Source organism: Macaca fascicularis, chromosome 3, assembly GCF_037993035.2.
Source record: "Macaca fascicularis isolate 582-1 chromosome 3, T2T-MFA8v1.1".
Taxonomy (NCBI): Eukaryota; Metazoa; Chordata; class Mammalia; order Primates; family Cercopithecidae; genus Macaca; species Macaca fascicularis.
The window spans coordinates 72,475,776-72,619,954 of NC_088377.1; the positions used below are offsets into that span (position 1 = coordinate 72,475,776).

The 144,179-nt window shown below is 39.2% G+C and overlaps 1 protein-coding gene, 1 long non-coding RNA gene and 1 pseudogene across 6 annotated transcripts; 1 reads left to right on the forward strand and 2 right to left on the reverse strand.

Annotated features, from left to right (window-relative positions):
• The first annotated feature begins 12,768 nt into the window (after positions 1 to 12,768).
• On the forward strand, positions 12,769 to 87,556 carry ZNF680 (zinc finger protein 680). Of its 5 annotated transcripts, none has more exons than XR_012432368.1 (5): positions 12,769 to 12,919; positions 34,021 to 34,147; positions 34,650 to 34,745; positions 58,060 to 59,490; positions 84,663 to 87,556. XR_012432368.1 is itself a non-coding variant. In XM_005549458.5 (4 exons), exons 1-4 carry the CDS (start codon positions 12,890 to 12,892, stop codon positions 59,391 to 59,393), a joined length of 1,587 nt encoding a protein of 528 aa, XP_005549515.2. In that variant the 5' UTR covers positions 12,769 to 12,889; the 3' UTR covers positions 59,394 to 66,907. The 5 variants fall into 5 exon arrangements, 1 of the variants encoding a protein (XP_005549515.2); XR_006696526.3 differs by lacking the exon at positions 84,663 to 87,556 and adding an exon at positions 78,526 to 81,121; XR_012432369.1 differs by lacking the exon at positions 84,663 to 87,556 and adding an exon at positions 79,526 to 81,121.
• Positions 78,264 to 79,168, reverse strand: LOC102123365 (heterogeneous nuclear ribonucleoproteins C1/C2 pseudogene; annotated as a pseudogene).
• A 29,883-nt stretch (positions 87,557 to 117,439) lies between the features above and the next one.
• Positions 117,440 to 123,767, reverse strand: LOC107129125 (uncharacterized). Its single transcript, XR_001489285.4, has 2 exons — positions 123,626 to 123,767; positions 117,440 to 118,772 (listed from the first exon to the last, which is right to left on the reverse strand). It is a non-coding gene; the product is annotated as an uncharacterized lncRNA (long non-coding RNA).
• Between the last annotated feature and the right edge of the window lie 20,412 nt (positions 123,768 to 144,179).

Here is a 144,179-nt window from a genome sequence, read left to right on the forward strand (position 1 = left end):
ACATACTAAAGTATTTTCAACTTTGAAAGATCCAAGAATGATTAAATCCTTCTGAACAAATGTTTATAATAACTAAGATTATAGCCCTGTAGTTACAAAAATAATAGAAAAAATGAAGTTGTAATCTATGAGAACAATGTTCTTCAAATTATTTGAAGTTTAAAGGCACTGGGAAAAGGGATTACTAGAGATGTCATTTTACTATGTTTCCCAATAATGTATTATTACCATTTGTTACCTGCAACCTTGATTAAGGTGGGATAGGTTACGGATGGTGGCAGGATATACTTCATTCAATGCACAACTATTTAAACACACTAAAGCCACTTTTGTTTGATTTTAAAAATTATGTTCATACGGACTAGATGTGGCTTGCATTCCAATGGTTGGGACTCTTTCACCTGAGACTGAGACTTGGTGGTCTTCAGTTCACCATCTTCTAGTTGCAGTGATAAGTGCACGAGTAAGATCAAGATTCAGAGGAAGAGGAGATGGTCAAGAGGAATCTGATTTGGTTGCATTCATGACTTCTCAGAAGCACCATCAATCTCAATAAAAGAAACCACTGCCGGGCGCAGTTGCTCACGCCTGTAATCCCAGCACTTTGGAAGGCCGAGGTGGGCAGATCACCTGAGGTAAGGAGTTCGGGCCGGGCGCAGTGGCTCAAGCCTGTAATCCCAGCACTTTGGGAGGCCGAGACAGGCGGATCACGAGGTCAGGAGATCGAGACCATCCTGGCTAACACGGTGAAACCCCGTCTCTACTAAAAAATACAAAAAGCTAGCCGGGTGAGGTGGCAGGCGCCTGTAGTCCCAGCTACTCGGGAGGCTGAGGCAGGAGAATGGCACAAACCCGGGAGGCGGAGCTTGCAGTGAGCTGAGATCCGGCCACTGCACTCCAGCCTGGGTGACAGAGCAAGACTCTGTCTCAAAAAAAAAAAAAAGGAGTTCGAGACCAGCCTGAGCAACATGGAGAAACCCTGTCTCTACTAAAAATACACAAAAAAATTATCCGGGTGTGGTGGTGCATGCCTGTAATCCAAGTTACTTGGGAGGCTGAGGCAGGAGAATCAGTTGAACCCGGTAGGTGGAGGTTGTAGTGGGCTGAGATTACGCCATTGCACTTCAGCCTGGGCAACACAAGTGAAACTCAGTCTCAAAACAAAACAAAGCAAAATTCCACTAATTGAGAATTAGGATATTGAACTTGGACAAGAGAGAGAATACAATATACACCTGTGATTGAGCAACATAAATTAGAAGGTGATTGCCAGAAATTGGGTCTGGAAAAGACTGGGAGTGAGTGCAAAGATGGCCCTGATGTAAAAGGGAAGACTCCACCTAATCTGAAGCATGCTAAGATTACAGAAGCAGGAGATGGACAGCCATAAGTTAAAAAGAAGACCAAGTGGTTTGTCACAGTGGCTCACGCCTGTAATCCCACCACTTTGGGAGGCCAAGGCAGGTGGATTACAAGGTCAAGAGTTCAAGACCAGCCTGGTCAAGATGGTGAAACCCAGTCTCTACTAAAAATACAAAAATTAGCCTGGCATGGTGGCGGGCACCTGCAATCCCTGCTACTCAGGAGGCTGAGGCAGAGAATTGCTTAAATCCGTGAGGCAGAGGTAGCAGTGAGCCGAGATCATGCCATTGCACTCCAGCCTGGGTGACAGAGTAAGACTCCGCCTCAAAAAAAAAAAAAAAAAAAAAAAAAAAGAAGCAGCACACACACGGATGACGTCACATTGAAAATTTGACTGAAATTTTGAAAATACTCTCAATTAAGTTTGAGTTTTCGCTGAAGCAAAAAAAAAAAAAACTAGTATCTTAAAATTAACTGTATTTTATTGTCTTAAAGTACAATTGGTAAAACCAATTTACTTCTTTAAATTTCAAATTTTTCTGACTATAATGCAGTAGACTATGACTCTAAACATTTCCCTATGCATTTTGTGGATATTATGACTTATTATAAAGTCAATCACAAAGAGAATCTACACTTAAATTTTCTCCTTGCATCTTAAATTTCAGTATCTATAATTCTCCATAAAAAAGAACATGATAGGCTGGGCGTGGTGGCTCAAGCCTGTAATCCCAGCACTTTGGGAGGCCGAGACGGGCAGATCACGAGTTCAGGAGATCGAGACCATCCTAGCTAACAAGGTGACACCCCGTCTCTACCAAAAAATACAAAAAACTACCCGGGCGAGGTGGCGGGCACCTGTAGTCCCAGCTACTCGGGAGGCTGAGGCAGGAGAATGGAGTAAACCCAGTAGGCGGAGCTTGCAGTGAGCTGAGATTGGGATACTGCACTCCAGCCTGGGCAACAAAGGGAGACTCCGTCTCAAAAAAAAAAAAAAAAAAAAAAATGAGAGGCTGGGCGTGGTGGCTCACGCCTGTAATCCCAGCACTTTGGAAGGCCAAGTCGGGTGGATCACCTGAGGTCAGGAGTTCAAGACAAGCCTGGCTAATGTAGTGAAACCTCGTCTCTAGTAAAAATACAAAACTTAGCTGGGCATGGTGGCAGGCGCCTGTAATCCCCGCTACTCAGGAGGCTGAAGCAGGAGAATCTCTTGAATCCGGGAAGCGGAGGTTGCAGTGAGCTGAGATTGCACGATTGCACTCCAGCCTGGACGGCAAGAGTGAAACTCCATCTCAAAAAAAAAAAAAAATGAGGCTGGGCGCGGTGACTCAGATCTGCAATCCCAGCACTTTGGAAGGCCGAGGCAGGTGGATCACCCGAAGTCAGGAGTTCAAGACCAGCCTAGCCAACATGGTGAAACCCAATCTGTACTGAAAATATAAAAATTAGCTGGGCATGGTAGTGTGCGCTTGTGGCCCCCAGCTACTCGGGATGCTGAGGCAGGAGAATTGCTTGAACCAGGGAGACAGAGGTTGCAGTGAGTCTAGAACACTCCGCTGCACTCCAGCCTGGGTGACTGAGCAAGACTCCATCTCATAAATAAATAAATAAAGCAAATCTAACAAAGAACTTTTCATAGTTTTAATGCAGCCAACAATTGATCAAATGTTTTTTTATAATGCCACAAATGACGGCATAACATCAAGTGATTTGAGAGTTAAATTACCTCAACATTCATATTTTAAAAATTTAAAATGCTTTTAACGCAAAACAAGAAAAGTTAAATATAACTATAGCGCCTCAAAAGATCAAACTCTTGCTTCTTTTAGTCTTACATAAAAGTAAATGATATATTTTAACTTTGGATTACTCTGTATAATAAACACTGTTTAGAGTAATGTCTGAAAATGTTAGTGCCTTAGTGCTTTCTACTGAGAATTATCTGATGATTACTTCTACTTGATTTCTAATTTTTTTTACATTTACTGAATTTGAAGAATATTATTTAATGTGAACACTCTGGTGTTTTCTAAGGTAGGCTTCTCAGAACAAATGGTTTTTCTCTATTTATTAAATGATTCATAGGGTCTGTCTAAAATACAAATTTCCTAAAGTTGAAGAAAGTGTCAACAACTGTTTGAGGGTTTCTCTCCAGTATAGATTCTCCTGTGTACAGTAAGATATAAGTGAAGACATTAAACTCAACTTTTGAAAATCAGGAAATGTAACATTAAAAAATGAGATGAATCTTAACAACATAAATAAAGTATACAATCACAAAAAACAGATACTGTCTGAATCCACTTATACGAGATAGCTAGAAACAGAAACCAAAATGATATTTTGAAAAAGATAAATAATATGAAATTGGGCAGTTGTTTCAGGGGCATTGAGTTTGGTTTAGAAGATAAAAATGTTCTCCAGGCGCGGTGGCTCATGCCTGTAATCCCAGCACTTTGGAAGGCCGAGGCGGGTGGATCACCTGAGGTTGGGAGTTCGAGACCACCGTGACCAACATGGAGAAACCCCTTCTCTACTAAAAATACAAAATTAGCCAGGTTTGGTGGCGCATGCCTGTAATCCCAGCTACTCGGGAGGCTGAGGCAGGAGAATGGCTTCAACCCGGGAGGCAGAGGTTGTGGTGAGCCGGAGATCATGCCATTGCATTCCAGCCTGGGCAACAAGAGCGAAACTCCATCTCAAAAAAAAAAAAAGACAAAAATGTTCTAGAAATATGTTGCATAATAATGTCACTATACTTAAAATGACTGAACTATACATTAAAAATATTTAAGACTGTAAAATTTATAGAGTTTTCATCACTATTGAAGATAAACAAAACCTAAAAAAATGCAGAATTATAAAACTTTTCTAAAATTACTCTGAATCACAAACTATTTTCTTCCCACAAAAATGATATATGGATTCACCAATACACAGATGTAGAAATTGGGACAACTTTTATTTCTACTAGTCTAGAGAGGATAAAACCACCATTGATCACCAACCAAAATCAATACACATAATAAAAAAAAAAAAGGTGGGCCGAGCGTGGTGGCTCATGCCTGTAATCCCAGCACTTTGGGAGGCCGAGGAGGGCAGATCACAAGGTCAGGCATTTGAGACCACCGTGGCCAACATGGTAAAACTTTGTCTCTACTAAAAACACAAAAATTAGCCCGGCATGGTGGCACGTGCCTGTAATCCCAGCTACTCTGGATGCTGAGACACAACGGTCTCTTGAACCAGGGAGGTGGAAATCGCAGTGAACAAAGATGGTGCAACTGCACTCCAGTCTAGATGACAGAACAAGACTCCGTCTCAAGAAAAAAAAAAAGGTGATATTTATACAGGCAAACAAACACATAGATAAACTGCCAACAGACAACTTGAGTCAAGCAACATACGTTAAGTGATATGTGACATGCACATTTCACTTTTTTCACACTTTCTTAAAGTGTATAAAGTTGAATATTCCTATTAAAATTATAATACATAAATAAAAACTAAAACTCAATCAAATTATGTAAGTTGACCTATCCTGAAGTTTGAAAAACAGAAATATAAAATTGCAAGACAAATTGAAAAGAAACTTTAACCTATAAAATCCTGAATAAAAATAATATACTACTAAACAAATATTTTTCTAGATAACTGTGATTTTTTTTTTTTTTTTGAGACGGAGTCTTGCTCTATCACCCAGGCTGGAGTGCAGTGGCACGATCTCGGCTCACTGCAAGCTCCGCCTCCCGGGTTCACGCCATTCTCCTGCCTCAGCCTCCCGAGTAGCTGGGACTACAGGCGCCCACCACTATGCCCTGCTAATTTTTTACATTTTTCATAGAGACGGGGTTTCACTGTGTTAGCCAGAACGGTCTCGATCTCCTGACCTCGTGATCCACTTGCTTCAGCCTCCCAAAGTGCTGGGATTACAGGCGTGAGCCACCGCGCCCCGGCCAATTTTCAACTATGACTGGAAATGCATGAAGAACACAAATTTTAAATCATTAATATTATAGTAATAGCAACAACATTTAACCATAAACGCATTATAATAATTATTATTATTCTTATTATTTTTTTGAGACAGAGTCTCATTCTGTCGCTCAGGCTAGAGTGCAGTGATCTTGGCTCACTGCAACCTCAGCCTCCTGAGTTCAAAGGAGTCCCCTGCTTTAGCCTCCTGAGTAGCTAGGATTACAGGAGCGTGCCACCATGTCCGGCTAATTTTTTGTATTTTTGGTAGAGACGCAGTTTCACTGTGTTAGTCAGGATGATCTCAATCTCCTGAACTCATGATCCGCCCACCTTGGCCTCCCAAAGTGTGAGCCACAGCGCCCGGCTGCTTTATAATTATTTACTGAAAACTTTGATAAAAATATTTGGAATAGGCATTAAATAATACCAGAAAAACTTCTTTGTTATTAATATATTGCTGCTCTTCTTACACAAACTGGAAAGGCTATAATCCATCCTTAAAAAGTAATTAAAACCCTTTTGTTTCTAAGTGCAGAAATACTATGAATATTATAAAATGTGGTGTGCCGGGCGCGGTGGCTCACGCCTGTAATCCCAGCACTTTGGGAGGCCAAGGCGGGCAGAGCACCTGAGGTCAGGAGTTCGAGACCAGCCTCAACATGGGAAAATCCCGTCTCTACTGAAAATACAAAATTAGCCAGGCGTGGTGGCGGGCGCCTGTAATCCCAGCTACTCGGGGAGCCTGAGGCAGGAGAATCGCTTGAACCCGGGAGGCGGAGGTTGCAGTGAGCCGAGATCGTGTCATTGCACTCCAGCCTGGGCAACAAGTGCGAAACTCCGTTTCAAAAAAAAAAAAAAATGTGGTATGAAACACTGATATATTAAAGGAACAACTGGGGCCTGGGCACGCTTGCTTATGCCTGTAATCCCAGCACTTTGGGAGGCTGAGGCAGGCGAATCACAAGGTCAGGAGTTCCAGACCAGCCTGACCTATATGGTTAAACCTCGTCTCTACAAAAAATACAAAAATTAGCTGGGTGTGCTGGCGGATGCCTGTAGCCCCAGCTACTTGGGAGGCTGAGGCGGAAGAATTGCTTGAACAGGGGAGGCGGAGGTTGCAGTGAACTGAGATTGGGCTGCTGCATTCCAGCCTGAGTGACAGAGTGAGACTCCATCTAAAAAAACAAAAATAAAAAACTTTCTTATTTTATGACCCCTAACTTTTGGATGTTACAGAGAGCCAATGCAGCATCCAAAAGAGTGATAAACAGGATTATATGCTATGTTAAATTAATAGGAAGCATTGTCAGATTAAAAACGATGTTTGGGCCGGGCGCGGCGGCTCATGCCTGTAATCCCAGCACTTTGGGAAGCCGAGGTGGGCAGATCATGAGGTCAGGAGTTCAAGACCAGCCTGGGCAACATGGTGAAACCGCAGCTCTACAAACAATACAAAAAAAAAAAATTAGCCAGGCATGGTGGTGGGCGCTTGTAATCTCAGCTACTCAGGAGGCTAAGGCAGAGAATTGCTTGAACCCAGGAGGCAGAGGTTGCAGTGAGCTGAGATTGCACCACTGCACTCCAGCCTGAACAACAGAGCAAGATTCCATCTCAAAAAAAAAAAAAAAAAAAAAAAAAAAGGCGCTCGACTGGGTGCGGTGGCTCACACCTGTAATCCTGGCACTTTGGGAGGCCAAGGCAGGTGGATTGTGTGAGCTCAGGAGTTCAAGACCAGCCTGAGAAACATGGTGCAACTTTGTCTCTACTAAAAATACAAAAAATTAGCCGGGCGTGGCAGCATGCACCTGTCATCCCAGCTACTTGGGAGGCTGAGGCAGGAGAATCACTTGAACCTGGGAGGTGGAGGTTGCAGTGAGCCAAGATTGTGCCACTGTACTCCAGCCTGGGTGACAAGAGCGAAACTCCATCTCAAAAATAAATAAATAAATAAATAAAATAATGTTTGATCTTCTTTATCTTGTATTTTAATAAATGTTATTAATAATTATTCCAAAATTGTATGAAATGTCTGCAAATGTAATATATCTGAGTGTATGTTATTAATCATAATTATGGTTACTATGATAAATTATTGTAGGCCGCAGATGTAATCAATTTCTTTTCATTTGTTCGTTTATCATCATTTAAAGCCATTCCCATAGCCAATGGTTTAATTATAATGTAGTTTGTTTGTTTGAGACAGAGTTTTGCTCTTGTTGCCCAAGAGTGCAGTGACATAATCTTGTCTCACTGCAACCTCTGCCTCCTGGGTTCAAGCGATTCTCCTGTCTCAGCCTCTTGAGTAGCTGGGACTACAGGTGCGTGCCACCACGCCCAGCTAATTTTTGTATTTTTAGTAGAGATGGGGATTCACCATGTTGTCCAGGATGGTCTCAATCTCTTGACCTTGTGATCTGCCCGCCTCAGCCTCCCAAAGTGCTGGGATTACAGGTGTGAGGCACCGTGCCCGGCCTTAAAAATCATTCTTAGTCGACCAGAAGCATGTACTTGGGATCACAAAATAAATCGCATCTCTGTGCTGTGCCACTTGGGGTGGAAGGGGCAGGATTAAGCAGCTTCTCTTGCATTTTTGTTCCTAAATTTTATTGTATTCATTTTTTTTTCTTCCCAGTGATCTTACTTTCAGAATATTTTTGAAATATATATATTTAAAAAAATTTTTAAAAGGGGGTTTCTTGTGTGCATTCATAGAGTATAGTTTTACATGCAGAGGATTTTGCAGCCAAGCTTATATATATGAACAAATTTATGCCTTGATAGGCAAAAGATGAAGGGCCAATATGGGTGAGAAATTTTTACGAAATATTTGTTTTCTCATAATATCAGAAACAGAATATTCATCCACTGCTCTTACCTTACTTCACAAGTTAAAGAGAATTTATTCAGAATAGGTTCAAGAGCATTGTCAGGAGGCCATTACTCTTCTGAATGGGCATCATTTTATTATGGTTTAGAATAAATGAGGAAATGGTGAAAAATTTATCCCCCATAATAGACTCTATAGCAGATTCTACTGTAAAGGCTATGGTTACACAATAGACTTTAAATTTTCTTACTAAAGTTGTGCCAAATAGTAGAATTTCTCTAGATTACTTACTGGATAAACAGAAAAGCATTAGCAGTTGCTAATACTTGTAGTTGCACATGGAGAAATATATCAGATGTTACAGAGATTCCGTTGTAGGGGATTACTTAACAGGCTGCTTGGTTAAAATGAGTAGACCATTTATCTAGCTAATTATTTGATCTATTTAATTTTAGTTGGTTGGTTCATGGAGACACTGGCTTTTTAAACAGCATACTTCAAACTCCTGTTATTATCCTCCCTGATAGTCAAAATAGGAGTCTCCCTACTACACTGTATTCTCTCAAAAGTTTTAAATGTTTGCATGTGGTCTCCTATAGAATGTCAAATAGTCTCTCCTTAACTGGAATGACGAAAACTAAAAGACATATGTGACCATGAGGACATCATAACCTATGAATGACATGATAAGGAAAAAAACCAAAATAATAAAAACTTAAAGTTGCACTAAGGCCCTGAGTTTTGGTCACACTCTGACCTATATGAGAACTTAACCGAAAAGGGGATATTTTTTAACCAAAATTATTAGAGTCCACCATTCTGGACTGCACTTGTGCAATAGGTCCTAACAGACCAAATCAAACTAAAGTGGAGTCACTTATGCTAAAGTGACTCCATAATGAAGTAACATAATCAAAGTAAAAATTTAAATAAATAGATAGATCCTAAAACAGACCAGATTTTGTTTTTTTTTCTGTAAACAGCAGATTTCAACTTGAAGAGCTCCCCTTTACTGTAAGCCTTTTATTTTTTATTTTTTTATTTATTTTTATTTTTTGAGACGGAGTCTCGCTTTGTCGTCCAGGCTAGAGTGCAGTGGCACGATCTCGGCTCACTGCAAGCTCCACTTCCCGGGTTCACGCCATTCTCCTGGCTCTGCCTCCCGAGTAGCTGGGACTACAAGTGCCCGCCACCGCGCCTGGCTAATTTTTTTGTATTTTTAGTAGAGACGGGGTTTCACCGCATTAGCCAGGATGGTCTCGATCTCCTGAACTCATGATCCGCCCGCCTCGGCCTCTCAAAGTGCTGGGATTACAGGCGTGAGCCACCGTGCCCGGCCTACTGTAAGCCTTTTAAAAAAATAAGAACTTGATGTCTTTGTTTCCTTCCACTTTACAAACCCACAGTTCTGCTATTTTACAGTGGAATTTGAGACTAATTAAGTAATTTTTTTTTTTTGAGATGGAGTTTCACTCTCGTCACCCAAGCTGTAGTGCAGTGGCACGATTTCAAGACAAGGTTTCACCACGTTGACCAGGCTGGGCTCAAACTCCTGACCTCAGATGATCCACCTGCCTTGGCCTCCCTAAGTGCTGAGATTACGGGCATGACCCACCACACCTGGGCAATAAGTACATTTTTGATGGTGCTAGATTGGTATCAATGTCTAAAATTTTGGTCTAACTTTCTTTTTTTTTTTTTTTTTTGAGACGGAGTCTCGCTCTGTGGCCCAGGCTGGAGTGCAGTGGCCAGATCTCAGCTCACTGCAAGCTCCGCCTCCCGGGTTCACGCCATTCTCCTGCCTCAGCCTCCCGAGTAGCTGGGACTACAGGCGCCCGCCACCTCGCCCGGCTAGTTTTTTGTATTTTTTAGTAGAGACGGGGTTTCACCGTGTCAGCCAGGATGGTCTCGATCTCCTGACCTCGTGATCCGCCTGTCTCGGCCTCCCAAAGTGCTGGGATTACAGGTTTGAGCCACCGCGCCCGGCTGGTCTAACTTTCAAAATTGAGAAGATGAACAAATGAGAGAAATTGTTTAATCATAGCCTAAAGCTGCCCACTTCCATGGTTAATTTTGGTCAGTAGGGCTTTTTGTACATAGTAAACTGAAACCTAACTAGATATATGTAATTAGGCTGTAACCCATTCTTGTACCAATCACTGTGTTTTTGACAATAAAATAACATAAACTGTTCCAATCATGTTCAAATTAGGCAAATTCAAAGCTGTAATCAATCTGGCTGTTTCTGTATCTCACTTTCATTTTCTGTTTGTCACTTTGATTTTTCTGTCTATAAATCTTTTTCCAGCATGTGGCTGTACTGGAGTCTCTCTGAACCTACTCTGGATCCACAAATCATTCTTTGCTCAATTAAACTTTGTTAAATTTAATTTCTCTAACTTTCTTTTAAGTTTTAGATTTGTTTTTGTGATGAAAAATAAAGATGTGTTGTTGGGCATTGATTTTGAGAAGCAAGGTGTGCTTCAGCCCTACAAGTAGAAGAGCCTCCTAAGAATCACAGCTGCCCAGTCAACAAGCAGCTGATGACACATGTCTGAAGGAGCTCAGCTGAAAACAGAAGAATGGCCCACTGAACCTAGTCTAAATTGGTGATCATCTCAATTATGAGCTAAGAAGTTTTGGCTGGTTTGTTATGCTGCAATAGCTAATTAATACATGCACCCGGTGCAGACAGGATGCCAGGATTTAATGACAAAGTTGATTTCTAGTTACCTTCCAACAGTGGGCCCCATAAAGGTACTGATTTTTCTCCTTATTCAAAGTTGGATGTCTTGTAAGAGAATATTGCATAATGCAGAAATACATGTAGACATGTATGCATGTGATTGGTGCTTATACTCACACAGTTCCCCACACCACAGGAGAAAACAGGTAACCACAGCTTGACAATTAGGGTCAAGGGCAAATAGCAAAATTAGTCTGTTTTTAATTCGAGGTAAAGACTAGGGACATGGCCTAGCATGGTGGTTCACATCTGTAATTCCAGCACTTTGGAGGGCTGAGGTGGGTGGATCACCTGAGGTCGGGAGTTCGAGACCAGCCTGACCAACACAGTGAAACCCCATCTCTACTAAAAATACAAAAATTAGCTGGGCATGGTGGCGGGTGCCTGTAATCCCAGCTACTCGGGAGGCTGAGGCACTAGAATCGCTTGAACCCGGGAGACAGAGGTTGCAGTGAGTTGAGATCATGCCATTGCACTCCAGCCTGGATGACAAGAGCAAAACTTTGTCTTAAAAAAGAAAAAGAAAAAAAAAAAGAAAGAAAGAAAGACCAGGGAAGGATCTGTAGACATAGAGCTTTCTTATTTTGTCACCCCATCGTCCTTTGTTCACTGTCTGATCTCTGGAAGAAAGGTGGACAACAGGTGGTCTTCCTGTTGTGATTTTATTCCTGCCATCCTCTGCTCTTTCTATGGCCACTATCTGTTCTACCCTTGGAACTGAAGAGAGATGTTGGCAGGGAAAGACTTTCTCCTTATTTATGGCAGGAAAAGGATGTTCAAGCCTGGTGTGGTGGCTCATGCCTGTAATCCCAGCACTTTGGGAGGCTGAGACAGAAGGATTACTTAAGGTCAGGGGTTCAGCCTGGCTGACAAGGGAAAATTCCATCTCTACTAAAAATACAAAAATAAGCCAGGCATGGTGGCACATGCCTGTAATCACAGCTCCTCCAGGGAGGATGAGGCAGGAGAATCACTTGAATCCAGAAGGTGGAGATTGCAGTGAGCCGAGATTGCACCACTGCACTCCAGCCTGGGCCTAAGAGCGAGACTCTGAAAAGAAAAGGAGAGAAAGGAAAAGAAAGAAAAAAAGAGAAGAGAAAGGAAATAAAAAGAAAAGAAAACAGCAAAGGGATGTTCAGGATTTCATCTTCTGCTGTCAGAGCTGCACTTCAATGTGGCAGCTATTGGCCACGTGTGGCTACTGGGTGCATGGAATGTGGCTGGTCCGAACTACGATGTGGTAAGAAAGGTAAAATACATAGTTTTAATGTTTTTTCCCAAAATATATATAGTTTATTAATAATTACATACTGGTCACATATTAAAATAATATTTTGGATATATTGGGTTAATTAAATTCCTACAATGAATTCCTTCTGTTTATTTTTTCTTTTTAAAATTTTCCTTCTAGAAAATTTAGAATTCACATGTGGCTCACATTCAATTTCAGAGGATTGCCTTTTTAAAAAAAATGTCAGGCTACCCGCTCAAAGGACAAGAAGCCAGGGAGCTCATAAAATTGGAAAATTTTAAACAATTGTTATTGCATTATTTTTATGTGTGAATAGCCACATAATATATTATTTATAAAGGCAAACGACCTTATACGCAAGGTTATATGCAAATACCCTCTGGGGTGGGCCTGGCTCCACTCAGGGAGGAAGCCCTGCATGAGAACGCTGCAGCTTGAATTTCACTCTTTCTTCGTTCAGCCCAGCAGCTGAGCACATATTCTGTCACTCAGGGCATTAGGGGGTGGGGCCCTAAACATTATCCAATCAGGGACGCTGGAATGGGACCCGTCCAATCAGGCACGCAGCTGGAGCGGACAGGACGGCTTCCGGGATTTGGCGGGGCCTTTGTCTCTAGCTGCAGCGGGAGCTCCAGGTCTAGTCTTCACTGCTCTGTCTTCTGCTCCTAGAGGCCCAGCCTTTGTGGCCCCGTTACCTGCAGGTATTGGGAGATGCACAGCTAAGATGCCAGGACCACCTGGAAGCCTAGAAATGGTGAGAGTGCCGGGTCCGACACCCCGAGAGAGGGGGAGGGGCTGGTTGGAACCGGTCGGAAGTGACTGTGGCAGGACTCCAGCCTCCCAGCACTGGGCTCCAAAATCCGCGGCCCGAGTTGTCCTTGGCGCAGCTAGGCCCTCGGTCCCCTTCAGCCATAAGATGGCGGCTGGGCTGACAGCCGGACCCCGGGCGTCCTGTCTCCTCCCTGTGCAGTGACTGTGCGTTGGCCTGGAGCCCTCGCTGGGCAGCTCTGCAGCCGCAGTGCCGCATCTCTGCCTGATAACTCGCAGTACCGGGTTCATGAATGGGAAGAGCTTTGGTCCGTGGGGTCCCAGTCCCTCCTTTTTTCTATTAAAAATTCATGGAAGTCACCGCAAAAATATTTAAAAATGTAATAGAAGAGTGGTTCAAAAATCGTAGAGCACCCAGCTATGATTTGTAATTTGTGGTCCATGGGAGGGGCTTGAAGGAAAGACTTTTAAGTGGTATGTGATAAATAAAACCAAATTCAATAATCGGTTAGGTACAGTTACATAGCTTCTTAATTTGTAAGATCAAGGTGGAAATTTTCTGGTTATGTAATCGGAGGGTACTTGGCAGTTTACAGTTGGTTAAGCATAAATTTTATTTCCCCCAATGTAACAATTTACAAAAAAAAATGTATTTGAGTTAGATTTTTTTTTTTTTTTTTTGAGGTGGAGTCTCACTCTGTCGCCCAGGCTAGAGTGCAGTGGCGCGATCTCGGCTCACTGCAAACTCCGCCTCCCAGGTTCACGCCATTTCCTGCCTCAGCCTCCCGAGTAGCTGGGACTGCAGGCGCCCGCCACCACGCCCGGCCAGTTTTTTGTATTTTTTTAGTAGAGTCGGGGTTTCACCGTGTTAGCCAGGATGGTCTCAATCTCCTGACCTCGTGATCCGCCCGCTTCGTCCTCCCAAAGTGCTGGGATTACAGGCGTCAGCCACCGCGCCCGGCCCTAGTGTACATTTTTGATACTGTGTTTTAATTAATCATTGTGTGAGGAATCATTGGATGATACTTTTTAAAAGGTTTGTTTTCCGTTTGTAAAAATTTTCTATAAGAAGAAAGCAAAGAGTAATCCCCGGACACTACTGTAAAAAATCTCTGTGCCTCTTTTCCTTTTATCTTCCCTAGTCACAGAGATCTTATCAGAATTTTGGGGGGTCAGGGTTTCCCTTTGGAAACTTTATGGGGTGATGTGTCCTCGGCCACCCTTCAGATTTTTCCTGGTCCTGGGTTTCAGTACTGTCTGGGAATAAACCATGATACCCACTGTGGCTATGTCTGCCAGAGTGCCTAATGAATATCAGCTGGTGGGTCATTTTCTCCCGTAGGACTGCCTGAGGTACAAAGTGTAGCCTCTCCAGGGAGCAGGTGGACGCCCTGGGGCTGAGAGAAATCTTCTGGGGTACACTTCCTTGGAAAAGCTGACCCCTTGAGACATTACGATTGTCTTCGCCCAACTCAGCTTCTGTTTCTTTGGGACACATTGCTGTTCAATCAGATGCTGGTATTAAGGGAAAAACATAGAAATAATTTCTGCCTTTGGGATTCTCTAAGGGGGCAGAAAAATAGTGAAAAAAAATGATGAAAAAAGAGTGAAAGACAAATAGTGAAACATTTGTAGAGGAAATTAAAAAGTAAGAAAATATTTACAAATGGTGTAGAAGAGGTGAGTTTCAGAAAAAAATTAATATCTACGTATATTCCATTTGTTAAAAATTCTCATGTACTATTTTGTTTTCCAGACCGAGTTTAGTAATTGTCACAGGTAGTTTTTTTTATGGCTGGGTAATTTCTTTTCTTTTTCTTTCTTTCTTTTTTTTTTTTTTTTTTTTTTGGAGACAGTCTCATTCTGTCACCCAGGCTGGATGGAGTGCAGTTGCACGATCTTGGCTTACTACAACCTCTGTCTCTCGGGTTCAAGCGATTCTCCTCCCTTAGCCTCCTGAGTAGCTGAGACTACAGGCGCTAGCCACCACGCTCAGCTAATTTTTGTATTTTTAGTAGAGATGGGGGGTTTCACCATGTTGGCCCGTCTGGTCTCAAACTCCTAGTCCTAATCAAGGTGCTCTACCCACCTTGGCCTCTCAAAGTGTTGGGTTCACCGGCGTGCCGCATCCAGCCTAGCTGGGTAATTTCAAGCAGAATTCCAGGCCTTAACTTTTAGAATGCTAGCTATCTAGGGAAAAAAATAGAGAACATCTCTCTTCCATTTTGGCTTTAGAAAATGAATACATTTCCGGCTGGGTGGCCGGGTGCAGTGGCTCACGCCTGTAATCCTAGCACTTTGGGATGCCAAGCAGGGGGGGGGTGGAGCACTTGAGGTCAGGAGTTCGAGGCCAACCTGGACAACATGGTGAAGCCTTGTCTCTACTAAAAATACAAAAATTAGCCGAGCATGGTGGCACATGCTTGTAATCCCAGCTATTTGGGAGGCTGAGGCAGGAGAATTGCTTGAACCTGGGGGGCAGAGGTCGCAGTGAGCCGAGATCGCACCACTGCACTCCAGCCTGGGCGAAAGAGTGAAACTTCATCTCAAAAAAAAAACAGAAAAGAAAAGAAAATGAATACATTTCCACCAGAAAATGTGGTAGATAATTGGTGAAGGTACATAGATTCTTGAAAACATTAGTACCTCTTTTTGCAAGGTGAATTTGTGACATTGAATATTTCTAGTCTATACCCTGTTATCTTGATTTCTGAGTTTCATGCTAAATTTTATGAGATAAAACTTGGTACCTCCTAGAAGTGTTTCCATATGACTAATTGTTTACTACATAATTTTTAATGGAAATAATAAAATAATACATTTATTATCTAAAAGGAATACTTTTGCTTTTCCTATTGAGATGTAAAATGTAAGCATCTTCAGAAAAGTCCTCCCTGACCAGGCACAGTGGCTCAAGCCTGTAATCCCAGCACTTTGGGAGGCTGAGGCGGGTGGATCACCTGAGGTCAGGAGTTCAAGACCAGCCTGGCCAACATGGCGAAACCCTGTCTCTACTAAAAAATACAAAAATTGGCCAGGCGCGGTGGCTCACGCCTGTAATCCCAGCACTTTGGGAGACTGAGGCGGGCGGATCATGAGGTCAGGAGACCGAGACTATCCTGGCCAACATGGTGAAACCCCATCTCTACTAAAAAAAAATACAAAAAAATTAGCCAGGCGTGGTGGCAGGCGCCTGTAGTCCCAGCTACTGGGGAGGCTGAGGCAAAATGGTGTGAACCCGGGAGGCGGAGCTTGCAGTGAGCAGAGATTGCGCCACTGCGCTTCAGCCTGGGGGACAGAGTGAGACTCTGTCTCAAAAAAAAAAAAAAAAAGAAGAAAAAGAAAAAAATACAAAAATTAGCTGGGTGTGGTGGCGGGCGCCTGTAATCCCAGCTCTACTAGGGAGGCTGAAGCAGGGAGATTGCTTGAACCCAGGAGGTGGAGGTTTCAGTGAGCTGAGATCTCGCTATTGCACTCCAGCCTGGGTGAGAGTGTGAGACTTCGTCTCAAAAAAGAAAAAAAAAAATTCCTTCCCTTACTTGAGCACTGTGTTCAAGTAATTTTGCTGAATGTTCAAACTGTTAGTTTCAAAAGCGAAATGAATAACTCAGACATGAAAATTAAAGCTTGAGCCCAGTGACTCCAAGCTAAGGCTAATATTGACCCTGCAAAAGGCCTAGCTCTTTTTGGGGAGCCTCCCCTGCAGATGTCTCAGGCTGCTCACCCCAGCCACGGAAGAAGCCTTTATACTGAGAAAAGCTACAGAGCCCTGGAAAGCTGAGGACGCACAGGCAGATGCAGTTAAGGTTAAGATGGAAGGGGATTGGGAAGGTCTTACTAAAGATGAAGTTGTTTTTTTGAGGCAGTTTCTGGACTTTGTAAAATAAAACGCAGATTTATGTAAAAAAAATTTAGAATTTCAAAGGAGGAAGCACCAACTATAAATCTTTAAAGATTGCAAAGTTTAGGCAGACTAGAGCTTGCTTTCTTTTTTCTTTTTTTTTTTTTTCAGTCAATTTTGAGATTTATTTTGGTAATGTTGAGGACACACTGGGGAGAAAGAGAGACAAGTCACAATAGGATCTGTGTCCTGTGCTTTTTCCAAAGAGTGTTTTGGGAACTTCAGTATTTAAAGAGGAAAGAGCAAGTGGGAGGGCCGTGAGGCTCTGATTAGCACTCAGTGAATCTATATTTTACATGTGCAAAGAAAGGGTTCACGGGAAGTCAATCATGCATTCCCCTTTCTCTCTCTCCCTCAGTAAATCTACATTTTATACAAGATAAAGTAAGCATGTGAAATTACAGCTATCTGGGAATAAAAGGAAGCCAATCTTTGCATGACCCAGTCCCCAGCTTAACTTTTGGCATAGTGAGTTCAGCGTCCCAAGAGTTTATCTTCCTTGCACATGTATCTATAATTTTTGATGTTACCAAAGTCAAGGGCAAAGTTTTCATTAGGAAGTTGGCAACTTCTAGAAAAGGCTTTATTCATTTGAGGGGCTGTAAGGTACATGGATGTGCTTTGGTCAGGAATAGGCCGAGGCAGACATCCGGGCCAGAGTGACTCAGCAAGTTTGGAGCACAGGCATATAAATCCACTTGGTTTTTTTGTTTGTTTAGATTTTTGTTGTTGTTTTTGAGATGGAGTCTTGCCCTGTCGCCCAGGCTGGAATGCAGTGGTGCGATCTCAGCTCACTGCAACCTCCACTTCCTGGGTTCAAGCAATTCTGCCTCAGCCTCGTGAGTAGCTGGGATTACAGGCGCCCACTACCACACCTGGCTAATTTTTTATATTTCTGGTAGAGGCAGGGTTTCACCATGTTGTCCAGGCTGGTCTCAAACTCCTGACCTCAAGTGATCCACCCACCTTGGCCTCCCAAAGTGCTGGGATTAATGGACTTGAGCCACTGTGTCCAGCCAGGGAGGACTTATTATATAGTCACAGTTATGTAACCATAACATGGGAAGGTTCATCACCTGACTCAGAGCCACTGTTGTTTGTTTGTAAAAGGTATAACTGCCCTGGTGATACTGTGCATACGCCTGACGTCCAAAGAGAGAGAGTGAAGTTTTTGACCCTGTAAGGGAGAGCCAGCCTTGCAGGCCAGGGAATGCAGCTGCAGGCATGGGAGCGGCAGGAGTCCCAGAGCCCGAGCAGGCAGAGACAGACGGTGTAAGAGAGCTGCTGAGGCCGGGCGCGGTGGCTCAAGCCTGTAATCCCAGCACTTTGGGAGGCCGAGACGGGCGGATCACGAGGTCAGGAGATCGAGACCATCCTGGCTAACACGGTGAAACCCCGTCTCTACTAAAAAAAATACAAAAAACTAGCCGGGCGAGGTGGCGGGTGCCTGTAGTCCCAGCTACTCGGGAGGCTGAGGCAGGAGAATGGCGTGAACCCAGGAGGCGGAGCTTGCAGTGAGCTGAGATCCGGCCACTGCACTCCAGCCTGGGCGACAGAGCGAGACTCCGTCTCAAAAAAAAAAAAAAAAAGAGAGCTGCTGAATAAAACCATATTTCATCTGCCTATGGCCCTCTGTCTGTTCTTTCAGCTATCTGCCACCCATCCACCCACACTCCCTTGGGACCTCAGCATGGGCTGGAATCTGACTCTTGGCATGACAGGGGCTGGTGTTAGAGTGGGCATGCTTGCTCACTTTGATCCATCTCAGGTTGCAAAAGTACTTTTGTTTTTTCATTCAGCTTGATACATAATATGTTTAATCAAAAAGGCAGGCAGGCAAGGTGTCCACTGATTTTTCCGCAGACACCAAAACTACTGCATCATTTAAATGTGGGCTCAAGTCCTCAAAAGTCTCTTGTTTTCCAGGCTCTGTGCTCTCATGCTTCTGAGCCTTTAGAGACCCTGAGGTTTTATTGTATCCTGGCATGACTGACTTAGTCCCTGCCTCTCTGCTGCATGTCACTTGGGCTTAGCGAAGAGAGGTCACAGAGACCTGTAGCCCTGGGAAGCCAATGTTTGGTGGGGGAGGCAGAAAATTCCAGTTTGATATGGGCTGGCATCCTTGCACAAGATCATGTCAATTCCTTCCTGGAAACCATCCTACTGATTGAAGAATACAATTAACTTGCCTGCTGGCCCCAGCCTCCAGTACCCACACAGTCTGGTTCCTGCCTCTCTGTCCAAATTCATTTCCCAACCCTCTCCCTCCACTTGCTAAGCCCCTGGCACAATGGTCTTTTTTCTTCAAACTTGACAAGCTCATTCCCACCTTAGAGCCTTTCTACTGGGTGTTCCTTTTACCTGGAATGTGCATTCCCAGATTTTCTCCCCACTTAAAAATCAGCTGAAATGTCCCCTTCTCAGGCAGGGCTTCCCTGACCACTCAAACAAATCACCGCCACTTTGCATGTTACTACCATGTTTTGTTTCCTTGTAATTATCCAAGCTTTGTTGTCTCCTCTCTCTGGAACATATGCTTCTTTAGGTTGGAAGCTCTGTCTGGTTTATCACTGTAGCTCTAGTGTACTTTTTGGCACATAGGAGATGCCCAGTGAATAACTGCTGAATGAAACAGTCACTGAGATGAGGGAGTATGTCAGGAGAATGGTGCAGATGGCAGAACTGTCTCAGACTGTTTTCTGTGGGGAAGCAGGCCCCAGCCAGAGGCTGCTGGGTATAGGGAGCAGGGATAAAGCTGGAGAGATCCAGGCTTAGGTCAAGGATTTGACCCACTGCCTGGGGCTGGAAATAGTGTCTACATAGCACTGTCCTGTAGGACTTTCTGTGATAATGGCAATGTTCTGTGTCTGCACTGTCCAATAAAGTACTTCTGGCTTCTGACCCGCACTTGAATGTAGCTAGTGCAACAGGGAACTGATTTAAATTAGATTTATGGGAAATTGAATTTATTTAACAAATGCACATTTAAACAGCCACATGAGACTAGGGGCTACTGTTGAACAATGCAGCACTAGAGACGCTCACCTGGGACCCCTAAAGCCCTTTCATTCTGAGTTGTCAGCGTCTAAGTGCTGGAAGCTGGGTGGAACTCAAGAAGCAGCAAGTGGAGGCTCCATCCGGAAGGCCCTGGCTGCTCTGAGTGTCCTGAGAGGCAGCCCTGGTGTGCTGATCAGAATGGCCACTCCAGCCGCTTCAGCAGCAGCCCCCGTTACCTTCTAGGGCCTCAGGACAAGGGCTTTTTTTCATAGGGAGGAGGAAACAAGATTAAAAACAAGGTGGGAGGGGAATGGCAAATTGAAGGACAAAAAATTCAATTCTAGATGAGAGAATTGTTTTACCCTGAAGTCAGCATGTTCTTAGGAGGGACATAAAATGGAGTTCTGTGTTGGCTCAGACTGAAGGTAGCTCAATGTTCAGGAGCCTGTGGGAAGGAGAGAAACTTAAGTTTGATTAAAAAGTATTTTATTTTGAAAACTGAAGGCAAATTCAGCTAATTTTTTATAACGAAAATGATGTGCGGAGTCTGCTTCTGGCTACGTGTCAGGTAAGAAAAGAGAGCACCCACCATCTAAGTCATAATCGGAAGGGTGTTTCTTTTCATAAACTGTTCCTGGAGAACTCAAAGAATAAAAGAATTTTATTAATCACAACTTTTTACCAGGATTATCTATGTGCTTCATCCTTCCTCACCTTTATTCTTTGTCGTCCTGTACCTTTTTCCATTGACTTTTTTGGGCCTTTTGGTATCTTTTATAATAAACTGGTCAACATAACTACAGTGTTTTGTTTAGTTTTGTGAGTAGCTCTATCAAATTATGTAATTGGAGGGAGTTTATAAGAGTTTCCAATTTTTAAACAGTAGGTCAGAAGCATAGATGGACCCGTGAGGTTTGTGACTGGCCTCTGGAGTGAGGATAGTGAGACTGAGCCCTGAATCAGGGTCTGTGCTGACTCTGGATGGTGTCAGAATTCAAATGTTAGACAATTAGTTGGTGTTGGAGAATTGCTTTGTGTTCAGCAAATACAGATTTGGTGCCAGAAGGAAAATATCACAGAGGCCTGGCCTGGAATGGAACTCTGGGTGTCTGGAAATGAGAAGCTCTGCTCTCCTGTACACAGGCTGTCACACTACGCCATTGTCCTGGAATTCCAGGTCTCTTCCCAGGGTGAGAGAGGACTGAAAACTTAGAGGAAATTAGCTGTGATAACAGGCCCCCTTTTCCCACAGCTGCCACCCCAGGATTCCTACCCACTCACAAACATACCCACTGGAAATTGATGTGTCCACACTCCTCCCAGGACTAGGCACCACCATCAGGAATTTCACCACAGCATTTTTGATCCTAGTGTTTTTTTTTTGCCAAAAATCCACAAAAGTGTTTACAGTCTCCTGCATATCCCCACCCCCAGACACTGAATCTGCAGCAGCAACCTGCTTCCTCCACGACCAACGGTTCTGTACCACCTGTTCATAATCTCATCTGCCTGCCCAGACACAGAAATAAACGAGTACAGCCCCACGTGGGCCGCTATCTGTAGGACAAACCAGTCCTTCCACCTACATTGCACTCTCCCCCACCCATGGATTTTATTCCTTTTAACTTTTATTTTTGTTTCAGGGTCGGGGTAAACGTGCGAGTAGTTATATAAGCAAAATTGTGGCATGGGGGTTTGGTGTAGATTATTTTGTTACTGAGGTACTATGCATAGCATAAACAGGTATTTTTTCTAGTCCTTTCTATCCTCCCACCCACCACCCTCAACTCGGCCTGTGTCTGTTTTTCCTCTTCTTGTCCTCCGCCTCCTGGGTTCAAGCAATTCTCCTACCTCAGCCTCCTATACTACAGGTGCATGCAACCATGGCCGGCTAATTTTTGTATTCTTAGTAGACATGGGTTTCACCATGTTGGCCAGGCTGGTCTCAAACTCCTGACCTCAAGTGATCTGCCTGCCTCGGCCTCCCAAAGTGCTGGGATTACAGGCATGAACCACCATGCCTGGCCTTGGGGTAAATTTTTTTTTTTTTTTCCTGAGACTGAGTCTTGCTCTATCGCCCAGGCTGGAGTGCAGTGGCGTGGTCTTGGCTCACTGCAACCTCCACCTCCTGGGTTGAAGTGATTCTCCTGCCTCAGCCTCCCAAGTAGCTGGGATTACAGGCATACGCCACCATGCCCGGCTAATTTTTGTATTTTTAGTAGAGACGGAGTTTCACCATGTTGGCCAGGCTGGTCTTGACCTCCTGACCTCGTGATCTGCCCGCCTCAGCCTCCCAAAGTGCTGAGATTACAGACATGAGCCACCACACCCGGACAATTTTTATATTTTTAGTAGAGACAGGGTTTCACCATGTTTGCCAGGATGGTCTCAATCTCCTGATCTCGTGATCCGCCCACCTTGGCCTCCCAAAGTTCTGGGATTACAGGTGTGAGCCACCGTGCCCGGACTGCCTTATGGTAAAATTTTTTTTTTTTTTTTTTTTGAGACGGAGTCTCGCGCTGTCACCCAGGCTGGAGTGCAGTGGCCGGATCTCAGCTCACTGCAAGCTCCGCCTCCCGGGTTCACGCCATTCTCCTGCCTCCGCCTCCCGAGTAGCTGGGACTACAGGCGTCCGCCACCTCGGCCGGCTAGTTTTTTGTATTTTTTAGTAGAGACGGGGTTTCACCGTGTTAACCAGGATGGTCTCGATCTCCTGACCTCGTGATCCGCCCGTCTCGGCCTCCCAAAGTGCTGGGATTACAGGCTTGAGCCACCGCGCCCGGCCTGCCTTATGGTAAAATTTTTAAAATTCCTTACAAATTTTGAGTAGTAGACCTTTGTCAGAAGCATATTTTGCAAATATTTTCTTTTTATTGTGTAGGTAGGTTGTTTACTCTATTGATAGTTTGCTTTGCTGTGAAGAAGCTCTTTAGTTTCTTTAGGTCTTATTTTTGCTTTTGTTGCAATTGCTTTTGGTATCTTCATCATAAACTCTTTGCCAGTTCCTATGTCAATAATATTTTCTTTATCCAATTGACATAGGTATTTTAGATTTTTCTTTCAGAATTTTTTTACCATTTTATGTTCTACATTTAGGTCTTTAATCACCTGGAGTCGATTTTTTTTTTTTTTAAATGATGTAAGGAAGGCATCCAGTTTCAGTCTTTTACATAGTGCTAGCTGGTTTTTCCAGCACCATTTATTAAATAGGGAATTCTTCCTGCATTGCTCTTGTGAGATTTGTAGAAGATCAGACGGTTGTAGGTGTGTGGCATTATTTCTGGGCTCTCTATTCTGTTTCGTTGTTCTATGAGTCTGTGTTTGTACCAGTATCATGCTGCTTTGGTTACTGTACCTCTGTTGTATAGTTTGAAGTCAGGTAACGTAATGCCACCTGCTGTGTTCTTTTTGCTTGTAATTGCCTTGGCTATTCAGGTTTTTTTTCGGTTTCATATAAATTTTAAAATACCTTTTTTTTTTTTTTAGTTCCATGAAAAATGGTTTTGGTAGTTTGATAGAAATAGCATTAATTCTGTAAATTTCATTTGGCCGTATGGCTATTTTAATGATATCAGTTTTTTCTATCCATGAGCATTAAATGGCTGCCCATTGGCTTATGTCATCTCTGACTTCTTTAAGAAGCATTTTGTAATTTTTGTCATAGAGATTTTTTACCTCCCTGGTTAGTTGTATTCCTAAACATTTTATTATTTTTGTAGTTATTATAAATGGGATTTTTTTTGATTTGGCCTTTGGTTGAATGTTGTTGATGTTCAGGGATGTTACTGATTTTTGTACACTTATTTCGTATCCTGAAACTTCTACTTTCTAGTTTGTGTGCATAGATTTTCTAGTTCATGTTCATAGAAGTGTTCATAGTCAATAGTTATTTGTATTTCTGTGGGGTCAGTGGTAGTGTCTTTTTTTGTCATTTCTAATTGTGTTTATTTGGACCTTATTTCTTTATTATTGCAGCTAGTGGTTTATCTTATTATTATTTTTTTTTTTTACAAAGATTTAACTCCTGGATTTTTTGGTCTTGTATATTTTTTTCTGTTTAAATTTTCAGTTCAGATCTGATTTTGGTTATTTCTTGTCTTCTAGCTTAGGGGTTGGTTTGCTCTTGCTTTCTCTCCTTTTATTCATGGTGTTAGGTTGTTAAATTGAGATCTTTCTAACTTTTGGGTGCGAGCTTTTAGTGCTATAAATTTCTCCTTAACACTGCCTTAGCTGTGTTGCAGAGATTCTGGTATGTTGTATCTTTGTTCTCATTTTTTGCAATGAACTTGATTTCTGCTTTAATTTCATTATTTACTCAAAAGTCATTCAGGCTCAGGTGGCATAATTTCCATATACTTATATCATTTCAAGTGTTTTTTTTTTTTTTGTACTGAATTATATTTTTATCAAGCTGTGCTCTGTGTGTGTGGTTGGTGTAAGTTTTGGAATTTGCTGAAGGTTGTTTTATTTCTGATTGCGTGGTCAATGTTAGAGTGTGTGTCACATGGTAATGAGAAGAATGTATAGTATGTTGTTTTTAGATTAAGAGTTCTGTAGGACTGTTTGTCCAAGTGTTGAGTTTAGGTCCTGAGATCTTTGTAAAGTTTCTGCCCTAAGAATCTAAGAGTGTCTGTGGGGTGTTGTAGTCTCCCACTATTATTGTGTCAGAATCTAAGTCTCTTCATAGGTCTCTGAGAACTTGTTTTATTCATGGGCATCCATAGATTTTTTTTATGACACCTTTCTGTATTCTGCTTTTTCTCTCTGTAAACTTTCAAGGGCACACAGTGTGCCCAGGGCCACTCCTTAGATGCCTGAATCCAGTGTCTACTGAAATTCAGATATTCAAGAGCATGTCTAAAGACTTGGCTGTTATAGGAGAAAATAAAAATAAGAGGCTTTATTTTCCTGCCTGAAAATAAGGAAGGCTATTATCCTCATCTCTCTTTTCTTAAAGCATTTGGATTATATGTACTTTTTTCCTCTGCTTTATTGAAATATATGTAAATCATATACATCATATTAACCTAGGTGTAGCTAAATAAACGGTTCAGTATATAACAGTGGAGTTGGAATTGAGCCTTGGTTTCTATTTATTACTTCAGAACAATTAGCATTGTCAGGTGAAGCATTTGTAGACAACCTATAATCATATACTTTTTTTTTTTTTGAGATAGAGTGTTACTTTATTGCCCAGGCTGGAGTGCAGTAGCAATCTCAGCTCACTGCAACTCCATCTCCCAGGTTCAAGCAGTTCTTCTGCCTCGTCCTCCCGAGTAGCTGGGACTACCAGCATGTGCTACCACGCCTGGCTAATTTTTATATTTTTAGTAGAGACAGGATTTTGCCATGTTGGCCAGGCTGGTCTCGAACTCCTGACCTCAGGTAATCTGCCCGTCTCGACCTCCCAAAGTGCTGGGATTACTGGCGTGAGCCACCACGTCTGGTCAACATTAATATAAATTAAAGAATATTTTCTACAATAATATAAATATAAGGCCACAATATTTACTTTGAACGAAACCCTTAGTCATTTTAATATTATTATTTCTACTTTTTGAATAAAAAGTGTTTTAACTGAATTATGGTTAAAGAAAATTTTCACGAATCTTACATTATGACCAGTACATTAAAATTATTTATATTTAGATACTTATCTCTAACATCCAAATAAAATTTAGTACCATATTGTTACAGTAGATGTTAGTCTTACATACTTATTACTTATCCAGTAGGGATCACAATAAGTAAGCATGATTTTAGTGTCTTTTTTTTTTTTTTTTTTTTTGAGACAGAGTTTTGCTCTTTTTGCCCAGGCTGGAGTGCAATGGCGCGAACTCAGCTCACCGCAACCTCCGCCTCCTGGGTTCAAGCGATTCTCCTGCCTCAGCCTCCTGAGTAGCTGGGGTTACAGGCATGTGCCACCATGCCTGGCTAATTTTGTATTTTTAGTAGAGACGGGGTTTCTCCATGTTGGTCAGGCAGGTCTTGAACTCCCGACCTCAGGTGATCCACCTGCCTCGGCCTCCCAAAGTGCTGGGATTATAGGCGTGAGCCACTGCGCCCGGCCATTTTTGTGTCTTTCATTTCAGTAAGTTAGAATGCTGCTATTAAAGAACAAATAAACACAAACGATCTGACCACCAAAAAACTATAATAGCTCTCCTCTTAACTGTGTTGCAAGCTCAAATATATTCTACTATATAAACAAAATCAGATTCTAATTTTTCATCAAAAAGTGCTGGTGGTGACTGTACACAATGGCTCATGCCTGTAATCACAGCACTTAGGGAGACCAACACGGGTGGATCACTTACGGTCAGGAGTCCGAGACCAGAATGGCCAACATAGTGAAATCCCGTCTCTACTAAAAATACAAAAATTAGCCAGGTGTGGTGGCAGGTGCCTGTAATTCCACCTACTCTGGAGGCTGAGGCAGTAGAATTGCTTTAACCTGGGAGGCGGAGGTTGCAGTGAGCTGAGATCATGCCACTGCACCCTAGCCTGAGTGACAGAATGAGACTCCATCTCAGAAAAAAAAAAGTGCTGGTGGATGTAGTCAGATGTATTCTGATAGAATCCCCCTTTCAATAGCTAAAAGATGAGAGAGCAGCAGAGATGGAGGAATCTTATAAAATTCTACTGAGAATATGCTCCCTTCATAATGCTCATGTTTCTCATGCTGAGAGTAGCTGTGTAATTTGGGTATTTAGAGATAAATATTTTATAGTGAAATATTTTCTGGCTGACTTCATCAATCTTACATATAATCTGAGTGTTTTCTCAAGATACATTTAACTTATTTTTTTCTCTCAATATAATCTTGCTGAGACCGAGAGCTGTTTTTTTCTCCAGTGCTTTGAGTGTCTGTTTCAGAAGCCATTTTAGCATTTCACAGTGTCCATGAATGAGGCGGGCTGTCATAGTGGAACTCTTGGAGTTATCTTTTTCCAGACTCATGCTGGAAATCCAGCAGAACGTTTTCCATGTCACCATTATAAATAGAAACAGCCTAAAACACTGTTCCCTTTCTCCTTATTGTGAAGGTGCGATCCTACCCAGGAAGCCTGCAGGCTCTCCTCCTGCAGCTCAGGCTTCATTCTTTGATGTGGTGCTGGAGTGCTGCTGTGGCAATTGGGGTTCATGTGAGATGTGACCTGCCAGCTGTTCACCCTGTATTGTGGGTTGTACCTCAGTGGCAGAGGGTAGGAGTCAAGAGAAAACTCCAGCCACCAGGAGAGGGCATGCAGAAGTTCTGTAGTCCAACGCTCGGGGAGTAGAGAGCCATTGCTTCAAAATGTAAATAGCCAAAATGATAGCACCCTTTTCAAATGTTTCTGTAGGAGACTGAGAGCCTACCTTCAGCAGGCACCTGGTTTTATATTGCAAAACTACCCTCTGTCATGAAGATCTTAAAAGTTTATTTTGTAATTATATGTAACAAATCGACATACACAGATGGCCTCCCCAATTACCAGGTGAATTCAGAATGAACTATGCATGACATGGTGCTGTAAGTTTTTCTACTCTTGGGCTAATTATGGTGACCATCTTTCTGTCTTTGCAATCTGTTAAGCAGATTGACCTTGATGCATGTCAAATTCTGGATTAATTGTGTAATGTAACAGTTTTATTTCTGTTCAGTCATTGTGGAGTTGCTCTAAGGCTGGAGAAAATTTGTCTTTTAATTATATTTCCCAAGAACTGTCTAGAATTACCAGACATGACATAAACATATAAGGTGCCAACCAAGCTTTACTCTAGAGGGTCCTTTCCCTCTCAGGCTTCCAGTCCATTCACAGTTGTGCTGCAGAATGCATGCTCTCCCCTAAATATGCAGGCAGAATTGTTTCTCTGCCTGTTTGATAATCTGTAGTCCTCTATAGTCACTTTTAAAGAGGTTAGACCAAATTTCACAGGGCAGCAATCAACCATTTTACCTCTTTCAGTGACTCTTGTATCTTCAGACCTGAAACTGATTCAGAGACCATAAGGCTCACAAACTTAGTAACGTGTGCAGTGAGTAGAAATGAGAATCTCCGCTTTCTCTTTCCTCGTGTTGCTAAAATGTCCATAAATCTGCAGGTAACACCAGCTACTACTCCATTTATTCAGGACCTAAATCTGGACCCCAAATTCTGAATCTGGATCTTGAGATTTTGGGAAAAAAATAAAACATTTTATCTGAAAAATGCATGTCCATTTACTTATAAGACTCGAGACATTTAAATGAGACCACAATTATGTCTTTCTTGCTTCTTTTAGCAAGAAAGATTTATCTCTTAAAACTGCTTACTATAGCCATAAGTAGCTATAAATTAAACTAATAATTCCACGCTGGATACTATAACCCACACCCTATAGCTTAACAATGTATAGCCAATTAGTAATCAATTTTATTTTTGTAAATAAGAATTTCTAACAACTTTGTATCAGTCCAGTCTCTATCCCTCTATTTTTGCCTGTACAAATCTTCTTGTAACTGCTGCTAATCAAAGTGTAAATTTTTGACAATTTGAATCTTTGCTCTCAAGTTACAGTCTTCAAGCTTGACCCAAATAAACTGTCTACTTATGTTCATTTTGCCTCAGTTTTTTTTTTTTTTTTTTTTGTGACGGACTCTTGTTCTTATTGCCCAGGCTGGAGTGCAATGGTGCAATCCCTGCTCACTGCACCCTCTGCCTCCCAGGCTCAACCAATTCTCCTGCCTTAGCTTCACAAGTATCTGGGATTACAGGCACGTGCCACCACGCCCAGCTATTTTTTTTTTTTTTTTTTTTTTTGCATTTTAAGTAGAGACGGGGTTTCACTTTGTTGGCCAGGCTGTTCTTGAACTCCTGACCTCAGGTGATCTACCTGCCTTGGCCTCCCAAAGTGCTGGGATTACAGATGTGAGCCACCATGTCCAGTGTCTCAGTTTTGTTTTTTTTTTTTAATTAAAAAAAAATTTTTTTTTAGGTAGACATACCATTTAGAATGTGCTAAAACAGCCTCTGTGAGGGGAAGTCTCCTTTGGTTTTACCCCATTTGCTGTAACACCCAAGAACGCAGAGCTAGGTTAATCCCACCTAGAATCTGCACGTAATAAGGTTTGGCCTCTGCCTGGGATTTACAATACAGGGCCAGATTTAGGATTGAGAATGTACAGAAAACCAACAGGAGGCATGTTCTGCATTGTGAGATGTCAACATAGACATTCTAAAGTTCCCTTCTGAGAGTATGGCTGCTTGAGCTTTTCTGATCTTATTCAGTGACCTGCTACAGTTTTGTGAGAGGCACCAGGTGTAAATAGAATCTCATGGGAGAATCCGTAAGTGTAAACAAGCATCTTAGGAGTGAGAGATCAAGGCCACAGAGTATCCAAAGCCATGACCACAACTATATCTACCTGTAAAATGTGGTACTGGAGTAGAGTATTCTTGTCCTTCCTCTAACCCAAGAGCTAGCTCATCAGGACAGGTGATCCAAATTCTGGAGCTCCACCAGGGCAGTTTCATTCTTTTTTTTTTTTTTTTTGAGACGGAGTCTCACTCCATTGCCCAGGCTGGAGTGCAATGACATGATCTCAGCTCACTGCAGCCTCTGCCTCTCAGGTTCAAGCGATTCTCCTCCCTCAGCCTCCCGAGTAGCTGGGATTACAGGCACATGCCACCATGCCACACTAATTTTTGTATTTTTAGTAGAGACAGGGTTTCACCATGTTGGCCAGTCTGGTCTCAAACTCCTGACCTTGTGATCCGCCCACCTCAGCCTCCTAAAGTGCTTGAATTACAGGCATGATGAGCCACCGCGCCCGGCTAATTTCGTTTTTTACATAGGATCACCCTGAGTCCCTCCTGCCTGGCACATCATTGGGTCATCAGCCCAGGGTCATTGGGAACCCTCTTACAATCACCTAGGCATCTTTGAGACATTTGAGGTTGTCCAGAGCAGAACTGTGTCAGGCTGACAAGAGTGGTTAGTTATGCTTCTGTCTCAGTGTAAGAGAAATGAGTCAGTCTGCATTTGTTCCTCCCCTCATACAAGAGATGTCTTGGTTGGTACCCAGATGAGAGTTTCTCAAGTTTCCTGGTACTTGGGTGAAAAAAAAAGAAAGGGTCTGGAGACTCAAATAGATAAACTAATTGCTTCCATTTTATATGGCCATTAGAAAATAGTTGAAGCAATCATTGTTCCTACCATGCAGGAACTTTAAGTCTAGACTAGTAACTGGATAAATGGTTGAATGAAACATTATATGGTTGGTACAATGTGTGGAAAAAAAAAAACTTGGCCTTTGGCCACTTTCTTTATATTGTTGTGACTTCTGATGTCATCACCTGAAGGGATGTTTATGAACAGAAGAGTTGTTATTGTTTGTATTCTTTTTTACTTTCCTGTTAATACATATTTATGTTCTAATAAAATTACCCTAGAAAACCTTAAGGAATTTGTTTAAATTACTTATTGACATGGCAGTGGCTAAAAGAAATTAGAGTTACACAAACTCTATAATGTAAGTTTCTCTTAGGTAAGCTAAAAAAAAATCAGAACTGGAAATACCTCAATGGTGTAGAGAGCAGAATTCTACATAGGGTCCACTCCCTCCCCCAGTTCTAAGATTCACTCTTTTTGGAGGCCTTATTTAGGTCTGGCCCCACTGTGGAGTCTTGCCTCACCAAACTGATTAGAAGAAATTAGTTTTGGCTGGTGAGTCCTGCAGCCTTTTTAGAACTGGTGCCCATAACTCTTTGAAACTCAGAAGCAGATAAATGGGAAAAATAAAGTATTTATTTTGAGGCCTTAAGTTTTTATTTTTAATTTTTTTATCAAAACCAGGACTTGCTGAGATGTTCCATGTAGCAACTTGTTTTCTGTTACTGCAGATTTAGTAGTTGCTCCGTAAGCCACAAAAAAGTAAATATAAACACAATAAAAAATTTTTCTAAACTACATTAAGCTTTTCTGTATCCCTCTCATCTGTCTATATTTAGCTTTTATTTTATACATCTTCAAAAAAAAAAAAAAATCAATGACAGAAACAGAAGAAATAAAAATCCTGGGCTCTTTATCCTGAGATTTATTGAACACCTCATACCAACTTCCAGGGTGTTATGAGGATTAAATCAAATAATGTATTTTTCCCAGCACAATGCTCTGTAACACTTGAGGACATAGCACTTGCTTAATAAACGTTACGCTAGTGCATGTGTACATGTTGTTTTCCGAATGCAGACTCATTCAAACGTTGCTCCCTTTTGTTTCCTCTGTAAACTTTAAAGGACCAGCAAAGAATATGATACTTGAGGATGGAGATTGGTTGTCTTTGTGTTGTGATGAGAGTGCTGAGTTTAAGGGAGCCTGTGCTGTGCCTGCTTTCTCCAGCTAATGCTGATAATGAGCCCAGGAAGAGCAACATCAGCATTGACAGGGGATTTGTTTAAAACACCCATTCATGGACCCTTTCCAAACCTGCAGAATCACATTACATAGAGTGGGACCAAAACTATCAAGTGATTTATAAGCTCATTAAAGCTTGAGAGGCAATGCTTAGCTAAGTGGTTATCAGCCCAGGCTTCTAATTAGGATTACATGGCTAATTTAAAAAATCTTACTTGTGCCCTTTCCACAGGTTCTGTTAATTGTTCTTGGTGGAAGCATCCATATTGTTCTAAGTAAGGGCCTCATGTGACTCTTAAAATGAGGACAGAGTCAAGTATGAGGGGTTCAGGATACATTCATGAGAGATAAGTTCCACCTTTGCATTCAGGGTTGGTCACAGGGCCTGTTCTGTTCAGGTTTGGTAGAGACAGGTCAGTGTGGCCCATATTGCCATTATTGTAGCAGAAATTGGTGGTGTCTGTGCCAGGGGAGGGCACCTGAGAACAGGAAAAGGAAAAGGAAAATATATATATTTAAGAGACGGAGTCTCACTCTATCGCCCAGGCTGGAGTGCAGTGGCACTATCTCAGCTCACCGCAACCTCTGCCTTCCGGGTTCTAGCAATTCTCCTGCCTCAGCCTCCTGAATATCTGGGATTACGGGCTCATGCTGCCATGCCCACCTTATTTTTTTGTATTTTAGTAGAGATGGGGTTTCACCATGTTGCCCAGGCTGGTCTCGAACTCCTGAGCTCAGGCAATCCACCAGCCTTGGCCTCCCAGTGTGCTAGGATTACTGGCCTGAGCCACTGTGCCTGGCCGAGAAACTTGTATTTTTATCTTCATGGAGTGTCTCATTGTTCCTGAATCCCTTCTTGTATAAAGGACAGAAGTGGGTGGACTTTTTCTCCAGGTTTTGGTTTTTCTGCCTGTGGGTGTGGCGGTAGCAGGTAAACAGGGGGTGCTGATACCTTTAGAGGCATGTTCTCAAGATAGAGTGTAATTTGTCCAGAGAATCTCATCTGAGAAGGAATTCCAAAAAAGGAGAAAGAGGAAGAATTGGTTCTTTTTTTTACTTAAACCTGTCTCAGATCAAGAGCTGTGTCCACTCTTCCTCCTGGAATACCATGTGTTTAGTACTTGCAAACCTTTACTTCTCTGCTTGATCTTTTCCTCCCTAATGAGCTAGTTTCAATTACTTTAAAAATTCATTATAATAGTCAAGGGTCTCTGAAAAATATTTTTCCTATGTACCAGAGCCGCCTTTATATTCTCTGCATCGTGGCTTCTTCACGCAGAATTCTCATTATGAATTTATAATCTGCAATATTAAAAAATATTTCCTTTGTAGCTGTTGAATTATGGGAATGTGTGGATACTCAAGATTTCTACTGGGGAAAAGCTGGGGTCCTTAGTAAAGAAAAAGAACATGTAATGTTGAGGATCCACCTGTGTTCTCCATTAGCTCTATACAGAAAAGGACCAAGAAAATGCTTATTTAAACAGAATGGCATTTATTACCCAGGAAGTTCTGAAAAAATTTTTAGGAGATTCCTGCTCTCTAGGGTGCTGAAGAAAGACTACTTAAAATCACTAACAGTACAGTAAATAGGGGACATCTGTATTTTGAACTTTGCATAAAATTGATGTTTCTTTATGGTTAAATTTAGATTATAATTTACTTTTCAGGAGCAGTATTCCAGCAGTGATGCTGTGTTCTTTGTGCATCAGCACATCATAAAAATTTGTTCCTAGTGCAGTTGATGTTAATGATTCACTTGGCTAAAGAGCTCTCTGACAAGTGTTTTTTTTTATAGAGTTAATTACTTTTCTCTTCATTAGTAAGTATCTTCATACAGCTGATGTGCATAAATTATCACATTTGATTGGGCAGCTGCCTTTTTTTCTTAGGTTTTATTTGCATATATGTCTTTGGAAGATGAAGGCGCTCATCTTTATTTACAAGCCAGAAAAACTGGGAAAAACACAGGTTCTTTTTTGTTTGTTTGTTTGTTTTAGATGGAGTCTTGCTCTGTTGCCCAGGCTGGAATGCACTGGCGCAATCTCAGCTCATTGCAACCTCCGCCTCCTGGGTTCAAGCGATTCTCCTGCCTCAGCCTCCCAAGTAGCTGGAATTACAGATGCACACCATCGTGCCCGGCTAATTTTTACATTTTTTTTAGTAGAGATGGGGTTTCGCTATGTTGGGCAGGCTGGTTTCGAACTCGTGACCTCAGGTGATCTGTCTGGCTCAGCCTCCCAAAGTGCTGGGATTACAGGCGTGAACCACTGTGCCCAGCTAACACAGACTCTTGTACTTAGTGGATGTTTGACAAAATATTCTTCTTGGGCCAAAAACATTGGCATTACTGGTGAGCTTGTTGGAAATTCAGAAATTCAAACTTTATTCTAGATCCTTAAAAAAAATCGGCATAATAAGATCTTCAGTTTATTGTACACATTAAAATTTGAGATGTACCTTCTAACTCAACGTGTCTTTTCCATCTGAAAAAATATATACAACTCGTTGTGTATGATGTAAATATAGCATTCAAAAATTTACACGTTTGTATTCATGTCTTTTTATACTTTTTCATTCAAAAAAGTATATATACACTGATGTTGTGGATCTTGTGCTGTTCTGTTATCTGAGTTAAAGAATACATTAGATAATATTTCTGCATTTAAATTTATTTTATTGTATAATTTTAGTCACTCCTTTAAGTCAGAATCCGTTTTCTATATTGTCTTACTTTGCCTGAGCCAAAATAAAAATTCTGCCCATGGTTATTTAGTAAATATATATGTGTGTGTGTGTGTGTTTTTCAGGGACCATTGACATTTAGGGATGTGGCCATAGAATTCTCTCTAGAGGAGTGGCAATGCCTGGACACTGCACAACGGAATTTATACAGGAAAGTGATGTTTGAGAACTACCGAAACCTGGTCTTCCTGGGTGAGGATAACTTCAACACACAATTCCTAATATGCCTTAAAAGTTTTATTTCTCTGTTTTTGTATAACTTGTGGTAATTTGTGCTTTGCATAAATGAGTTTCAGATCCCTGTTTTCAAGAAAACCTTTGAGATTTGTCCGTGTAGAAAGAAAATTTCTTTATTATGTTTCATCTTGACTTGAACTTTACACATTCCTGAGCTGATCTGTATCCTTCACTTTAGATTAGTGGTAATTACAGAAATGTGATGGCATAAAATGTTGTTGCCCACACCTTGAAATTTAATTGCCACCACCAATTTTTGATTCAGTAGTACTGGGTAGTGAAATTAAAGACCTACAAATTTTAAGTATTTTCTCACTATTTAGAAATGTCTTATAAATTAGTAATTTGGGATTAATTTACTAGAATATGCTATGACATTCTCTTTACTGAGCACATTAGTAGGTCAGTAATTGGAGGAGATGAGCAAGATTCATGTTATTTATTTTTAATAAAACAGGTATTGCTGTCTCTAAGCCTCACCTGATAACCTGTTTGGAGCAAGGAAAAGAGCCGTGGAATAGGAAGAGACAGGAGATGGTAGCCAAACCCCCAGGTAGGTGAAAATGATAGCGAATACAACAGATGACACAGATGAGAGGTCCAAAGGTCAAAGAGAAAGTCAGTTCTTGACATGGAATTTGGGAAGCTATGTTCCAGAGAAAGTAGTTTCTGGGAAGCTCAGTTTCTTTTCTCTTGTTCTCACATAGGGGCATCTTCTTTCTTATGCTCTTAAATTCTCTAAAAATTCTACTTCCCCATCAGTGATCTTCCTTCAAGTTTACTGTGAGCCAGAATCCTCTTTGTGGCTTATAAGAGACTGCACAATCTGACTGATGTTCCATTGTTTTAGGGACACACAAATATCTGCAAAATTTTGAGAAACTGTTATTTTTTAAGTTCTCTTTTTACATCATGTCTGAAATATGTGTGATTAGTGGTTTCTTTTCCAATTTTTTGATTCATTTTTCTGCACACTTTGTCTTGTTTTTATTTAGTCTTTTTTTGGTAGTCTTGAAATATAGTTTGAAATTATAAAGTATAATGTCCATCTTTGTTCTTTTTCCTCAAGATTGCTTTGACTATTCAAAGTTTATTGTAGTTTCATATAAATTTTAGGATTTTATTTTTCATTGCTGTAAAAAAATGCCACTGGAGTTTCGATAGGGAGTTCATTGAATCCATAGATTATTTTGGATAATATGGCACTTTAACAGTATTTATGCTTTCAATCCATAGACATAAAGTATTTTAAAATGTATTTGTGTTGACCAGGCACAGTGGCTTAACTGTAATCCCAGCACTTTGGGAGGCCTGTAATCCCAGCACTTTGGGAAGCCAAGGCAGGGAGATCATTGAGGTCACGAGTTTGAGATCAGCCTGGCCATCAGGGTGAAATCCCATCTCTACTAGCCTGGCCTGATGGCAGGTGCCTGTAATCCCAGCTACCCAAAAGGCTGAGGCAGGAGAATTGCTTTAACCCAGGAGGTGGAGGCTGCAGTGAGCTGAGATTGCACCACTGCACTCCAGCCTGTGTGACAGAGACTCTGTCTCAAAAAAATGTAATTATTTGCCTCTTTTCTAATGTATTTCATTAATATATTTTTATTGTAAAGATTTTTTTACCTCCTTGTATAACTTTGTTCTCAGAAATGATTTTAATGCTACTATAAATAAGATTGTTTTCTTAATCAGTTTGCTTAAGTGTATGGAACTTAAACTTGTATGTTAATTTTATATTTTGCCAAATTACCTAGTGTATTTATTAATTTAAACAGGTTTTAGTATAGTTTATAATTTTTTATATACAAGAGCATGTGATCTATAAGCAGCAAGTTTTTACTCATTTGTCTTCAATTTCAATGAGTTTTAAAACTTTTTGATTAATTCTTCTGCCACATACTTGCAGTTCTATGTTAAAAGTATTTACAGTGGGTACAATATAGTTTTGCATTGGTGTCTGAATTTAAAGGAGCAAACACCTCTTTAAGTTTTTATAAACTGGTTTCAGGAGGTAAAGATTTTTTTTTTTGTTGGGTTCTCAGGGTGATGAGATGCCCTCTGGGTTTGTAGTAGAGAGCGGTGTAGCTTGGTCACAAGGCTGCTGGGTCTGCACTAGGGCTTACCTTTAGTTGGCTTAACAGGGGCTTGGGTAATTGTAATTTCCATTATATTTTGGAACAGACTAAATATTTTTCTGGATATTGCTCTGTAGGGCAGACAGTAGGGCACGTTTTCGTAATTGGGTCTATATATGGTGGGCCTTATATCAGAATGTGGATGAGTATGGCTTTCACTGAGTATCAAAGAGGTTTTTTTCAGATCACTGTGGGTTCCTATATAGGCAGAATAGGCCATGAACTGTAGCTCAGGGAGCTGGAACTGAGTCATTAAACTGCTTCAGAAACCACAGTAAAGGACAAGGTCTGCGGGCCTGCCTGCGTGGCTATAAATGGGTGTCTTCCTACAGGCTTCTGGAGGGCAGGTCTCTCCCAGTCTGTGGCTGGGAGGAGTTTGGGATGATTAGAGAGTAAGTTCAGAATTCTCAGTGGGACTAAATTTGGTGGGCCATTTCCTGGTCTGTAGCTTAGAACAGGGGTCCTGTATTTTTCCACCTGAATGAGGGCTTGCCTTCTGAAAAGAACGCTCCTTAATCTTAGACTGTAGCAGAGTTTCACAACACCTTCTCTGGATCTCAAAGCTCTCTTAAAGGCACTTATTTTTGAGATGGGTTTTGGCTTCATAACCCAGGCTGGTCTTGAAATCCTGGCCTGAAGCAGTTCCCCAACCTAAATGTACCGTGTAGCTTCCATTACGGGTGTGAGCCATGGCTCACATAAACGCATTTTTGTCAGGGATGGCTGATAAATTTTCTTGTTGTGGGATGATAAGCAAATAGGGAACCTTTTATTTATCCATCTTACTGATGTCACTCTCTATATATATTACTTTCTATTTTCTATTTCAAATTTTTCTGTATTTTAGGTTCAGACATTTAGGACAATATGCTATAATTTACATGATATGGCTGATGTTACTTATAAATTTAAGTTTGCTGCAGGCAAACAGGAATTATAGTATTTTCATCCACTTTCTTAAGCATATATCTAAATAACAACATAACTAATTTCTAAGTTTTTTATTTTATTTTATTTTATTTTGAGAGGGAGTCTCGCAGTGTCTACCAGGCTGGAGTGCAGTGGTGCAATCTTGGCTCACTGCAAGCTCTGCCTCCCGGGTTCACGCCATTCTCCTGCCTCAGCCTCCCAAGTAGCTGGGACTACAGGCGCCCGCCACCACGCCCAGCTAATTTTTTTTTGTATTTTTAGTAGAGACAGGGTTTCACTGTGTTAGCCAGGATGTGCTCGATCTCCTGACCTCGTGATCCACCCGCCTCGGCCTCCCGAAGTGCTGGGATTACAGGCGTGAGCCACCGCGCCCGGCCGCATTTGTTTTATATATAAGAAGTGCTAACCATATTCTGCAAAATATATAATTTTTAAATTTAGCAATGCAAGGCTATTGTTTTGCTCTGAAGGTTGAATTACAGCAGTTTTATTTTGTGTAAGAATAGCATATATTTAAAACAAAAAACTTATTAATTTCTTTTAAATTTTTATTATAAATTTATTGTTATAATCTTTTATTTATAATTGTACTGTTTTTTTCTGAAATTTTATTGCAACACAGCACATGCCAATGATTTGAAATACCTGCTTTCCATGAGTACACACAGCCAAATATTGTAATTATCTAGACAAATTCTTTTTTAATGGTACATAAATATTGCAAACCGGATTTTGTGAGTAAACATTTCTCTAGTTATTGTTTTGTAGTTCCATATTAGTGTTTTATTTAGTGTAGGTTTTTAAACATCAGTTTATTGTGATTTTTTGTTTTACTTATATATTTAGACATTTTGCAATTCTGTTTATAAACTTTAAGTCAAAATGAGGTTTAATTAAAAGATAAATCAGCTGGGTGCAGTGGCTCAGTCCTGTAATCCCAGCACTTTGGGAGCCTAAGGTGGGCGGATCGAAGGTCAGGAGTTTGAGACCAGCATGGCCAATATGGTGAAACCCCATTCTACTAAAAATACAAAAATTAGCCTGGCATGGTGGCGGGTGCCTGTAGTCCCAGCTACTTGGGAGGCTGAGGCAGGGGAATCTCTTGAATCTAGGAGGCGGAGGTTACAGTGAGCTGAGATCACGCCACTGTACTCCAGCCTGTGTGACCGAGTGAGACTCCATCTCCAAAAAAAAAAAAGATAAATCAGCCATATGTCTATCACAATCAGTTTATATATGTGTGTGCTTTTATCTACAAATATGACCTCAATTTTGGTTATGGCTTATTTTGTATATATTTTTCTTAGCTGATTTTCAGTGGTTGTCCTATCATCTCTAAGTGAGTAGTCATGGAAATCGTCTTCTTTTCATCATGTGTTTAATGATGAATATGTATTTCTTTTGCATGAGAGAAACACTTTTGTGATTTGAAGATAATTTTTGAAAAGATACATAATTCTGTATTTTTTCAGTTTTTCTTTTAAAAAATTGTGAAAATATAACATAAAATTTACCATCTTAAATTCATTGAAGTGTACATTTCAGGGCCAGGCATGGTGGTAGCTTACATCTGTAATCCAGGGATTTTGAGAGGCCAAGACAGGAGGATCACTTAAGCCCAAAATTTGGAGACCAGCTTGGGCAACATGTGAAGACCCAGTCTCTACAAAAAAAAAAAAAAAACGTTTTTTAAAGACAGGCATGGTGGTGTGCACTTGGGGTTTCAACTACTTGGGAGATTGATGGTGGAGGATTTGCTTGAACCTGGTTGAGGCTACAGTGAGCCATAATTGTGCCACTGCACTCCAACTTGGGTGACAGAGTGAGATCCTGTCAGAATAAAAGTTGTACATTTCAAGCCTGTTAAGTGTATTCACACTGTTAGGCAAAATACTTCTAAAAGTTTTACATCTTGTAAAACTAAAACTCAGTACACATTACGTAACAACTGCCCATTTTACTCTCTCTTCAGCCCTTGACAGACACCCTTCCACTTTCTGTTTTTATGAGTGTGACTACTTAAGATATCTCATAGAAGTAGAATCATACAGTATCCATCATTTTGTTACTGGCTCATTTTAGGTGAGATAATTCTCTCAACATTTATATTAAAATGGGACAAGATTTTCTTTGTTTTTTTTGAGACGAAGTTTTGCTCCTGTTGCCCATGCTGGAGTGCGATGGTGCCATCTTGTCTTACCTCTGCCTCCCAGGTTCAAGCAGTTCTCCTCCCTCAGCCTCCCAATTTTTTTTTTAAGGCTGAATAATATTCCACACCCGGATTGCTTCAGCGTTTTGGCTTTTTTTTTTTTTTTGAGACCGAGTCTCGCTCTGTTGCTCAGGCTGGAGTGCAGTGGCGCGATCTCGGTTCACTGCAAGCTCCACCTCCCGGGTTCACGCCATTCTCCTGCCTCAGCCTCCCAAGTAGCTGGGACTGCAGGCGGCCGCCACCACCCCCGGCTAGTTTTTTGTATTTTTTTAGTAGAGACGGGGTTTCACTGTGTTAGCCAGGATGGTCTCAATCTCCTGACCTCGTGATCCGCCCACCTCCCCCGTCGGCCTCCCAAAGTGCTGGGATTACAGGATGAGCCACTGTGCTCGACCGGCCCTTTTTTTTTTTTTTTGCGATGGAGTCTTGCTCTGCCTCCCAGGCTGGAGTGCAATGGCAGGATCAGATATCGGCTCACTGCAGTCTCCGCCTCCCAGGTTCAAGCGATTCTCGTGCCTCAGCCTCCTGAGTAAACTGGGATTACAGGCACCTGCCACCACACCTGGCTAAATTTTGTGTATTTAGTAGAGACGAGGTTTCACCATGTTGGCAAAGCTGGTCTCAAACTCCTAACCTCAGGCGATCTGCCCGCCTCGACCTCCCAAAGTGCTGGAATTACGGGTGTGAGCCACCGTGCCTGGCCATGTTTTGGCTTTTGTGAATGCTGGTACAAGAAGCATAAATGTTCAAATATGTCTTCCAGGTCCTGCGTTGCATAGTTTGGATGTAGATCCATAAGTGGGATTGCTGTGTTTATTTTTTATTTTTATTTTTTTTTTGAGACGCAGTCTCGCTCTGTCGCCCAGGCTGGAGTGCAGTGGCCGGATCTCAGCTCACTGCAAGCTCCGCCCCCCGGGTTTAGGCCATTCTCCTGCCTCAGCCTCCCGAGTAGCTGGGACTACAGGCGCCCGCCACCTCGCCCGGCTAGTTTTTTGTATTTTTAGTAGAGACGGGGTTTCACCGTGTTAGCCAGGATGTTCTCGATCTCCTGACCTCGTGATCCGCCCGACTCGGCCTCCCAAAGTGCTGGGATTACAGGCTTGAGCCACCGCGCCCGGCCGCTGCTGTGTTTAATAATAATTCAATTTTTAATTATTTGAGGAACATTTATAACATTTGTCAATAATGGTTGCATCCTTGTTTTGCACCAACAATTAACATGGATTTTATTTTCATTGCATCATCAACTGGGTGTTTTCTAGAAAACTTTTAGTGGCTATTATAATGGATGTGAGAGGATTCTGTTTTTCATCGTGACTTTCATGCATTTGTCTACAAATTAGTATTTTTGTGTATCCTTTCAAATGCTTTTTTGCATTTGTATCATTTTGATGAAAATTTGGTTCAATTATTTGTCCAATTCTAAGTCATTATTCAACTTTATAATTCAGTTTTAATAGTTGTTTATATATTCTGAATATTAACTCCTATCACATGTGATTTGCAGATATTTTCACCCATTTCCTAAGAGACATCACTACTCTTGAATGTTTTCTTTGATTTGCAGAAATTTTGAAGTATAGTGTAGTTCAGTTATTCTGTTCTTCTCTTTGTTGCTCATGCATTTAATGTCGTATCTAAGAAAATGGTGTCAATATGAATGTCATGTTTTTCCCTATATTTTTTCTAAGAGATAGTTATTTTTTAAATTTCTAAATATTTTATTTAAAATATTCTTTGTATATAGTTCAAGGAAAGGATTCAGCTTTATCAGTGTAGATAACCTGATTTCAACGTTAGTTTTTGAAAAGATTATCTTTTCTCTATTATGCGTTAATTGTGACTTAGTGAAAGATCATTTGATCATACACAAAAGGGTTCTTTTCTGGGCTCTCTATTCTGTTTTTGTTTTTGTTTTTTGTTTTTTTTTTGGAGTCTCACACTGTCGCCCAGTCTGGAGTGCAGTGGCGCTATCTCAGCTCACTGCAAGCTCCGCCTCCCGGGTTCACGCCATTCTACTGCCTCAGCCTCCCAAATAAGTGGGACTACAGGTGCCCGCCACCACGCCCGGCTAATTTTTTTGTATTTTTCGTAGAGACGGGGTTTCACCATGTTAGCCAGGATGGTCTGGATCTCCTGACCTCGTGATCCACCCGCCTCAGCCTCCCAAAGTGCTGGGGTTACAGTCGTGAGCCACTGTGCCTGGCCGTCTATTCTGTTTTTTATCTCTTTATATGTCATTGTGTCCGTGCGCCACATTGTTTTTACTGTTGTAGCTTTTAATATGTTTTTCAATCAGGAAGTATAATGCTTTTTTTTCATGGTTGTTTAGCTAGTTATAGACATAATCAAGACAGGGTCTCACTTCATTGCCCAGGCTACTTTCAAACTCCTAGGCACAAGCAGTCCTTCTGCCTTGGCCTCCTGAAGTTCTAAGTTTACACATTTGAGCCACTACACCCAGCCTGTGTGTTTCATTTTCATATATTTTTGGATTTGCCAATTTTTCCTTTGCTTTTAATTCCTAGTTTTATTAAGTTTTTTTGTTTGTTTGTTTTGTGTTTTTGAGACGGAGTCTCGCTCTGTGGCCCAGGCTGGAGTGCAGTGGCGTGATCTCAGCTTGCTGCAAGCTCCGCCTCCTGGGTTCATGCCATTCTCCTGTCTCAGCCTCCCTGAGTAGCTGGGACTACAGGTGCCCACCCCCATGCCCGCCTAATTTTTTTGTATTTTTAGTAGAGACGGCATTTCACCGTGTTAGCCAGGATAGTCTTGATCCTCTGAACTCATGATCCGCCCGCCTTAGCCTCCCAGAGTGCTGGGATTACAGGCGTAAGCCACCGTGCCTGGCTGGCCCTTATTAAGTTTTTGTTAGAAAACACATAGTGTATGATTTTGGTGTTCTTAGATTTATTCATCATTGTTGTTTTGAGACAGAATCTTACTGTCACTCAGGCTGGAGTGCAGTGGCATAATTTTGGCTAACTGTAGCCTGAGCCTCTTGGACTCAAGTGATCCTTCCACCTCAGCTCCCCGTGTAGCTGAAACTACAGACATGCACTATCATATCTAGCTGTTTTTTTATTATTATTTGTAGGGATAGGGCCTCACTGTGTTACCTAGGCTGGTCTCAAACTTCTTGTCCCAAGTGATTCTCCCACCTTGGTCTCCCAAAGTGTTGGAATTATAAGCATGAGTCACTGCACCTAGATGTTATTGTTAAATTTAGTAAGACCCATTATGTGTTTTAACAGAATACACTAGGTGCAAATAAAAATATTATATATTCTCTTGCTTTTGACTGAGAAGGTTTTTTATGAGTCTGTTAAGCCTAGTTGGTATATGCTATGGTTTGGATGTCCATGTTCACCAGACCTCTTGTTGCAATGTAATCCTTAATGTTGGATGTGGGACCTGGTAGGAGGTATTTGGGTCATGGGGGCAAATTCCTGACGCCATCCTCTTGGTAATCAGAAAGTTTACACTCTGTTAATTCAAATGAAAGCTGCTTCATTAAAAGAACGTGTTTCCTTTACCTCACACTTGCTCTGTCTCTTACCATGTGATATGTCCAGTTACTCTTTGCCTTCCACCATGATCGTAAGCTTCCTGAGACCCTCACCAGAAGCAGATGCTGGCACACACTTCTTGTACAGTCTGCCAAAATGTGAGCCAAATAAACATGTTTCTTTATAAATTATCCACTCTCAGCTATTCTTCTATATGCAAAATAATCAGTACAGTCTATAATATCTAAGTTTTCTGTTTTCTTATTGATCTTTTATCTTAATTTTCTATTATTAAAAATAGGGTCTTGATATCTACAATTATTATGTTGCTATGTATTTCTTTCTTCACTTTTGTCAATATTTGCTTTATATATTTTGGAGACCTGATGTTATTAATACACATACATATAGATAGATAAATATGATAGTTATAGATTCCTGGTAAATTGACCCATTTTACTTACCATTATATAATATCAGTCTTTAATTAATGCTACAACTTGATTTGTTTGTGTTTTTGTTTTTATGAGACAGAATCTCACTCTGTTGCCCAGGCTGGAGTGCAGTGGTGTGATCTCGACTCACTGCCACCTCTGCCTCATGAGTTCAAGCAATTCTCTTGCCTCAGCCTCCTGAGTAGCTGGGATTACAGGTGTGTGCTACAATGCCGGGCTACTTTTTGTATTTTGGGTAGAGATGGGATTTCATCGTTTTGTCCAGGCTGGTCTCGAATTACTGACCTCAAGTGATTCGCCTGCTTTGTACTCCCAAAGTGCTGGGATTACAGGCGTGAGCCACCATGCCTGGCCAAGTACTTGATTTAAAGCATCTCACCCAATTGTGGTTACTATTGGCATGAAATAAGATTTTTTTCATTTTGTTACTTTCAGCCTATTTGACTCAATGCTAAAATCTATGCTTTTTTACTTAAGCCATTCAGGCGACTTATTTCTTTCTCTCTCTTTCTTTCTTTCTCTCTTTCTCTCTCTCTCTCTCTCTCTCTCTCCCCCCCCTCCCCCCTTTCCTTCCCCTCCCCTCCCTCCTTCCCTTCCTCCCTTCTTCCTTTCCTTCCTTCCTTCCTTCTTTCTTTCTCTCTTTCTTTCTTGGGGCCTCACTCTGTCAACCAGGCTGGTTTGCAGTGGCGTGATAATTAATGGCCTACTGCATCCTCAACTTTCTAAACTTAGAAAATTCTCTTACTTCAACCTCTCCAGTAGCTGGGTTACAAGTAAGCACCATCACATCCAGTTAGTTTTTTCGTATTTTTGGTAGAGACAGTGTTTTACCATGTTGTCCAGACTGGTCTCAAATTCTTATTATTTTTTTTAAATTTTATTTTTCTATAGGTTATTAGTGTTTGGTTACATGAGTAAGTTCTTTAGCGATAATTTTTTAGATTTTGGTGCACCCATCACTTAAGCAGTATTCACTGCACCCTATTTGTAGCCTTTTATCTCTCACCCCCCGCCCCACCCGACCCTCCCAAGTCCCCAAAGTTTATTGTATCGTTCTTATGCCTTTGCATCCTCATAGCTTAGCTCCTATGTATCAGTGAGAACATACGATGTTTGGTTTTCCATTCCTGAGTTACTTCATTTAGAATAATTGTCTCCAGTCTCATCTAGGTCACTGCAAATGCCATTGATGCATTCCTTCTTATGACTGAGTAGTATTTTATCCTATATATATACCACAGTTTCTGTATCCCATTGTTGATTGATGGGCATTTGGGTTGGTTCCACAATTTTGCAATTGCAAATTGTGCTGCTATAAATGTGTGTGTGCAAGTATCTTTTTCAGATAGTAACTTCTTTTCCTGTGGGTATGTACCCAGTAGTTGGGTTACTGGGTCAAATGGTAGTTCTACCTTTAGTTCTTTAAGGAATCTCCATACTGTTTTCCATAGTGGTTGTACTAGTTTACATTCCCACCAGCAGTGTAGAAGTGTTCCCTGATCACCACATCTATGCCAACATCTACTGTTTTATGGTTTTTTGATTATGATCATTCTTGCAAAAGTAAGGTTGTGTTGCATTATGATTTTGATATGCATTTCCCTGATCATTAGTGATGCAGAACTTTTTTTTTTTTTTTTTTTTTTTTGAGACGGAGTCTCGCTCTGTCACCCAGGCTGGAGTGCAGTGGCCGGATCTCAGCTCACTGCAAGCTCCGCCTCCCGGGTTTACGCCATTCTCCTGCCTCAGCCTCCCGAGTAGCTGGGACTACAGGCGCCCGCCACCTCGCCCGGCTAGTTTTTTGTATTTTTTTTTAGTAGAGATGGGGTTTCACCGTGTTAGCCAGGATGGTCTCGATCTCCTGACCTCGTGATCCACCCGTCTCGTCCTCCCAAAGTGCTGGGATTACAGGCTTGAGCCACTGCGCCCAGCCAACATTTTTTCATATGTTTGTTGGCCATTTGTATATCTTCTTTTGAGAAATGTTTATTCATGTCCTTAGCCCACTTTTTGATGGGATTGTTTGTTTCTTTCTTGCTGATTTGAGTTCATTGTAGATTCTGGATATTAGTCCTTTGTCAGATGTATAAATTGTGAAGATCCTTTCCCACTCTGTGGGTTGTCTGTTTACTCTGCTGACTGTTCCTTTTGCTATGCAAAAAGCTCTTTTGTTTAATTAAGTTCCAGCTATTTATCTTTGTTTTTATTGCATTTGCTTTTGGGTTCTTGGTCATGAAATCCTTGCCTAAACCAGTGTTTAGAAGGGTTTTTCCAGTGTTATCTTACAGAATTTTTATAGTTTCAGGTCTTAGATTTAAGTCCTTAATCTATCTTGAGTTTATTTTTGTATAAGGTGAGAGGTAAGGATCCAGTTTTATTCTCCTACATGTAGCTAGCCAATTTTCCCCAGCACCCTTTGTTGAAAAGGGTTTCTTTTTCCCACTTTATGTTTTTGTTTGCTCTCTCAGAGATCAGTTGGCTGTAAGTACTTGGGTTTATTTCTGGGTTCGCTATTCTGTTCCGTTAGTCTATGTGCCGATTTTTATACTAGTAACGTGCTGTTCTGGTAACTATGGCTTACAGTATAGTTTGAAATCAGGTAATATGATGCCTCCAGATTTATTCTTTTTGCTTAGTCTTGCTTTGGCTATGTGGGCTCTTTTTTCGTTCCGTATAAATTTTAGAATTTTCTAATTCTGTGAAGAATGATAGTATTTTGATGGGAATTGCATTGAATTTGTTTATTGCTTTTCGCAGTATGGTCATTTTCGCAAGATTAATTCTATGCATCCATAAGCATAAAACGTGTTTCCATTTGTTTGTGTTGTCTATGATTTTTTCAGCAGTGTTTTGTAGTTTTCCTTGTAGAGGTCTTTCATGTAATTGATTAGGTATATTTCTAAGTATTTTATTATTTTTGCAGCTATTGTAAAAGGGGTTGAGTTCTTGATTTGATTCTTCATTAGGTCACTGTTGGTGTATAGAAGAGCTACTGATTTATGTACATTAATCTTGTACCTGGAAACTGCTCAATTCTTTTATCAGTTCTAGGAAGTTTTTGGAGGAGTCTTTGGGATTTTCAAGGTAAATGATCATGTCACTAGCAAACAGTGACAGTTTGACTTTCTCTTTACTGATTTGCATGCCCTTTATTTCTCTTGTCTAATCGCTCTGGCTAGGACTTCCAGTGCTGTGTTGAAGAAGAGTTGTGAGAGTGGACATCCTTGTCTTGTTCCAGTTCTCAAAGGGAATGCTTTTAACTTTTTTCCACTCAGTATTATGTTGGCTGTGGGTTTGTCATAGATGACTTTTATTACATGGAGGTATGTCCCTTGTATGCCAATTTTGCTGAGAGTTTTAATCATAAAGGATGCCGGATTTTGTCAAATGCTTGTTCTGCATCTATTGAGATGATCATGTGACTTTTAACTCTGTTTATGTAGTGTATCACACTTATTGACTTGCATATATTAAACCATCTCTGCATCCCTGGTATGAAAATCACTTGATCATGATGGATTATCTTTTTGATATGTTGTTGGATTCAGTTAGCTGGTATTTTGTTAAGGATTTTAGCATCTGTGTTGATCAGGGATATCAGTCTGTAGTTTTCTTTTTTATCATGTCCTTTTCTGGTTTTGATATTAGCGTGATGTTGGCTTCATAGAATGAATTAGGGAGGGTTCCCTCTTACTCTGTCTAGCGGAATAGTGTCAATAGGATTGGTACCAATTCTTCTTTGAATGTCTGGTAGAATTCTGCTGTGAATCTGTCTGGTCTTGGACTTTATTGGTTGGTAATTTTAAAATTACTATTTAAGTCTGGCTACTTGTTTTTGATTTGTTCAGGGTGGGAGGGTTTTATTTTTCCAGGAATTTATTCATCTCTTCTAGGTTTTCTAGTTTATGTGTGTAAAGGTATTCATAGTAGCCTTGTATTTTGTATACATAGATCTATGTATACATAGATCTTTTGTATTTCTGTGGTATCAGTTTGTAATATCTCCCATTTTGTTTCTTATTGAGGTTATTTGGATTTTCTCTCTTATTTTCTTTTTCTTTTTTTTTTTTTTTGAGATGGAGTCTTGCTCTGTTGCCCAAGCTGGAGTGCAGTGGCGTGATCTCAGCTCACTGCAAGCTCTGCTTCCCAGGTTCATGCCATTCTCCTGCCTCAGCCTCATGAGTAGCTGGGACGACAGGTGCCCGCTACCATGCCCAGCTAATTTTTTGTATTTTTAGTAGAGATGAGGTTTCACCTTGTTAGCCAGCATTGTCTCAGTCTTCTGACCTTGTGATCCGCCCACCCGGACCTCCCAAAGTACTGGGAGTACAGGCGTTAGCCACCGCACCCGGCCTATTTATCTTTTCAAAAAAACAGCTTTTTGTTTCATTTATCTTTTGTATTTTTTTTGTTTCAGTTTCACTTAGTTTTGCTCTAATCTTGATTATTTCCTTTCTTCTGTTGCATTTGGATTTGGTTTGTTCTTGTTTCTCTAGTTTCTTGAAGTGTGACCTTACAGTCTCAGTTTGTGCTCTTTCAGTCTTTTTGATGTAGGTGTTTAGGGCTATGAACTTTCCTCTTAGCACTACCTTTGTTGTATCCCAGAGGTTTTCATAGGTTGGGTCATTATTGTCATTCAGTTAGAATAATTTTTAAATTTTCATCTTGGTTTCATTTTTGACCCAATGATCGTTCAGAAGCAGGTTATTTAGTTTCCATGTATTTGCATGGGTTTGAAGGTTTTTTTGGAGTTGATTCTAGTTTTTTTTTTTTTGAAACGGAGTCTCACTCTGTCACCCAGGCTGGAGTGCAGTGGCATGACCTTGGCTAACTGCAAGCTCCACCTCCTGAGTTCACACCATTCTGCTGCCTCAGCCACCCGAGTAGCTGAGACTACAGGTGCCCACCACCATGCCTGGCTAATTTTTTTGTATTTTTTAGTAGAGACGGGATTTCACTGTGTTAGCCAGGATGGTCTCAATCTCCTGACCTCGTGATCTGCCTGCCTCGGCCTTCCAAAGTGCTGGGATTACAGGTGTGAGCCACTGCGCCCGGCCGATTTCTAGTTTTATTCCATTGTGGTCTGAGAGAGTGTCTGATATAATTTCAATTTTCTTTTACTTATTGAGACTTGTTTTGTGGCCTATGTGGTCTGTCTTGGAAAAAGTTTCACGTGCTGTTGAGTAGGATGTGTATTCTGCAGTTTTTGGATGGAATGTTCTGTATGTATCTGTTAAGTCCATTTGTTTCAAGGTATAGTTTAAGTCCTTTGTTTCTTTGTTGATTTTCTGTCTTGATCTGTCTAGGTCTGTCAGTGGGCTTTTGAAGAAGTTCCCCACTCTTACTGTGTTTATCACATTTTTTAGGTCTATTAGTAATTGTTTTATAAGTTTGGAAGCTCCAATGTTAGGTGCATGAATGTTTAGGATTGTGATGTTTTTCTGTTGGACAAGGCCTTTTATTATTATTACTATTATTTATTTATTTTAAGATAAAGTCTCCCTCTGTCGCCCAGGCTGGAGTGCAGTGGCGCAATCTTGGCTCACTGCAACCTCCCCCTCCCGGGTTCAAGCATTTCTCCTCCTTAGCCTCCCAAGTAGCTGGGATTACAGGTGCCTGCCACCATGCCTGGCTAATTTTTGTATTTTTAATAGAGATGGAATTTCTCCATTTTGACCAGGCTGGTCTTGAACTCCTGACCTTGTGATCCACCCACCTCAGCCTCCCAAGGTGCTGGGATTGAACCAGCCAAGGCCTTTTATTATTATATAATGTCCCTCTTTGCCTTTTTTAACTCCAGTTGCTTTAAAGTTTGTTTTGTCTGATAGAATAGCTACTCCTGCTCACTTTTGGTGGCCATTTGCATAAAATGTCTTTTTCCACCCCTTTAATTTTATGTGCGTCCTCATGTGTTAAGTTAGTCTCTTGTAGACATCAGAGGGTTGGTTAATTCTTATCCATTCTGTATCTTTTAAGTGGAGGATTTAGGCAACTTACATTCAATGTTAGTATTTAGATGTGAGATACCATTTCATTTATCGAGCCATTTGTTGTGTGTGTACCTTGGTTTTTGTTTTTCTGTTTTTGCTTTTTAAATTGTATTTTTGTTCTATAGGTCCTGTGAGATTTATGCTCTAAAGAGGTTCTGTTTTGGTGTACTTCCAAAATTTGTTTCAAGATTTTAAACTCTTTTAGCAGTTCTTATAGTAGTGGCTTGGTAATGATGAATTATCTCAGAATTTATTTGTCTGAAAAAGACTATCTTTCATATGTGATGCTTAGTTTCACTGGATACAAAATTCTTGGCTGATAATTGTTTTGTTTGAGGAGGCTGAAGATAGATAGGGCCCCAGTCCCTTCTAGCTTATAGGATTTCTGCTGAGAAATCTGCTGTTAATCTGATAGTTTTTACTTTATAGGTTACCTGGTACTTTTGTCTCACAACTCTTAAGATGTTTTTCCTTGTCTTAATTTTAGATAACCTGATGACAGTATGCCTAGGTGATAATCTTTTTGTGATAAATTTCTCCGGTGTTCTTTGTGAATCTTGTATTTGGATGTCAAGGTCTCTAGTAAGGCTGAGGAAGCTTTTCTCGGTCATCAACCCAAATGTGTTTTCCAAACTTTTAGATTTCTCTTCTTATAAATGCCAATTATTCTTAGATGTGGTCATTTAATATAATCCCAAACTTCTTGAAGGCTTTGTTCATATTTTCTTGTTATTTTTTTCTTTGTCTTTGTTGGATTGGGTTAATTTGAAGACCTTGTCTTTGAGCTCTGAATTTCTTTTTTTTTTTTTTTTTTTTTTTTTGAGACGGAGTCTTGCTCTGTAGCCCGGGCTGGAGTGCAGTGGCCGGATCTCAGCTCACTGCAAGCTCCGCCTCCCGGGTTTAGGCCATTCTCCTGCCTCAGCCTCCGGAGTAGCTGGGACTACAGGCGCCCGCCACCTCGCCCGGCTAGTTTTTTGTATTTTTAGTAGAGACGGGGTTTCACCGTGTTAGCCAGGATGGTCTCGATCTCCTGACCTCGTGATCCGCCCGTCTCGGCCTCCCAAAGTGCTGGGATTACAGGCTTGAGCCACCGCGCCCGGCCTGAATTTCTTTCTTCTACTCATTCAATTCTATTGCTGAGACTTTCCAGAGCATTTAGCATTTCTATAAGTGTGTCCAGTGTTTCCTGAAGTTTTGATTGTTTTTTATGTTATCTATTTTCTTGAATATTTCTCCCTTTGTTTTGTGTGTTGTTCTTTGAATTTCCTTGCACTGGGCTTTGCCTTTCTCTGATGCCTTTCTTATTAGCCTGATAACTAACCTCCTGAATTCTTTTTCAGGTAAAACAGGGATTCCTTCTTGGTTTGGATTTCTTGCTGGTTAGCTAGTGTGATAATTTGGAGATGTTAAAGAGCCTTGTTTTGTCATATTACCAGAGTTAGTTTTTTGGTTCCTTCTCATTGGGGTAGGCTCTGTCAGAAGAAAGGTCTAGGGCTGAAGGCTGTTTTTCAGATTCTTTTGTTCCCTTGATTTAGTATTCTCCCCTTTTCCTATGGATGTGGCTTCGTGAGAGCGAGCTGTATTGATTGTTATCTCTCTTCTGGGTCTAGCCACCCAGCAAGTGTACCAGGCTTTGGGCCGGAACTAAGGGTTGTCTGCCCGAAGTTCTGTGTTGTGAACTGTTTGTGGGTTTCTCAGCTGTGGATACCAGCACCTGTTTCAGTGGAGGTGGCAGGGGGGTGAAATGGACTCTTCTAGTGTTCTTAGCATTGGTGATTTAATGCTTTCTTACTGTGCTGGTTGACCTCCTTCTGGGAAGTGGTGCTTTCCAGAGAGCATCCGCTGTGGTAGTACGGAGAACAACCCAGTGGGTGGGGCCTTACAACTTCTTAGAGTATGCCCTTTGTGTTCAGATCCGAGGGTGGGTAGGGAAGGACCATTGGGTAGGGGCAGGGCTAGGTGTGTCTGAACTCAGACTCTCCTTGAGTGGGTCCTGCTTTGGCTGCTTTTGAGGATGGGGGTGAAGTTCCCAGGTCAATGGATGTATGTACCTAGGAGGATAATGGCTGCCTCTGGCAAGTCATGCAAGTTGTCAGGGAAGTGGGGAAAAGCTGGCAGTCACATGCCTCACCCAACTTTTACACAGTCCAAAGGGCTGGTCTCACTCCTACTGTGCCCCACCTAACAGCACCAAGACTGTTTTCAGGCAGTTAGCAAGCAGGGCTAAGAACTTGCCCCAGGCCACCCACCTGGCTGTGAAAGAAAAGGGCATTAGTTCTTCCCCGGCCTGTGACCTGTGGAGTCTGCAGGATTGATCTGATGAATTTGGGCCCTTTGCCAAGTTCTGGCCCAGAGGCTTCTCAGCTGGTTCAAATTGTCACAAAGTTCAGCTGGAGGTTTTCTTCTCCCTGTGATGTTTTTCCTGTGCCTGTGGCTGCCCTCCAAAAAGATCCTTGTGATGCCAGGAAGGAATGGCCTGCTTGCGGACCCAGTGAGCTCCTAGGGCCTTTTCTGCTGCTTCCACCCCCATATTTCACTTGGCTCTCAATTGACTCACCTCCAGGTAAGGTCGGCATCTTCTCCCACAAACTAGACCTTCAGTTTTCCCAGTGGGGGTGCATGTTCAGAGGTGGAGGATCTCCCTTTTCCACTTCTGCAGTTTGGGCACTCACAGTATTTGGGGTGTCTCCTGAGTCCTGTAGGAGCAGTCTGCTTCATTCAGAGGATCTGTGGGTCATTTCAGGTTTCCTGATTTATTCCTGCAGTTATTATGAAGCTAAAATTTATGATGCAAGCCTCCACACAATACTTTGTTTGCCCGAGTTGGAGCTGCAATCTAGTCCTGCTTCCCATTCACCATGATGCCCCAGATTTGTCCTCAAACTCTTGAGATCAACTGATCAGCCCACCTTAGCGTCTCAGAGTCCTGGGATTCCTCTTTTTTTTTTTTTTTTTTTGAGACAGTTTTGTTGTCCTTGCTCAGGCTGGAGTGTGATGGCGGGTGGTGCGATCTCGTCTCACCACAACCTCCGCCTCCTGGATTCAAGTGATTCTCCTGCCTCAGCTGCCCTAGTAGCTGGGATTACAGGCATGTGTCACCATGCCTGGCTAATTTTGTGTTTTTAGTAGAGATGGGGTTTCTCCATGTTGGTCAGGCTGGTCTTGAACTTCTGACTTCATGTGATCCACTCGTGTTGGCCTCCCAGACTGCTGGGATTACAGGCATGAGCCACTGTGCCTGGCACCTTTTTTTATTAATTAGTTTAATTAATGTATTTTTTAAATGATTGCTTAAAGAAATGAAGTTAGTATTACCAGTTTATTGTTGTTTTATGTGTTCCTTGTAGATATGTTTTCTTTTTCATTGTTCATTTTAGTGCTTATTTTTGTTTGTTTTATTTATTTATTTATTTTTTGAGACAAAGACTTGCTCTTGTTGCCCAGGCTGGAGTGCAATGGTGCGATCTTGGCTCACTGCAACCTCTGCTGCCCGGATTCAAGTGATTTTCCTGCCCCATCCTCCTGAGTAGCTGGAATTACAGGCATCTGCCACCACACCCGATTAATTTTTGTACTTTTAGTAGAGAAGGGGTTTCACCATGTTGGCCAGGATGGCCTCGAACTACTGACCTCAGGTGATTCACCCGCCTCGGCCTCCCAAAGTGCTGGGATTACAGGTGTGAGCCAGCATGCCCTGCTAATTTTTGTTTAAGTTTATTGTGACATGCTTTGACTATTTTCAAATTTTATTTCACATACTTTCTGGAAATACTGTTGTATGTGAGTGAGAGAAATGCCACACTTTGAGACAAATTTAAGAGTCCTTTATTAGCCGGCGACCAAGAGACGGCCAACTGCTCAAAATTCTCTTGGCCCTGAGGAAGGGGCTTGATTTTGTTTTATACTTCGGGTTAGGAAGGGGAGGGGGAGCTCAGTTGCAGCAATTCTACATAAGTCAAAACATGTAAAGAAGTTAAAAAGACAAATGGTTACAGAGCAACAAACAGTTTCCAGGTGCAGGGGCTCTAAATATTTGATAAGATGTTATATATGGGGATTCTGCCGGACACAAACTCAAGGCTTTATGGTGTTATCTCTTGAGCAAAATCCTGGGAACTTAGTACTGGCTTGCTTCAGTACCTTATCAGTTAATTGGACTCTGATATGTTGAGAGTCTGCTTACACAAGTTAACTCCTTGAGGACGGGGGTGGGTAAGGAGTCCTTGAAGCCTTGTAAATGAAGGAGCCAAATGGAGTTGGTCTGGCTTTCTCAGCTAAGGGACAGCCTATTCACGTGGAAACAAGGCTAGGTGATTAAGGGAGAGTCCAAAAACAAGGTTAGGTATTACAGTACAATGTAATTATCTTGAAAAGTGGAGATTACATAAAACATCTTAAAGTTAAAACAATATATTTTAATTTCATAACAACTTCAATTTAATACAAAAACTATTATATTTTCCAGTTTTTTTATTGATGTTAAAAACTATTATTTTTTATTGGGTATCGACAGATTTATGCAGATTTATTTTTAGTTTCTCTTTATATAGAATAACTTTAAAGGTTTTATGCTCCATCATTATGAGAGTAAAGAATTCTATATGTGTGTGTATATTGACATTTAATAGCTTTATATTTATATATAGTTTTATGATGCTGTCCAGCATCATTTTTTTCCTTCAAAATAATGTAGTCATTTTAGCATTTCTGTGTGTTTATATGCAGAGTCTCACTATGTTGCTCAGGCTGATCTTGAAATCCTGGTCTCAAGTTATCTTACTGCCTTGGCCTCCTAAAGATGTAGGATTACAGGCATAATCCACTTTGCCAGGTCACTATGTAGCCCTTCATGTAGAACTGTGCTAGTCATAATGAATCATAACACTGTCACCTTTTATTTTGAAAAGTCTTTATTTTTATCTGTTTTTAAAGTAAACTAATCTTGAATCAAGTATTATTGGTTAGGAATTTTATTGCTACATCAAAATTTGGGAAGTTCTCAGGCTTTTTTGTCTACAAGTAACCTCTACATTACTTTTTCCCTACATTCTTCTTCTAAGAGTTTTTAAATGAATATATTGATGTACTTGATGGTGTCCAATAAGTTTTACATTTCATGTTTTAATTTTCTTTTGGAATTTTATATTTTTGTGTTACATATTTTAGGATATGCCACCTCAAACGAGTTAATTGTTTTGGTTTTTTAGTTTATATTATAATTGAGTATGCCAATATTTAACTCTGTAAAATTTAAGACAGTGTGGAACAAAGTCAAATATGAATCAGCCATATGTCTACTACCAATATAACAATCTCTGTGTTTACCCGTATAAATATTTTCCCTGTTCTTTTTATATTTCTGGTATAGGTTTGTTGCGAATGGTTATTTAATCTTGTCTAGGTGAGCAGTCATAGAAATTCTCCTAGTTTCAACATCTATTTATTCATGAATCTGTATTATTTTTGTATGGGAGAAAAACTTTTCTATTTAAAGATAATGTAGAAACTGTCATAACTCTGTGTCTCTTTTAGGTATTGTCTATTTTTACTTGTCAAAAACATATAATATTTACAATAGAATATTTTTAAATATTTATTTTAGTCCTATTATATTGACATTGTTATGCAACATATTCCTAGAATGTTTTTATCTTGCAAAGCTAAATATCAATACCCATTAAAAAACTATGAATTTTACCCATTTCCTGGCACTTTTCAAACACCACTCTGTTTTCTCTAAGAGTGTAACTGCTTTGTATATCTCATACAATCTCTCTTTTTGTGACTGGCTCATTTTATTTTGCACAATGTCATCAAGCTTTATAGTTGTTAGATTATTTTGTGCTTTTTAAATACTAGGTGATATTTAAGTATTTTATATTTTAAATTATATCTACTGAGTAATTTGGTGACAAATTTGCACTGCTTTTACCTATTGGCTGTCAGTAACAATGCTGCAATAATTACAGGTATGCAAATGACCTATATGATCATATATGAGAAAGTTTATATATGTGCCGCATTCTGTTCTACTAGTATACATTTTTACTTCTGTACTCATACCAAATTGTTATAATTCTGTAGCTCTGTAATGTGTTTCAAAATCAGAAACTGTAATGCCTTTAAAATTGTTTATTTTATTGCAGATTTTTGGGTACTCTTATCTCTTAAGACTTTATATACTTTGGGGGTTGCTATTTCTGTTTCTTCAAAAATGCAATGAGAAATTTGAACAACATTGCGTTAAGTCTGTAAATTACATTGAGCAGGATGGACATCTTCACAGCATGAATTATTTTAACATTTCAACAAGCATGTTCAAGAATGTAATGTTTAATTTCTATGTATTTGTGAATTTTTCAGTTTTTTCTTCTTACTGTTCTATACTCTCATTTTGGTCATAGAAAGTAATCTATAAAAATTTAGTTTTAAATAATTTGTTAAAATTTCTTTCTTGGTCTACCAGGTTGTCTATCAAGGAGAATGTTGTAGGAGGTATTGAGAAGGCTGTTTATTGTGATGTTGTTGAGGAGTGTTCTCTATGCCTCTGTTATAAATAATTGTTTTATACTCCCTTCAGGTCCTCTGTTTCTTTACCAATATTTTGTCTTTTTAAAATCTTTATTACAGAAAGTGAAGTATTAAAATATTCTACTATAGTTATATTGCTCTCTATGTGTTTCTTTCATTCTGACAATATTTGCTTTATATATTTGGAAACTTAATGTGAGATACACACACACACACAGACACACAAAATCTCCTATATACAGATTTGTCATTGGTTCCCGGCAAATGAATCTGTTATTGTTTAATATTCTTCTTTGTGAGTCAGTCGTGGTGGCTCATGCCTATAATCCCAGCACTTTGGGAGGCTGAGGTGGGTGGATCGCCTGACGTCAGGAGTTTGAGACCAGCCTGCCAATATAGTGAAACCTCGTCTCTACTAAAAATACAAAAAATTAGCTGGGTGTGGTGGCGGGCGCCTGTAATCCCAGCAACTAGGGCGGCTGAGACAGGAGAATCGCTTGAACCCGAGAGGTGGAGGTTGCAGTGAGCCGAGATTTCGCCATTGCACTCCAGCCTAGGCAACAAGAGCAAAACTCCATCTCAAAAAAATAAAATAAAATTCTTCTTTGTCTATTTGGAGTTTGACTTCAAGTATATTTCATAAAATACGACAGTTGACTTAAGATGTGTTTTGTGTAATATTTTGACCTCTTCTCTCATTTGATTCATATTTACATGAAATGTCTAGTTTTGTCTTGCCACTTTCAGTCTCTGTTTATCATTAGATCTTTCCTGACTTTTGTAAAAAGGCATGTTGGATCTTGGTTTTTAAAAAACTTTTTTTTTTTTTTTGAGACGGAGTCTAGCTCCTTAGCCCAGGCTGGAGTGCAGTGGCGCAATCTTGGCTCACTGTAAGCTCTGCCTCCCGGTTTCACGACATTCTCCTGCCTCAGCCTCCCGAATAGCTGGGACTACAGGCGCCCACCACCACGCCCAGCTAATGTTTTGTATTTTTAGTAGAGACGGGTTTTCACCGTGTTAGCCAGGATGGCCTCAATCTCCTGACCTCTTGATCCGCCCTCCTCAGCCTCCCAAAGTGCTGGGATTATAGACATGAGCCACCATGCCTGGCCTTAAAATTCTTTAATAATCCCTTTAATGAAAGTATATCTCTTGATTGGAAAGTTAATTTTGCATATATATTTTACATATATATATTTGGATAATTTTCTGAAAGAGAAAGACTTACTAATGTTATTTTATTGTTTTATTTGATTCTTTTACCTTTGTCTCTGACTTTCTCTTTCTGTCATTCTTGGTGTCTTGTTGATTTTTGTATTGAAATGCTTTCACTTCCTTCCTATTTTCTTTTGTATATCTATACAGATATACAAACTTTGTTATTAATGCTGCTAGTTATTTCTTTTATGTTATTAATGCTGCTAGTTCTTTTATGTTGTATATTTATTAATATCTTTCAAATTTGAGAGAATAATTAACGTTTTCTGCACCATTATAATAATGTTAAGGAATTCTATTTGTGTATATGCATATCTTTTTCATAAAGTTACGTATTTTTATATAATAATGTGTTGTTTTCTGTCATGTTATTTTCAGTGGAAGAAACTGCTTTCAGCATCTTTTATATGTAGGGAATTTGCAGTGCCAATATACTTTTTCAGTATGTGGTTATTTTGGAAGTTTTTTTTTTTTCCTCCATTTTGTAGGACAGATTTGCTGATGGTATTTTTCTCATTTGGTATTCATGACTTTGACTATATCACACACTTCTCTTCTTGCCTGCAAAATTTTCTTGACAAATTCACTGGTTATTTAAAAAGACTGTGCTTGTAAATGACATACCATTTTTATACTGCAACTCACAAGATTCTCTTCTTGTCTGTGACTTTTGAAATTGTGTTTATATATGTGTTTGTTATAAATATCATTGTGTGTATCCTAATTTGTTGAGCTTCATTTGTACTTTTTTTTTTTTTTTACTTTTAGGATTTTTTGGTTATTTATTTTTATATTTTGCTTATGTAGTTAGTGTAATTTTATAGATTTGATTTGTAAAATATATTCATCGGAGTCTAGGAAGTGGAGTAATTTGTTATTTTTATGTCTTTCAGTTATATATTCTCATTTCACTGAAGACCTTTGGCCAGAGCACAGTATAAAAGATTCTTTTCAAAAAGTGATACTGAGAGGATACGGAAAATGTGGACATGAGAATTTACAATTAAGAATAAGCTGTAAAAGTGTGGATGAGTCTAAGGTGTTCAAAGAAGGTTATAATGAACTTAACCCATGTTTGACAACTACCCAGTGCAAAATATGTCAGTGTGATAAATATGTGAAAGTCTTTCGTAAATTTTCAAACAGTCATAAGATAAGAAATACTGGAAAGAAGTTTTTCAAATGTAAAGAATGTGGCAAATCATTTTGCATGCTTTCACACCTAACACAGCATACAAGAATTCACACTAGGGAGAATTCCTACAAATGTGAGGAATGTGGCAAAGTTCTTAACTGGTTCTCAGAGCTTATTAAACATAAGAGAATCCATATGGGAGAGAAACCCTACAAATGTGAGGAATGTGGCAGAGCCTTTAACCAATCCTCAACCCTTATTAAACATAAGAAAATTCATATTGAAGAGAAACCCTTCAAATGTGAAGAATGTGGAAAAGCCTTTAGTTTATTCTCAATCCTTAGTAAACATAAGATAATTCATACTGGAGACAAACCTTATAAATGTGATGAATGTCACAAAGCCTTTAACTGGTTTGCAACCCTTACTAACCATAAGAGAATTCATACTGGAGAGAAACCCTTCAAATGTGAAGAATGTGGCAAAGATTTTAACCAGTTTTCAAACCTTACTAAACATAAGAAAATTCATACTGGAGAGAAACCCTACAAATGTGAAGAATGTGGCAAAGCTTTTAACCAGTTTGCAAACCTTACTAGACATAAGAAAATTCATACTGGAGAGAAATCCTACAAATGTGAAGAATGTGGCAAAGCTTTTATACAGTCCTCAAACCTTACTGAGCATATGAGAATTCATACTGGAGAGAAACCCTACAAATGTGAAGAATGTGGCAAAGCTTTTAATGGGTGCTCCAGCCTTACTCGACATAAGAGAATTCATACTAGAGAGAATACCTACAAATGCGAAGAATGTGGCAAAGGCTTTACTTTATTTTCAACCCTTACTAACCATAAGGTAATTCATACTGGAGAAAAATCCTACAAATGTGATGAATGTGGCAATGTTTTTAACTGGCCTGCAACTCTTGCTAATCATAAGAGAATTCATGCTAGAGAGAAACCCTACAAATGTGAAGAATGTGGCAAAGCTTTTAACCGGTCCTCACACCTTACTAGACATAAGAAAATCCATACTGGTGAGAAACTCTACAAACCTGAAAGATGTGACAATAATTTTGACAATACCTAAAACCTTTCTAAACATAAAAGAAACCATCCTGTTGAGAAATCCTAAAAATGTGAAGAATTTGACAAAGCCTTCCAATGATTGTTACACTTGCTTGTAGGTAAGATAATTTATACTGGAGAAAATTTTATAAGTGTAAAGAATGTGACAAAACTTAACCAATACTCACATCTTATTGCACAGGAAAGCATTTTTACTTGAGAAAGATTGTACAAGTATAAAGAATGTGAAAAAGTCATTGATATCTTTTCACATCTTAACACCAGAGAGTTTATACTTAATAAAAGCATTATAAATGCAATTACTGTCAGGAAATTTCAGAAAATATAACACTTTAAAGTGAAGAAGCATATTTATTTTGAAGACAAACATAAATATAAGGAGCGTAGAAGGGTTGTAGTACCTTTACTTGTATTACAAGTCTTATTGTACACATTTTGTGCTAGAGAAAAATGCGGAAGCAGTTGCTCAAACTTTGTTCAACATCAGGGAATTTATATTGGAGAAAAATCCTGCAAATGTAATGAATTTGGAAAAACTTTTTTTTTTTGAAAACTACAGAGTAGAAAACACGAGTTTATATTGAAATGTGTTTTTATATTGAAATGTGTTTTTGCAGATGCAGTAAATATGAAAAATATTTAATCCAAAATTGAGTCTGTAAATATTAAAGAATTTACAGTAGAAATAACTAAGGCACTGACACTTTAGACATTACACTAAAACAGAGTGTTAAGTATTAAAAAATCTATAAGTTGTTAGATTATTTGTAAATAACTTTAGAAGGAGTAGAAGATTCTTTGGAGAGTTATAATTACATTGAAAGTATACTTTTTTTCTTGAAAAAAATATAGCTTATTTGAAAAGTAAATAATGAAATTCAACCCTCAAATTACTTTATCTTCATTCCTATTGTATTCACATGTGAAAGCATGTGATAAATTGTTGCTGTGTCAGGTATAGGAGAGATTATTTTTTATTAGATGGGCATTATTTATGATTTTTTCTGTGGAAGAGTATGGGCATGAAAATGTAGGTTCATGATGAAAATCTAAGTGCAGAGGCCCTTGTTAGTTTACTTTTCATATTGAGTGATACATGAGGTAGGTGTTCAGAGTAATATTTTGCATCATAGTGAGAGAAAAGCATTTTTAATTTTACTTTAAATTAAATGTAATTAAATTACTAGTGAGTCATTTTACTAATTGTACTTTTATGCTATAAATGCAGTACGTTTGAAAATTTTTAGATTATGTATAAGCTTAATTTTGTAATTAAACATTTCTTTAACATGTTAAGACTATTGTGCATTCAATGAAGTGTTATTATACCATTAACTTTAACCTTTTTCACTTTACTCGAGGGAGGTAAAAGGGAGTAATAATATGTTATTTGGTCATGAGATATTATTCTTTCTGTACCTGGCTTATTTCAGCTAATATGCTGTCCTCCAGGTTAATTGATGTGATCAAAAGTAATAAAATTTTCTTTTAGATTCCACATAGCAAAAGCAAGAGTAAGCCACAAGAACAAATCTGGAGGCATCACATTACCTGACTTTAAACTATACTATAAAGCCATAGTCACCGAAACAGCATGGTGCTGGTATACAAATAGGCACATAGACTATAAACAGGTATGCAAGTGTCTGTTTTCATATAATGCCTTTTTTTCCTCTGGATAGATACCTAGTAGTAGGATTACTAGATCAAATGATAGATCAACTTTTACTTCTTTAAAAAAACTCCACACTGTTTTTCAGAGTGGTTGTCCTAATTTACATTCACACCAGAAGTGTAAAATTGTTCCCTTTGCACTGCATCCCCACCAACACCTCTTATATATTTTAAAATTTTTAAATTTTGGCCATTCTTGCAAGAGTGAGGTGGTATCATATTGTGGTTTTAATTTGCATTACTCTGATAATTAGAGATGTTGAGCATGTTTCCGTATGTTTCTTGGCCATTTGTATATCTTCTTTTGAGAATTGTCTATTCATATCTTTAGCCTACTTTTAAATGAGATTGTTTTTATTTCTTGCTGGTTTGTATGAGTTTTTTGTAGGTTCTGGATCTTAGTTCTTTGACAGATGTATAGATTGTGAAGATTTGATCTCACTCTGTGGGTTGTCTGTTAACTTTGCTGATTATTTTTGCTCTGCAGAAGCTTTTTAGTTTAATTAAGCCCCATCTGTATATATTTGTTTTTGTTTCATTTGCTTTTGGGTTCTTGTTCATGAAGTCTTTGCCCAAGCAAATGTCTAGAAAAGTTTTTCAAACGTTATCTTCTAGAATTTTTACTGTTTTAGGTCTTATATCTATCTTGAGTTTATTTTTGTGTAAGTTGTGAGATGAGTTTCCAGTTTTATTCTACATGGGCTTGCTTAAACATTCCTGCATTATTTGTTCAATAGGGTTTCCTTTCCCCACTTTATGTTTTTGTTTGCTTTGTCAAAAATCTGTTGGCTGTAAGTATTTGGTTTTATTTCTGGGTTCTCTATTCTGTTACATTGGTCTATGTGCCTATTTTTAGATCAGTACCATGCTGTTTTTGTGACTATGGCTTTATAGTATAAAGTTATGTAAACTTTAGGATTGTCTTTTCTCATTCTGTGAAGAATGATGTTGGTATTTTGATGGGAATTACATTGAATTTCTAGATCACTTTTGGCAATGTAGTCATTTTGACAATAGTGATTCTACCAATCCATGAGTATGGGATGTGTTTCCATTCGTTTGTGTTGTCTGTGATTTCTTTTAGCAGTGTTTTGTGGTTTTCCTTGTAGAGGTCTTTCATGTCATTGTTTAGGTATATTTTTAAGTATTTTTTTTCCAGCTATTGTAAAAAAAAGTTGCATTCTGGATTTAATTCTCAACCCAGTCACTACTGGTATATAGCAGAGTGACTGATTTGTGTACGTAAATTTTGTATCTAGAAACTTTGTTGAATTCGCTGGTCAGTTCTGGGAGATTTTTGGAGGAGTCTTTATGGTTCTTTAGGTATACAATCATATCATCAACAAATAGTGACAGCTTAGATTCCTCTTTGGATGCCCTTTATTTCTTTCTCCTATTTGATTGCTCTGGCTAGGACTTCCAGTGCTATGTTAAATAAAAATGATGAAAGTACACATCCTGGTCTTGTTCCTGTTTTCAGAGAGAATGCTTTCAAAATTTCCTTGTTCAGTGTTATGTAGGCTGTGTGTTTGACATAGATGGCTTTTATTACATTGAGATATGTCCTTTGTATGCAGATTTTGTTGAAGGTTTTAATTATAAAGGAATGCTGGATTGTGTCAAATGCTTTTTCTGTGTTTATTGAGATGATCATTGTTTATAATTCTGTTTATGTAGTGTATCATGTTTCTTGACTTGTGTATGTTAAATCATCCCTGCATCCCTGATACAAAACCCACTTGATCATAGTGGATTACCTTTTTGATATGTTGTTGGAATTCAGTTAGCTAGTATTTTTTTTTTTTTTTTTTTTTTTTGAGACGGAGTCTCGCTTTGTTGCCTGGGCTGGAGTGCAGTGGCCGGATCTCAGCTCACTGCAAGCTCCGCCTCCCGGGTTTACGCCATTCTCCTGGCTCAGCCTCCCCAGTAGCTGGGATTATAGACGCCCGCTACCTCGCCCGGCTAGTTTTTTGTATTTTTTAGTAGAGACGGGGTTTCACCGTGTTAGCCAGGATGGTCTCGATCTCCTGACCTCGTGATCCGCCCGTCTCGGCCTCCCAAAGTGCTGGGATTACAGGCTTGAGCCACCGCGCCCGGCCTAGCTAGTATTTTTTTAAAGGATTTTAGCATCTGTGTTCATTAGGGATATCAGTCTGTAGTTTTCTTTTTTGGCTATGTTCTTTTCTGGTTTTGGTATTAGGGTGATGCTGGCTTCATACAATGAATTATGGAAGGTTCCCTCTTAATCTGTCTTGTGGAATAGTGTAGAATTCTGCTGTGAATCTGTGTGGTCTTGTACTTTAATTTTTTAAATTACGATTTTTACTCACTGTTCAGGGTTTCTGATTTTTCCTGATTTAAGCTAGGAGGGTTGTACATATGCAGGAATTAATTCATCTCCTTTAGATTTTTGTGTTTATGTGTGTAAAGGTGTTTATGGTAGCCTTGAATGATCTTTTATATTTCTGTGATGTCAGTTGTGATATTTCCTGTTTCAAATTAAACTTATTTAGATATTCTCTCTTTTTTTCTTAGTTAATCTTGCTAATGGTCCATCAATTTTATTTATCTTTTAAAAAACCAGATTTATGTTTCATTTATCTTTTTTTTTTTTTAAATTTTATTTAGTTCTGCTCTGATCTTGATTGTTTCCTTTCTTCTGCTGGGTTTGGGTTTCGTTTGTTCTTGTTTCTCTAGTTCCTTGAGGCGTGACCTTAGATAGTCTATTGTGCTCTTTCAGACTTTTTGATGTAGACATTTAAAGCTATGGACTTTCCTCTTAGCATGGCCTTTGCTGTATCCCAGAGGTTTTGATAGATTTTGTCACCATATCATTCCATTAAATTTAAAAAATATTTTTATCTTGATTTTATTGTTGAAGAAGCAGGTTATTTAATTTCCATGTATTTGACTGGTTTTAAAGGTTTTTGTTGTTGTTAATTTTCTATTTTATTCCACTGCGGTCCTAGAAAGTACTTGATAACATTTCAGTTTTCTTAAATGTATTGAGACTTGTTTTGTGGCCTATCGTATGTTCTGTCTTGGAGAAAGTTTCATGTCCTGATTAATAAAATGCATAGTTTGTGGTTTTTGGCTAGAATGTTCTGTAAATAGCTGTTAAGCCCCTTTGTTCCACGGTATAGTTTAAATCCATTTTTTCTTTATTGACTTTCTCTCTTGATGACCTGTCTGGTACTGTCAGTGGAGTATTGAAGTCCCCCACGATTATTATGTTTCTGTCTATTTAATTTCTTAGGTCTAATAGTTACTGTTTTATAAATTTGGGAGCTTAAAAAGCCCCTTTTTCCACTTTTACAGTTTGGGCACTCAGAATATTTGGGCTGTCTCCCAGGTCCTGCAGGAGCAATTTGCTTCCTTTAAAGGGACTATGAATTCTCCTGCCTTTCCTGGTATATTCCTAGAGTAGTTCTGTTGTAGTTTTAGCAATGCAACAAGATTTAACAGGTTTTCTTTTGTTTGAGATAACACTTAGGGGTTTTTGTTTTATTTTTATGAAAATTAAAAAGTACAAACACAAAAGTGAGGTTGGAGTGAAAGTTTAATAAGCAAAAGAAGAAAGCTTTTTGCTAGCAGAGAGGGGTTTCTGAATAGGGGTTCCCCCTATGAGGCTGGAGTTCAGGGTTATTATGGTCTAGGAATAAAAAGAAATGTGCTTAGTTTTGTGGGCTGTTTTGGAGAACATGTGACTTAGCTTAGCCTGGGACTAATTAGAAAGCTTGGACTGAGATCTTGACCCAGGACCAATTAGAAGCTGAAATGATGATATATAGATGCCGCTTCGCTTGGCCCAGGACCAATTAGAAGCTGCCATGATGATATATAGATGCTGCTTAGCTTGACCCAGGACCAATTAGAAGCTGAAATGATGATATATAGATGCTGCTTAGCTTGGCCCAGGACCTATTAGAAGCTGAAGTGAAAGCTTGGCCTGGGACTTTGGCCTGGGACCAATTAGGGGCTGAAGTGATGATTTATAGGAGCCGCCGTAGAGTTTAAATAAAGGTGAGTGCCCATTGGAGCCCACTGTGTTTATGCCCACAAAAGGAGTAGAAACTTTTTGTGGAGCCCTCTGATTATATAAAGGATAAAGGCATTTTATACCAGGCCTTGCTTTTTATTTGAGTGAGCTAGAGGTTTGTGCAAGCCTTTTTTTTTTTTTTTTTTTGAGACGGAGTCTCGCTCTGTCTCCGGGGCTGGAGTGCAGTGGCCGGATCTCGACTCACTGCAAGCTCCACCTCCCGGGTTTACGCCATTCTCCTGCCTCAGCCTCCCGAGTAGCTAGGACTACAGGCACCCGCCACCTCGCCCAGCTAGTTTTTTGTATTTTTTTAGTAGAGACAGGGTTTCACTGTGTTAGCCAGGATGGTCTCGATCTTCTGACCTCGTGATCTGCCCGTCTCGGCCTCCCAAAGTGCTGGGATTACAGGCTTGAGCCACCGCGCCGGGCAGTGCAAGCTTTTATTTAAATAGGCTGGAGGTTTTTTTATTTGTGCAGCTGTGGGCATGTTTTTAGGCACAATACTTTGTGCCAGTTTTTTTATTGATGCCTGCAGCTTGAATTTTTTTTTCCAGGTTGCATTTTACATTTGTGGGGATGAGGCAATAACTCATGGGCTGGGGACTTTTCAGGGACCTTTCTCTTGCTGTATACCTAAGGCAAGCAAACTTCTTTGAGTCCCCACTCAGGAGTGGAAACCCTAACTACTTTTACAGAGATTAGGCATTGGATTTTTTGGGGCTACTTTTTGCTGGAAAGGGGCAAAGGGAACAGTAGCTAGGATTTTTTTGGGGGGATGCTAGTTTAAGAGTTTTTGGAAGAGGTGCACATTTGTGTGTGTGTGTGTGTGTGTGTGTGTGTGTGTGTGTGTGTGTGTGTTTGCATTGCTGTTTGGAGCTTGATAGCCTTTAGGTGGAAAGAAACAATTTGGGTTAGTAGAGGATACGTATTAAAATGAGAGAAGGTGGGTAAGGACAGATTAAAAATTTTGAAGCTACTGACATACCCCGATAATTGGTGGCAATAGTTACGCTTTCTAAGATTTGGGTGCATGAGGCTTGGCTTTGGTTAGCTTTTTTGATTTTGCTTTTTTAAAAAGGAAACCTTTGGGTTATGGGCACCTTATTTATTTTTATTACTTAGCAGGATTTGCAGTATTATTGTTTAGAACTAGAATATTTATTTAGATTTTTACATAATTCAATTTTTTTTTGTTTTGTTTTCTTTGAACCACAGCTAGAGATTGCTGGTTGGCTAACTAAACTAAGTATAGTTAGTTTCAAATACAGGCAGAAATGTAAAAATAACTAATGCAACTAGAAGTTAATGATAGATGTATTATAAGTTTTAAGACTTTTTTTTAGTTTTTATTTTTGTTAAAATGTATAATAGGAATGAGTTATTTGTAAAATAGACTTTAGTTTTATATTTGACTGGGATGATTTGCATAAAGTGCAACAAAAGTAATTACCTTTACATAGGCTTTTTGATTGGCTTTGATGGAACTTTGTTTTATGAGAAATTTTACATAGGATTTCTTATAGCCAAGCTTAGCCATGGGTTTGTACCCTTAAATACTTAAGAGTTGGGTAATTTTTTTTTAAGGTTTTAGAAGCACAGGGATTTTAGGATTTTTTACTTAACACAGCTTAGGAACCCTATACAGAGACTGTGTAGATAAGGTACATGGCCAGTTTCTTTTAAGGGGATTTTATTGGTAAGTTAAGCTTGATTTTTTAAAAGAGAAATACACTCTTTTATTTAAAGCTTTGGTAAAACAGCAAGTTTTTTTTTTTTTAATTGTGTTTTGTTGCAAAAGAAAATGGATTTTTGTTGCGCTGATGGAAGCAAATATATTGTTGTGAGTCAAGAATAATTTAGTTTTTAGATTTTAGAGGAACTAGGCTGAGAGAAGCAGATGCATTTTAAATTTTATTTACAGGAGTATACCTTGCTTGTTAAAAGGTTTTAAGAAATTCTTACTTTGAAAAGCAAAATAAAGATTAGTTTGTTTTTTTTTTTGAGATGGAGTTTTGCTCTTGTTGCCCAGGCTGGAGCGCAATGGTGCGATCTTGGCTCACTGCAACCTCCTCCGCCTCCTGGGTTCAAGCGATTCTCCCGTCTCAACCTCCCGAGTAGCTGGAATTACAGGCAAGTGCCACCACGACCGGCTAATTTTGTATTTTTAGTAGAAACTGGGTTTCTCCATGTTGGTTAGGCTGGTCTTGAAATCCCGACCTCAGGTGATCCACCTGCCTTAGCCTCCCAAAGTGCTGGCGTGAGCCACTGTGCCCGGCCAAGATTAGCAACGGTTTAAGAAAAAGTTAAAAACATTGCTTTGACCGGGCGCGGTGGCTCACGCCTGTAATCCCAGCACTTTGGAAGACTGAGGCAGGTGGATCACGAGGTCAGGATATCGAGACCATCCTAGCTAACACAGTGAAAGCCCGTCTCTACTAAAAATACAAAAAAAAATTAGCCGGGCGTGGTGGCAGGTGCCTGTAGTCCCAGCTACTCTGGAGGCTGAGGGAGGAGAATGGCATGAACTTGGGAGGTGGAGCTTGCAGTGAGCCGAGATCGTGCCACTGCACTCCAGCCTGGGCGACGGAGCAAGACTCCGTCTCAAAAAAACAAAAACAAAACATTGCTTTTGTTTTTTATTAGTTTATTTTGTTAACTTTTGTTTTGTGTGATATTTATAAATATCTTAGCTATTTATAATTTTTGTTTTGTTATGAGAAACCTGCATTGGAGAGCATTTGTTAAAGTTTTACAGCTAATTATAAACCATTTTTTGAAGTAAATTAAGATAACGATTTGTTTACAAATGACAAAATGTTTAGGGTGGTTACAGTTAGAAGCACAATTGACAAAGAAATTTGGTTATTTTTGTAGCTTATAATAACATAACCTTAATTGTGATTGATGGTGCACATTTAGACATTAGAATCTTACACATTTTATATGGTTTTGGAACATATGTTAATGATATTTACTAAAATATGACCTGAGGAAGATATTAATTTGACAGTTTTATATACCCAAACTTGTTAAATAATTTTGTTAACCTCTGTTTTGGATGCCCCAGGAGCCCCTTGCAGCACTCAAGAGCTAGACATTAGAAAAGACAACTTTGAAACTGAAATTTGATTTTGTGAAGTTTGTTGAAGATGTTGGAGGTTTAAAACACTTGATATTCTGAAATAAAATTTTAAATTACCATAAGTTATTTGTTTTGCTAAAATGATGACTTAAAATTTGAAAAAGCAAAACTTTTTATTAGCTCTTATTATTACACAAAAATTTTGATTGGCCAGGTGTGGTGGCTCACGCCTGTAATTCCAGCACTTTGGGAGGCCTAGGACGGTGGATCACAAGGTCAGGAGATCGAGACCATCTTGGCCAACATGGTGAAATCCCATCTCTACTAAAAATACAAAAGTTAGCTAGGTGTGGTGGCAGGCGCCTGTAGTCCCAACTACTCAGGAGGCTGAGACAGGAGAGTAGCTTGAACCCAGGAGGCGGAGATTACAGTGAGTTGAGATCATGCCACTGAGCTCCAGCCTGGGTGATAGAGCGAGACTGTATCTTAACAACAACAACAAAAAAATTTGATGAAAAGAAAGAGAGCTAAATTTTACTTTTGCATACTGTTAATGTTAACCCCAATTTTAATGAAACCTTATAAACAATTTTCTTTAATTTTAACTAATTAGACCATGAGGTGAGAGTTTTATAAACCTTTTATAACCCTTTACAAATTTTGCTAAAGAATAGATTAGTGCTTTAATAAAACCTTGTGTTTGTATTTTAATGCTTAATTTGAAAAACTATATAATATCCTTTTGAATTTAGTTGATATGTTTACATACAGAAGTTTTTTGCAAGATTTTTACAATTCTTTTTTTTTTTTTTTTTTTTTTTTTACAATTTAAAGCTTTTGCTTTAAGACTTTTTTATTTTTAGGCAAAATGTACTTTTAAAAAAGATCTTACTAAAAACATTTTACTGTGTTTGCATACCTTGTAAATTTATTTTTAGTAGTTTTAATTATATGTTATAATGGTAACTTTCAGCAGTTTTTAACTTGAATGTAAAACCTGGTAAATTGTTTTAGTTATGTGCTAGGTGCAGATAGATTTTGACTATTTTTTTTGCATAGTTAGGGGCGCATATGCTTTTTGGCCTTACTCATTGTGAAGCAGGCAAATAGAACAGTTTTTAAAGGCCAGAGGAGCAGTTTACAACCTTAAAACATTTAGCAAATTTAATATTTCACCAGAATAATTTTGGTTACCTATTTACATTTTGAAGACATTTACACTTTATTAATAATTTTTGAGACTGATTTTATTTTTTAAAGATTAAAGTTACATAAACTGAAAGGTACCACAGCCTTTTTTTTTTAAAATTGATTTAAGCACTTATTTTTAATTAGAGCTTTTTAAAATAGACATTACACACACAACACGTGTATAACCACACAGGAAAAAAAAAAGATTTAGTAGTTATAAGATTTTTTATTTGCCAACTTTTAACTGGATTATTGGCCTCTGGGTAAAGCCTTTTAGGGACAAGACTAGAAATACAGTTTTTATTTACAGGTCTAGGAATACAGTTGTTAGGGATTTTATGAGAAAAATTTTTAAAAAATGAGATTTGTGCTTTTCTTGTTTTTAAGAAGTTTTAGGCCACCAGAGATAACTTTAGGGCCTTTTAGGAATGGACCAAGAATGACAGGGCACAGTGGAGAAAATTAATTTAGTTGACCAAGAAGAAACTAAATTACTTCTTGTTTTGTTGTTTGTTTGTTTGAGACAGAGTTTTGCTCTTGTTGCCCAGGCTGGAGTGCAATGGCACAATCTCGGCTCACTGCAACCTCTGCCTCCCAGGTTCATATGATTTTCCTGCCTCAGCCTCCTGAGTAGCTGGGACTACAGGCACACACCACCACACCCAGCTAACTTTTGTATTTTTTTTTAGTAGAGACGAGGTTTCACCATCTTGGCCAGCATGATCTCGATTTCTTGACCTTGTGATCTGCCCGCCTTGGCCTCCCAAAGTGCTGGGATTACAGGCATGAGCCACCGTGCCCAGCCCCTTAATAAACTTTTTTTAGAAAAGATTTATGAAGAGAAAAACATAAAAGCTTTTAAAATATATTTATAGCTTGGATATTTATTTTTAATAGTGCTTTTTTGAAAAAATATATTTATAGCTTGGATATTTATTTTTAATAGTGCTTTTTTTTTTTTTTTTTTTGAGACCAAGTCTTGCTCTTGTCTCCCAGGCTGAAGTGCAATGGCATGATCTTGGCTCACTGCAACCTCTGCCTCCCAGGGTCAAGCGATTCTCCTGCCTCAGCCTCCCGAGTAGCTGGGATTACAGGCGCCTGCCACCATGCCTGGCTAATTTTTGTATTTTTAGTAGAGACAGGGTTTCACTATGTTGGTCAGGCTGGTCTCGAACTCCTGACCTCGTGATCCGCCCTTCTCAGCCTCCCAAAGTGCTGGGTTTACAGGCGTGAGCCACCGCGCCTGTCTGCTTTAGTGTTTTTTGACAAGACTAGACTTAAGTACCTTACTGAAGTTTGAGCTGAGCTTTAGATTTGGATATTTAGTATTTTTTACCTGCTAGAAAATTAAAAAGAACCTTAGTGCCTTTTTGAAAGACCCCCTCAGTTGGGGCACAGAGGAGAGTGTTGTTTACAAACTGCAAAGTTTTAAATTGAGGTTGAGCAAAATTAGATTTTTGGAAACTGTCTGTTTTTGCAATTTGTTTTTGTTTGTTTTTGTTTTTAATATTAGGGACTGCCTGAATAATAAACCTATTTTTTATTGAGTTGGGATATAGTAGGTGTTTTTACGAAAGCTTTTTTTAGGCTATTTAAAAAAGGCGGTGGTGGGGGAGCATTATTTGGTATTTGATTTAGCAAGGACAGTTTGGAGTTACTAAGAGGTTTGGTTTTGGTTTTTTGCAAGCTTTTTAAAATGCACATTAGAAAGTGTTTTTTTTTAAATTACTTATTGATGGGATTCCCAAGACTTTAATTAGGGTTTTTAAGGGGCATTGTTTTATTTTAATTGGGAATGGGGATCTTATTATTGTGAGTCATAATTACCACATTGGGTTTACTGGAAAGCAGTTATCTTCTTAGTGTAAATAAAAAACAGGCTTTCCTTAAGTCTAAGCATACAGATCTTTTAAGATTGCCACTGTGTTTAGATATGAATAAAATTCATAGGTTTGTAGTAACAGACATTTTAATTAGTCTTCTAATAGAAGTGAAAAATCAATAAAAATAAGTTGTTAAATGAGTTTAAAAGAAACTTCACGTGTTTCTTAAACGTTTAAAACTATGTTGTAAGTGACTGATTAGTAATTCCAGTCTGTTTCATTTTTAGTCACGTAGCGAGTATACAGGAAATTATTAGCTCTCATTTTTTATTCTGTTAGATCATGGTTAATATTAAGCCTGAAAACAAGCTAGCCACATCAGTAGTTTGTAACCCATGTTAATTCTAATCAGTCAGTCTGGGGCTATAAGAGTAGTTAAATGTTTTTAATACTATTCTTGGCAGATTCATATACAGCATAAATATAAATATTATGGAAACATTTCTTATTGAGTATTGCTCTTTAGGACTCCAGTAAATTTAAATGTAGTTTAAAAATATATATTCATGCTTGAACCCAGGAGGCAGAGGTTGCAGTGAGCTGAGATTGCACCACTGCACTCCAGCCTCGGCAACAGAGCGAGACTCTGTCTCAAAAAAAAGTATGTGCATGTATATATGTGTGTGTGTGTATATATATTCAAATAACTTGTTTCTCTAACAAGTGAAGGAAATCATTTACTTAGACATTTAGAGAGAATTTTACTCAAAACAGTTGCTTTATAGCCTTTTAAAGTATTTTATTATTTTGGACATTAAAAATCAAGAAAATTTATTCTTGAGTGTTGGGTTCATACTGTTCATAACATTAAAAGTTTACTAACCCATATCACTAAATGAGCGAGCCATTTGAAATTTTATATAAAATTTATATTTTATATATATATATTTCCTGGAATTTTAAGATGAAAAAACACTTTTTTCTCTGGCCCAAATTCTTAGTTTATTTCTCTTTTTTCTAAGAAAAGTATTAATAGTATTTTTAAATGGCAAATCAGAGTTGTATACATTTATGGGGTACAATGTGATGTTTTAATATACGCATATAATATGGATGGCTCACGCCTGTAAATCCCAGCTATTCAGGAGGCTGAGGCAGGAGAACCACTTGAACCTGGGAGACAGAGGTTGTGGTGAGCCGAGATCGTGCCATTGCACGCCAGCCTGGGTGACAAGAGCGAAACTCCATCTCAGAAAAAACAAAAAAAGGAATAATTAAGTTGAGTTGAATAACATATCTATCACCTCGCTTACCTATCCTTTGTGGTGAGACATTTGAAATGTACTCCTAGTTCTTTTGAAATACACAATATATTGTTGTTTACTATAGTCACTCTCCTGTGCAATAGATCTCAAAACCTATTTACCCTATTTGAAACTTTGTACCCTTTGATGAACAACTCTCTGTTTCCTTCCAACCACCCCCAGGCTCTGGTAACCATTACTCCACTTTCTACTTTTTTGAGTAAAACTTTATTAAATTCTACATATAAACGAGATTATGCAGTATTTCTCTTTCTGTGTCTGGCTTATTTCATCTATCATAGTGTCTTCTAAATTTATCTATCTTGTTTCAAATAATGGGATTTACCCTTTCTTAATGCTGAATAGTATTTCATTGTTTATACCACATTTTTAAAATAATTAATATAAATATATATTTGTCTATTGGTTGAAAAAGTCATGTCTTATGGAAAAATATTTCTGTGTTAAAGCATGTATTAATGTAATTCAGCATATATTATTAAAATTAGCTAATTTCTACTGAGTACTCACCATAACAGTATATATGTGTTAATAAGTTTAATTCTCACAGTAACTTAATAACATAGATAACATTATTTACCCTCATTTTACCAGAGGAAGAAACAGAGCCACTGAGAGAAATGACTTGCTCACAATAGCAGAGCCAATATTAAACCACAGGCAACTTTGTCTACAGAGATAACACTTGAGTACAACAATAAAAAACTTCAAACAGAAAGTAACTATTTTAAACACTCATTTTAAATACAAAATTTTTAGAAATTGAATAATTGGATACATTTTCATTGTTATATCTGTGCATGAATGTATAAAATAGTACATTAAAAAGAAATAATTTAAGCCAGAAAAAAATTAGTTAATATTTGTCGTGAATAAAATTGGAAAGTAATTAATTATTGTTTGCAGGTATTATCTATGTTTACTTAGATAACAAAAGAAACTGAAAGACTAGGTCGGGTGCGGTGGCTCACACCTGTAATCCTAGCACTTTGGGAGGCCGAGGTGGGTGGATCATGAGGTCAGGAGATCAAAACCATCCTGGCTAACATGGTGAAAGCCCGTCTCTACTAAAAATACGAAAAATTAGCCAGGTGTGGTGGTGGGCGCCTGTAGTCCCAGCTACTTGGGAGGCTGAGGCAGGAGAATGGCGTGAACCTGGGAGGCGGAGCTTGCAGTGAGCCGAGATTGCGCCGTGCCACCGCACTCCAGCCTGGGCCACAGAGCGACACTCTGTCTCAAAAAAAAAAAAAAAAAACTAAAAGACTACTTTAAAAGTCTATTCAGGTGGATGGGCAAAATTCTAAGATGATCCTCAAGATTCCCAGTCTGTTTCACACCTGCCGTGTAATCCTTTCCTCTTGAGTGTAAAACTGTCACTGTGGTGTGAAATTACTCATAAAATTAGGTCACTAATGTGTTGCCTTTGTGGCCATCAAAAGGGAGGTTATCATGATTGGGCTAAACTGAATCAGAGATGCTTTTAAGAGAAAAGGATACATAATAGAAAAACACTTCAGCTGGCCTGGAAGTAAGTGATTTCTAGCTGGGCCATGCTGTAAGCTGCTTATGGTAGCCATACGGCAGGAAATATATTTGTATATTGGTATCATTCCTGCCTCCCACATGGTGCTTCCAGTAGGGAGGACAGGAGGATCTCATGGCAGAGGGGGAAAAAAAGGAGTCTAATTTATGCAAAAAAAAAAAAAAAAAAAAAAAAAAAAAACACCTCTCATCTGAGATAACCTAAGATAAACAGAGAAGACAACACATGATTACATCAATGGGAGGAAGAAACAACCTGGATGAAAGAGCTCACTGGCACTATGGAATGACATTTAGTAAGCCGTAGTGAATGATCAGCCTCTGGAACTGATAGAACTCATCAACAGTCTACCAACAAGGGATCTCCTTCTTACTATAATTAAATCAGCATGTCTGCACCATTCTGGTAGCCCAGTTTTACACTACTCATTACAAGCATACCATGGAGACTAGTGTGTACCCTCCTAGAATTGAACTTATTATGAAAAAGCATACCTAATTATTTGTACAATTGAAATACCTTGAAGACATAATAAATTTATTAGTAATTGATATCTAATTACAGAGGATTTTACTATACTGTAATACAATATTGTACTTTAAACAATATGATTATGTCTAGAATGCATGGAGTTATGTATATAGTTTTTCTTAGTTTAACATGATAAAAGTAACAATTGGATGAAACATTTGAAGTAGAATAAAATTCATCAAAACCACATTTTTTCAATGGGTTGGCATAATTGCTATGCTTTTTGAAATGGCCTGATTACTAACACGGAGCAAAGACATGAGTTTCGCTTTACTCCATCATTATGTTCTTGACCTTTTAAAATCTAAAATTCTGGCTAAAGGATTCAAAGGGAGTGTAATTTAGATGGCTCCCTCGGGTTTCCAAGGCAATACAAGAATTTTGATGGGCAGAAAAATGCATGCTACATAACACATTGCTCTTCTCTGATTTACCTTAACACTGAAAGATTGAAGATTGCAAATCTAGTCTCTCAATTTAGAGTAAACTGACAAAAAATTTATTTTCCAGCCAGACAAATAATTATATAAAACTAATGGGTAAAAGATGCCATTAGCTGCCAAAAAATTGTATGACTAGATTCAGGAAGCATCTGGACATGCAAATAACAGCCCATTAAATTAAGACCCTAATAGGTGCATGTGAAAAGCATTTATGTGCAATGTGGTGCACGTCCTTTTGGCACCTTTTTCTGTGTCTTTGCAGAGATACCAATTTTTTCTGAGTGACTCAGGGTGAATACTGGGCACTGAGAGTGCTGTATTCAGAGTGATTACTGTGTACATGGTTAACACATTTCTTCCATATTACAAAAAAAGTATGAATCTTTGCCTCAAAGGCTTTTAGTAAAAGATTGTTTTTAGTACTCAATTTGGATTCATGGGAAATTTTCACATTCCAGATAAATCAGAAACAGTTAAACATAAACCAAATTCCATAAAACATATGAATGAGATAAAATCTTCTTAGCTAAAAAATTGTATATTATCAATAAATTTAGGGGAAAATAGAAAACCAGTACTTTAAGCCAAATAACAGTGTTTGGCACTTGAATACCACCCAAACAAGTGCTCTTCATCGTCATCGTTAAAACAGCGATAGCAGCATGTTCTTTCCTGACACCAGCTGGCCTGTTTTCTACTGATATAAACGGAAGAAGACATTGAAATAGTGAAAGAGGGTGATATAAATGAAATACTTATATAAAATACAACTTTTAATAAAAAGTAGCATTTGATGTTGCACAACTATAGATGAGACTAGTAGTATGAGGTCATAATAGTATTGACAGAATAACTTCACAACATTCTTATTTAAAATAATATTTTTCTGCTGTATATTTGCTATCTTTTGGTCAAATATTACCCGAGCTCAATAGAGATCAACAAAAGTAATATTTTACCACAAGCACTTTATTATTGAGGCATATACTTATTTTGTTTAAAATATGTTAGCTTTTTAAAGAAGATTTATGATTTTTTTAGTGTGTTTTTATTGCTAGGAAGTGGCTGTCCTGCCAGGATACTGCTATTCTCAGCTCTACCCATATTGACTAGTAATGAGTGGAAGTGATGTGTGGATAAGAAGCAAATGTGTCTTCTCTGACACATTGTTTTCATCCATTGGCTAAAGAAAAAGGAAGATGCAGATAGAAAATGAAAGAAGATACAATCCTTGAAAGATTAAGGCTTCTTAAGCAGACAAAAAACTCACAGATGGCCAGGTGTGGTGGCTCACCCCTGTAATCCCAGCACTTTGTGAGGCAAGGTGGGAGGATCGCCTGAGGTTAGGAGTTTGAGACCAGCCTGACCAACATGGTGAAACCCCATCTCTACTAAAAATACAAAAATTAGCTGGGTGTGGTAGCACGCGCCTGTAATCCCAGCTACTTAGGTGGTTGAGGCAGGAGAATCGCTTGAACCCCGGGAAGCAGAGGTTACAGTGAGCCAAGATCGTGCCATTACACTCCAACCTGGGCGACAAGTGAAACTCCTTCTCAAAAAAAAAAAAAAAAAAAACTTCCAGTTGATTTCTCAGGTATTGGCAGAATCTGTTTTCTCCGTAGCATAAGAATTCTTGATATACCACCTTTAGAGGTACTGAACAAAACTGTATGTATGTGCTGAAGTCTGGATTGATTTATAAGCTCATTAGAGACTAAATCATGGCAACACATTATAGTTCATTATTTTTGTGTAAATTCTTGTTGAGCCACATCCGTCTGTATATGTAATACTGAGTTGCTAACAGCTTCTTTATACTAAGCCACAACTCATTTTACCTGGTGGTTTCATTTGAAATGTATGAGCTGTATTATATAACATTCAAAGAAGTAATAATTTAATTCAAAGACTATGGAAAGAAGAGTCATACAGGCACACCGAGAGTGAATTGGAATCTGGCACCTGACACTGATAAACAGGTTGAGCAGATTCAACTAGATCTAGTGCCACTGCACTCCAGTCTGGGCAACAAAGCGAGACTCCATCTCAAAAGAAAAAAAAAAGGCTCACAGACGATGGTGATGTGAGCAAAAAATATATTATTCTAAGCATCTGAAATTTTAGTGTACAACCTGCATTGCCTTAACAGATACATTATTCGGTTTTGATTCTTCAGGATATGATTCAATCCCCTGGTGAATCAAAACTGAGAGGAGAATAACTTATTTGTTAAGGTAGGAAATGTAGGGAAAACATTGCTTTTTTTCCTCCAAATTTCTGGTTTAGTAAGAACTTGTTTATTTTGAGAAAAACAGGTCTCAAACATCAGGCTACTCACAAAAATAACCCACAGTATCAACCTTAAAAAGCAAATCTTAAGACTATAACACTATTTTTCTAGAGGATGCATTTAACATGCCAACTCATTCACAAAAACACATTGTTATATTTGTGTTGAACTGCCCCACAAATCACACTTATGTGGGGGTGTAGCGCACATACTTCTAACTCAAAGCTGCTTTTAGGAGCTACGCAACTAAATGAGATTGCTTTTGCAGTTAGGGAAGCAACTACTGAAATTATGTATGAATGAAAAAAACTTTCTGCATAACAAGATAATTTTGGAGACAGTTGATAAAAACCATGCATCCGGCCGGGCACAGTGGCTCATGCCTGTAGTCCAAGCGCTTTGGGAGGCTGAGGCAGGTGGATCACGAGGTCAGGAGTTCAAGACCAGCCTGGCCAACATGTTGAAACGCCGTCTCTACTAAAATTACAAAATAAAATTAGCCAGGCGTGGTGATGCGTGCCTGCAATCCTAGCTACTCCGGAGGCTGAGGCAGGAGAATTGCTTAACCTGGGAGGTAGAAGTTGCAGTGAGGCGAGATTGCACCACTGCACTCCAGCCTGGGCAACACAGCAAGACTCCATCTCAGGAAAAAAAAAAAAAAACAAACCCACATCCTTTTTATTGTTAAGTCATAAAGAGGTTTCAAAATTAAAAGCAAAAATTATGGGGTAAGACTTAACAAAACTACTAGGAGTGTCAAAGGAGGTGAAAATGGGACTTAGGTGCAGGGCAATATGAATTAACATGGGAAGGACAAGGACAGTGAGCATGTGCTGAAGATACTAGAGGAGATCTGGTAAAAAATTTGATCTTAGAGAAGCACGTAGGTAAACAAATATTGGGATAAGATTTCTAACCCCCACTATGTGCTTAAGAGTCATTTTTGCCATTGGCACTGACTGTCATCCTCCACTTCCTCAGCCTCTTTTTAATCATCCTTGGTCAACCCCAGTTGGCCATTCCCCATCTTCATTATCATCATCCAGTAGATCCCCCTCCTCAGCAGAGTCATCTGCGCCCCCCTCAGACTTCACATTAATCTCATTTTTCTTCACTGAGCTCCTGCTCTGTTCCTCTTCTCACTTATCATTCTTCATCTCTACTGCTTGTCTGCTCTTTTTCATTTTTCCAGGTTTTCCAGGAGTGAATCCACTTTTTATCTGGGTCAGTTCCTTCTTAATGGCCTAAAGGTCATCTCCTTACAACTTTCCAGACTTGGAAGATCCCTGCTGTCCACTGTTAGAATTGAAGCCACTTTTGCCCCTTCGTGAGGTGTTTTCTGATACACGCTGATGTTTCGAGGGCACTACAGGCTGAGCAATAGGAGGAGAAGGAGGAAAATGTGCTGGGTAATTGTACATCCTTTCAAAATAATCCGACTGAAAGTCACAGTCCAAGTCAAAAGGAGCTGAATAGAGGCGATGGAGAAGGGTGTTCTGTTACTGACCCATACATCTTCGCTGCAGATAATTTCACACCTGCTTTTCCTCTGTTCACTTTTGGCTCTGCAGCCAGGTTAATATGTAAAACCTGGCCAGCAATTATTATGCCCTTCTCTCTCCTATAGCAGCCGGGGCATTTCTCTCATTTACCTATTGAACGAAGGCAAAGCCCTTATGAACGGAGCAACCCACAATTTTGCTGTTCGTCGAAAAGACTGCCTCCACATCAGACATCTTGACCACAAAAGTGTTGAGATTTCCAATGAACACATGGGAGTTCATGGAGCGAGGATCTGTTCTGTTGGTAACATTGCTGGCCATTGTGTTTGATAAGGTTTCCACAAAGCCAAAAACAGGAGGAAGGAAGGAGAAGACATTCAATTCTGAGTCTCCTACTCCCAGGTTCTACGAGGAGAAGCCGACTGCTGCTTGAGGTCGGCAATGTAGCCACAACCGCTCAGTCTTTGTCTCTTCACAAAATCAGACCCATTTTTTCTGACCAACATCTCCTCCACTCCCAGCCCCAGGCAATCATCATTCTACTCTATGCTTCTATGAGTTTAAACCTTTTTACACTCTATAGAGAAATTATATTATGAAAGTTTTTTTCTGTGTTGTCTTATTTAGCATCATGTTCTCCAGGTTCATCAATGTTGCAAATAACAAGAGTTCCTTTTTTTTCCCCCACAGGGCTGAGTAGCATTCCATTGTGTAAATATACCACATTTTCTTTTTTCATTCACCTGTTGATGGACACTTAGGTTGATTCCATACCTTAGATATTGTGAGTAATCCATTTCCTTCCTTTTCTCTCATTTGTTTTTATATCTTTTTTCCTTTTTTTTTTTTTTTTTTTACATTCAGGAGTATTTTATTTTTAAGATATAAGTTATGAATGTTAAATGCCTTCATTTGAGCTTCATTTGGGTCATTAGCTGTGTTCCCAGGGGAAACTATTTTACATCCTTGGTGTAAGAATTACAGAAAGAGGAGAGAAACACGAAAGGTGGCTGGACAGTCAACAGGGACAGGTTTATTTTGAATAAACCTAGAGGGGCAGCTGGCTGAGTTAGGTCAGAGCCACATTCTTTTACAGACTAAAAGTTTTTAAGGATTCAGGGTGGGAGAGTTAATTGGAGGCTTGGACAGCTTCTGTGTCTCTTTGTTGTGCTTATGTGGGAGGGAGAGTTGTGTGTCTGTTCCCATACATCTTTCTGCAGCTGCAGGCATATCCCCCCAGTCTGCTTTTAGCTTCCCTATCTTAGTGCACCCCAAGGGGAAAGAATGTGCTTATTAAGGCCTACTGTGTTACTGGGGCCCATTGTATGAAGGTGAAGTTTGGCAGTTACTCAAGAGACTTTCCCCCCACCTCCCTCTGTGCCCAAGCTGGCTGTTTTTGTTTTTGTTTTCTTTGAGAGGGAGTCTTGCTGTGTCACCCAGGCTGGAGTTCAATGGCGTGGTCTCTGCTCACTGCAACCTCCACCTCCTGGGTTCAAGTGATTCTCCTGCCTCAGCCTCCCGAGCAGGCGCGTGCACCACACCCAGCTAATTTTTTTGTGTTTTTGGTAGAGATGGGGTTTTGCTATGATGGCCAGGCTGGTCTTGAACTCCTGACCTCGTGATCCGCCCGCCTTGGCCTCCCAAAGTGTTGGGATTACAGGCGTGAGCCACTGTGCCCTCCCTGAGCTGTCTTACCTGTATTTTACCGTCTGCTCTTTCTGGCTGCTTGTAGTTAGAAGAGAAGTGATTTCTTTGAAATGCATGAGGCTAGAAAGGGAGCTAGAACTTAAAGTGGCGGTGTTTGAGTTGACGGTGCTCCTGCTGTATCACTTGGAGCTTCAATCTTCATTATTAATAAAAAGTACTATTCCCCCAGGACTGTTTTAATTCATACATGGTAGCTATAAGTATTTTTCACTGAAAGCCTTGTCTGAAAATATTACAGTAAATGTTTAAAAATAAGAACAAAATCATTTATATTTCAAAGTTCCTATATTATAGTTTAGTGGGTATATTTTGTCATAGTTAATGTATTTATTTTTTCCAAAAAATGCCAAAATAAAAATGTTATTATTTTTTCTGGAATAACAGACTAAGAGTTTCTACATTGTGACTTTGCTAATTTTTGCATATGGTGTTAACTGCTACCTTTGAATTTAGGTTGAATTTTAAACCCACTGTTGTTTTGTGTAATATTTGGTTCTTTTGGGGAATCACATACATTAAATATGGACTGTTTGGGGTAACTTAATTTCTCCTTTCTTTCTGTTATTAAATCTGGAACTTTAGAAATGACTAGGATTCAAATAAAGTTGATTTGATTTGGAATCCAGCAACAGAAAATCCCAGAAAAAACTAAAGGACACAGCTACTAGATAGTGCCTTTCAGTGAGATATATACATGAAACAGAGTTCAGTGAAATTTATAAAATTATTGCAAGTTTGTCGAATTTAGAAACTAATTGTCTACAATATATTAGGCACTTGTCTTAGTTTGTCTATGGCATCCTTAGCTTGAGAAAGCTGACATTACTGAAAATATTGCTACTGTAATAAACTTTGGAACAAATATTTATGTGCTAGTAAACATTTGCCTTACTTCTTAAATACCTGTCATCCTGGCTCAGTCCTTTTGGCACAACTCTTTATAATTCCAGAGACTTTCACCAATGTTCATTTTATGTTTATTTTTACATAGTAAGCTTCACAGTTGACCATCATTATATTGGGATGCTCCAGGCAATTCCTGAGCCTCAGAGCTGAACATTCTACCTCAGCCATCTTATTTCACATGCTCTGTTGTGTTTCTCTCACTCCATATTTGAGCCTTAATGAGGCCTCAGTTGGGACGAACCAGAGGAATGGGTTGCCATATATGTTGGGTTGAGAATCAGGATCCTTTTGAGAATAAAGACTTTACATTTATTATTCATAGTACAAAGTAGTATTTTTAAGATACAGACTTTTTTTTTTTGAGGCAGAGTCTTGCTCTGTTGCCCAGGCTGGAGTCCATTGGCATGATCTCGGTTCACTGCAGCCTCTGCTTCCTGGGTTCCAGCGATTCTCCTGCCTCAGTCTCCTGAGTAGACTAGCTGAGATTACAGGCATGCGCCACCACGCCCGGCTAATTTTTTTTCTTTTTTTTTTTTAGTAGAGACGGGTTTTCACCATGTTAGCCAGGCTGTTCTCGAACTCCTGACCTCAGGTGATCCGCCCACCTCGGCCTCCCAAAGTGCTGGGATTACAGGTGTGAGCCACTGCGCCCAGCCAACATGTTTTAGTCTAATTAAATATAGATGATTTTATCAGTATGCCCATATGGTAAAAATAACTGTATCAAGTCCATCAAATGTTCTGCTTTAGACTCTCCCAACACAAAGATCAATATATATGAATTGGATGCTAGCTTTGTTTTGTTTTTTAGTGTAGGTTATTGTTTTTATTTTTAAGATTTTTTTTCTATTTTATGCTGATGTTAAGCTACACAAAACTTACCAAAAGGTTTATTTTATCATATTTAATTTTTTACGAAAAGTTCCAACACTTAAATATTGAAAGTGATATTCTGGATTCCCATTTTCCAGGTGATATAGTTTGCATTTATTAGTACTACCTTTCAGTTTTTCCTTATGTGGTGCAAGATTGTAAAAATGCCTTCCAGCTGACTTCTTAGGTAACAGTACAATCTGTTTTCTCAGACAGCGTAAGAATTCTTGATACACCAACTTTAGAGGTATTGAACACAACTGGATAAATATGATGATATCTGGATTTATCTATAAACTCATTAGAGGCTGACTCATGGCAACACATGTTATAGTTCAATATTTTTGTTTAAATTGTTGAGCCACATCCATCTATATATGTAACACTAAGATTGTAACAGCTTCTTTATACTAAGCCAGAATTCATTTTACATGGTGATTTTATTTGAAATGTATGAGCTGTATTATATAACTTTCAAATGAGTAATACAAATTTAATTCAAAGAATATGGAAAGAAGAGTCATACAGGCACACTGACAGTGAATTGGAATCTGGCAGGTGACAATGATTAACAGGTTGTGTGGATTCAACTAGACCTAAATCCCTGAAACAATATTAAAAGACAGAATTTTAAAATTAAAAACATTGACAATTTAACAGGCCTATAATATTTTTAAAAATGTTTACCCATCATCAATCAATATTAAGTTAAACTAGAAAATTTGGAACATACTATACAAAAAAGTGAAATAAGTCAACTATCCCCAGGCTTACTCTGATCAAAATAAGACTTTAGCATATTTGAAAACACCAAATTATTTTGAAAAATATTCATTTTGAACAGATCTTTTATACATATTACTTCTAAATAAAACCTAATACTAATAGGTTTGATTTATGAAATATTTATGTCTATCACTGTAGTTAAAAATTGAGATATAAACATACTGTTTAAATAATTTTGATTACAATATTTGGTGTTTTAATTGAGTACCAGTATTCATACAGTATGGCAAATTCAGGCTTATTGTATAAAATGGCAAAATAGTATTTTACTTTTTGTAAAATGCAAAATGGTATTTTACATTTTTTGACTATTTTGGCATTTTATAAAATAAGCCAACATTTTTGGAGACATTTTTAAAGAAGCCAATCTTTTCTAAAATAAAATTAATACATCAAAAACTAGACATAAATGTCATACATCGTTTGCTGAATCCTACAGTAATCTGTAAAGTTTGTATACATCAATGTTAGATTACCTAAAACATAATAAAGTTTGTATTTTACATTATATTTAATATACAAAAGTCCAAAATATATCCAGACAGACAAAAATTGTGGCTGCCACTTTAAAAAACGAATGTTCTTCCGAGCATGGTGGCTCATCCCTGTAAGCCCAGCACTTTGGAAGGCCAAGGCAGGCGGATCACTTGAGGTCAGTAGTTTGAGACCAGCCCAGCCAACATGATGAAACCCTGTGTCTACTAAAAATACAAAAATTAGCTGGGAGTGGCGGCAGGCACCAATAATCCCAGTTACCCGGAAGGCTGAGGCAGGAGAATTGCTTGAACCCCAGAGGCGGAGGTTCCCGTGAGCGGAGATCAAGTCACTGCAGTCCAGCCAGGGCAATAGGGCAACAACTCCATCCCAAAATAAATTAAATTTAAAAACCAAAGGTTTTAGCACAATACAGAACGTTAAAATGTAAACTATGACAGTTTGGATTAAAAATATGATAAATGGGCCGGGCGCGGTGGCTCAAGCCTGTAATCCCAGCACTTTGGGAGGCCGAGACGGGTGGATCACGAGGTCAGGAGATCGAGACCATCCTGGCTAACACGGTGAAACCCCGTCTCTACTAAAAAATACAAAAAACTAGCCGGGCGAGATGGCGGGCGCCTGTAGTCCCAGCTCCTCGGGAGGATGAGGCAGGAGAATGGCGTAAACCCCGGAGGCGGAGCTTGCAGTGAGCTGAGATCCGGCCACTGCACTCCAGCCCGGGCGACACAGCGAAACTCCGTCTCAAAAAAAAAAAAAAGATAAATGACTTTATTTGCACTTGTGTTAAGAATCACCTTTTTTTTTTTTTTTTTTTGGAACACACTGGAAATGCTGCGGTGGTAACTTGCTGGGTGATGACTGGGATGGTATTTACTATCCTAGGGATGGTGGGGTCCAGTGGACTAGAATTGTTAGCACCTGACCATGTTCACTGCTGTCCTTTCTCTCCCTAAGTTCGTTTCTCAGACTCCATCATCAACTCGGTTTCTATCATGGCGTGAACGGTTTTTCCCTGCTTTAGCATCTAACTTTGATTTCTGCTAATTTTCGTTGATAGTTTGTTTTTCTTGTCCATCTCTGGTGCTGGCTTTGCTGTTCCACTTTGAGGAGTTCCGGCAGCTTCACCCTCAGCTACTCCAACAGTCCGTCCGTTTGGCTCAAACTCTTGCAGTTCTCTCGGTTCTTCTGTTCCTGGCGTCTGAGATTTGTCAGCACAGTCCGTCCGTTTGGCTCAAACTCTTGCAGCTCTCTCGGTTCTTCTGTTCCTGGAGTCTGAGATTTGTCAGCAGAGCCTGGTTTTCAGGGACCATGGCTACCACCTCCTCCCGCCTGCGGGGCGGCTCCTGCACTTCTGGTGGGCGCTGGTCCCAGCCGCGGCCCAGCCAAGCACAGCAGGAACCGCAGCAGCAGCCGGAGCGCCCGACCCCGGGGTCGCCCAGGCCAGGGACGCCTCGTCTGTAACCCTGGGTCGAGGCCCAGATCGGTGCACAGAAAGCCGATGTCAACTAGAGTATTTCCCACAGCTGGGCGAGCCCTCCTCAACCTGCGGAGCCAGTTCCTGCTACCAGCTTCATGCTGCCACCACCCCTTTCATTAGAGGGACGCACAGGAAGACACAAGGCCACAGACACACCGTGGAAGAGTCCAGGGGAAGAAGGAGGGGCGGGGCCCGGCAGCTTCAGGCCCAGGGCATTGCGGCGCGCCTCATGCCTAAGCAAACAGCCACTGCCACCGCGAGGAGAACAGAGGGGCCCAGGCTCCCCCAGGCAGCCTCCCTCTGCGCCAGGAGAGGAGAAAACTGTTTCCTAAAAAGAAGCGCAGGGTAGAACTTGCAGATTTGACCCAATTAAGTTTTCATCCTTTTTATCTCTTTTCTCTCTTTTTGCCTTTTCCTTTCAAATTATGCTCACCTGAAGTCAGATTTCATGTTCCATCTTCATGTGGCAATTTACATGTAATTGTAATGGTCACAACTTAAAAAAAATTTTTTTTTTTTTTTTAATTTGGAGACGGAGTCTCACACTGTCGCCCAGCCTGGTGTACAGTGTCGCGATCTCAGCTCACTGCAACCTCCGGCTCCCGAGTTCAAGCAATTCTCAGGCCTCAGCCTCCTGAGTAGCTGGGATTACAGGCATGCGCCACCACGCCCGGATAATTTTTGTATTTTTAGTAGAGATGGGTTTTTGCCATGTTGTTCAGGCTGGTCTCAGATTCCTGGCCTCATGTGATCCGCCCACCTTGGCCTCCCAAAGTGCTAGGATTACAGAAAAATTTCAATTTATTTTACCCAAGAGTGCTGGGTTAACATTAAACTTTTAATAGTGCTGACTGCTACGGTTTATTCCCCTTTGATTCTATTAACTAAGCTATGGTAACTAATAATAATGTCTTAATTTGCATAGCTTGACAGTTTACAAAGGGCATGTAATTATTCATTTAACCAATAAATGTGTGTTGAGCACACACAATGTGTCATCCTTTTTGCTAGGCTTAGGAAATAAAATGAAGAAAGTATTGCTCTCTACTCTCATAAAACTTTGAGTCTGGCTTCATAAAACCCTCACACACTCCTGAGAAGTGAATACCTCTGAAGTCTCCTATTAACCTCCTATTCCAATGTAACCACCATCTGAATTTTGTGTTATTAATTTTTGCAATTTTATCTATAAACCATATACATTTTAGTGTTGCCTGTTTTTTGCGTTTATATAAATTTTACCATTTTGTATCTGTGACTTCCTTTATAATTTTTTATTATTTCATGTTGCTTAGCATAGCTGTAGTTGTCCATTTTCACAGCTGCATAGTATAAATATACATCAATTTATAAATCAGTCTTATTGCCAGTGGATATTTGTGAATTCCAATTACTCCATATTTTTACCAACTCTTTGCATTACTAGACATAATTTTTTGACAAAATGGTGAATTAGAAAGGTGTATCATTTATAGTTTTAATTAGCATTTCATAGTTACCAATGAAGTTGGAATTTTTCGTAAGTTTGATCATTTGTATTCCAAGACTTGCCATCTCTCCTATATTTAATGTCTTTTTCTTATTTAATTCATACATAGTCTGTTTATATATATATATATAAAATAATTATTATTATTTTTGAGACGAAGTTTCTCTCCTGTTGCCCAGGCTGGAGTGCAATGGTGCGATCTTGGCTCACTGCAGCGTCCGCCTCCTGGGTTCAAGTGATTCTCCTGCCTCAGCCTCCCAAGTAGCTGGGATTACAGGAGCACACCACCACACCTGGCTAATTTTTTTGTATTTTTAATAGAGATGGGGTTTCACCACGTTGGTCAGGCTGGTCTTGAACTCCTTACCTCAGGTGATCCACTCGTGTTGGCCTCCCAAAGTGCTGGGATTACAGGTGTGAGCCACCATGCCCAGTCTGTAATATATATTTTTAAAATACCAATCTTTTATGTCTTTTAAAAATATTTTCTCCCAATTATGCTTTGCCTTTGCATCATCTGTAGTAAAACATTTATGTTATTAATAATCAAAAGTTTAAAATTGATATAGTCTAACATATTTTATGCATTATTTTTATCTTGTGCCATGTTTAGAAAATTTTTACCCCAGTTATAATACAATATTTTCCTGTATTTTCTCCTAAAAGTTTTAATTTCTTAATCTATGTGAACAATTTTTTTGTGTGAGTTGCTCTTCAGGTATCCAATCTACCTAGGTAGAACCAATTGTTTAGGTACTAGTTTATTGACTAATTCTTCTTTGCAAGTATAATTGTATAACTAATTTCTCATTTTAATCTGTTGACTGGGACCACAGATGCAATAGTTAACAAAAATGTTTACAGCAGCATCATTATCATGTTTATGACATTAAAAAACAAGCTTTTAATAGTTTATGTACATTTGCTGTAGTTTATTTTAGATACTCTGTATATTTACAAAATAAAATAACATCTTTTATTTCTAGTCTGCTAGAAGGCTTTTACCGAGCTATTTTCTGTTCCTATTTTATATACACGTATAGATTTTACAGTGTTCAACTTATCCTGTACTCCTGAGATAGTCTTAGTCATGGTTTTACTTATTTTATATATAATGTGAAAGGAAATTAAATTTTGGGACCCCAAACTCATTTAGTTGAAGGGAAAAGTCAAGCTGGGAACTGGGTCTCACAAATCAGTCTCCCCCTTTTGGTTCCTAAATAAGATGGTCACAAGATGAAAAGCTACACACCTCCCCCATATTTTGCACACAAGAAAATTCCTGGTGAGATCTTAAAACTTCACCATGGCAGTGCAACTTGATAACTTATCTTTACAGGTGCAGTCACCCTGGCCCGCCAGACACAAATGCGTATCTGATTTTTTTCCTACCCCATTTTGTCTGTTATGTAAAATGCAGATTCCCCACATTTTTCCTCTGTCCCCTTTTGTGTAAAAAACTGTGCTTCTCAATATCCCACCCTTTCCTCTTTAAATTTGGAGCCCTCAAAATCATTTTCAGAAAAAGGCATAGACCTGTCTCCTGGGTGTGTCCTTAACTTTGGCAAATAAATCTCCTAAAATGATTGAGATGTGTCTCGTTGTTTACTTCAACTGACATCTGGCAACCACAGAGGGATCCTGACTGAAAGTGACCTGGCCTGTGGCAGTTCACCTTTCAGTGCTTGGTACCAGCTTGGGCACCTTATACCCCGAACCGACAGGACAATTTACAGAAGTCTGGGACTTCTTTTCTCCAGGGATCCCTGATTTTCCAACGTTTTTCAGCTGGGAGTCTGAGGTTTATTTGCTGTTAAAAAAAACCTTTTTTGGTAGGAGTTTTTCCATCAAGGAAGGTGAGCTCATTTGCTTCTGCATCGGGCAGAGAGTCATCTCCAGCATGGGCCCCATCAATAGGTAAGAAACTGGTTTGGGATTCGGCCTTGCAAATTCCCTTCCCTTCCCTCCCCTCCCCTCCCCTCCCCTCCCCTCCCCTTCTGCCTTGCAAATTCCCTTCCCTTCCCTTCTGCCTTGCAAATTCCCTCCCCTCCCCTCCCCTTCCCCTCCACTTCCTTCCCCTTCCCCTCCCCTTCCCCTCCCCTCCCTTCCCCTTCCCCTCTCCTCCCCTCCCTTTTCCTTTCCTTTCGTTCTTTTCTTTCTTCCTCTTCTTTCTGTTTTGTTGTTGAACTTTTTTTTTTTTTGAGATGGTGTCTCACTCTCTTGCCCAGGCTTGAGTGCAGTGGGGCAATCTGGGCTCACTGCAATCTCTGCTTCCCCAGGTTGAAGCGATTCTCTTGCCTCAACCTCCCCAGCAGCTGGAATTACAGGCGCATGCCACCACGCCTGGCTTTTTTTTTTTTTTTTTGAGACAGAGTCTTGCTCTGTTGCCCAGGCTGGAATGCAATGGTGCAATTTCGGCTCACTGCAACCTTCACTTCCTAGGTTCAAGCAATTCTCCTGCTTCAGCCTCTTGAGTAGCTGGGACTACAGGCACACATCACCATGCCCAGGTAATTTTTGTATTTTTATTTTTAGTAGAGACGGGTTTTGCCATGTTGGCCAAACTGGTCTCGAACTCCTGACCCCGTGATCTGCCTGCCTCAGCCTCTCAAAGTACTGGGATTACAGGCGCGAGCCACTGTGCCTGGCTTAATTTTTGTATTTTTAGTAGAGACAGGGTTTCACCATATTGACCAGGATGGTCTCGATCCCTTGACCTCGTGATCTGCCCGCCTCAGCCTCCCAAACTGCTGGGATTACAGGCGTGAGCCACCACACCCAGCTGCAAATTCTTTTAAATGACTAAAATAGCATTAATCACCAGCTGGTGTTAATTTCCTGCCTACACTTAGAGCACTCAGAAACTGTATATTTTGTGTGATCATTGTTAGTTATGCTTAACTTTTTTTTTTTTTTTTTTGGTGTGTGTTGTATATGTGTGTGTTTTGGTCCTTTCTCTTATCAGATCTGACCAACTTTGCACCCTCTAGCTCATGAGTTTGTAATCTTCCACTCTGAAGAAATAGAGCACCTTGCTCCCCTCAGCCTTCTGGGGCATTCTCAGATGACTGGGAATCATGTGAGGGTGTCCAGGAGAGATGCTCCCTAAAACGTGCAGATGTTCTAAATAGGTTTCCCCTTTCAGAAGAACATATTCAGGATCCAACCTCATCTAGCAGGGGCATATAATGAGCCAAACCCTACTGCACCTTGAGCCCCTGACACACTGGTGCCAACTAGCTTCGACACAGGTGGGCTGAACCAGTTCAGAGGGTAACGGCCCTGAAAAGCTAGGTGTGAAAGCAGCACATTTTGGGTTTGACACACGTCTCTACTTGATCAAATCCGAAGAGGAGCTCTAAATTATAGGGAACGAGGCCTCTAAGACCCCGGGTGCTGCAGAAAATAAGGTTCTGCCTTTAGAAACTCTGCTGGGTATATGCAAAATGCTTATGGTAAATCGCATTTAACCAAGTGGACCACTACAAAGCAGATTCTAAATTCCAATGGCCTAAATGGAGATCTTTTGAGATACCTAAATTAGTGTACCTGTGAACCAGGATGAAAAATTCAGGCACAAATCTAAGCGGCCAGAATGGGAGAGTTATTTTTAGTGGTATTTGGAGAGTAGCAAAAGGGGCAGACTGCCTCACCTCCCTACAGGAGGCGAACAAGCAACTTAGAAATACTAATCAAGAACTCTCATCTTATCTCTCTCTTTAAAAAAATACTCAAAATCCCTTACTTCCCCCTTGGCACCACCCCCTCCTCCACCTACAGCCTCACTCTACCCTGTCCTCTCTGAACTTCCCAGACCAGACCTGTCCCTTCTTCTCCTGCATGTTTCACACTTGCTCAACAGAAGGCAATCCGGAATCTGACTTAAAAGGTCTCCCTGAAATCCCCAATGGCAGTATCTCATCTGGAAGATGTAAAAAAGAAGGACCTTCTCTCGTGATTGCCTCATTTCAGGAACAATCAGTAACAGGTAGGGGAACCCAGGTTATTATTTACTAACCTTGGTCAAAGACTGAATTATGAAGCATAATTTTAAAAATTCCCACCAGGGTGCGGTGGTTCATGTCTGTAATCCCTGCACTTTGGGAGGCTGAGATGGGTGGATCACCTGAGCTCGGGAGTTCGAGACCACCGTGGGCAACATGGTGAAATCTTATCTCTACTAAAATACGAAAAATTAGCTGGGTGTGGTGGCATGTGCCTGTAGTCCCAGCTGCTCAGGAGGCTGAGGCACGAGAATCACTTAAGCCCAGGAGGTGGAGGTGGCAGTGAGCCGAGATTGCTCCACTGCACTCCTGCTTAGGCTACAGAGTGAGACTCCATGTCAAAAAAAAAAAAAAAAAAAAATTTCCTGACCCCCATAAAAGTTCCAATCAGGCGTGCCCAAGAATTTGAGCCCATTAGCAGAACCTATGACCCAGGTCATTCAGACCTTTATCTGCTAGTTCACATGTTGGTCTCAGAAGCTAAAGGTAAAGAATGGCTGGAAAAAAGCACAATGGTCAGACCCTATAGCTGATTTGGCCCCTGAAGGTCCAACAGAGCCACAGCAATCAGCCCCCAAAATCCAGAAGACAGGCGTAAAGATGCATGGGAATGAGCGACTGCTCTGTTAAATGTTATTCCTTCAGTGTTCCAAAGGGTTGTGGTTTGGAATAAAATCCAACGACGCCACCAGAACCCAAATAAATCAGTTTTAGATTATTTCACACATTGTGATAAAAATTTAAGACAATATTGTGGGATGTGAGCTGATTGCTTTGAAAACAATAAAATGATACATTATTAAATGTAAATTTCTTAAATGGAGTAGGTGATGATTTAACCAGCCTTGTAAAATGCCACATAACAAACTGGGCCACAGTAAGAACTAGTAAACTAGTTAGCTGACCAATTATCCCACACTAGATAAAAAAAAGAAAAACAGAAGAGTGCCCGAGTTATGCACTTACAGCTAAAGCAATTAAGTCCTCAAAGCTGTCAGCCATAGAAAGATTTTAAGTTCCCTTGGTCTGAGAACTCTTTCTGTCCCAGTCTATTACTACTGTAAAGGATCAGGACAGCTTAAAAGGGATTCTCTTGGCCGGGCACAGTGGCTCAAGCCTGTAATCCCAGCACTTTGGGAGGCCGAGACGGGCGGATCATGAGGTCAGGAGATCGAGACCATCCTGGCTAACACGGTGAAACCCCGTCTCTACTAAAAAATACAAAAAACTAGCCGGGCGAGGTGGTGGGCGCCTGTAGTCCCAGCTACTCGGGAGGCTGAGGCAGGAGAATGGCGTGAACCCGAGAGGAGGAGCTTGCAGTGAGCTGAGATCCGGCCACTGCACTCCAGCCTGGGTGACAGAGCAAGACTCCGTCTCAAAAAAAAAAAAAAAAAAAAAAGGGATTCTCTTAGGCTGAAATGAAAGAAAAGGCAGTAAAATGCAACTCAGGGAGACTAGGGGTGCTCTGAGGAAGTACAGAAGTTTCATCTCTCCAAATATTCTATCCTGACCAACAAAATGAGAGCTTAATATAATAATAAACCATGAGCTTAAAACTGTTACAGGAAAGGTGTCCTGATCCAGACCCTGAAACAGGGTTCTTAGATCTCGTGCAAGAAAGGATTAAGGGAGAGTCTGCAATGCAAAGTGAGAGCAAGTTTATTAAGAAAGTAAAGGAATAAAAGAATGGCTACTCCATAGAGCAGCCCTGAGGGCTGCTGGTTGTCCTTTTTTTTTTTTATTTTTGAGACGGAGTCTTGCTCTGTTGCCCAGGCTGGAGTGCAGTGGCCGGATCTCAGCTCACTGCAAGCTCCGCCTCCCGGGTTTACGCCATTCTCCTGCCTCAGCCTCCCGAGTAGCTGGGACTACAGGCGCCCGCCACCTCGCCCGGCTAGTTTTTTCTTTTGTATTTTTTTTCAGTAGAGACGGGTTTCACCGTATTAGCCAGGATGGTCTCGATCTCCTGACCTCGTGATCTGCCCGTCTCGGCCTCCCAAAGTGCTGGGATTACAGGCTTGAGCCACCGCGCCCAGCTGGTTGTCCATTTTTATGGTTATTTCTTGAAGATATGCTAAACAAGGAGTAGATTATTCATGCCTCCCCTTTTTAGACCATACAGGGTAACTTTCTGATGTTGCCATGGCATTTGTAAACTTCATGGCACTTGTGGGAGTGTAGCAGTGAGGATGACCAGAGGTCACTCTTGTCGCCATTTTGGTTTTGTTGGGTTATGGCTAGCTTGTTTACTGAAAACTCTTTTATCAGCAAGGTCTTAATGACTTGTATTTTGTGGTGGCTTCCTATCTCATCCTGTGACTTAGAATGCCTTAACCATCTGGGAATGCAACCCAGTAGGTTTCAGCCTCATTTTACCCAGCTCCTATTCAAGATGGAGTTGCTCTGGTTCACACACCTCTGATATTTCCCCCCTCCCTTTTATAAGAGAACCGTTAGCCCTAAGGGTTTCAGAGGGATAAAGAGCCATCTTCTGTAACTTCTTCAGCTGAACAGGGGTGATAATATTCCTGCCTAACTATGAGGGTCTCTTGCATTCAGGGTAGAGAGGAACTCAGTAAGAAAGCATCAGTATGGTAAGATCCCTTCGTAACTCTTGAGTTTCAACAAAAGGTGGTATCTGGCACATTAAGAAGTGTTTAGTTTAAGAAAACACTCAGTAAGCTTGTCCTGTATTTCTACACAGAGTATAACAGCAATACATTTCATAGGAGTGAGACAAAATAAGTAAAGTTATTCCAAGTAAACTAAATTAGAAGGCTTTCCATGAACTGGGCAACTGTTGAAACCAAGCTTATATAGGGTTGCTAGCTGATTGCAATGTGCCCAGAATTAGAATATTGATCCAGACTTTTTTTTTTTTTTTGAGACGGAGTCTCGCTGTGTCACCCAGGCTGGAGCAGTGGCCGGATCTCAGCTCACTGCAAGCTCCACCTCCTGGGTTTACGCCATTCTCCTGCCTCAGCCTTCCGAGTAGCTGGGACTACAGGCGCCCGCCACCTTGCCTGGCTAGTTTTTTGTATTTTTTGGTAGAGACGGGGTTTCACCGTGTTAGCCAGGATGGTCTTGATCTCCTGACCTCGTGATCCGCCCGTCTCGGCCTCCCAAAGTGCTGTGATTACAGGCTTGAGCCACCGCGCCCGGCCGATCCAGATTTTTATATTACCTATCCCTCTTGTTTCTTCTGAACAGCAGTCAGAGATCACTGGTTGGTTCACAGGAATAAGAAGGGTTAGCCTAAATTGCAGAAATAAACTTAAAAACAACTAATGAGACTAGAATCTAATAACAAGTATACCATAGTTTTTGAAACATAATATCCGTCTCTCCAGTTTCCCATTTTTACTAAAGACAAATCATGGTAAGACTAATTTGCTATATTATACTTGGCCTGATTATTTGTATGAAGTGCAGTAAGAATAATTATTTTTCACATAGGCTCTTTTTAAATTGGCTTTGATGGAATTCTGTTCCATAGAAGGAATCTTAGATTGAGTAAATTCCTCTCCTCTTGGGGTCCCAAGATAACTTGGGGCTTCTGGACCTGTAAGAAAGAGACATTATTTACTTACCACAGGTAAGAAACTATGTACAGGGACTGTTGTAGGCAAGGTATCAGCCCAGTTCCCCAAAGGGCTTTTACTGGCTCTACAAGTCAAGTTTGATTCCTTAAGGGAAAGCACATCATTCCAGTCAAAGCCTTGGCAAAATAGCCAGTTTCTCCAATTGTGTCCTGTTGTAAAAGAAAACAAATTCTTACTGCACTTATGCAAATAACTATATTGCTATAAGTTAAGAGCACTCAAAACTAGTTTCCAAATTCTGAAGAAATCAGGTAGACAGAAATAAATGTGTTCCAAATTTTGTTCGCAGGAGTACCTCAACTGTTAAAAGCTATAAATAGCTCAAAAGAAAAGTTTCCTTGACTCTGAAAAACAAAACAAAAGATCAGAAGTGTTTTAATCAAAGTTAAAAATATTACTTCAGTTTTCTATTGGTTCAGTTAATTCAGTTAACTGCTGTTAGCCGAACATTCCATTCATGAACATTCCACCTCTCAATGAGAGTTCTAAAAGTTGTTTCCTTTATTCTAATGTTACAATTTCCAAAGTTATTAGAAACGTGCATTTAAGAACATCTGCTAGAGTTCTATAGTCGATTATAAGCCATCTTCTAAAAAGGATTAAACAATTGTCTATGGGTAATAAAAAGTTTTAGGATAGCCACTATTAAAGCTACAACTGATAAGGAAATTTGGTTACCTCTTTGGCACACAAAATTTTACATAAAAAGTATAATTATTAATAACATACACTGTCATATTAGAATAATAGAAGTTTCCCATAACTTTGGAACATATACTAATAACAAATTTATGCAAATATAGTCCAAAAAAAGCAAAACACCATTTCGAATTTGATGCTTCCTGTAAGATTTTTATACTACATAAGCCAAATTTCATCTTTACATTAATGTACTATTAACGTCAAACCCAATAAACCTTATAGACATATTTACCTAATTTTAATGTTTAACCATAAGGTAAGATTCTTATAAACCTTTTATAAACCTTTACATTGTTTGGTGTGAAAGAGCAGATCAGTACTTTAAGAAAAACCTATTGTGCTTTTATTCCAATGTTTAATTCATGGAAAAACTGAATAATACCCCTTTAACTTTAGCCAATATGTCCACACACAGGATCTCTTACAATTAATTTTTATAAATCTTCCACAACTTGTTTAAACCTTTAGTTTTTTTTCTTACTGAAAACAATCTTTTAACACTTCAATCTAGGCAGAAAAAAACCCCATATTTCCATGACTTCTTATAGTCTTTCACCAAAAACACCTTGTATGTAGAATTGTTTCTTTAGTAGTTTCAATTACATGTTATTATGTTAACTCTTAGGAGCTTTTATTTTTGGCGAAAACCTTGGTAAGGGATTTTAACTGTGTACTAGGTGTGGATCCTAGCCTAGAACACACCAGGCAGAAGTGCAAATAAGGGCTGACTCTCCAGCATAGCTAGGGGGCATGGCTAACTCCACAGGTCCCCAGGCCTTATCTCAATTAAGCAGGCAAGTTGTACAGTAAGAGTTATATTGGCATTTTATTAAGCATTTAGGAGGCCTAACAACCTTTGAATTGTACAACATTTTTTGCATAAATTCCCTTTCACAAATCCTTTCAGGAGTTACACAGACTATTTGAGGCATTCTTGGATTTTTTGACTTGCCCTAAACATCCTCCTTTTAAACAAGCAGTCATTTTACTTTAGAACAAAAATTTACTATACAAGATCCTTTCTTTTAAAATCTCTTTCTTTATAATCTTCTTTGTATAGCTAGGGGGAATGGGTAATTTCACATGTTCCCAGGCCTTATCGAGAATATAATGGCTTTAAGGTAGGTAAATTGAACAATTTTTAAAAGTTAAAGAAGCAGTTGATAACCTTAAAGCATTTAGCAAACAATATCTGACTGGCATAATTTAGACTAAATGTTTTTATCTTATCAATAATTTTTATTTATCAATAATTCCACCCCCAAAAAAAATTTGAGATCGGGCATGGTGGCTCACACCTGTAATCCCAGCACTTTGGGAGGCCAAGGTGGGTGGATCGCCTGAGGTCGGGAGTTTGAGACCAACCTGGCCAACATGGTGAAATTCTGTCTCTACTAAAATCCCAAAAATCAGCTGGGCGTGGTGGCACATGCCTGTAATCCCAGCTACTTAGGAGGCTGAGGCAGGAGAATTGCTTGAACCTGGGAGGTGGAAGTTGCAGTGAGTGGAGATCGCACTATTCCACTCCAGCCTGGGCAACAAGAATGAAACTGTCTCAAAAAACAAAAACAAAAACAAAAATTTGGTAAATTTTTATTTCCAAAAGATTACTAAAGTTACATGAACTAAAAGACATTACAGTTTTTATTTTGCTTTTATAATATTGCATTTAAGCACTTATTTTTGTTTCAACCACTTAATTACAGCCCTTCTAAACATTATACACAACACATATATAGCTACACAGAAAGACAGAAGATTACTACAGTAGTTGTAAGATTTTTCATTTGCCAGTTTTTAAGTCTTTTTTTTTTTTTTTTTTTTTTTGAGACGGAGTCTCGCTGTGTCTCCCAGGCTGGAGTGCAGTGGCGTGATCTCGGCTCACTGCAAGCTCCGCCTCCCGGGTTCACGCCATTCTCCCGCCTCAGCCTCCCAAGTAGCTGAGACTACAGGCGCCCGCCACCACGCCCGGCTAGTTTTTTTTTGTATTTTTAGTAGAGACGGGGTTTCACCATATTAGCCAGGATGGTCTCGATCTCCTGACCTCGTGATCCACCCGCCTCGGCCTCCCAAAGTGCTGGGATTACAGGCTTGAGCCACCGCGCCCAGCCCAGTTTTTAAGTCTTAATTGGATTACTGACTTTAGGGTGGAGCCCTTGGAAGAACAGGGCCAGGAAAGGGGTCTCTGGTGCCTCCTGTTTTTCCCAAGGAGTCCAGGCTGTTAGAGCTTGAACATTCACTTTCAATTAAACTGATATTAATCATAGCACTCTTTAATAAAGTCCTTTCAGAATTTTTTATGCTAAATGCCTGATATTTCTGGCTTTTTAAACTTTACCAAAGATAACTGCCCACGTGCTTAGACAAAGAAAAATTTAAGACAGTCTGCAGAGAAGAATAGAATAGACAAGGGCATGCAGATATTAAGCCAAAAACAACTTACTTCCTAAGTGGGGAATCAAACCCGGACCTTCACTGTGAAAGTGCAAAAACCTTAGCTACTGAGCTACAGTACAAGGCAGTCTTCATCACCTTTCCCAGAAGGAGCCTAGAGTAGTTAATTTTGAGCTTGCAAAGGCTTTTAACTATTTAATATGATTTTTAGAGCTAACTATGACGTGAACCCTAAAATTCCTGTTCCCTGGAAGGAGAAAGTACCACCACATGATTAAAAGGTAACACTCCCAAGGACAAAACACAAGTTGGAGACTTCATCCAGTTTTTTGTTTGTTTCAGGGACCTGCAGCCGAGTTTGTTACTGACCAGCTTGCTGGCACGTCTTGAAAAGCGGCTTACAGTCCAGGCATGGTGACTCATGGACTTTGAAAGGCCGAGGCAGGTGGATCACGAGGTCAGAAGTTCAAGACCAGCCTGGCCAAGGTGGTGAAACTCCATCTCTACTAAACAAAACAAACAAACAAACAAACAAATAAATAAATAAATAAATAAATAAAAATAACCAGGCATGGTGGCGGGCACCTGTAATCCTAGCTACTCAGGAGTCTGAAGCAGGAAAATCGCTGGAACCCAGGAGGTGGAAGTTGCAGTGAGCCGAGATTGTGCCACTGCACTCCAGCCTGGGAGACAGAATGAGACTCCATCTCAAAAAAAAAATAAAATAAAATAAAGCAGCTTCCAGGTGTTCTAAGCCCGTATTTTATCCTGAAGTACCCCTTGACACAGAAAAACAAATTTGTAGCACAAAATACACCAGCTTAAGACTAGCCTTAGAATTCTTTTTTGCATTAGTCAAAGTTTTACAGAGGAGATAAACACACATTTATTTTTTTTTGAGACAGAGTTTTGCTCTTGTTGCCCAGGCTGGAGTGCAATGGTGCAATCTCGGCTCACTGCAACCTCTGCCTCCGGGTTCAAGCGATTCTCATGCCTCAGCCTCCCGAGTAGCTGGGATTACAGGCATGCGCCACCACACCCAGCTAATTTTGTATTTTTAGTAGAGACGGGGGTTTCTCCATGTTGGTCAGGCTAGTCTCGAACTCCCAACCTCAAGTGATCTGCCCATCTTAACCTCCCAAAGTGCTGGGATTACAGGCATGAGCCACTGCACCTAGCCACACTTATTTTTAATTTTTATTTTTAACCATTCATTCAACCATTTGCACAGAGGGAGAGAAGCCAGAAATCTGGTAAGAAATTTTTACCCTTTTGCCGGCATGCCAGGCTTCTGGGTTCCTTTACCCTGAGTGGCCCCAGTGATCAGGCGTGTGGTACCATTGCCCTGGGGGCCAAGCCGCATCATCAAGTTTTTTTTTTTTTTCATTCTGGCCAGAGCAAAATACGTGTGATAAAAATAGCCATTAGCCATTCTGCTTAGTGCCCGCTATCAACTAACAAGGCTTAAATTTTCCTCCAGATGGGCCTCATCATCTTTAATTCAACCTCCAACTTGGAATTTCAACACGTGGTCTCTGGACAAGAAGGTTGCCCTGAGTAACAGAAAAGATAAAAAAAGAAAAGTAGAGAAGGAAAGTATTGCCTGTGGCAGGGTGGGGAAGGCAAAGAGCTTAGGGAGGCCAGAGAAAAGACCCACTCATGTGGGTCGACAATGAAAAGTTCAGGTAGCCGCTTGTTGGTAGCAAAGGGATGTTTTCCAGCGGTCCCATCAGCTCTCAAGTTTCCCCTTTTAGGGACGAAAAAGCTCCCTATGTCCCACAATCCTGTACATGCCTAACCCTGTCACCCACAGCCATCAGCAAAGACTGCAGTTCAATCCAAAGAGAATAGTAGTTAACATCCTATAGTGCCAAACCTGTTCTTACCTGAGAGGAATTTTACTGAAAAGGACCTCTAACTCCCTAAATCTTAGAAGGGACTCTAACCCTCCTAAGTCAGGCCTCTAACCTGAGGTCAGTCAAGCATCCTTGCCTTTTATTAGGAGGGTCCTCTAACCCACTGTGTATTAGGGAGACTCTAACTCCCCTAAGTTGGGCCTCTAACCCAAACCCATTCTTTATGCAGGTAACCCAAAGTCACCCAATCAGTGCTGCAGTCTATTTCCTTTGGGTTGGGAAGGTTTCTTCAGCATTGTCCCTTCCAGGTTTGCCAGAAAGATGTTACAGGACCCCAACACTTACCCAAAGGTAGCCATTGGGTCAGGGTTTCTGCACTATAGCCCCTTCTGTGGTCACCAGGAATAAGTTACAGGAAAAAAGTCCCAATCCAGACCCCAAGAGAACTCTTGGATCTTGCACAATAAAGAATTCAGGGACAGTCCACAGTGCAAAGTGAAAGCAAATTTATTAAGCAAGGAAAGGAATAAAAAATGGCTACTCCATAGACAGATCAGCCCCGAGGGCTGCTGGTTGTCCATTTTTATGGTTATTTCTTGATGATATGCTAAACAAGGGGTGGATTATTCATGCCTCCCCTTTTTAGACCATATAGGGTAACTTCCTGATGTTGCCACGGCATTGGTAAACTGTCATGGCACTGGTGGGAGTGTAGCAGTGAGGATGACCAGAAGTCACTCTTGTTGCTATTTTGGTTTTGGTGAATTACGGCCAGCTCGTTTACTGCAATCTGTTTTACCAGCAAGTATTTACAACCTGTATTTTGTGGTGACCTCCTATCTCATTCTGTGACTTAGAAGGCCTTAACCATCTGGGAATGCAGCCCAGTAGGTCTCAGCCTCATTTTACCTAGCTCTTATTTAAGATGAAGTTGTTCTGGTTCATAGGCCTTTGACACAACTGCCTTAATTTACACAAGCATGACTATATCTCTGATAAATCCCACCTTATTTAAAAACCCCATTCCTTGGATAATGAAAGAATTAACATGGTAGGTGTGTCTAATAAAGGATCTTATGTTTTAAGTCAAAACCTATACCTTATCATTTTATGGGGTTCAGATCCCTTGCCGCAGGCTCTAAGTGTGACATGCTGAGTAGGTCACATATGTTTCTTTTTTTTTTTTTTTAATTTATTTATTATTATTATACTTTAAGTTGTAGGGTACATGTGCATAACGTGCAGGTTTGTTACAAATGTATACTTGTGCCATGTTGGTGTGCTGCACCCATCAACTCGTCATCTACATCAGGTATAACTCCCAATGCAATCCCTCCCCCCTCCCCCCTCAACATGATAGGCCCCGGTGTGTGATGTTCCCCTTCCTGAGTCCAAGTGATCTCATTGTTCAGTTCCCACCCATGAGTGAGAACATGCGGTGTTTGGTTTTCTGTTCTTGTGATAGTTTGCTAAGAATGATGGTTTCCAGCTGCGTCCATGTCCCTACAAAGGACACAAACTCATCCTGTTTTATGGCTGCATAGTATTCCATGGTGTATATGTGCCACATTTTCTTAATCCAATCTGTCACTGATGGACATTTGGGTTGATTCCAAGTCTTTGCTATTGTGAATAGTGCTGCAATAAACATACGTGTGCATGTGTCTTTATAGCAGCATAATTTATAATCCTTTGGGTATATACCCAGTAATGGGATGGCTGGGTCATATGGTACATCTAGTTCTAGATCCTTGAGGAATCGCCATACTGTTTTCCATAATGGTTGAACTAGTTTACAATCCCACCAACAGTGTAAAAGTGTTCCTATTTCTCCACATCCTCTCCAGCACCTGTTGTTTCCTGACTTTTTAATGATCGCCATTCTAACTGGTGTGAGATGGTATCTCATTGTGGTTTTGATTTGCATTTCTCTGATGGCCAGTGATGATGAGCATTTTTTCATGTGTCTGTTGGCTGTATGAATGTCTTCTTTTGAGAAATGTCTGTTCATATCCTTTGCCCACTTTTTGATGGGGTTGTTTGTTTTTTTCTTGTAAATTTGTTTGAGTTCTTTGTAGGTTCTGGATATTAGCCCTTTGTCAGATGAGTAGATTGCAAAAATTTTCTCCCATTCTGTAGGTTGCCTGTTCACTCTGATGGTAGTTTCTTTTGCTGTGCAGAAGCTCTTTAGTTTAATGAGATCCCATTTGTCAATTTTGGCTTTTGCTGCCGTTGCTTTTGGTGTTTTAGACATGAAGTCTTTGCCCATGCCTATGTCCTGAATGGTACTACCTAGGTTTTCCTCTAGGATTTTTATGGTATTAGGTCTAACATTTAAGTCTCTAATCCATCTTGAATTAATTTTCGTATAAGGAGTAAGGAAAGGATCCAGTTTCAGCTTTCTACTTATGGCTAGCCAATTTTCCCAGCACCATTTATTAAATAGGGAATCCTTTCCCCATTTCTTGTTTCTCTCAGGTTTGTCAAAGATCAGATGGCTGTATATGTGTGGCATTATTTCTGAGGACTCTGTTCTGTTCCATTGGTCTATATCTCTGTTTTGGTACCAGTACCATGCTGTTTTGGTTACTGTAGCCTTGTAGTATAGTTTGAAGTCAGGTAGCATGATGCCTCCAGCTTTGTTCTTTTGACGTAGGATTGTCTTGGAGATGCGGGCTCTTTTTTGGTTCCATATGAACTTTAAAGCAGTTTTTTCCAATTCTGTGAAGAAACTCATTGGTAGCTTGATGGGGATGGCATTGAATCTATAAATTACCTTGGGCAGTATGGCCATTTTCATGATATTGATTCTTCCTATCCATGAGCATGGTATGTTCTTCCATTTGTTTGTGTCCTCTTCTATTTCACTGAACAGTGGTTTGTAGTTCTCCTTGAAGAGGTCCTTTACATCCCTTGTAAGTTGGATTCCTAGGTATTTTATTCTCTTTGAAGCAATTGTGAATGGAAGTTCATTCCTGATTTGGCTCTCTGTTTGTTACTGGTGTATAAGAATGCTTGTGATTTTTGCACATTAATTTTGTATCCTGAGACTTTGCTGAAGTTGCTTATCAGCTTAAGGAGATTTTGGGCTGAGACAATGGGGTTTTCTAAATATACAATCATGTCATCTGCAAACAGGGACAATTTGACTTCTTCTTTTCCTAACTGAATACCCTTGATTTCTTTCTCTTGCCTAATTGCCATAGCCAGAACTTCCAACACTATGTTGAATAGGAGTGGTGAGAGAGGGCATCCCTGTCTTGTGCCAGTTTTCAAAGGGAATTTTTCCAGTTTTTGCCCATTCAGTATGATATTGTCTATGGGTTTGTCATAAATAGCTCTTATTATTTTGAGGTACATTCCATCGATACCTAATTTATTGAGCGTTTTTAGCATGAAGGGCTGTTGAATTTTGTCAAAAGCCTTTTCTGCATCTATTGAGATAATCATGTGGTTCTTGTCTTTGGTTCTGTTTATATGCTGGATTATGTTTATTGATTTGCGAATGTTGAACCAGCCTTGCATCCCAGGGATGAAGCCCACTTGATCATGGTGGATAAGCTTTTTGATGTGTTGCTGAATCCGGTTTGCCAGTATTTTATTGAGGATTTTTGCATCGATGTTCATCAGGGATATTGGTCTGAAGTTCTCTTTTTTTGTTGTGTCTCTGCCAGGCTTTGGTATCAGGATGATGTTGGCCTCATAAAATGAGTTAGGGAGGATTCCCTCTTTTTCTATTGATTGGAATAGTTTCAGAAGGAATGGTACCAACTCCTCCTTGTACCTCTGGTAGAATTCAGCTGTGAATCCATCTGGTCCTGGACTTTTTTTGGTTGGTAGGCTATTAATTATTGCCTCAATTTCAGAGCCTGCTATTGGTCTATTCAGGGATTCAACTTCTTCCTGGTTTAGTCTTGGAAGAGTGTAAGTGTCCAGGAAATTATCCATTTCTTCTAGATTTTCCAGTTTATTTGCGTAGAGGTGTTTATAGTATTCTCTGATGGTAGTTTGAATTTCTATGGGATCGGTGGTGATATCCCTTTATCATTTTTAATTGCGTCGATTTGATTCCTCTCTCTTTTCTTCTTTATTAGTCTTGCTAGCGGTCTGTCAATTTTGTTGATCTTTTCAAAAAACCAACTCCTGGATTCATTGATTTTTTGGAGAGTTTTTTGTGTCTCTATCTCCTTCAGTTCTGCTCTGATCTTAGTTATTTCTTGCCTTCTGCTAGCTTTCAAATGTGTTTGCTCTTGCTTCTCTAGTTCTTTTAATTGCGATGTTAGAGTGTCAATTTTAGATCTTTCCTGCTTTCTCTTGTGGGCATTTAGTGCTATAAATTTCCCTCTACACACTGCTTTAAATGTGTCCCAGAGATTCTGGTATGTTGTATCTTTGTTCTCATTGGTTTCAAAGAACATCTTTATTTCTGCCTTCATTTCGTTATGTACCCAGTAGTCATTCAGGAGCAGGCTGTTCAGTTTCCATGTAGTTGAGCGGTTTTGATTGAGTTTCTTAGTCCTGAGTTCTAGTTTGATTGCACTGTGGTCTGAGAGACAGTTTGTTATAATTTCTGTTCTTGTACATTTGCTGAGGAGTGCTTTACTTCCAATTACATGGTCGATTTTGGAGTAAGTACGATGTGGTGCTGAGAAGAATGTATATTCTGTTGATTTGGGGTGGAGAGTTCTATAGATGTCTATTAGGTCTGCTTGCTGCAGAGATGAGTTCAATTCCTGGATATCCTTGTTAACTTTCTGTCTCGTTGATCTGTCTAATGTTGACAGTGGAGTGTTGAAGTCTCCCATTATTATTGTATGGGAGTCTAAGTCTCTTTGTAAGTCTCTAAGGACTTGCTTTATGAATGTGGGTGCTCCTGTATTGGGTGCATATATATTTAGGATAGTTAGCTCTTCCTGATGAATTTATCCCTTTACCATTATGTAATGGCCTTCTTTGTCTCTTTTGATCTTTGATGGTTTAAAGTCTGTTTTATCAGAGACTAGTATTGCAACCCCCTCTTTTTTTTGTTCTCCATTTGCTTGGTAAATCTTCCTCCATCCCTTTATTTTGAGCCTATGTATGTCTCTGCGTGTGAGATGGGTCTCCTGAATACAGCAGACTGATGGGTCTTGACTCTTTATCCAGTTTGCCAGTCTGTGTCTTTTAATTGGAGCATTTAGCCCATTTACATTTAAGGTTAAGATTGTTATGTGTGAACTTGATCCTGCCATTATGATATTAACTGGTTATTTTGCTCGTTAGTTGATGCAGTTTCTTCCTAGCCTCGATGGTCTTTACATTTTGGCATGTTTTTGCAATGGCTGGTACCAGTTGTTCCTTTCCATGTTTAGTGCTTCCTTCAGGGTCTCTTGTAAGGCAGGCCTAGTGGTGACAAAATCTCTAAGCATTTGCTTTTCTGTAAAGGATTTTATTTCTCCTTCACTTATGAAACTTAGTTTGGCTGGATATGAAATTCTGGGTTTAAAATTCTTTTCTTTAAGAATGTTGAATATTGGCCCCCACTCTCTCTGGCTTGGAGAGTTTCTGCCGAGAGATCTGCTGTTAGTCTGATGGGCTTCCCTTTGTGGGTAACCCGACCTTTCTCTCTGGCTGCCCTTAAGATTTTTTCCTTCATTTCAACTTTGGTGAATCTGGCAATTATGTGTCTTGGAGTTGCTCTTCTCGAGGAGTATCTTTGTGGCGTTCTCTGTATTTCCTGGATTTGAATGTTGGCCTGCCCTACTAGGTTGGGGAAGTTCTCCGGGATGATATCCTGAAGACTGTTTTCCAACTTGGTTCCATTTTCCCCCTCACTTTCAGGCACCCCAATCAGACGTAGATTTGGTCTTTTTACATAATCCCATACTTCTTGCAGGCTTTGTTCATTTCTTTTTCTTCTTTTTTCTTTTGGTTTCTCTTCTCGCTTCATTTCATTCATTTGATCCTCAATCGCAGATACTCTTTCTTCCAGTGGATCGAGTCGGTTACTGAAGCTTGTGCATTTGTCACGTATTTCTCGTGTCATGGTTTTCATCTCTTTCATTTCGTTTATGACCTTCTCTGCATTAATTACTCTAGCCATCAATTCTTCCACTTTTTTTTCAAGATTTTTAGTTTCTTTGCACTGGGTACGTAATTCCTCCTTTAGCTCTGAGAAATTTGATGGACTGAAGCCTTCTTCTCTCATCTCGTCAAAGTCATTCTCCGTCCAGCTTTGATCCGTTGCTGGCGATGAGCTGCGCTCCTTTGCCGGGGGAGATGCGCTCTTATTTTTTGAATTTCCAGCTTTTCTGCCCTGCTTTTTCCTCATCTTTGTGGTTTTATCTGCCTCTGGTCTTTGATGATGGTGATGTACTGATGGGGTTTTGGTGTAGGTGTCCTTCCTGTTTGATAGTTTTCCTTCTAACAGTCAGGACCCTCAGCTGTAGGTCTGTTGGAGATTGCTTGAGGTCCACTCCAGACCCTGTTTGCCTGGGTATCAGCAGCAGAGGCTGCAGAAGATAGAATATTTCTGAACAGCGAGTGTACCTGTCTGATTCTTGCTTTGGAAGCTTCCTCTCAGGGGTGTACTCCACCCTGTGAGGTGTGGGGTGTCAGACTGCCCCTAGTGGGGGATGTCTCCCAGTTAGGCTACTCAGGGGTCAGGGACCCACTTGAGCAGGGAGTCTGTCCCTTCTCAGATCTCAACCTCTGTGTTGGGAGATCCACTGCTCTCTTCAAAGCTGTCAGACAGAGTCGTTTGCGTCTGCAGAGGTTTCGGCTGCGTTTGTTATTGCCTTGTCCCCAGAGGTGGAGTCTACAGAGACAGGCAGGTTTCCTTGAGCTGCTGTGAGCTCCACCCAGTTCGAGCTTCCCAGCAGCTTTGTTTACCTACTTAAGCCTCAGCAATGGCGGGCGCCCCTACCCCAGCCTCGCTGCTGCCTTGCCGGTAGATCATAGACTGCTGTGCTAGCAATGAGGGAGGCTCCGTGGGTGTGGGACCCTCCCGGCCAGGTGTGGGATATGACCTCCTGGTGTGCCTGTTTGCTTAAAGCGCAGTATTGGGGTGGGAGTTACCCGATTTTCCAGGTGTTGTGTGTCTCAGTTCCCCTGGCTAGGAAAAGGGATTCCCTTCCCCCTTGCGCTTCCCAGGTGAGGCAATGCCTCGCCCTGCTTCAGCTCTCGCTGGTCGGGCTGCAGCAGCTGACCAGCACCGATAGTCCAGCACTCCCCAGTGAGACGAACCCAGTACCTCAGTTGAAAATGCAGAAATCACCAGTCTTCTGTGTTGCTTGCGCTGGGAGTTGGAGACTGGAGCTGTTCCTATTCGGCCATCTTGCTCCGCCCCCACATATGTTTCTTATATGCTCTGCAGTCTCTGTCAATCTTTTGGGCTATGATATTCTCAACATCCATGATGCCCATATCTCTTTTTCATCAAAAGGTAAACTTTTTTTAAATAATTGGAGCCAGGGGACCAAAAATATCAAATCAAAAATTGTCCTGACAATGTACCACAATTTAGTACTAGTAATGTTAAAACATCATCTTTTAACCAGGCAAATAAAAAATGAGACAGAGGAGGAAATATTAGGGGATAAGAGAAAATATTGGAATAAAGAGCAGGAAACAATAAAACTCCTTTTAGCTTCTCTAATTTTTCTGTTACCCCCAGAAGTGGAACACTTGCTCAAGGATGTCCCTTCCCACTTATGGTCTCAGTCAAATACAGATATAGAAAAAAGTATTCTGAGCCACTCCAATAAAGGTAGAGATAAACCCCCCAAAACCCCTACCCAACCTTAAACAGTATCCTCTATGAAAGGAAGCCATAGATGGACAAGCCCCTATATTACACAATTCTCTGAAATAGGGGCTCATTATTTCCTGCACAAGCCCCTGCAACAACCCTATATTCCCAGTAAAAAAAAAAAAAACAACAAGTGGGAGAGGATGGAGATTTGTGCAGGACTTGAGGTCAATAAACATGTCGTATTACCCAGGTACCCAATAGTCTCCAACCACATACCTTTCTACCAGTTATACCCACTACCAGCCAGTGTTTCTCAGTGTGGATCGCTGTAGTGCCTTTTTTAGTATTCCTGTAAATCCAGACAGCCAGTATTTGTTTGCCTTTACTTGGAAAGACCCAGGGCTCAACACTCAATTCAGTAGATGACCTTCTCCTTTGTTGAGACACACTGTCTTTCTCCCAGGAAGATAGCCTATATTTACTCAAAGAGTTAGCCACCAAGGGACACAAAGTGCCTGAAGACAAACTTTAGCTATGCTTATCGCAAGTTAAACATTTGGGGCATATAATCTCCGTCAAAGGACTGATTAGTAACCTGACGGAGTGAGAGGAATTTTAGCTTTCCTAATGCCCATCACTAAGAAACAACTTAGAGGATTTTGGGGCCTGTCAGGCTATTGAAGAAACTGGATACTAAATAGACAATCTAAGGTCACATCTCAAGAAACCAGAGAAACAAGAACAAACCAAACCCAAACCCAACAAAAGAAATAAAATAACCACGATCAGAGTAGAACTAAGCAAAATTGAAAAAAAAATTCAAAAGATAAATGAAGGCTGGGCACGGTGGCTCACACCTGTAATCCCAGCACTTTGGGAGGCAGAGGCAGGCGGATCACAATGTCAGGAGATCCAGACCATCCTGGCTAACACCAGGAAACCCTGTCTCTACTAAAAATACAAAAAGAAAAAAATTAGCCGGGCGTGGTGTTGGGCCCCTGCGGTCCCGGCTACTTGGAAGGCTAAGGCAGGAGAATGGCGTGAACCCAGGAGGCAGAGCTTGCGGTGAGCAGAGATTGTGCCACTGCACTCCAGCCTGGGCAACAGAGCGAGACTGTCTCAGGAAAAAAAAAAAAAAAAAGATAAATGAAACAAAAAGCTGGTTCTTTGAAAAGATAAGTAAAATTAATAGAACATTAGCAAGATTAACCAAAAAGAGAGAAAAATCCAAATAAGCTCAATCAGAAATGAAAAAGGAGATATTACAATTGACACCACAAAAATGCAAAAGATTATTTATGTACATAAATTAGAAAATCTAGGGGAGATGGATAAATTCCTGGAAAAATACAACCCTCCTAGATTTAATCAGGAAAAATTAGAAACCCTGAAGAGACCAATCACAAGCAACAAGATTGATGGTAATTAATCAATTACCAACAATAACAAAGTCCAGGATCAGATGAATTCACAGCTGAATTCTACCAGACATTCAAAGAAGAAATGGTATCAATTCTATTGACAGTATTTCACAAGAGGGAATTTTCTAAGTCATTCTATAAAGCCAATATCACCCCAATACCAAAACCAGAAAAGAACACAACCAAATAAGGAAACTACAGACCAATATTCCTGATGAATGTAGATGCAAAAATTCTTAACAAAATATTAGCTAACTTAACAGCATATCAAAAAGATAAGCCACCATAATCATGAAGGTTTTATACCAGAAATGCAGGGATTGTTTAACATATGCAAGTCAATAAATGTGATACACCACATCAACAGAATTAAAAACAAAAATTGGCTGGGCGTGGTGGCTCACGCCTGCAATCCCAGCACTTTGGGAGGCTGAGGCAAGAGGATCACAAAGTTAGGAGATCAAGACCATGCTGGCTAACACAGTGAAATCCCGTCTCTACTAAAAATACAAAAAAATTAGCCGGGCGTGGTGGCGGGTGCCTGTAGTCCCAGCTACTCAGGAGGCTGAGGCAGGAGCATGGTGTGAACCTGGGAGGCGGAGCTTGCAGTGAGCTGAGATTGCGCCATTGCACTTCAGCCTGGGCAACAGAGCGAGACTCTGTCTCAAAAAAAAAAAAAAAAAAAATCACATAATTATCTCAATAGATGCAGAAAAATCATTTGACAAAATTTAGCATCACTTTTTAATTAAAACTTTCAGCAAAACTGGCATACATGGGACATACCTCAATGTAATAAAAGCCATGTATGACAACCACACACTCAACATAATACTGAATGAGAAAAAGTTGAAAACATTCTTCAAGAACTGGAACAAGACAACGATGTCCACTCTCACCATTTCTCTTTAACATAGTACTAGAAGTCCTAGCCAGAGTAATCAGACAGGAAGAAGAAATAAGAGGTATCTATCCAAAGCAGCAAAGAGAAAGTTAAACTGTTGCTGTTTGCTGATGATGTGGTCGGATACCTAGAGAACCCTAAAGACCCTTCCAAAAAGCTTCTAGAAGTGATAAATGAATTCAGTGAAGTTTCAGGATACAAAATTAATGTACACAAATTAGTAGCTCTGCTATATACCAACAACCACCAAACTGAGAATCAAATCAAGAATGTGACACTTTTTATAATAGCTGCAAAAAAACAAAAACCAAACTTAAAAATATACCTAAACAAAAACATGAAATACCTTACAAGAAAAACTACAAAACCCTGCTGAGAGAAATCATTGATGACACAAACAAATGACAACACATCACATTCTCATGGATGGGTAGAATCAACATTGTGAAAATGACTATACTGCCAAAAGCAATATAAAAATTCAACGCAGCTCCCATGAACTCATTCTTCACAGAACTAGAACAAACAATCATAAAATTCATATAGAACCAAAAAGGAGCTCACATAGTGAAAGCAAGACTAAACAAAAAGAACAATCTGGAGGCATCATATTGCCTGACAGCAAACTATACTATAAAGCCATACTCACCAAAACAGCACTGTACTGGTATAAAAATAGGCACACAGACCAACAGAACAGAATAGAGAATCCAGAAATAAACCCAAAGACTTACAGTAAACTGATTTTTGATAAAGCAAACAAAAACATAAAGTGCGGAAAGGACACCCTATTCAACAAATAATGCTGGGATAATTGGCAAGTCACATGTAGAAGAATAAAAATGAAAACTCATCTCTCACCTTATGCAAAAGTCAACTCAAGGGGGATAAAATACATAAATCTAAGATGTGAAACTATAAAAATTCTAGAAGATAATACTGAAAAAAATTTTATAGACATTGGCTTACTCAAAGACTTTACGACCAAGAACCTAAAAGCAAATGCAACAAAAACAAAGATAAATAGATGGGGCTTAATTAAACTGAAAACCTTCTGAAAAGCAAAATAAATAATCAGCAGAGTTAACAGATAACCCACAGAGTGAGAAAAAATCTTCACAATCTGTACATCTGACAAAAGACTAATATCCAGAATCTACAGAAAACTCATACAAATCAGAAAAAAAAAAAAAATCCGTGAAAAAGTGAGCTAAGAACATAAATAGACAATTTTCAAAAGAACATATACAAATAGCCAACAAGCGTATGGAAACATGTTCAATATACCTAATTATCAGAGAACTGCAAATCAAAACCACAATGTGATACCACCTCACTCCTGCAATAATGACCATAATCAAAAAATAAAAAAAAGGACATGTTGCCAGGGATGTGGCAACAAAGGAATGATTTTACACTTTCGGTGTGAATGTAAACTAACACAACCACTATGAAAAACAGTGTGAAAAAATTTTTAAGAACTTAAAGTAGATCTACTGTTTGATCCAACAATCCCACTACTAGGTATCTATCCAGAGGAAAAGAAGTCATTATATGAAAAAAGATACTTACACACACATTTATTGTCTATATGTCTATTTGTATATCAGCACCATGCTGTTTTGGTGACTATAGCCTTATAGGATAGTTTGAAGTAAGGTAATGTGATGCCTCCAGATTTGTTCTTTTTGCTTAGTCTTGCTTTGGCTATGTGGGCTCTAAGAGAATACAATTTTGTCATTTTCAATCACATGGCTAAACCTGGCAGACAGTACATTAGTCGAAATTAGCCAGGCACAGAAAGATAAATATCTCATGATTTCACTTATACATGGATTCTAAATAACTTAATCTCATTGAAGTAGAAAATAACATGGTGACAACCAGATGCTAAGATATTTAGAAAAAAGAGGGGTTGGAAAGATATCTGTTAAAGAATACATAATTATAGTTTATTATGAGGAATGAGTTTAAGAGATTTATTTTGCAGCCTGGTGACTTTAATTCATAATAACGTATTTTTGAATAATGTGAAGACAAGATTCTCTCACAAGAAAAATGTTAACTATGTGAGGTAAAGCAATTAAGAATTAAGCATTTGATAACGTATACGTACTTCAAAACATCATGTTTGGCCAGGCACAGTGGCTCACGTCTGTAATCCCAGCACTTTGGGAGGCTGAGGTGGGCGGATCACAAGGTCTAGAGATCGAGGCCAGCCTGACCAACATGGTGAAACCCTGTCTCTACTAAAAATAGAAAAATTAGCTGGGTGTGGTGGCACACGCCTGTAGTCCCAGCTACTTGGAAGGCTGAGGCAGGAGAATTGCTTGAACCCGGGAGGTGGAGGTTGCAGTGAGCTGAGATCGCACCACTGTACTCCAGTCTGGTGACAGAGTGAAACTCCATCTCAAGAAAAAAATAAAATAAAATAAAATAAATAAAATTTAAAAACCATGTTTTACCAAATAAATACACATTTTATCTGTCATGTTAAAAATGTATTTTTAAACATTATAAGAGGATAACAATGTTTCAAATACTGTGTTTTTGTCATAAACTTGGTTGAATGACACCAAAAATATATGATTTTTGTGCTGTTTTTGTCACTTAATTTGTCAATAATAAGCATAAGAACTTTGAGACTTAACAGCATGTTCTGGACCCAGCACAGTACGTGGGAGAAGCCAATGTACTATAGGGCTTTTACTTAAAGCTTGGGAAACCTGGAATTTCTGGTGCAGACTGTAACAATATGAAAAACACTAAAAGGTCAGGTGTTGCTTATGGTTCCATGACTACCCACACAGTAAACAAGTTTCCTTACAAATTAACAGAAAATATTTTAATCCAAAAGCTGCCATGATGTCCAAAATTTTTCCAGAGAAAATGACAAGGGAGTTGGCTACAGTTAGGTGACTTAAAATGAATACTGTAGACTGAACTTTACACCCCCTAAAAATTGTACATAGAATAAGAGAAAAATCTCTCCAAATTGTAACATCAACATGGAAAAAAATATTATTCCAAATTTCAAACCCACAAAGTTCGTTTTATTATTTTGCAACACTTCACATTTACATGTAAAACTAAAAAAGAAAAAACTGCATGGAAACATAAGATGTGCTATAAGTGTATCATAAAAAATTAAATTTAAAATTCTTCACTCACCATTAACTCTTAAGAATTTCTAAGACATATTTTCTAGCAAATTTTATATATGCCACAATTTGTGTAAGAAACTAATAAAACTTTTCTTTTACACACATAGGAAAACAATGCTAACTGATTTAATCCTCTCATCTGTGGACAGTGTATGCCTATTATAGTAATTAACTGATCTCAACGTTATATTAATAAACAAATTATCCAGTTAAAACCAATTTTTTAGTGCATTAAAAAATACCAACTTTCTCATCAGAACCTACAAGATACCATGTGAAATGACATGGCATGAAGACAACAGTGAGTAAACTGTAATCATAACACAGAAAAAGGAGAAGGGCTGTAATGCATACATAGTTGGAATACAATAAAATGACAAACAAAACAAGATAATTAGAATAGAAGCAGAATTTGTTTAAATTCAGCAAAATTCAGCTTTGCAGCCTGTAATAAGTGTTCTTTTCACAAGAAGAGTTAATGTTATTTATTCACAATTCGTATTTTCCATCTCTGACTTGAAGTTACAAACTAACTCCGGCAGAAATATTTATGGTTTATTATGGAGCATCTGTTACACAGCAAGCACTTTCATGTTTTTTTGCTATACTTATATCTAAAAAAATCCTCATGACTTATAAAGCCTCCCCAGTACTTACCTGAACAAATCGGTTCAATAGATAAATTTACTTGTGTCAATTATAAAAACGAAACAATGACTAAAGAATAGTAAGCTTGGCCAGGCGCGGTGGCTCATGCCTGTAATCCTAGCACTTTGGGAGGCTAAGGTGGATGGATCACCTGAGGTCAAGAGTTTGAGACCAGCCTGCCCAACATGGTGAAATCCTATCTCTACCAAAAATATAAAAAGTTAGCCAGGTGTGGTGGCACATGCCTGTGATCCCAGCTACTTGGGAGGCTGAGAATCACTTGAATCTGGGAGGTGGGGGTTGCAGTGAGTTGAGATCATGCCATTGCACTCCAGCCTGAGCAACAAGAGTGAAACTCTGTCTCACAAAAAAGAAAGAAGGAGAGGGGGAGACAGAGAGAGAGAGAGAGAGAGAGAGAGAGAAAGACAGAAAGAGAGAAAGAAAGGAAAGGAAAGAAAAAAGGAAAGAAAGGAAAGAAAGAAAGGAAAGAAAGAGAGAAAGGAAAAAAGGAAAGAAAGAAAGAAAAAGAAAGAAAAGAAAGAATGAAAGAAAAAGAAAGAATAGTAGGCTTATACAGGGTTCTGCAATTAAATGGAATATTCTAACTAAAAACATAATACACTAATTTTGGAATTACATCTAAAAATTATTTTGTGTGCACTACTACATTTCATTAAAATCATTCATATAATCCCTTACCAGCTCATATAATGAGTACTTTATATACTATATAACAAATAAATTATAACATACAAGATAATTATGAGTCTAGCATGAGTACCAGGCAAGAAAAAAAAAAAATTGCATGGGGAGATTCTGAACCATAAGCCTTAATATTTTACAGTAATGAATTCAATAGAAAGCAGAGATCATAGATTTGTTTCCAGCATTTTTGAAGTTTTTAGTTTGCTAGTAAATTAGCTTATGAAAATGCTTTGTTTCAATATTGCTTTTTACTCTGAAAATAAGTACAAACTCATACTTACACAAACACACTTACTTCATAATTTACTTTCACCTAACATTTATCTTTATAGTAATATATATATATATGTTTATGTAAATAAAAATTAAAAGTCTGTGTTTCCAGGAGAGGGCACATGTCCATAGAAAAATATAATAAAATTTAAAAAAATATTTAGGACTCAGAAATGTATAAATTTTATGTATATGTCTATGTAATTTTTATTATGACCTAAAATGACCTGGTAGTCACTAACAGTTTAATTGTACATTTTAATATAACTAGAAGTGGCCGGGCGCGGTGGCTCAAGCCTGTAATCCCAGCACTTTGGAAGGCCGAGATGGGCGGATCACGAGGTCGGGAGATCGAGACCATCCTGGCTAACACGTTGAAACCCCGTCTCTACTAAAAAAAAATACAAAAAACTAGCCAAGCGACGTGGTGGGCGCCTGTAGTCCAGCTACTCGGGAGGCTGAGGCAGGAGAATGGCGTAAGCCCGGGAGGCGGAGCTTGCAGTGAGCTGAGATCCGGCCATTGCACTCCAAAGGGGTCAACAGAGCCAGACTCCGTCTCAAAAAAAAAAGAAGTATACAATTGGATGTTTGTAATACAAAGGATAAATGCTAGAGGTGATGGATACCTGATTCCCCCAGATGTGATTATTATAGATTGTATGTCTGTGTCAAAACATAACATAGGACGGGTGCAGTGGCTCAACACTGTAATCTCAGCACTTTGGGAGGCTGAGGCGTGTGGATCACCTGAGGTCAGGAGTTTGAAACCAGCCTGGCCAACATGATGAAACCCCATCCCTACTAAAAATACAAAAAAATTAGCCGGGCATGGTGGTACATGCCTGTAGTCCCAGCTACTTGGGAGGCTGAGGCAGGAGAATCACTTGAACCCCAGAGGTGGAGGTTGCATTGAGCCGAGATCATGCCATTGCACTCCAGCCTGGGTGACAGAGTGAAAAACAAAACAAAACTAAACTAAAACTAAAACTAAAAAACGTAACATATATGGCATAAATATATGCACATACTATGTACCCATAAAATTAAGAAATATAAATTTAAATAAAAAGAAATAAAAATTTAAGTGATGGAAACAATGTTCTTTAACTTATTTGCAGTTTAAAGCCACTAGCAAAAGAGATTACTGGAGATATTATTCCACTATTTTACCAAATCACATACTGTTACTATCTTTTACCTGCACTCTTGAGTAAGGTGGAATAGGTGAATGTTAGTGGCATAATAACACTTTATTGAATGCACAATAGTCTTAACATGTTAAAAAATGTACAATTAAAGAATTAAGTTCACACATAATCTAAAAATTTTTAAATGTACTCCATTTTACTGCATAAAAGTACAATTAGTAAATTGGTATTTAATTACTTTTTTTTTTTTTTTTTTGAAATGGAGTCTTGCTCTGTCACCCAGGCTGGAATGCAGTGGCGCGATCTTGGCTCACTGCAGCCTCTGCCTCCCAGGTTCCAGTGATTCTCCTGCCTCAGCCTCCCCACAACCTGGGATTACAGGCACACACCACCATGCCTGGCTAATTTTTGTATTTTTAATAGAGGCAGGGTTTCACCATGTTGGCCAGGCTTGTCTCTAACTCCTGACCTCAGGTGATCCACCCACATTGGCCTCCCAAAGTGTTGGGATTACAGGCATGAGCCACTGTGCCCAGCCCCTTTAATTTAAACTAAAATTAAAAATGCTTTTCTCTCACTATAATGCAGAAGAATATTACTCTGAACACCTACCTCATCACTCAGTATTATAAGTTAACCACCAAGAGCCTAGATTTTCATTATAAATCTTACGCTTTAATGCCCTTATTCTTCTACAGAAAAAAATCATAGTGTTTACCTAACAATAAAGAATCTCATATCTCTGACACAGCAACAATTCATTACATGCTTTCACAATAGGAATGAAGAAACAGAATAATGTAATTTGAGAGTTGAATTCATCATTATTTACTTTTCAAATAATCTGCAATCTTTTTAAAAGAAAAAGTATACTTTGAATGTAATTATAACTCTCTTAAAAATCTTCTACTCCTGTTTGTTTTGTTTTTTACTTTTTGAGGCGGAGTTTTGCTCCTGTTGCCCAGGCTGGAATGCAATGGTGTGATCTTGGCTCACCACAACCTCTTCCTTCCGGGTTCAAGTGATTTTCCTGCCTCAGCCTCCCAAGTAGCTGGGATTACAGGCATGCGCCACCCCACTCAGCTAATTTTGTATTTTTAATAGAGATGGGGTTTTTCCAAGTTGATCAGGCAGGTCTCAAACTCCTGACTTCAGGTCGGCCTCCCAAAGTGCTGGGATTACAGGCGTGAGCCACTGTATCTGGCCTTACTCTTTTTACAGTTATACACAAATAATCTAACAACTTTAGTTATGTTTTCTATACTGAACACTCTGATTTAGTGTAATGTCTAAAGTGTCAGTAACTTGCTTATTTCTACTGTAAATTCTGACATTTACATAGACTAATTGTGAATTACATATTTTTCATACTTCATCTGCAAAAATATATTTTAGTATAAATTATCTGGTATTTTCTAGGCTATAGTTTTTTTAAAAATGTATTTCCAAATTTATTACATTTGCAAGATTTTTGTCCGATATAAATTATCTGATTTTGAACAAAGTTTGAGCAACTGCTTCAGGGTTTCCCTCAGTATAAAATGTGTACAATAAGATTTGTGATACAAGTAAAGGTATTACAACCCTCCTTATATTTGTAATATTTGTCTTCAGCATAAACATGCGTTTTACTTTAAAGGGTTATAGTTTCTGAAAGATCTTTTGACAGTAATTGCTTTTATAATGCTCCTAATTAAGTAAAAATTCTGACGTTGAGTAAGATGTGAGCAGATATCAATGACATTTTTATATTCTTCATATTTGTACCATCTTTCTCAAGTATAAATGCTTTCCTGTGCAATAAGGTGTGGATATTCCTTCACAGTTTTGCCACATTCTTTACTTATAAAGTTTTCTCCAGTATAAATTATCTTACCTATAATCAAGTGTGACAACCACCTGAAGGCTTTGTCACAGTCTTCCCTTTTTTTTTTTTTTTTTTTTTGAGACAGAGTCTCGCTCTGTCACCCAGGCTGGAGTGCAGTGGCGTGATCTCGGCTCACTGCAAGCTCTGCCTCCCGGGTTCATGCCCTTCTCCTGCCTCAGCCTCCCAAGCAGAGGGGACTACAGGTGCCCACCACCATGCCCGGCTAATTTTTTGTATTTTTAGTAGAGATGGGGTTTCACCGTGTTAGCCAGGATGGTCTCGATCTCCTGACCTCATGATCCGCCTGCCTCAGCCTCCCAAAGTGCTGGGATTACAGGTGTGAGCCACCGCGCCTGGCCACACATTCTTCACATTTTTAAGGTTTTACACCTGGATGATTTTTTTGTATATTTAGAAAAGTTGGAGGTGTTGTCAAAATCATTGTCATATCTTTTAGGTTTGTAGAGTTTCTCATCAATATGAATTTTTTTATGTCTAGTAAGGTTTGAGGAACAGTTAAAAGCTTTGCCATATTTGTCACATTTGTAGTGTTTTTCTCCTGTATGAATTTTCTTATGATCAACAAGAGTTGCAGGCTAGTTAAAAAATATTGCCACATTCATCACATTTGTAAGATTTCTCTCCAGTATGAATTGCTTTATGATTAGTAAAGGTTGAGAATACACTAAAGCTTTTGCCACATTCTTCACATTTGTAGATATTCTTTCTAGTATGAATTCTCTTATGTCATGTAAGGTAGGAGGGCCCATTAAAACCTTTGCCACATTCTTCGCATTTGTAGGGTTTCTGTCCTGTACGATTTCTCATATGTTCAGTAAGGTTTGAGGACTGGGTAAAAGCTTTGCATCATTCTTCATATTGTGGGATTTCTCTCCAGTATGAATTGTTTTATGTTTAATGAGGTTTGCAAACTGGTTAAAAGCTTTGCCACATTCTTCACACTTGCAGGACTTCTTTTCAGTATGAGTTTTCTTATGTTTAGTAAGGTGTGAAAACTGGTTAAAACCTTTGCCACATTCTTTACATTTGTAGGGTTTCTCTCCAGTATGACGTCTCTTATGGTTAGTTAGGGTTGAGAACTGGTTAAAGTGGTTAGTTAGGGTTGAGAACTGGTTAAAGGCTTTGTGACATTCATCACATTAGAAGGGTTTGTCTCCAGTATGAATTATCTTATGTTTATTAAGGATCAAGAATACACTAAAACCTTTGCCACGTATTTAACATTTGTAGGATTTCTCTTTAGTATGAATTTTCTTATGTCTAATAAGGGTTGAGGATTGGTTAAAGGCTTTGTCACATTCTTCACATTTGTAGGGTTTCTCTTCTGTATGAATTCATTTAATAAGCTGTGATAACCAATTAAAAACTACCACATGCCTCACATTTGTAGGAATTATCTCTAGTGTGAATGCTTTTATGTCATGTTAGGTGTGAAAACATGCAAAATGATTTGCCACATTCTTTACATTTGAAAGGTTTCTTGTCAGGATGTCTTATGACTTTGAATTTAAAAATATATGAAAGACTTTCATATATTTATCACCTTGAAATATTCTGCTCTGAGTAGTTGTCAAACATTTGCTAAGTTCATTATAACCTCGGTTGTGCACCTTACACTCATCCACACTTTTACAGTAAATTTTTATGTCTTTACTGTAAATTTTTATGTCCACATTTTCCGTATCTTCTTGGTATCACTTTTTGGAAAGAAGCCTTTATGCCTTGCTCTGGTCAATGATCTTGGGCATAATGAGAACACATAACTGAAAGAAATAAAAATAAAAAATTTCTTCACTTGCTAGACTCAAATGAATATACTTTACAAATCTAATGTATAGGCTAAGTGTGGTGGCTCATGCTTGTAATCACAGCACTCTGGGAGGCCGAGGTGGGTGACTGACTTGAGGTCAGGAGTTTGAGCCTGGCCAATATGGTGAAACCCTGTCTCTACTAAAAATACAAAATTAGCTGGGCATGGTGGTGGGCACCTGTAATCCCAGTTACTCAGGAGGCTGAGGCAGGAGAATTGCTTGAACCCAGGAGGCAGAGGTTGCAATGAGCCAAGATTATGCCATTGCGCTCCAGCCTGGGCAACAGAACAAGACTCTGTCTCAAAAAATAAAATAAGTCAAATGGAAGAAATGTATAGGAGAAAAAAAAGAACGGTGAAAGATGAAGCACATAGATAATCCTGGTAAACAGCTGTGATTAATAAAATTATCCACCCTTTGTGTTCTTCAGGAACAGTTTACAGAAAAAAACAACCTTCCCATTTTGACTTAGATGGTTTAAGTACTCTCTCATCTTACTTATCACATAGCCAGACATGAACTCTCCAAGTCTTTTTCTAATTAAAAAATCAGTTGGATTTGTCTTCAGTGGTCAGAATAAAATACTTCTTAATCAAAGTTTATCCCCTTCCCACAAGCTTCTGAACTTTGAGCTACCCTCAGTCTGAGCCAACACAGAACCCCATTTTATGTCCCTTTTAAGAACATGCTGAGTTCAGGGTAAAAACTGTTCTGATCTAAAATCTAATTATTTTCACCCTGCATTTTCCATCCCCTTTCCACCTCCTTTTTATTTTATTACCATTATTCTTTGAGACGGAGTCTCACTCTGTCACCCAGGTTACAGTGCAGTGGCGCAATCTCAGCTCACTGCAAGCTCCGCCTCCCGGGTTCATGCCATTCTCCTGCCTCAGCCTCCCGAGTAGCTGGGACTACAGGTGCCCACCACCACGCCCAGGTCATTTTTTGTATTTTTCGTAGAGACGGGGTTTCACCATGTTAGCCAGGATGGTCTTGATCTCCTGACCTTGTGATCTGCCCATCTGGGCCTCCCAAAGTGCGGGGATTACAGGCGTGAGCCACGGTGCCTGGCCCCCATCCCCTCTTTAATCTTGTTTGCTCCTCCCTATAAAAGAAAGCCCTTGTCTGCCGAGACTTTGCAGTCCTTAAAGATCTCATAGTTGGCTCTTCCTCCTGTTGCAATGCTTCTTTGGAAATCAAATTTTTTACATAAATCTAACTTTGTTTTAATTTACAATGTTTAGAAACTGCCTCAAAACAGTAACAACTTTATCTTCAGTAAAACCCTCCCAATCCCCTTCCATCTTAACCTTAACTGCAACTGCCTGTGGGTCCCCAGCTTTCTAGGGCTCTGTAGGTTCTCCATGTAAAGGTTTCTTTCACGGCTGGGGTGAGCAGGCTGGGACACCTGCAGGGGAGGCCTCCTAGAAAGAATTAACTGGACCTTTAATAACATCCTTTTGCAGGATCAATATCAACCCTAGCTTGGAGTCACCAGGCTAAAGCTTTGATTTCCATGTCAAAGGTACTCACTTGGTTTTTGAAACTAAGTGTTTGAAAAATCCAGCACAATTACTCAAACACGGTGTTACTATAAAGGGAAGGAATTTATAAGCTGCTTACATTTCACACCTCAATAAGAAAAGTAAAAGTATTTATTCCTTTCAGATAATAAATGTATTTTATTATTTCCATTAATAATCATGTACAAACAACTAGTCATATGGGAACACTTCTAAGAGGTACCAAGTTTCACCTCATAAAATTTAGCATGAAACTCAGAAATCAAAATAACAGGATATAGAACAGAGATAGTCAGTGTCACAAACTTACCCTGCAAAAAAAGAAACTGATGTTTTCATGAATCTATGAAACTCACCAATTAACTACAACATTTTCTTGTGGAAATGTATTAATTTTCTTTTCTTTTTTTTTTTTTTTTGAGACAAGAGTCTTGCTCTGTCACCCAGGCTGTAGTGCAGTGGCGTGATCTTGGCTCACTGCAAGTTCTACATCCCAGGTTGTATTTTTAGTAGAGACGGGGTTTCACCATGTTAGCCAGGATGGGGAAATGTATTCATTTTCTAAAACCAAAATGAAAGAGTGATTTTCCCTATAATTTTCCTTGGTGGCTAGTAATCTAAAAGCTAAGCCTTGAAATTCTGTTTGAAATCACTCAGCCATAAAAAGCACACCTGAGAAAATTGTTAAACTCACTCTGGGAAAGAAAAAGGTAAATGAGAATTATTAACAAATGCAATATATGATTACATATTAATTTTTTAAAAACCCACCTCTTTTATATCCTTTGTAATTTTTTTTTTCTACCTGTCAAGCCCTACTAATAAAATGCAATTTACAGTTTAAAAACTGAAGTCTGGCTGGGTACAGTGATTCACGACTATAATCCCAGCACTTTGGGAGGCTGAGGTGGGTGGATCACCTGAGGTCAGGAGTTTGAGACCAACCTGGCCAACATGATGAAACCCAGTCTCTACTAAAAATACAAAAATTAGCTGGGCATGGTGGTGTGCGCTGGTAATCCCAGTTACTTTGGAGGTTGAGGCACGAGAATCGCTTGAACCCAGGAGTTGGAGGTTGCTGTGAGCTGAGAGCCCACCACTGCACTCTAAGCTGGGTGACAGAGCAAGACTCAGTCTCAGGTTATTAAAAAAAAAAAAAAAAAGCAAAAAACAAAACTGAGGGTCAAAATAAGTAAACAAATATTTTCACAGTGACAAATTTATGGTGTGGCAGTGCTGATTAAAAAGCAGATGTGTCTGAATCATGTGTCAAGTCAGGCCATCCAATCGCTTAAGAGATTCTCCCCCCCATCCTGCTCACTTAAGTGCTCAATAACCTGTCTCTCAGGAGACACTGCACTATGCCCCAGGTGCATCTTACTTTGCATTTTACAAGTTATTGAACCATCTCACTGGGGTCAGTTTTTGTTTTTTGGAATACTGTTTTTTCTTTCACAAATTTTCACTATTTGTCTTTCACAATTTTTCCTCTGTTGTACTTCTTTCACAATTTTTCCTCTGTTGTACTTCTTTCACAATTTTTCTGCCCCCATACAGAATCCAGGGAGCAAAAATTATTTCTGTTTTCCCCTCAATACCAGCATCTGATTATCTGACCAGCAATGTGTCTACAAGAAATGGAATCTGGCTTGAAGACAATCTTAATGTCTCAAGGGGTTAGCTTTTCAAAAAAATAGTACACCAGGAGATTCCTCTCAGCCCTAGAGCATCCAGCTGCTCTTTAAGAGGCTACACTCCATACCTCAGGTTTTCCTATTGGAGACAATGACCTAGGAGCTGAGAGTCAGTAGAATTACAGCAGACATAGCCATGGTGGGTATCTCGGTTTATCCCTAGACAGTACTGAAATCCAGGACCTGTAAAAAACTGAAGGATGGCTGAGGACACATCACCCCATAAAGTTTCCAAAGGGAAACCATGACCCAAAAACATTCTGACAAGATCTCTGTGCCTAGGAAAGATAAAAGAAAATGAGGCACAGACTTTTTTTTACAATACAGTGTCTATGGATTATTCTTTCCTTTCTTCTTATGAGAAATATTTACAAACAGAAAACAAATGTTTTAAAAAGTGCCATCCAATACTTTGTCATAATGATTAATAATGATTAACACAGTATCAAAAATGTACACTAAAGAACAAACAGTTGATCATGCAAATTAGGGAGGGGAAGTTGGCATTTGGGAATGTCAGAAGGAACTGGAAATTTAGTATTTTACTGCAAGCCAGAGTTAGGACGAAGGATTAGGGGGTGGGGGGTAGACTTGAGACCCTGTTTGGGACACATGTGAAAAATGCAGGGTAAAATCTGTCCCCTGTGGAGTGTGAACATAATTAAATGGCAGGCAATTAGACTGAGGTGGCTCTAGCCCCTGGATTCCTACTTAAAAAAAAAAAAAAATCTAACTCAAGTGCATTTTTTGGTCAATTACTATATTGGAGAAAGCAAAATTTAGGCTTAACCAACTATAAACTGGCAATTAACCTCTGATTACATTATCAGAAAATTTTCTTTTTTTTTTTTTTTTTTTTTTGAGACGGAGTCTCACTCTGTCGCCCAGGCTGGAGTGCAGTGGCCGGATCTCAGCTCACTGCAAGCTCCGCCTCCCGGGTTCACGCCATTCTCCGGCCTCAGCCTCCCGAGTAGCTGGGACTACAGGCGCCCGCCACCTCGCCCGGCTAGTTTTTTGTATTTCTTAATAGAGACGGGGTTTCACCGTGTTAGCCAGGATGGTTTCGATCTCCTGACCTCGTGATCCGCCCGTCTCGGCCTCCCAAAGTGCTGGGATTACAGGCTTGAGCCACCGCGCCCGGCCATATCAGAAAATTTTCATCTCGATCATACAAGTTGGAAAACTATGTAACCGTACCTAACCAATGACTTTCTTCATTATGCACCTTAAAATGACTTTTTTTTTTTTTTTCTGAAAGGAAGTCTCGCTCTCGTCCCCCCAGGCTGGAGTGCGATGGCCCGATCTCGACTCACTGCAACCTCCGCCTCCACAAGGAGGAGACAGGACGCCCGGAGTCACTGCTGTGAGCTGGGCCGCCATCTTATGGCTAAAGGGGGCTAAGGGCCGAGCTGAGCCAAGAATTGGGAGTGGGGGTGGGGATAGGGGGTGGCGGGAGGGGAGGAGAGGGAGGAGGTCCGCGGAATTTGGAGCCCAGTTCTGGGAGGCCCGCGTCCCGCCACAGCCACTTCCTACCGGTTCCAACCAGCCCTCTCCCCCTTTCTCGGGATGTCGGACCCGGCACCCTCACCACTTCTAGGCTTCCAGGGGGTCCTGGCGTCTTAGCTGCGGATCTCTCAATACCTACAGGTCACAAGGACACAGAGATTGGGCCTCTACAAGCAGAGGACACAGAGAAGTGAAGACCTGGAGCTCCAACTGTTGCGAAAGACAAAGGCCTCGCCAAATCCCGGAAACCGTCCTGTCTGCTCCAGCTACGTGCCTGATTGGACGGTGCCCAGCCCAGCGATCCTGATTGGATAATGTTTAGGGCCCCACCCACTCAGGCCCTGAGTAGCAGAAGATGTGCTTAGATGCAGGGCTGAATGAAGACAGTGAAACCTAAGCTGCAGCCTTTTCAGGCAGGGCTTCTTCCTGAGCTGAGCCAGGCCCGCCCTAGAGGGCATTTGCATTTAACCAAGTGTATAAGATCACATGCATTTATAAATAATATATGGCTATTCACAAATGCAAAGAATATAATAACCATTATTTAACAAATTCAGATTTTATGACCTTCCTGGCTTCTGGTTGTTGAGCAGGCAGCCTGGATTTTTAAAACGGAGGCAATCCTCTGAAATAAAATGTGAGCAACATGTGAATTTTGCATTTTCTGGTAGCCAAACTTTAAAAAAAGAAGAAACAGGTGGAAATGATTGTAGCAATTTAATTAACTCAATATATTCAAAATATTATCATTTCAATATGTAATAAATACTTATTACTAATAAAGTGTGTATATATATATTTATAAATAAATATTTGAAACGAACTCTGTATTTTACCTTTCTAACACATAGCAGTTCAGACCAGCCACATACCAGGCACTCAGTAGCCACACGTGACCAATAGCTGCTACATTAAAGTGTAGCTTTGACATCTGGAGGATGAAGAGCCTGAACAAATCTTTTCCACCAGAGGTGAAGGAAGAGCCTCTCCCTACCAACCTCTCTCTTCAGTTCTAAGGGTGGAACAGATACTGGCCATGTAAAAAGCAGAGGGCAGCAGGAATAAAATAACCACAGGTACGTCACTGCGGCCCACCTTTTGATGTACCTGTGACTATTTTATTCCTAAGTTATAAACTAAAGATCTCAATTATAAGCTAAAGACTGTTGAAGTAAGAAACTAAATAATAAGGGGAGAGAGAATGCTTAAAAACTGTTGGTGTGAATATAAATCAGTAAAGCCATTATAAAAAACAGAATGAAGATTTCTCAAAAATATTAACATAGAACTACCATATGATGCTGCAATTGCACTACTGGGTCTAAATCCCAAAACAAAATACATGTGTTGAAGAGAAATCTGCACTTCTATATTTATTGCAGAACTCGTCACAGATTCATAGCATAGAATCAATCTAAGTGTCTATCATTCAATGAGTGAATAAAGACAATATGGTATATATTTTTTGTTTGTATATATTTTTTGTATAAACATATATAATATATGTATATTTTGGGTTATATTTTAGTATATATATTTATATATATTTTGAGCATATACATACACATGAAATAAGAAAATCCTGTCATTTGCAATCATATGGACGAAACTAGAGGAAATTATATTTGTTAAAGTAAGCCAAGCACAGAAAGATTAATAACTCATAATTTCACTGTTGTTCACTTACCTAAACAACTTGATGTTATTAAAGTAGAAGTTTTGTGGTGGTTACCAGATTGTAAGATAATTAAAGAAAGAAATGTATGTGGAGATGTCTGTGAAAAGATACCTAATTACAGTTGGCTAGGAAAAATAAGTTCAAAAGGGCTATTGTACAGAATAGTGACTATAGTTAGTAATGATGTATTGTGCCAAGACCAGCTCGATTGGGGAGACCCTAAGCCAGTGGCACTAGAGGAATTAAAGACACTCACACAGAAATATAGAGGTGTGAAGTGGGAAATCAGGGGTCTCACAGCCTTCAGAGCTGAGAGCCCCGAACCCAGAGATTTACCCACATATTTATTAACAGCTAGCCAGTCATTAGCATTGTTTCTATAAATACTCAATTAACTAAAAGTATCCCTTATGGGAAATGGGATTAACTAAAAGTATCCCTTATGGGAAACGAAGCGCTGGGCCGAAATAAAGGAATAGGTTGGGCTAGTTAACTGCAGCAGGGGCATGTTCTTAAGGCACAGATCGCTCATGCTATTATTTGTGGCTTAAGAATGCCTTTAAGCCGTTTTCTGCCCTGGGTGGGCCAGGTGTTCCTTGTCCTCATTCTGGTAAACCCATAACCTTCCAGTGTGGGTGTTATGGCCATCATGAGCGTGTCACAGTGCTGCAGAGATTTTGTTTATGGCCAGATTTGGGGCCAGTTTATGGCCAGGTTTGGGGGGCTTGTTCCCAACATGTCCCCCTTCTTTGATTTGCAAATCGATAAAAGCAAAGGCAGCTTTGTCACAGTGAGCTACTTCTTGCAGGAGTCAGGATCCACATCTGCAGACTATAAAAGAGAAACAACACAGATTAAAAGCACAGTCATCATTGAAATCACAGAGCTTCCAAGTGTTTTTATCCATTGTAATGGGTTACTAGCTGCTAATCTGTCTGCAGCTCCTTCAAGCACTCCAGTTCCTGGCATTAAGGTCAGGTGTGCCTGGGATGCTTTAAATATTTGTTCTTTAATTTTGTAATACCCAAAGACAAGTTTTTAGAGTGTCCTTCTGATGCTTTTTTTATTCTTTCCCAAATTTTGATCTTATTAAGAGCTATTAATAGTGTCTACAAATCCTTAATGTTTAGCTCCTACAGTGGGCCATATCATTTGAGGTTGAGGTGCCACTATACCGCCATGGTTCCAGATAATAGGAACTCTTGCCAGGTTCAATTTTGTTTACAAATAGATTTATGAGAGTGGTATGCCTTAATTATAGGAGCAGATTTATTACGGTAAATACTGAGATCAGAAAGCATGTGTAACTGTGTCATAAAGTGATTACATCCAGGCATTATTACCAGCCAGGATTGATAAATATGCCCAATAAGTATAATTGTTCTCTGTGTCAGCCCTTGTTGAAGGAATACTCACAGCAGTGGTGATAACTGCTATCATAGCTACCATTAAATTACTCTTTGTGACTGGTTGTCCTGCTTTCCTCAGGTTTTCTTTCTCCATCTGTGACAGCTTCTTGATCTGTCCCCAGGTGGGTGGCTGTGTTCGACGGGTGTTGCTCATGACAGTTGGGGTTCTCCTCAGCGTCAGTCTCGACATGGCTGCAACTGAGGGGTCCTCAGGATCCTCCCGGAATCTGGCTCATGAAAAGGTTTCAGGTGTCTTGATGGTATCCAAATTGGCTGTTGATTTTGGCCTGGAGAATCACAAGCATAACCATAACCTCTACCCCATTATTATCTTACCTATTTCCCAACTTTTTGCTATCAGATCTCTCCACCAAATCAGTTGTTCTGCTTCTGTCTTTGTGGCTGTTTCTGTAGATGTTGTTCAGCTGCTGATAACATCTGGCCTTTGGGCAGGCTCAAAAAATTTAAAGTTAATAATGCTAGATTTAGTTGCATCTGTGGGGTTCCATATTCTCTAATTCCCCTTTTCTGCTTTTGCAACTGCTGTTTTAGGGAAAGATTCGTTCTTTCCACTATGGCTTGTCCTTGAGAATTGTATGGGATACCAGTAATGTGTTTAATATTCCACACAGAGAAAAATGTAGCTACAGCTTGGTTAGTATAGCCTGGGGCATTATCTGTTTTAATAGAAGCTGGAATGCCCATCACCACAAAACACTGCAAAAGGTGACATTTAACACAGGCAGGAGACTCTCCTGATTGGCATGTAGCCCAGACAAAGTGAGAAAAGGTGTCCACACATACATGTACATAAGCTAGTCTCCCAAATGAGGGAATATGTGTGACTTGCATTTGCCAAAGAGAGTTAGGTTCCAATCCTCGAGGATTAACTTCTCCTGTAAAAGAAGAGAAATGTACCATTTGGCAAGTTGGGCATCACTGGATAATAGCTTTAGCTTCTTTCCAAGTAATGCTTATCTGCGTTTGAGACCAGAGGCATTAACATGTGTTAAATTGTGAAAGTGTCTAGCATTAGATATTGCATTAGCAACTAGGTGATCAGCCATTTGATTCCCTTCAGTTAAAGGTCCTGCAAGAGGTGTATGAGCCCTAATGTGAGTGATGCAAAAAGTGTGCATTCTACTTCTAACTGCTGTTTGCAATTGGGTAAATAAAGTCATCAGTTGTTCATCTGTATGAAACTGTAACTGAGCATTTTCAATTAACTGTGTGGAATGAACCACATATGAAGAATCAGAAATCACATTAATAGGCGTATCAAAAACAGTCAGTATCTCAATTACAGCTACAAGCTCTGCTTCTTGAGCTGAAGTATAGGGCATCTGGAAAACTTTACCTTTTGATCCAGAATAAGAAGCTTTACCATTACTAGACCCATCTGTGAAACAATGAAAGCACTTAGTAGGCTGCAGGTTGTTTACTGCAAGAATTGTAAATGCAAACCTTTCACAGTCTTACTTAGCTAAAGGTATAGTAAAGAAATAGTCTTTTAAATCTATGACTATTAAAGGCCGATATTTTGGAATTATAACAGGAGAAGGCAATCCTGGCTGTAATGCTCCCAGAGGTTGTATAACTGAATTGATGGCTCTTAAGTCAGTTAACATTCTCCATTTACCTGATTTTTTCTTAATTACAAAAACTGGAGAATTCGAAGGGGAAAATGTTGGAGCTCCGTGCCCATTCTCTAATTGTTCAGTAACTAATTTCTCTAAAACCTCCAGTTTCTCTTAGTGGCCATTGTTCTATCCAAATTGGCTTATCTGTTAACCATTTTAAAGGTATAGATTCTGGAGGCTTAACAATGCTGCCATCAAAAATGATATCCTAATCTTTGGCAGGAACTTTGCCTTTCCACTTGAAGTGGTTTTTTCAAACCTTGCAAAATTTTTTCTAGTGCCATACCAGGGACATGCCCCCTTTTAATGCATTGTATGTTGACTCTGAGGGCTATATAATTGTTCTGGAATTAGAACTTGTGCTCCCCATTGTTGTAATAAATTACCCCCCCATAAATTTATAGGTACAGAAGTTATAATAGATTGAATAGTTCCAGGTTGTCCATCAGGCCCTTCACAATGCAAAATATAACTACTTTGACATACTTCAGGGGCTTTACCAACTCAACTACATTAAATTGAGCGGGTTGAATTGGCTATGCGGACAGCCAGTGCTGTAGAGAAATGATTGAAATGTCTGCTCCTGTATCTATCAAACCTTTCAATTTCTTTCCCTGAATAGTTATTTCACAGGTAGGACGTTTATCAGTAATTTGATTTACCCAATAAGCTGCTTTGCCTTATTTATTTGTGCTTCCAAATCCTCCTGTTTGTTTAATTTCACTTTTTCCCATTCACACATATGGCACAATCAGGAGCTGTGCTATACGTTCTCCTGGCTCTGCTTTCCAGGGAACAGAAGTAGATATAACAATTTGAATTTCCCCATTGTAATCTGAATCAATGACTCCTGTATGTATTTGTACCCCTTTTAAACTGAAACTAGATCTGCCTAGAAGTAATCCTATCATCCCCACTGGCAAGGGTCCACAGACTCTGGTTGGGACCTTTTGCAGGGGTTCCCCAGGCAGAACATTCACAGCTTTTGTGCAGCATAAATCCACTGTGGGACTACAGGCTGTGGCGGGTGACAGACATTGTACAGGGGTGAGGGAATGGCCTAAGTTGGAAATGTCCATGTTTAGAATAGGACCTGGGACGGGCCTCTCGTGGCATTTCCTGAAATCAGGTTCCCATCTTTATCAAACTTAGAGTGGCACTGGTTAGCCCAATGTTTTCCTATTTTACATTTTGGACATATTTCAGGCTCAGCAGTTTTCTTTTTTCCCCTATCTGGTGACCTGACTCACTGATTTTTTCTACATTCTTTTTTAGTATGACCATGCTTCCCACAGTTAAAACAAGCTCCAGGAAATGGAGTATTTCTGTTATCCACTCTCAGTTCTGCCATTGTCTGTGCTAGCAGAGTAGCTTTATGCAGATTACCTCTGATATCATCACAGGCCTTGATATAACCAACTAAATGTGCTTTCCCTCTGATAGGTCGCAGAGCAGCCTGGCAATCGGGATTAGCATTGTCAAAAGCTAATAACTGCAACACTATATCCTGAGCAGTTGAATCTGCAATCATCTTTTTAAGAGACTCCTGTAACTGAGCTATAAAATCAATGTATGGTTATTTGGGTCCCTATTTTATAGCAGTAAAGGAAGGGTATTTTTCTCAACTTGAAGTGATTTTTTCCCAAGCTCTAATGCACACTCCTCTAAGCTGTTCTATGGCATCATCCTGCATGACCAGTTGTGCATCTAAACCAGCCCAGCCACCAACCCCCAAAAGTTAGTCTGCAGTTATATTAATTCGAGGTTGGGCCTGGGCATTGTGGGCAGCCTGAATGGAAGCATCATCTGCCCACCAAGTTTTAAATTGTAAGAACTAAGCAGGAGTTAGACAAGCTCGAGTAAGAGCATCCCAGTCAATAGGAATCATTCGCCTGGAAACAGCAACATTCTTTAATAGTCCCATTACAAAAGAAGAACCTGGCCCATACTGATTTATAGCTTGTTTAAATTCTTTGAGTAATTTAAAAGGAAAAGGCTCAAATGTAGCTATAATATTTCCCTGTTGATCTGGGGGGTGTATCCTAGCAGTGAACTGCCGAGCCTCTAAATCTCCCTCTTGTCTAGCTTCCTGAATTCCTGCCTCAATAAAACTAAGAGCAGTTATTCGAGGCGCTGCTCGAACAGTCACTGGGGCAACTACTTTTCCCACAGTGTCCTCCAGAAAAGAAAGATCTGGAGGTTCCTTTTCTTCAAAATAATAATGAGGGGGCGCAGAAGGGTAGGGATGAACCTCTCCCTCCTTTGCTGCTTTAGCTTTAGCTGGCAAATAAATCTGATCTGTAACCTCTTCTGTTACTTCATTATATTTCGCTTCCTCCTCATCATTGGTGTGAAAAAGTTCCAAGGTGGAATGAACCATAGCCCACACCTGTCCCATTGCTACCCTGATGCTTCCAAGCTCCCCTTCTTATTCACCATGGAAACTGCTTTAAGAGTATTTAGGTGTCCTCCAGCCAGTTCCACGTTCTCCAACCATCCCTCCAGCAACCCTTCAACCTGGATTTGAACCCCCATGATGGACACCACTTGCCGAGACCAGCTTGGTTGGGGAGACCCTAACCCAGCGGTGCTGGAGGAATTAAAGACACACACACAGAAATATAAAGATGTGTAGCGGGAAATCAAGGGTCTCACAGCCTTCAGAGCTGAGAGACCCAAACAGAAATTTACCCACATATTTATTAACAGCAAGCCAGTCATTAGCATTGTTTCTATAGATATTTGATTAACTAAAAGTATCCCTTATGGAAAACTGGATTAACTAAAAGTATCCCTTATGGGAAATGAAGGGATGGGCCAAAATAGAGGAATAGGTTGGCTAGTTAACTGCAGCATGAGCATGTCCTTAAGGCACAGATCACTTATGCTATTGTTTGTGGCTTAAGAATGCCTTTAAGCAGTTTTCCACCCTGAGTGGGCCAGGTGTTCCTTGTCCTCATTCTGGTAAACCCACAACCTTCCAGTGTGGGTGTTATGGCCATCATGAACACGTCACAGTGCTGCAGAGATTTTGTTTATGGCCAGTTTTGGGGCCAGTCTATGGCTACATTTTGGGGGGCTTGTTCCCAACAGTATTGCATTTTTAAAAAATGCTAAGACAGTCAATTTTATATGTTCTTGTCACAAAAATGTCAATGATGTGAGATAAAGCATTTGCTAAGTACCTAGCATTAAGCTTTGACAATGTATACATTTGACAATGTACTTTAAAACATCATATTTTACAGGATAAATAAATTTTATGCATCAATTTAAAAATATGTTTTTAAAAACATTATCAAACAAAAGTGTTTCAAATGCTCTGTGTCTTTGTCATAAACTTGACTAAATCCTATCAAAAGTATATATCTTTAGTTTAGTGGTTTTTTTTTTTTTTTTTTTTTTTTTTTTTTTTTTTTGAGATGGAGTCTCACTTTGTCACCCAGGCTGGAGTGCAGTGCACAATCTTGGCTCACTGCAACCTCCAACTCCCAGGTTCAAGTGATTCTCCTGCCTCAGCCTCCCGAGTAGTTGGTACTACAGGTGTGTGCTGCCATACCTGGCTAATTTTTTGTATTTTCAGTAGAATGGGGTTTCACCATGTTAGCCAGGCTGGTCTCAATCTCCTGACCTTGTGATCAACCCTCCTCAGCCTCCCAAGGTGCTGGGACTACAGGTGTGACCCACCGCACCCAGCCAGTTTTATTTTTTTAATTTAATAACTATAGAAACTATAATATTTGCCAGCATATTCTAGACCCAGCACAGAACATGGGAAGAGCCAGTGTACTCTAGGGCCCTTACTTTATGCTTGAGACATCTTGGAGTTTCTGGTGCTGATGATAATGAGGCAGAAATTGAAAAATAAATGTGTTCATTCACTCTAAGAAAAGTACCAGGAAAGGTAAGGGTTAAAAAGAAAAGAACAACTGTTCCTCCGCTTAGCAGCTCACTTCAAGGACAGTTATAAGACAACACTGTCTGGAAAGCCAAGGCCAAAGGAATGGGTTTCAGACACCATCCCCCTACCAACTGCCAGAACAACGTTGAAGGAAAAAAGAAAAGAGAAAGACAAATTCTTTCACTGTTACTCCTTTCCCTGGTTTCTTAAGCATAATTATGTTTTACAAATGTCTGTATTTAGCCAGTTCTTGTTTTTCTTTTGACACAGTTACAAGGTCACTAGCTATGCAAGGCCACAAGTTATGCTAAGTCAACAGTTACGCTATAGATTACATGACCTGTCACTGTATGATTAACTGCTTTTGTTTTGCCTCTGTAAGTTTTCTTACAAAAACCCTGCTCTGTCTTTGTTCAAGACTCAGCATTTTGAATGTGAATCCACTGAGCCGTTGCATACCTAAAATAAACAATCCTCCTGTTCTTCATGTCGGTCTCTCTGTCCCTCAGTTTCCTGCAACAGTAATAGTATGAAAGACGTTAAAAGGGCAGGTCTCATAATTAACTATTCTGTAAACACATTAAATAAATTTGCACCCAAAATCAGTGGAAAATGTTTTAATTAAAAAGCTGCCATGATCTCCAATCTTGGCTACAGTTAGGTAACTAAAAACTGTAGGCATAAACTGCACCCAGTAAAATAAAAAAAATATTATAAGAGAAAGTTTTCAAGATTGTAATCTCAATCTGGAAAGGAAAGGTCATTTTGGATTTTTAGTCCACAGAGGTTATTCTATTATTTTTCCACACTTAACATTCACACTCAAATAGAAGCTTTTGCATGGAAAAATAAGTTGTGGTATATGTGTGTCACCAAAATCTTAATTTAGAATTACTCACTTACCATTAGGTTTCCTGAAAATTTTATTTGTCAGATACTTTTTCTCTTAAGAGATTTCACAAATCTGATTTGTTTCTTTCTATGATGCTTACAACAGGCAACCTACTCATGTTCATGCTTTACCTATTCTAACTAATGTTATATTTACCACATTTTGTGTTGGAAACTCATAAAAAAAAAGAGAGAAAGACAAGTGATGCTAACTGCCTGATTTATGTCTTTTATCTCAATTAAATGATTTAACAATTGCATTGATAAGCTAAAAAGAACCTCAAACCCTTCAGTTAAAAAACAGGTTTTCATCGCATTAAATAATTTCAAACTTCTCATCAGAACCTAGAAAGTACATGTGAAATGACATGGCATGGAGAAAACAGTGAGAAAACTGTAGCCATAAAACAGTCCTCTTTGGAACTGTAGTTTTGGCTGTAAAATGACCATGTAAAGCTTTACTTTTTGTCGTATAACTTACACTATGGAGTAAGCATCTTTTCTTGCCTTGAAAAGTCTATGCCTTAAAAAATTGTCGTTTTGTTTTCAAAGTCTGAATAAATTTCTAACACTTTATCCTTTGTGCTTTCAATATTATCAAATATTTGTGAGTTTCTGTGATATAAAGGTTTTTCTCAGCACTCCTTTTTTAAAGGATTTTAATCTTTTTTACTACCTCTGTTTTCATGTTGATAATTTTGTTTTCCATTAGGACATTTGGCTGAATATCCAGATATTCTCAAATATCAACAGTGTAAAGATACTTAGAACTATTTTTTTCTATTAACTCCACTTATATTTGATTCAAAGTTGACATCTATTTTAAGCACTTTTTATTTCTTTTCTGCATGTTTATATTAATGGGTCAATTCTCACTATGGATTATCCATTGTTTATATACTATTAGTCTGGGTTTATCAATCTTAAATCAAAAAGTGCAATACATTTATAACTTTTCTATTTGAAAATAAATAACAGTTTTCCAATTACCAATCACCAGCAGAACTTGAAGATAGTGATGTGATATGTCTTGGTGCAATGATATTAATCAGAATGAAAAAAAGATTAAAACTCTGGACAAATTCAAACATGGGTAAATAGGGCAATAACATTAAACAGAAACATAATGACTCAACAGTTCTTCCTATGAGAATATATATGAGAATATACTTAGAGAAATTCTATTAAAGAACACATTAAGCTCTATACCAGTCCCTTCACTGAAGAAGGGTTTGTAATAACTTGAAACTAACAATAGTTTTAGTGTCTGTGATGGTTTATTCTATGTATCAACATGGCTAAGCTTTGGTACTAAGTTTTTTTGTTTGTGAAACACCGGTCTAGATGTTAGTGTAAAGGTATCTTTCTGACGAGATTAACATTTAAATATTTAGCATTTTCTTCAATTGAACAAAGCAGACTACCCTCATAATGTGGCAGAAACTCATTTTACCCATTGGAGGCTTTAAGAGGAAATACTGAGTTCTCCCAAGGAAAAATATCCTAGTTACATAATAACTTTAGACTTGAGACTAAAACATCAACACTTCCCTAAGTATCCAGTGCCACTTTGCTCTTCAGATTTAGCATTGTCAGCCTCAATAATTCAGTGAGTCAATTTAAAAAAATAAGCCCCCCTTTTTTTTCTAAAGAGGTAATGCCAGAAAGACAGCATACTAGGAAGTTTCAGGCCCCTAGTTCTCTGTGGAAATAAGAGATTAGCAGCAACATATCCACAAAATATCTTTGTGGCAATTCTAGCAATCAACTGAGAAACTGTAGCAAACAACTGAATGCTTAGTTTTGAAAAAAAAAAAAAAAACTGCACCTCAAATGCTAGAAAATTCGGTGACATTTTTCACGTGCTTTTTCTCTATCCTGATCTGGTGCAGTGCACTGTAATCTGAAGGAAGGCAGTCAATTCACAATTTCTACCTCATATAAAATGGAATAACTAGAAATAACTTGGATCATTGTAGCTCATTGTTGTACTAACTGAAGTAGTGACTCCTGTTTTATTCAACTCGAAACACTGATATAAATGAAGCAAAATTTGGATAACAGAATGGAGGCCGCGAAAATCAGCAGCAGGCACCATGTTGGGTTAGATTTGCAAAAATTCTATAGTAATCCAGGGACCTGAAGGCAGCAAGTTACAGTCAGAGAAACAAAATAGAAACCCTAGGCTTTTGAGACAAAACTGGCTGTAAATTGATACATGAGAAGTATATTTATCAGAAACTGGAATAAAAATTTACACTAAAAACCCAGGAAGCTTTTGTGAGTTTCTAGCATCTCTACACCACACTGATTAGTGAGAGTTTATTCCTGCAGTAAGCCTGTCTATAACAGTGAATAAAGTGCCTGGGTTTTTTTTTTTTTTTTCTGCAAATTATTAACTCTCATAAAAAGATTATAAGGCATATAAAACAGGGAAATATGGCTCAATCAATAGAACAAAATAAACCTTCAGAAAACAAGCCTAAAGAAACATAGATTTATGGATTGCTTTATGAATAATTTAAAACAACCGTGTAGTCCCAGGTACTTGGAAGGCTGGGGTGGAAGGATCACTTGGGACCAAGAATTCAGTGCTGCAGCAACCTATGGTCTTGCTGCTGCACTTTATCTGAGATGACAGAGACACCCTGTCTCAAAAATAGAAAAGAGAATACTGTGCCCACCAAAGCTAGCCTTCAAACACAAAAAATAATAAAGACTTTTCCAGATAAATGAAAGCCGAGGGAATTTCTTGACACCAGATGTGTCTTACAGAAAATGCTAAGGACAATTCTTTAATCTAAAAGGAATAAACATTGACATGTAACAAAGAAACATCTAAAATCATAAAATCATGAGTAGAAGCCTTAATAGGAATATAGAAAAAACTCAGAATAATACTATAATCGTGGTAAGTAAACTGCTTATATTTTAAGTATGGACATAATACAAAAGTACTAGCCACAAGAATAATTATGACAATTGGTTAAGAGATAGGTAATATAAGAAGATGTAATTTAAAATATCAAAAAGTAAGAGTGCCAGGGGGATGGTGTTAAAGTGTAGAGTGTTTTATATTACTTGTATTTGTAATTAAAGTTAAGTTGTTATTAGTTTAAAAGAGCATGCTATAACCATAAGGAGTTTTTGTTAAGCATTCATTATGTTATCTGTAAAACAAAAATCTATAGATACATTAAAAGAAATAGCATAAAATCATAACATGCTACTAGAGAAAATCACTTAACCACAAAGGAAGAGGCGAAGAAAGAAAAAAATTTACAGAACAACCAGAAAAGAAGTAACAAAATGGTAGTAGAAAACCCTTACCTATAAATAATAACCTTGAATGTAAATAGATTATATTATTCAATTAAAAAGTGAAGTATGGCTGAATGGATAAAAAAAACAGGACCAAATATATGCTTTCTATAAAAACATTACTTAATCTACAAAGACACATAGACTTAAAGTGATGGAAAAAGGTATACCATGAAATGAAAACCCAGAAAGAGCAAGAGTAGATACACTTATATTAGATAAAATTGACTTTAAGTCAAGAATTGTAAAATGCCATTATAAGATAATAAAGAGGTCAATACTACAAGAGTTTATAACAATTGTAAATAAATTGTTAAAAATAAAAAAGTCCTAAACACTGAGGCATCAAAATATGTAAAGCAAATATTAATAAGGTTAGAGGGAGAAATTAGCTGTAATACAATAATAATAGGAAATTTCAGCACCACATTTTCAGCAATAAAAAAGTCATCCAGACAGAAAATAAAGAAACAGAAAAATAGAGTTAAACTGCACTTTATGCCAAATGTACCTACAGGACATTTACCGAGCATTTCCTCCAGCATCAGCAAAATATAAAATTTTCTGGACAGGACATGGAATATTCTTTAGGATAGACCATATGTTAAGTCACAATAAAGGTCTTAGTAAATTTATAAAGATTGAAATTATATTAACTATATTTTCTGACCAAAACATAAGAAAACTAAAAATGAATAACAAAAGGAATGGTAAAATCTATACAAATTTATAGAAATTAAATGACATGTCCTGGAACAATGAGTGGGTAAGTAAAAAAATTTAAAAACAATAAGTTTCTTGAGACAAATGAAAATGAAAACACCACATATCAAAAAAATTTGAGATATAGCAAAAGCAATTATGAGATAAGTTTATAACAATAAACACCTACATGAAAAAGATATTTCAAATAAACAACCTAATAATATATCTCAAAGAACCAGCAAAACAAGACAAAACAAATCTCAAAAAAGTAGTAGAAGGGAAGAAATAACAAAAATCAAAGTAAAAATAAACAAAATAGAGAATTAAAAATAGAAAATACGAAAGATGCAGTTGGTTTTTTGAAATAATAAAATCAACACTTCCTAGTAGACTAAGAAAATAACAGAGAAGACTCAAATAAATAAAACTAGAAATAAAAAGGGATAAATCACAACTGCTACCACAGACATACAAAGGATCACAAGACACTACTAAGATCAACTGTATGTCAATAAAATGAAAAACTGAAAAAATAGATAAATCTGTGGAGACATATAACTTACCAAGATTAAATCATGAAAAATTAGCAAACATAAAAAGACAAGTAATTAGTAACAAGATCAAACTGGAAGTAAAGACTGTCAGGAAAAGCCCAGGGATGAATGACTTTACTGTCAAAGTCTGACACACATTTAAGGAAGAATTATTACAAATACTTCTCAAATCTTTACAAAATATGAAAGAGACAAGCTACAGAATGGGAGCAAACATTTGCAAACTGTACGAATATCCAGAGTATATAAAGGATTCAAACAACTCACCAGCAAACAAACAAACAACAAAACAAAATAAATAATTCAATTTAAAAATGGCAAAATACCTTAATAGATAATTTTCCCAAAGAAGTGTACAAATGGCTGGCAGCTTTATAACAAAATGCTCAACATTACTAACTACAAAGGAAATGAATTTTTTTTGTTTTTGTTTTTTGAGACAGAGTCTCGCACTATCACCCAGGCTGGAGTGCAGTGGCACAATCTTCACTCACTGTAACCTCCTCCTCCCGGGGTCAAGCAGTTCTCCTGCCTCAGCCTCCCAAGTAGCTGGGACTACAGGCGCATGCCACCACACTCAGCTAATGTTTGTATTTTTAGTAGAGACGGGGTTTCACCATGTTGGCCAGGATGGTCTCCGTCTCTTGACCTTGTGATCTGCCCACCTTGGCCTCTCAAAGTGCTGAGATTACAGGCGTGAGCCACAGCACCCAGCCGGGAAATGAAAATTAAAGCCACAATGAGATACCATCCCACCCTAGTAACAGTGGCTAGTATCAAGAAGACAAAATATAACAAAAACACATGAGGAGGCAGTTAGAGGAAAACTCTTTGACACTGTTGGTGGGGATGTAGCTTAGTACAATCGTTATAAAAAAAAGTATGGTGATTTCTCAAAAAGTTAAAAATAGAGCTAACATATGGTTCATTATTGAACTACTGGTATATAGCCAAAGTAACTAAAATCAGTATGTCAAAAAGATATTCGCACTATGATGTTTATTCCAGCACCATTCACGGTAGCCAAGAGATGAAATAAAAATGTGGCCATCAATAAATAAACAGATAAAGTGTGGTATATATACACAATGGAATATTATTTGGGTATGGAAAGAAACAAAATGCTGTCATTTGTAGCAATATGTGTGAACCTAGATAATATAATGTTCAATGAAATAAACCATAGACTGAAAGGCAAATATTGCATGAGCTCACTAATAAGTGGAATATAGAAAAGTTGATCTTGCAGAAGTTAAGCATAGACTGGTAGTTACCAGAGTCTGGAGAGGGGTCTGGGAAGAAAAAGATTAAGTGAGGTCATTCACTGGGTTCAAAGCTACAGTTAGATAGAAAAATTAAGTTCTGGTGTTCTATTCACAGTTGGGTGACTCTAACAACTATGGCATAATAACAACATATCTATTTTACAATAGCTAGAAAACAGTAACTTGAAAGTTATCACTATAAAGAAATGATAATGGTTTGAGATGATGAACATGCTAATTACCCTAATTTTATCAAAACACAATGTACATATGTTTTAAAACATAACGCTATACCCTATATTTGGAATTATGTGTCAGCTACAGAATAACTTACTAACCTAAATAAATAAATTTACCAATGCAAAAAATTTCAAGTCCTTGAAGCTGTGTTCTGTGTGTCTCTTGTAAAATACCTTTTCCACTTAACCAGAACGTTTTCAACTTGGCCTTCCCCTTTACTTTCTGCTTGTCCAGAGATTGAAGGTCAAATAGATGTCAGAAATTAGGATCATTCTAGGTCTTTTCTGAGCCGGCAGCTGGCCCTAATCCTGTACATTCCCTGCTAGATTCTCTTAACTATGTGGACACTTTTCAAAGATCTTATTCCCAAAGAATTGCACTCTCCATTATCTCCTGGTAGGCATTTCAGTGTGACTACTTTTTGTCCCAAAGAAATCCCTTTGCCTAAGGTTATTGATTTGAAATGCCTTTTTTCATGAAGAAATTAACTGCTATAAATAGCCCTTTGGACAGCATGCTTGCTGCATCTTGCATGTTTTGCTGAGTAAACATTTTTATTCATCTGAAATATTTTCCAATTTTTAATTTTTTCTTTGACACGTTGGCTATTTAGAATTTCATTGCTTAATTTTCACATACTCAAATTTCCTGATGTAATTAATTTTTAATTTTATTCCATTGCAGTGAGAGAAAATACTTTGCATTTACACAATTATTTTAATTTTTGTTTGTTTTTTGAGACAGAGTTTTGCTCTTGTTGCCCAGACTGTAGTTCAATGGCACGATCTTGGCTCACCGCAACCAAGATCACCATGGCTCACCATGCCCGGCCAATTCTTTTAATTTTATTATGTATTTTATTACCTAGAGTATAGTTTATTCTAAAAAACATTCTGGCTAGGCGCGGTGGCTCAAGCCTGCAACCCCAGCACTTTGGGAGGCCGAGATGGGCAGATCATGAGGTCAGGAGATCGAGACCATCCTGGCTAACACGGTGAAACCCCATCTCTACTAAAAAATACAAAAAACTAGCAGGGCGAGGTGGCGGGCACCTGTAGTCCAAGCTACTCGGGAGGCTGAGGCAGGAGAATGGCCTAAACCCGGGAGGCGGAGCTTGCAGTGAGCTGAGATCCCGTCACTGCACTCCAGCTGGGCAACAGAGCAAGAAAAAACATTCCATGTAAACTTACTAAAAATGTATAGTCTATTCCTGCTATGTGGAACGAACTATATGTGTCTGCTAGATCTCAGTGGTTTTGCTTCCTTCAAGTCTATTTAGTCTTTGACCTGTTGACTGTTTTTTAATTCATTATTGAGAGTGAAGTATTTAAATCTCTGTTATTTTTAGATTATATCTTTCTTGCTTTATTTTTGTCAATTTATTTTTTTTTTAGATGGAGTCTTGCTCTGTCGCCCAGGCTGGAGTGCAGTAGGGTATTCTTGGCTCACTGAAACCTCTGCCTCCTGGATTCAAGCGATTCTCCTGCCTCAGCCTCCCGAGGAGCAGGGATTCTTATTTTTACATTCTGTCTAACAATCTTAGTTTTTCATATTTAATTAATTAATCCTTTTATATTTCGTATTATTTATGTAGTTGGATTTATTTTTTCTGTATTATTTTTGTTTTCTACATATCATATGTATATTTTATTTCTTTTTCTACTATTTTGCCTTATTTTGCATTAAGAAAGCATTTTTATATAACGTCGCAATTTTAACAATCATTTTTAATATATATTTGTGGCTATCTCTTGCTGTTTTAGGGCTTCTGATATACATCTTCATTCATCAGAATCTGTTTTATATTTATAATAACTTAATACTGATGAGTTATACAAACATCAGTTCTATGTATTTCTATTTCTGCTTCTCATTTTGTGATATAAATTTTATACTTACATTGACACATGCTATAAACTTATTATCTTACACTTATTATTTTATATAATTTTATTTTTAAAAATGAGATGAGAAAAGAAAAAAGAGCAAAGATACATCTAAAAATCATTTGATATTAACCTTTTTATTTCTCATTTCTGAATTTTCTCATTTGTTCCAGAATATTCAGCTAATTTTTATTGCAAGACATGTTATCACTCACCTGTTTTGTTTAGTTATTGCTAAGTATATTACACGTATTTGTAATTGGTCCAACAATACAATTTTATTTATATTGTTATGCATTCATTTTTAAAAATAAGAAATAAAAAAATGTATGCATGATGTGTTTTATAATGACATGATTATCTTTACTGGTGCTTTTGTCATTTCATGTAGATTCAAATTGTTCTCTTTGGTTATTTGGTTCTCTCTCTCTCTCTCTCTTTCTTTTTTTCTCAGAGTCTCCTTTTGTTGCCCAGGCTGGAGTGCAGTGGCACAATCTCAGTTCACTATAACCTCCACCTCCCAGGCTGAAGTGATTCTCCTGCCTCAGCCTCCCAAGTAGCTGGGACTAGAGGCACTCACCACCACACCCACCTAATTTTTGTATTTTTACCTAGCTGAAATCAACTCAGTTTTTGTTTACCTGGAAAGGCCTTATGTTGCCTTTATTTTTTATTGATAGCTTTTGCATTCAGAAGATTATTTCTTGACAGTTTTTCTTCGATGAGTAGACAAAAAGATTTAAATGGAATTGAAAGGCTTCCAAAAGGCAACTAAATTATGGTCTAAAAAAATGGATATGAGATTGTTTTTAAATTGAATTGAAAATAAAATTATATTGATGGCAGCTGATGATACGTTAGACTGGGATGCAGAGAGCAGGAAGAATTAAACTTGTGGACAATAGAAGTCTGAGTTGTTTGGTCCTGACTTAGGCCAAATGGAGGGCCTTCTTTTTAGAGAATTAAAGATGGATGCATGAGAGCACAGCCATGCTGAAACTAAAGAGCTGAGCGCCTGCACTGTGCTAAGATCCACAGATTTGTAGAAATAGAACTCACTATTTTAACATACAACAATTTAACATACAATATTAGACTAAGAAAGCAAATAGGCAGTGATAATTATGATTAATGTTAACTTTAGTTTTAATATAATGGTGTTTGATGGGTGTCACAGAAGCAAAAATATGGCCTTTGCTATAAAACGTGTGCCTTACTACTGAGTGTGTAAAGCACTCCTGTGAGTGGAAGCCACAAAGAAATCTGAGGGTCAGGGTGGTAGAATAACCCATTGATACTCCATATCTAAAAAAATAAAATTTCTTGACATGGAGAGTTTGTATCTAAACACTCACTGCTTGAAATAGATGTGCACTTCTATACTCTATAAATGTACCTGGACAAAGTAGTGAGAGGTATAAAGTAGCCTACATTTTGCTCCCATGTCTAGTGCCCTGACTCAGAACTGTATCTTCAGGAAAATGGAGCACTTTGCCCATATAGGTCTGACAGAGGTGGCATTTTTCCGATTCTCACAAAGGTGCTTTTGGTCTACTTCTTACCATGAAAATCAGAGATTGCTGGGGAACATTAGTGAGGGCAACCATGAATTACTTGAACCAGTAATAATGCAGTGGGAAATTTGACAATGTGTTTTACTAATTTCGAAGGTTGGGTAATTGGGAGATTACTCTTTCGTTTATAAGAACAGACACCATACAACCCACTGGGCTGAATATAACTGGGGAAATAAGCTTACACGTGGAAAAGTTGGAGCACAGCTGTTTCTAATGTATTTTCTAGGAATCAAAAAGTTTCATTTTCCCTTGGTGGTTCCTTTCTTAAAATCACAAAACCAGAGCTGGTACTATCTTTATATTTGACGTGAAAATTACAGGCCTGGAGGGGATGGGCTGATGGCCTTGCTTCCTTAAAACCACACATTGTGAGCCTCATCCCTCAAACATGGACTCACTCCAAAGACTCAGCTGGGTGACTGTTTGTCAGCATTATTAACAGTGAGAGCTCAAGACTCAGGTGAGTGGTGGGATGAGGCAAAATTTTCCCAATGAAGAGTTAGGATCATTCTTTTCATAATTTCAGTCATGTCTCAGTGAATCATATCTAAGTATCTAATATGATTCCAAATGAAAAAAAGCAACTTTATGAATACCGGGGCCATAATGTATTGATCTTATAAATACTTTGTTAATTTTGTAATACTGTATTTAAATCATAATTGTATTTGTTATTATACTAGCTTTTTCTCAGTTTAACTTACTGTATACACCTAGCTAAAATTTTATTTTTTGAAACACAAGAAATCTGAACTAATTCATAAGAATTTAGTCATATTTGTTTGTTCTTTTAAAGTTGAAAACACTTAAGTATATTATAATGTTTAGAATCATCTCAAAGCATGATTACTGTTTGATATTTTACATTAATTAGCTTCAGTGAATGACCATAAAATTATTTTGTTTTATTGTGGTGTGGTAGCACATACAAGATTTGGTTCTGGTCACCATGAAACTGTAAACAAATATCTCCTTTCATCATTTATCACATTTTGTAGAGTTAATCACTACATTACACATGTGAAAGGCAGTATAATGAGAGTAAACTTGACCTGCGTTATGTGTTTACTGAGAGTGCTCAGGAGCATCACTGTCAGCCTCAGCAGCCTTAGGTTATCTAATGGTGAGAGCTAAGTTGTGCATTCAGATTTTGAATTTTTTTTTTTTTTGAGACGGAGTCTCCTCTGTCGCCCAGGCTGGCGCGATCTCAGCTCACTGCAAGCTCCGCATCCTGGGTTCACGCCATTCTCCTGCCTCAGCCTCCCAAGTAGCTGGGACTACAGGTGCCCGCCACCATGCCTGGCTAATTTTTTTTTATTTTTAGTAGAGACAGGGTTTCACCGTGTTAGCCAGGATGGTCTCGATCTCCTGAGCTTGTGATCCACCCACCTCGGCCTCCCAAAGTGCTGTGATTACAGGCGTGAGCCACTGCGCCCGGCCCGATTTTGAAATTTTTAATGGGTCACATAAAACCAAATTTTTCTTTGCACTCTAAACAACCTAAAAGTAGCATCTATGGACTTTTTTTTCCTACTTTGTTTCACCCAGTTTGACATCATATTAATGCAA

Bases quoted from the DNA above. Each gene is read 5' to 3' on its own strand.
- ZNF680 (XM_005549458.5), top strand. From the start codon at position 12,890: ATGCCAGGACCACCTGGAAGCCTAGAAATG. The intron at 12,920-34,020 runs GTGAGAGTGCCG...TGTGTTTTTCAG, and splicing joins CACCTGGAAGCCTAGAAATG to GGACCATTGACATTTAGGGA. The intron at 34,746-58,059 runs GTAGGTGAAAAT...TATGTCTTTCAG, and splicing joins GATGGTAGCCAAACCCCCAG to TTATATATTCTCATTTCACT.